General features: G+C 40.4%; 1 protein-coding gene across 3 annotated transcripts; it reads right to left on the bottom strand.

Annotated features, from left to right (window-relative positions):
• Positions 1–64,233: 64,233 nt before the first annotated feature.
• nlgn4xa (neuroligin 4 X-linked a) lies at positions 64,234–141,672 on the bottom strand (the record flags this gene model as incomplete). Of its 3 annotated transcripts, XM_083895272.1 has the most annotated exons (6): positions 64,234–65,128; positions 68,700–69,489; positions 72,159–72,344; positions 120,321–120,473; positions 129,626–129,676; positions 141,222–141,564. In XM_083895272.1, the coding sequence occupies 6 exons, from the start codon at positions 141,409–141,411 to the stop codon at positions 64,234–64,236; spliced, it is 2,265 nt and encodes a 754-aa protein (XP_083751398.1). The 3 variants fall into 3 exon arrangements, with proteins under 3 accessions (XP_083751398.1, XP_083751397.1, XP_083751399.1); XM_083895271.1 differs by lacking the exon at positions 129,626–129,676 and having other exon boundaries at positions 141,222–141,672; XM_083895273.1 differs by lacking the exon at positions 129,626–129,676 and having other exon boundaries at positions 68,700–69,501; positions 141,222–141,552.
• Positions 141,673–144,179: the final 2,507 nt, after the last annotated feature.

The following is a 144,179-nucleotide window of genomic DNA, read 5'->3' as shown; positions in this document are numbered from 1 at the left end:
AAACACAACATGTGAGACCAGGGACCATGGATGTATTCTATGTATGCTACTCACCCAGCACATATGCCAACATTTTTTTTGACTTCCGCGTTTATTTCCGGGTTATGGGGCCCATAAAGCATGCCCAGTAGTGTCACTGCCATATAAAGATCTAGAAAAGCCTGTGTCCATGTCTCGAGGTGTCCTGTGGACACTTTTACAGGTGTCTCTTTTACTATTGTGGTCAATGGGAAAATTGCTTTTGGGCTCCATGGGGTTTTCTGTTGCAGTACCCACAGTGGCCACCATGTAAAAATTGTCTTCAAGGCAGAGGGGGCGGTGCTCTATCCAGTTCATATTATACATCCATGCCAGGGACCTGTTCTGAACATGCACCTGAACACACCTGAAACAGGAAGTAAAGTTGAACATTGTCCCATCTGCACGAAGCTTCACAAGTGTGACAAGGGAAATTCTTGCATGCGTGCAGACACCTAACTCGAACATTTTGCCGACATAATTCCGATGGTGCCTGCTGCTGGTTCATGTCGATTTTTGGGGCAAAGTCCGCGTTCAGGGAAGTTCCCTCGTCACACTTGTCAAGTTTAGTGCAGATGGGACAATGTTAGACTTTACTTCCTGTTTCGGCCGTTGCACTTCCTCGACATAAATCGCGAAAAACCCCTAACGGGTTCCACATAGACATGAATGGGAAACGGACGGAAAAAAAAGAAAAACCAAGCCTAATTTGGAGCCTCACAGTGTCGTCATACTTTAATGTAGAAATGTGATTTAAACTTTAAATGGGTCACAAGACTTGGGACTTTCATCAACTAAGTCAAGCTTTCACTACATATTACCATTTTTCCTCAATTGCAGTTTAAGTTTTGTACTTTTTTTGGGCACTTTCAGATTTTATAATGGGTGTGTATTGCATCCCTTAGATCTCTACTGAGATCCAGAAAATCAATCACAAAAATCTCCAAACAAGAGATTTCAGTTCAGTAGGAACTGACTTTTTGCGTCCCTCCGGACGGCCTCTGTCAGTGAACCTCACTGACAGAGGCCGTCCGTATGACTCGTCGTCTTTAAATGAGATGGCAACAATGGACTGCACAAGCTCACCTACGTTAGCCCTGTACTGTAGTTTGCATCGGTCCCACCTGTGTAGGCTTGAAATACACCTCTTTCCTCCTGCATGGCCACCTTTGCGTTCAACAGTGTAAATCTGTCAATAAAATGCTGAGCCACAGGCTCATAGGAGAAGAGAGACCTTACACTTCATATTCACGCCCATAAATCGCTCTGTTGCCACTTTTATGCAAGTGCTGAAAGTTAAAGTGGAGAAGTTTTCCTATTGCAAGTACAGGAGGTAATAATAGACTCCTAATTTGTGTTAAAATGGTGTTTAAAAAAACAATTACCACAGGGTAACAAGAACAAGAAGAGTGTCAAGAACAGCAGGGTGGTTGGATTGTCTATTTTGGAAGTTACTGACACCAACAACTGGGTGTCAAAGCAAATGTCTATTCATCCAATCATTGGGCATCACCTTTATGCATTAAGACATGTTCAAGACAATGATCAGAATGGAGAAGCAAGGTGATTTAATCATGACATGGTTGTTGGTGCCACATGACAAGGTCTAAGTATTTAACCCTCTAGAGTTCACTGGGACATTTTGTTGTCTGACTTATATACACATACTGGTCTTGAATGGGTTAAAATTTAAAAAATATATCTAGTTAATATTTGATATGAATATTTCTGGCTGAAATGATTTAAAAATGGGAAATAAAATTAATATATAATATTTTTACAGAAGTTTTCGGGAAGGTGACGTTTTCTGCCTCGAGGAACAAATTAGTCAGGATGTTAAATGAACTCTTAAGGGTGAAGAAACTGCTGATCTACTAGGATTTTTTTTTTTACACACAATCAAGTCTGGGGTTTACAGAAAATAGTCTGAAAAAAGAGACATTATCCTTCTCTGGTGAGTGATACCAGAGGTCAGATGGGCTACAGGAGCAGAGGAACCATTTTTCAGCGTTCTTTGTATCTAATAAAGTGGATCTTAAGTGCATTTAGGGCTGCTTGTGATGTAAAATCTTACAGGAAGGCCAAATCAGTCTTTTTTGTGGGCCACCTCACTGCTATCTACCACATGCAAATGCTATACCAGGGAGACAAGTCACAAAACACTCATCACAAATCCATGCGAAATAAACGCACTCCAAATGCACACAACAAAACAGACAAACACACAGCTTCCTGTGAAGTTGCAGTGTGCTGAGCACTCAGGGCCACAGTGAGAAGTACCGGAGTAAATATGTGGACGGTGTCTGGGACAGTGCCAAAACAAAGACCCGTTGGCTGCATGTCCTCGTAAATGTGGGACATCTGCATCACACGCACACACACACACGTCTTGGCTGAAATGAGGTGAGCACTTTTTAGGCTCCCGGTGGCCACGAGCCAGCACAAACTGCTGCAGCACCTGTTCAGTTCACTTTTTAATACAGTAACCGACCGAGCTACATAACAACAGGTATAACACAGCACTAATGAGCTCAGGATACGATAAGACAGTTGCTCTGACAGCATGTTATGGCTCGGCTGAGTAATAAGCAGACCTGGCTCTCTGTGGCTTTGATTAAAGGGATAGTTCAGGTTTTTTTTTTGTTTTTTTTTCAAAGTGTGGTTGCATGAGATACGAGGCTGAGAACTAGCCCACAAAAACACTGCTGCCAGTGGAGGAATAAAATCAACCCCAGCATAACGGCCTGTACGTAAGAGAACAAGTTTAGGAGAAGCCACAGAGGTTTTGTATCATATCAGCTGTTTATCCACACAGAACGGGTGTTTTGGGAATCCTAAAAACACATTTTTTGTGAAAAAAATGTCAATATGTCTATTCATTTTGTAACTTTTTTGATGAATAAATGTGTGACTTCTAATGGAAAACACAAATAGTGTACAGGTGACCCCAAACTTTTGAACGGCAGTGCACTTTCTTGAAACAATACTGTGTTAAGAACTTTAAGAATACGTTTGTCACTTCTTGAAGGACAACACTGTCATTTTTAAATTGCAAGAGTACCCCAAATAAAAAATGGCTCAATAAATAAATAAATAAATAAATAAATCCCAGCCAACTCCAACTCTTCCTCGTGAGAATAATGACTCAACTGTGAACTCCACTTCAGGAATATTACAAAAACAATTTGACAAAATGTCACAATCAACGTTTTTTTTTTCTGCCGAACAAGTGTAACTGTTGTTTTCAGCTACCATGAGGACAATATAGAGACGGAGAGAAAAAAGAAAAAGAGTCATCCATCTTCACAGTAATACTCTGCCTTAACTCAACTCATCAGCCCCTGACAGACAACCAATCTAAATAAATCTATTCTCTGCCCTTCTGTCCTCACTAACACGGGCAGAGTCCCTCTTAAAGATCATCTCCATAATGAAGAACTTTATGGTTGTAGTGGGAGAATGACAGCAGGCACTGTGCCCTTGGTCTTTGCACCAGGAGAGGCGTCTCCCCATCTGTGAATTCTCCAGCTCGGTTTTTAATATGAAGGCAGTAAAAAAAACAAGATTACCATTTCAAATTGAAGCAGGTTAAAGACCGAACTGTACCGAAGGACAAGCAGCGTCCTGTGTGGAGGTGGTGAGTTGGACTTTTTGACACAACGTTGCCGTTTTCTTGACCAAATGATTGATAGGTTAAGCCATATTCAATTCGATCGATTAGAAAGATTGACGATCGTCTTCCTTTAAAACTCCATTTCACCATGAGGCTCACTGTGTCGGACAGTTAGCTTTCCACTGTGATGTTCCCAAACTGTCTTATCAAAATCCAGAAGGGTGGTATTTGCAAATGGGCAACATTAATGATGTATGCAGGACTGCAATTACTGGACATAATAGGGCTAGGATCCATTTCATGGTCATTTTCCTCTGCTCATGTGGCCCCAGTGAGTCATTAGAAAAGATTTCTGCCGAGTCACAATTGAGTTATCCTCCGGAGAGCGGTTACAACTCCCACAAAGACTCATTACCAAAAGATTCAACAAAAGAGTCAGGAAGGAGAAGGCAAACCGTTTCTTTAGTTTTAAACATAATGAGAATTAACTTTAATCAAGATTTATAAAAACAGAGAGAGAGCAAAGTCCCTGTGCTGCTGTCTTTGTTAGTCGTTTCTCTGTCAGGTCAGACAGAAAACTTGTGAGAGAAGAAGACCGAGAAACAGTCTTTAATGTCACTGATATTAAAGTTATTTTCTTTTGTTTAGAAGGAGCATTACTCCACAGAAAAATGAATAATGACAAACTGTGAAACAGTATAAACATTTGGTTTAATATCTATTCCAACAAAATGTGTAAGATTTGTAGACACAGATGATAAAACGCCTGGTTTATGAATATCTGGAAAGAACTAACAATCTGTTACTTTCAGGGCTAAATGAGTCATGGAAATATGAAAATAATGTATACTATGTTTATGGAAATTAACATAGTATATAATAATAGAATTTGAACATTTTAAACTTCTTAGATGAATTCAAAATTCTTGATTTTATTAAATGCAATGTACAAACCAAGATGTACATCACTAATTTGATCCACACATTCAGGATGGGGAAACAAATCCATCGTTTTTTGCCACATTTTACTTCCTTGATTCTTTTTTTATTTATTTATTTATTTAATTTATGTTATATTTTTTATTTAATGTAATTCTATACTTTACTTCATATTTAACACAGAGTTTCACAGACACGTGTGCACAAGCGCACTTTGCATGTAGGGAACCCCTGAAGTGACATGAGAAAAAAAAATGACGAAAAAAAAGAATTTGAAATCGTGAGTTTCCAAAAAAAAAAAAAAAAATGTTTTTCATGGTTTTTTTGGAAACTCAAAATCTCAACTTTGAAACTCGAGATTGATTTTTTTTTTCCTTTTCATAATTTTTATTTTTTTCCCTCATGTCACATCGGGGGCTCCGTATGCATGCGGTTTGTGCTATTGGAAACATTTTAACGGTTTCTGAAAGCTGAAAAGTTACACATCACAGCCAGCGTGTGGTTATTACGGTAATTTCACTCGCACTGTTGCAGTAAGCCGGTGAAGCAACGTCTTTGTCACCAGAGAGGAGAGCATTGGAAAAACACCTGTACATTTCCATTTTTTGGCCTGTTTTTGGAAATTGAGAACACATGTACAAAAACTTCTAGTTTTTCTTCATTTAAATTGATAATACAGTAAAATAGTAAATAACTGCAAGATATTGAAAGTTATTCTGGAAAAATGGGCAAAGGTCACTTACTCACACTACATATTCTGGCCCTTTCGTGGTTAATATAAGCAACAACGTCGAGAGGCTTAGGTGTTAAATGGTTAATATGTTTGACTACACATCTATTTTGAAATTGTATAATTTATCCTCGTATGACGCCTAATATTGTATATGCTAATATTTGAAAGTATAGTTTACACTGCTGTAGAAACCATCAACAAGGTTCATATGGTTTATTATTACATGTTCATATATCTAATTAATATATTGATAAACCTGGCAGCTAAAAACAGTTAAATATCACACCCTATAGTCACAATGTGGAGAAACGCAATGCAGCCATGAAAAATTATTTCCCTCGGATCTGGAAATTGAAACAAGCTCGATTTAAGCATCTAGTTGTACTTGGCAAATAAATAAATCTTTTTGGCACACACAGTTTTCTGTGTAATGTGTGTCCACATCCTTTCAGAGTCAAAATACTGAGTGCTTCGTGTTTGTCTGGACTGGACCACTTTTTTTTTTTTTTTTTAATCAACAGTTCATTTGCCTTAGGATGGAAGAAGGGGATGAAAAGAGGGATTGGACGAACGACCCTGTATCTAAGAAACAAACAGTCAGCACATTTTGCATGATAGATGAGGAGCAGAGGGACTAAGTATTCCCTGTTAACTGGATTTCAGCTTGTATTTATTCTGTGCATAGCGTCCACGGTGCGGAAGAGGAAAAACAACTAGTTTCACTGCTTCATTTAGTGTGCGCGTGTGGAATTGCATTGCCATAAAATTAACATGCAAATTCAACTGTACGTAGGATTTTTCAGCTCTCAACAAGGAGCAATAAAATTGCTGCCAAACATCAAATAAGATTGAAATAAATAAAATTCTGAACACGATTGTTATTCATCGTCGTATCACAAAGGAAATTACACTTTTGTCAGTAAGGCATAATAATCTAGGCTGACTGATGACAGAAGAAACCCTGAAATAAAGAAAGCTCTTTTCAGGGCTGCAGCAAAGATAAAGCTGTAGGTATTTACTTCCTGTAGGTGCCACAGAGGAAAACATCCCAAGGCTCTTTCAGATTGAAAGTGGCTTGCGCTAGATAAAAGGAGAGTCAAATACAAGGATGGAGTTTGGAACGGTATACTTGCCGCATTGATTATCGCGACCCTGGTATAGTCACCCGCAAGAGTCCTGTAGTGTCTCACCTCACCATCTGGTGGCGGTACAGGTCTGGACACAGGGAATAGGACGCATTACTACTAAAGAAGAAGAGAACGATGTGACAGCTCCCTCGGACGCGTCTGGTTCAAGCGTCAGGTCGAGGCTCGGTTGACTATCTTTGGCGACTACTTCTTCTGTTGTCGAAATGTTTTTTTTTCTGCTTGGTGAGTGGGGGTTACACTCCTCCTACTGGTGGGCAGAATTTCAGTTTGTGAATATGCCGTCCACGCGCAACCAACACACTCTTTTGCACTCACTTTCAAAACCTGGGCTGCGCGTTGTGTGTTGACTCTCTACAATCTTTAATCTCATTTGTGCAGCTTTTCCCAACTGAAAAGTGCAGTTTTGCGACAAAATCATCACAGCACACAGAACTTGCTGAAATGCAAGCGCCTCAATAAGTGAGGTTGGTTATTTTGTCTATATATTATATATTTTCTGTGTTTGAAATCCACCTCAGTGACACCAGCAGTTCCTGGGCTGTGTACCCACACACAAAAAAACACAGATTTTCTTGATGGTTCATTGGTGCAGGAGCGAAAAAAAGGCTGTGTATTTGTAAGATATAGTGATAAATATTTTTACTAAGATATGGCATTGCTTTTATCAAGCGAGCCTGCAGGTAAACCTTAAAAGGAACCCCGGCTATAAAACTTGTAGTTCTTAAAAGATAAATGTTAGTATCAGTTTTAATAAATTGATATAAAAAACCTTCTTGAAGTCTTCGTTTTTATAAAATTTGTAAAAATAGTTTAACTCGTAGGTCGCCATTGTTGTTTACGTCGCAATGCACTCTGGGTAGTGACGTAAAAAGGTTGACTGGGGGCTTCGGGACCCTGTTGTGACTGTTCAGCACAAACATGTAATCTGTTCAGCCTTTTCAATTTGAACCCGAGCGAAACATACAGGAGGAGGACAGCACTGACAATGTTTCACAAAACGAGCATCAAAATGAAGCGCAAGAAAGACGGGATGAGGCGAGAGTGGGACAAAACCTGTGGTGTACCTGCGGCAACTGCGTCTCCATATATGGATATACAGTGACGCGGCGACTGCAGACGCGGGTTGTCTGCTCAGGAGAGCATCCAGCGTCTCTCGTCTCTGCCGCTTTTTAACGCGAATTTCACTCGCTTCACGCGGGCGTTTAGGCTCCTTATGTGGGAGAATTGTCGGACAGGCATTTGGTTTACGTCTCCGTTTGTATCCACCCGCTCCGGTGAGGTCTTTTAGCAGCTAGTTAAACTATTTTTACAAATTTTATAAAAACGAAGACATCAAGAAGGTTTTTTATATCAATTTATTAAAACTGATACTAACATTTATCTTTTAAGAACTACAAGTTTTATAGCCGGGGTTCCTTTTAAAAAAACAAGACCAGGGTTAATATTTGTATGATATTAATGACGATCTGGTCTGGACTTACCAGTGTTAGGCATGGTACCTTACATGCATTAGCTGTCACAGTCATCTTAGTTTTGGGCTGACATGCATGCTCAACTGCAATTTCATCGCGTCGAGCATTCTGTGATATTGAAGGTGATGCGATAACAAGGACCCTCCCCACCTCCTCCTCCTCCTCCTCCTCCTCCTGCCTCTGCACACCCATCTACCACCAACAATTACAGCCATTCAGTCACCCTTGTGTCTCATGAAGCTCAAAGTGAATGACAGTGTCCTGCTTTAGGCTTTGATGGCATTTCTCGCTCTTGTGCTGCTGCCCCATTGGTGGGCTCAATTCATCAAGCTCTCCTGGCAAACAACAAAGCTCGCACACGGGCCGCAGCCACAATGATGTGGCCTTTCAAGTGATTGCATCAATAGATGGGTGAGCACAATTTTCACTCCTCACTCCTGCAGCACAAAATGAAACTATTATTGCCATTGTTAGCCCTTTGCCCAGAGCCGCTATCTGCAGGACATAATGTGCTGATATAGTGATGTGTCTACAGCCTTCTTCACCTGACCCAAACTCATTTAAGACTCAATGGCTTGAAATTAAGATGAAAGTGGGAGCTATTACAGATTGTCATTGCCCGTCATGTGCTCTCTGAGTGGAAAAGGAGTTGTATCTGTCTGTGAAATGGAAAGCACAGTCATATAGTCTGTGTAGATAGATACCGACCGTTCTCACTGAACACATGGCTGCTCGTGAGGACACAAAAACAGATTTTAGCCACAAAACAAAAGACTCAACTAAAAACAGTTATATATATATATATTATATATATATATACCTGTTTAAGTAAATCTTGATTTATCTCTATGTCTGAATCTGGGGTTTGTCATCCCTATCCCACCCTCACCAAAGACCATCAAAATCAAAATTTTTTGTACATGGGGGCACAGTAGCTGCTGGTCAACTGCTTGCATCAAAGGCATTAGACATAGCATACCTAACTTACTGTCCTGGATCAAAGTTCATAGAAAAAAAGTATGTTTTATGCTTGCAGGGACACAGGCGCTGCTGGTCTTCTACTGCCTTTTTTGAAAAATGTGCGTCTCTGAGGTAAATCCAAGCAAATAATTTTATACACGAAGTCATTAAAAAAACCCATTGGAACTTACTGATGGAGGCAGCACTGGATCAACAACTCAACAGTGCCTTAATATAAAATTGTTAATTTTATCAGCTGGGCCGATTATTGGCGCCAATATTCGGTATTTTGACACATATCAAGTATCTGCCTGTTTATTTAATCCGGCAGCCGATAAGAGATCAATGTATTTATTTAAAGTTGCAGTTTACTTTATAAGAGATGCTGCCTACCCTGGGAACTCCCTGCAATTGCTGTCTGACTTTGCTGAATTTGCTGACTGCAAATCATCTTTATTTTTTGAAATCATGTTTTGGCATGTTGCGCCACCTACCGCCGTCTACCAATCATTGCAGTCAGTAGAGTCACAGCTGCCGAGCAACCACGGGTTGCCAGTTAAGTCAGAAAACGAAACCTAAAAGACCTTGGTATTTTGAATTTGAATGTAGTAACCGTTTTTGGCCACATTCTTACATATGGCACCTTTAATTTCGGCTCCAAATATCGGTTATCGACCTCCTTGACTACTCATAATCGGTTTTGGCCCTGAAAAAAACATATGGGTCTATCTCTAGAAAACATTATGCAAGTTGTTATTTGTTATAACTAGGAAATGGTCATCATAATCCTTATTTCCACCAAAAGCAAGTGACAAACACACCATCGTGTTGTAAAGAAGTTGCCCGTGTTTTTTCAGAATTGTAAAATCTGTGTTGAGAGCAAACAAAAGGCAGCGGAGTGTGTGAGGAGGTGAGGTACAGTGGGTCAGGGCAGACCATTCCTGAATGAGTGACCACGTGTCTGGCTGTTTTCGGATACTGCGCCCTTGGTATGTTCCACCTCCTGATAGTCATGTCTGCGAGGAGGATCCCTGTATTTACTGAGCCGAGCCCACGTCAAACAACACCCAGCACCCAGGACCCCATTACTGCCGCCGGCTCTGACCAATGATCCGCATCACTCCTTTGTTCACAGCACATTTATTTGGACTCGCTCAGAAAAGACATGGCAATATCCAGCAACTTAACTACTCCACTGCATCCCCGACAAACAGGCACACAAACACACACACCTGCAGACCTTTATGTCTCATTTCATTCCTTTTATAATTTAGAGTCACTGTTGTATGAAAAAAAACATAAAAGCACCCTATTTAAATCATATTTCCGTTAATAATAATTAGCACCATTTAATCATTTGTTTTTGCAGGAGATCTAAGGACTTGTGGGAGTTTAAGGCAATTATGAAACCCTGAATGAACGCACTTGAGTTATTAAGAGTTCCATTACTGTTGCTATGTTACAAAAAGGAGCGATATCATCTGCATTTAAAAAGCTCCTGCTAAATAAATAAAAAAACGGGATACAGTACAACAAATGAGCCACGTCTCTTCTATTTAAAAACAAAACAAAAAAACAACAACAAAAAATAATTAACGTATTATTTGTTTACTGAGTGTGCAGCAGATTTAACAAAACAAACAAAATAAAAAAAAAGACAACCGAGACAAGTTATTCATTATGCTTTGTTGTGCAAATGACAAAATCCATAGAGAACATTTTGAGGAGTTGATGACCAACTGCTGCCTCCATCGGTAAATTCAAACGTGTTATTTTGTTCACTGGCTAAAGTCTGTTTAATCTTTTGTTTCCACTGGCAGTCTAACCTGACCTAGCACAAAATGTGTTCATTTAAATACAGTTAAGAACATTGTGTACTATGACATAGTTTAATTAATATTGTGTATTTACGTTTCCTGTTTCTATGGCTGTTCTGTGAGAATTTGGTCATATTTATACATGGGTATTAATGGGAATGTAATTAAAATATATATTAGGTATTCAGTTGTTTACATGTCAGAAGTGGCTGACGTGCAAGGTCTGATTCACGTAGGAATTTCAGAATATCCTGAACCACAAAAACAAAAAGAAGAGATTGCATACAGCACATGATACTGAGACAGAGTTTGTTTTCCTGTGTGGGAAAAGCAAAAGTAACGAAAAAATCAATGGCCAAGATAATTCTTCAAAACTAGACTTTCTAGGCTTTTCAGCCACATGTCCAATAATGTTTCCACAGTCAAGTAACAGCCAGTCAAAGCACCCAGTCAAACAGGACTTTAATGGTTCTATACAACTAAATGGCAACAGCACACTTAATAACCAGCTGGATTATGTTCACAAGCGACATTATTTATGAATGAAAGTGCACATTGATTAAAAGCAGCTTTAGACCTTTATGTACACAATAGCCTCTGATTTATAATTTATGGTTTTACAATTTATATGTTTTGCTAATTACTTTTTTTTAAGTAATTTTTTTACTTTACTTAACCAGGAAATCCCCAGCAGATTAAGGTTGTTTTTACATAATAGTCCTCTTCAAATTATCGCAATCTTCCTGTTAATGTTTACAGTACCAATGTAAGTCAATCGGGTCAACCAAACTGCAGTGGTATTTATATGAAACACATGGCATTTACATAAAACACCCCATTAGAGAAGTTTACACAGATCTTCAGAACCCGTCTTGTTGATTGGAACTTGAAGAGACCTTTCATTAGATATACATATATATGCATATACAGTATACATACATATGTATGTTGTTGGAGTTTTCATCCATAGACGGCCGTGATAAATGAAACGTTTCTGAGCTAATTAGTTAGAAAGAAACCTGAGCACAGTGCACTGTAAATAGTAAAGGATGTTTTAATTGTCTTCTGACTGAATCCATAATAATCTATCTATAAATTCTAGGAATATCCGTGTGTGTGTTGGATAAGTAATGCAAACTATATGGTAAATATATCGGTAAAAGAAGCACACATTGGCTTTCGCCGCTCTATTGTAGCCACTCAACATGCCATATTACTAAAAACTGCACTGCACTAGTAATAATAATAATATCCATTCATCTTTTACTGCTTTATCCTCCACATGAGGGTCGCGGGGGTTACATTTCTATAGCGCCTTTCACGAAACCCAAGGTTGCTGTACAAGGAGCCGAACAAAAACCAATCGGGTGCCAAAAAAACTGTAGGAACCAAGATTTAAAAGACTCCAGAGTCTTATCTTTAAGACTCTGGAGTCTTTTAAATCTTGGTTTCTGAAAGATAATGACGATCAAGTGAATGGAGAGACTTGTAGCAGAGGAGCAGAAGCTTGAAGATGATCTGGAACTTTCACGAGGAGCCAGTGTAGATGTTTCAGTGTAAAGGCCACTTCTCCGACTGCGTAATGCGTTATCTGACTGCATCACCACGGAGACACCTCGAGTGTTCATACTTCTGCGTCGTGGTGACGGATACGCGCTGCAATTTCAAGCCCGATCAGTAGGGGTCGCTGCGCAAGGTTGTTCTGCTTCTGGCTACAGTGAGCAATGTCGTCCCCGAGAAAAAGAGAGAGAAACACTGTTGTTGAAACAGTGGCCGTTTCTCACTTCTCTGTGTCATGGAACGCAGTTTTAAGATAATTTGAGGCAAGAAATTGGCCATTTAGAGTCTAACACGTGCTGTGGGTGTTAAGATATGACGTATTTATAGTTTGGCAGCGACGTTGTCGGCAGTGATCAGCTCCACCTCTGTGGACGCTCGGTGCGCACTGCGAGCCGGCACAGAGCAGCTTAGCTCGGCCTGTCCTGAGGACTAATCGCAGATCTTGCCGTCTCCGTTCTTCCTTGACGGAGTGACGGACACTTAAAAAATATTTTGTGCAGTCGGAGACGATGCAGAGGCTCTACAACAGGCTCTCCGTCGACGCAGAGGACTCCGCGTAACCTACGCAGAGCACTTTACGCAGGAGTATAAATTGGGTTTAAGGGTGATGTGTTGCCAAGGTTTGGTCGGAGTGAGAACCTTAGCAGCAGAGTTCTGAACATGCTGGAGCCAATCTAGCATTTTCCTGGGGACCCCATACGTGATGCTATGAATTTGCAAGGATGAGGGTCTCAGCGACAGAATCAGGGAGTGACAGCCGGAGTCAGGAGATATTTCTGAGATGGAGAAATGAAGGTTTCCACGGAAACAAGTCGGAAGTTTTGCGTGGCAGCCATTTTGACAGGTCAGAGTCCAACAATCACGGGTGTGAATAATTTAATTCATGGCGGCAGAGTGACTGTGAAAAAAAAAAAAGACCCGATGGGTCAACAGAGTCATCCTCCATCATGCGAATACCTGATAGAGTGAAAAGCAGATCCAGTGTCTGACAGCAGGTCACACGCTGCAGCTCTTTGACCGGACCTGGTGTGTTTTATTGTTCTGTAGCGTCACAAATAACTGACTGTGATGATTAACAGTGGAGAGTAAAAATGGACCACTTCCGTCATAAATAAAGATGAAAAGGTAGGACAAAGAAGGTCATGTGTAGATTGGTTTCCAAACTGAACTGGACAGGAACACAGATGGAGCCAGAGTGTTTGAACCCATACAATAACTTGTACTAACCGTCTATTCTTGCCTGTCCTATTCTCTGTATGATTTGTCTGTGTATTTTCGCTTTCAGACATGCTTCCAAAATAAAAACAAGGCAATCAGAGATGGCAGACTTCACCCCATTCACGCAACAAGCCTCTGGCGGCCTCTGTTGGTCATATTGGCAAGTGCAAGTGTAGAAGCACAAACAAACAAACAGACAGACACACAGAGCCACTCAAAACAAAACTTAATTCCCACTCTGTGGGGTGAAGTGATAAAGTAATTGAAAATACTGAAGGTTTACTGTGAAAACAGCAGATTGCAGAAAAAAGGTCTGTGTCATTGAGCCACAGCCTCTTTTCTCTCTGCTGACAATTTATACTCATTTCAAAGTAACGCGGTTATAAAACACTCAAAACAGTGTTTCGGTTTAATTCCATGATTACAACTTTGTGTAATGGTTAGATGAGGAATATGGATGAGGCTGTGCTGGCTGCACCCCCCCCCCCCCCCACGCCAGAGCCCAGAGGAGCGGTGACCTTGAACAACCTTGATGCCGGACGCTGGCTCTATTCGGATGAAGGTAAACAAGGCGATGCTGACAGAATCCAAACGCCCCACTGTAGCGACTGATAACACTGTTTACATAATTAATCACATTGCAAAATTAATCTCCCACATGTGAATGCCTGATACATCATCACTTACATTATTGCCAGATATCTGGGCACTCCAGCATTTTGAAAATAGTAATAATAATAATAATAATAATAATACAGTCTCGAGAGCTCTTATTCTTTTTGCCTTTCTGTGCTTCGATCCTGATTTCAGGCTCCGCTGGGTCAGACGATCATTAATCTTCATTTCAGCACTTTGGGATTTGTTGTGACAGTCGCCTCTGATTTTACTCCCCCAGCCTCTGTCAGAAATGCAGCCAGCAAAACATCCCGCTGTAAACTTAAAGGGATAGTCCATGTTGTTTTAAGTGTGGTTGTACACACAGTCTGGCCCCTTGATCACACTCAACTGCCTAAATTGAATTTTTGCCATTTAATAAAAAACTCGGCTAATAAAATAGTGCTTTTTTAAGTCTACGATATCTTAAGAATTTTGTTGTTGCTCTACTTTCAAATTGGATGTTGAAGCTGGTTTCTTGCACCTAAGGCCATAGAGAAAACCAGTGTTTTTGGCCAATGGTCTACTGCTGCCTCATTTGGTAGATAAATCAGAACAAATGATTTTGAACACCTAAGATGATAAAATAACACATTTGAACTCAGTGATGAAGGCAGGAGTAAGTCAACAACTGTATACTATGAAGTAAAAGGCAGATTTTCTCTATTGTCTTTGGTGTGGCTATATGAGTAGTTATATAAAGGAACACAAACTGTAGTTTGTAGTAGTAGTAGAAAATACTGTGCAACATGCGATAAAGATATAAAAATAATTTCTCTCATGGGAGAGTATAAACTGAGCGTTTTGTTAAATAGCTAAAATCTGTTTCACTTCCTGTCCACGCTGGCAGCCATGTTTTCAGTGAGAGAGGAAAGCTTCAGTGTGTACTATTTCGTAGTGGAAAACCAACCTTAACCGTGCCGCGTTGAGGCGAGTCGAGGCGAGCTGGGACCATAGGTGGAAAAGGGGCTCATGTGTCAAGTTGATTCTCAGCACAGTCAGCACGAAACCATCCCTTTAATGACAAAAAGAGAGAGAAATAACCCTATAGGCAAAAAGCGTGTAAAGGTATAGGGGGAAATGAGATGTGGGAATTCCAAAGGGGCCTTCGACTCTTTGAATTAGAAAATGGATGAGCCAAATATTCACAACACTTAAGATGCTCATATTGCTCCGAGCCTATTTCCTCTGTGGATTCATGGATAATTACATGCCCACTGGAGATGTAAAAAGCTTATATGAGAGGCAATGTAATGAAGGGAGATATAAAAGAAGTCATCAAAAGGAATACCTCAAATGAGACCTATAGGAATCAAAAAGACTTGCCGGGTAAAAGACTGCAGCTACTGAACTGTCCCTCAGGTTGCACTGTTCTCACTTAAAGTCTTTCTCTTACCTCGGTGCATGTGTCGGTTTTACGAGCTCACCAGGTGGGTGAGCACATTTGCAATATGACTTCAGGGGGCGCAATCATTTCATATAATCCATTAAATTGGCTTTGCAACAAATATATCCTTTGTGAAGCTTTTAATGTGTTCTTTTTTTTGTGATAATGCACCACAGAGGCAGTGATTCAGCTCTGCTTTAGGTTCTGAGGCTGAGTTTGTGCCAGGCTCTTCTGAATCTAAACACATATTTTACTTTTAATAAAGGAATCATTTACTGTATATTCTATTTATATTAAAGCCGATGCCAGCAATGTCATCGTTTGGTTCAACTTCCTGTCTATTTTCGCCTATATTTGGGCATAATGATACTTTCCACAGAAATGCAATTAACAGTAGAAGTAGCAGAGGCAAGGCAACCATCTTGGAATCCTATGTTGGTGTTGATGAGGTCGCTGTGAGCAAATCGAACCTCTCGAACAAAAGACGACCACTCCTTTGTGAAGTTCTGGCCCCTGATAGAATAAAGTCTTATTTCATAACTTTATTTAAAGGTGCATTATGTAATAAATCTAAAGCAACTGGCCATAAAATCCTCCTAATATGTCACAGAGACTCAGAAATAATGTTCATATAACAAACTGAACTCACCAACAACAGTACAGCCAAAATATTTGCATTAAAAAAAATATTTTGCAGACTGCAAATCATGTTTATGTTTTGAAATCATGTTTTGGCATTTTTTTGGCCACCTACTGCCGTCTACCAATCATTGCAGTCAGTAGAGTCTCAGCTGCCGAGCAACCACGGGTTGCCAGTTGTGTCAGAAAATGAAACCTAAAAGAGCTCTGTATTTTGAATTTGAATGTCGTAACTGTTTTTGGCCACATTCTTACATATGGTGCCTTTAATTTAGTCAAATACAAAGATAAGGCCTTCTGGAGTAAGCATGAACACTGCGATTTATTCATACTAGTTTCCCCATTTTCAATGACAAAGACAGACAACTGCCACCTGCTGGTGAGGAAAGTAACTTCCTCTCATGCAGGCATTTGCCATACTGAAATAAGGAAGGGAATCATGACAACAAATCTTCAGTGGATCTTTAGATTGAATGTAACCTGTCTGTAAAATAAAGAGAATTAAACAAAGCCACATGTTTTGGGTCATATATTTTAATGGCAATAGGTCAAATGTCAAGCTTTGTTTGCCAGTTTAAGGTAAAGGTGCAAAAGTGCTGCAGTTAGTCGTCGTTCTTATGCGGTTTGTATCAGGGTTTTTTTTTTAACACAAATTTGATCCAAAGTGTTTCACTGACAGCACATTACATTTCAAAGAAAAGTATCTGCGTCTGCCACCGCTGTCACAGTTGGAAATGACGGGAACAGCTGTGTAACATTTAACAGTTAGAGCAGGTCACTTATTCCATGCATTTTAAAGCATGATTAAAAAAGCAAAAAAAAAGCTCTTTAACTCGTGCTTTTAAATCCGACATTTAAAAACAGCTCTGAAAATAAAATCTTTAGTGCTCCCATCATCATAATGACTTCATGCATACATTAGAACAAGCCATTCACTCAAACAATAGCTGCAGACACGTTTTTGAATGCTTCATAATTGGAAGCGGTAGAATTTCTTAATTTTTGTTTTATAAAGTATTGTCTGCTTTAATAGATTTAATGTTCTTTTGTCCATATACTACACATGCAGACATGTGCGTGTTGGATGCTGCGCCCTGTGTTTGTGTTTTCTATGCATGCAGCGTTCAGGACTGTCTGTGGTATTGATGTATCGAGCTGTGTGTCCTGACCTGGGCTGGGCCACCAAATTGAGCCATCATCAGTTTAAAGTATCTCCGAGGCCTCTCTCCGATGAGGCCCATCCTGCCCAGTCATCAATAATTTATGTGGATGGCACAATGATTTTTACAGAACAAGTGGTGTATGGATAAACATGTCTCAGGATTTGCAGGGGGAAAATGTCAAAGACTCATCTCCGCCTGCTGTTTCAAGGGGAAAAGCTTGCAGAATACCTTCGGACACACCGAGTGTCAAAGAGGTTCACCGATGGTTTACTAATAAAGCTGCCCTCATCAGTGTAATGTATTAATAATAGATCAGCTGACTGTGTAAAGCATCACTTGTAATTACAAAATGTCTACTAACTCATTTGGCAGTGAGTAAAGCCAAAGATTTCCCTCAGGACTTGGAAGAAATCAAAAATACAGAGCTGAAAGAAATTAAGGGAAGAGAATAGTTAAGAAGTGACGATCGGGCTGTTCTGTGTTTGCTTACATGTTCACTTGTGATCACCTAAACTGTGTAACTAGAACTCAAAAGCAGACTGTTCCCGCAGCGTAAGGACTAAGATATTGTTATTGTAGAGATTTTAAAAGTGTTATGAAACAACCTCCATTATATTTCATGTTACGTTCGTTTCTTTGAGTGTGAGCAGCATAACTCAAAAATATTTACTTAGTAAGTGTATTTCAATGACATTTTCTGACAATGAAGCTTCGGGCCCAAGGACGAAACGGTTCGATTTTGATGATAATCTGGATTCAAACGGTTACCTTGAGAGATTAGAGAGTGCACTTTTGACACCGTTTGAAACTGATCAGAGAATTTCTGCATTCTGAGAGCCGTCAAAGGGTTTTCTTGCAAAAATATTATAGTCATTACTGCAATGTCAAACCATATTTCATGTGTACTTGTAATACAATGAATAGAGTACCTACCAGTACAGTATGTGTAATTATACAAAGTTTTCTTGCATGATTGGAAGCTCATCATCTTCTTTGCGACCTCAGTTTTCTTCTTAGAACATTACAGAGGAGTTGAAGTTGTAATGTGTGCAATGGTGTTTCAAATATCTAAAAATCTACAATCCTATCTTGGAATGTGTCTACAGAAGAAACCCAGGGCCTTTAAAGACAAAATGTCTATCAGCGAATATTTTCAGGTACTTGCAGTCATCGTCTCTCAGCATCCCACAGCTGTACATCCACCGCCCCCCGAGAGACCTCACCGCAAAGTGCACCAGAGTCTATAGACAATCACAGTGGCGTTTTAATTTGTCCCCTCGATATCTTATTTGCCAAGGAGGGGGACCCTGGAGGGGGCCTCTGCCCAAAAGAGTGCACAGCATTATTGACCCAGACAAGGATCACATAAAGGGCTGAGTATCGATGTAGACAAGGAAAGAGGGTTGACAGAGAAGAAACCAGAGGGAGGGTGAGAGAAGGAAGGATGAGAGGCTCCCTGCAAAAAAAAAAAAAAAAAAAAAGCAGGTGAAGAAAGAGGCAGCTTGTTAAGCAGCAGGAAACAGTAGAGAAACATGGCGACCAAGTAAAGTGATTTTGGCCACTTAACACAAGTCTAACCTGATAAAATCTATACCCAGAAACTGTTCACCACACAAATTCCATTGAGAAATCGACAATTTTACCACCTGGCACACAGCAGTTGTTGAGCCATTGCTGCCTTTTTTCATTACGTTCACATGTTACCTTACGGACATACACTGACTTACCACACGAGGCAGCAGTCGACCAGCAGCTCCCGTGTCCCCACAAGCTAAAAATAACGCTGTTTTTTCCTCTATGGTGTCTGGTTGAGGAGAGCGAGTGCTTTACAAACTTCCTGTTAAAGAAGGCTGTCCAACAGTGAGATAAAGCATATAATGTTCTTAAGATACTACAGACTTAAAGGGACACTGTGTAGTATTTATGGGTTTATATAACCCAAAATCCACCTTTTTATACATATTATGTGCTTCTGCATTGTCTAGTCGCTGTATAATAGTTTTTGTTTCATTTTCGTAGTGTTTCAAAAAGTCATGTAAAATAACATGGTCGCGGTTGCATTGCCACTGTTAGCAGCGAGACGCCATGTTTCTACCGGAGCCTGTAAGGACAAACACGAGAGAACAAATCAAGCGTCGATTTACTTGTAGCGGAAGTCCCGCCTCCTCTCTCTCTGCTTCGTCTGCTACGGCCGCGGTAGCTCGCCCTCTCCCTCGCCTCACGAACCTCATCTGCTGACACGGAGAAAGACGACGAGGACGACATTTGACCAGCTGAGGATACCGTAGCGCTCAGGGAAGGGAGGGGGTGAGCAGAGGAGCAGGTCTTTGTTGTAAATTTCAGCCTCTCCTCTAGATGTCACTATAAACTACTTACTTCACCTTTAAATGTGGATAGTGTTTATTTGGTGAGCCTTTTGTTTTATTCACCTTTTTCTCACCGGCAGACAGATTTTTTTCTGACCGGAAACCCAAGTTTGTGAAAAGCCAGGCCCAAATCCCTCAGTATAAGCCATACACTACAGCTGAAAGTCATTAGGGTGGACAGGTTGCTGACTCAATGCCCGCCTAAATCACCCAGGTAAAGCTTGGGCTGCCTGTTTCATTTGATAGGACAGATACATCAGTTTAAGGAGGAAGAGCCGATCCAAGTCCTGACAGATGAACCGAAGGAGCCAAAGTGCTGGCTGCGGCTTGACAGGAGAAGATACCTGATCATGAGCTGAGATTTAACACCAAATCCCTACTTGTCCTCCTCTGATTATCCATCCCCAAACTTTATCTGCAAACTTGTTCACGCGGATCAGCGGGCAGAGCGGACAAAGCAGATAATTGTGCAATTTAAGATGATTAATCTCTTTCAGAAATGCTATTTTTCTTTTCACGCTAATTATCTCTCATTCATAGTGCTCGCAGTATCAAACTACTGTGTGGGAAAGAAACACAATTTCAGATGTAATTTTAAATTATTGAGTGTAGCACTCTAACCCCTCCAAAGAAATTCAATGAAAGCTGATTCAAACAGCCCTGTGAAATCACTACTATACAAGATCTTCTATTTAAGAGGGCATCAACAAATACTCAAATGGAACAATGTAGAATTGTCTCATATCTGTTTTTTCCCCATATTTGCTCAGCCATAACACCACAATCATGGAAATTTATGTGGATTTTTCTGTTGGACTAACCATCCCTGGACAATGTTGTAGCAACAACTTGTACTTGTTCCATTGTCATGAATGCTACAGTAGAACATGAGATATTTTTTTTACATACACACATCTAATCAGCCAATGTTTGATTGTATGTTTCTTTTCAAAACACAGAACTACACATAGAACCATGTGCTTTCAAAGAGAATCAGGACTATAAGCTCAGGCCTATCAAGTGCCAACCAGGTAATCTTAAAATAAAGGGCAACATGGATGACTGCCACATACAGTGGCCCTGAAATGGCACCCCGCGGCCATAATGTGGAGGATAAAGGGTAGAAGGTGGATGGATGGATAGTTTCAAGTTGGATATTCAAATGATATTCAAATCACGCTTCACCTCCAAAAGCAGTTTTACCCCTGTGCTTGTTGGACGATGGCTGGTGGTTATATATGCTTGTTATCCGGCGTTATTTATTATTTCATTTTTATTTGATAGGGATCAAAATAGGGATCAATGCATATTAACGAACATCTTCAACAATTGAGGATGTAAATATGCCAGGTTATAGCAACAATGCTAATTTACGTCTGTAGTCCCTAGGCAGGTGACACATTTAACAGAGGATAAAACAAAAACAAAAGGCAGAAACAACACTATGTGGACAGAAGCAAGAAAACAAAAGCAATGTGGGCAATGTACTGATGAAGACAGCTCTGGTTTGGATCATCCAGTTTTTCAGACGGAATTTGATGGCGACATATGATTGTGAGCGTCTTATGTGGAGCGGTGAAGCATTCCAATATGTAGTTCCAATGATTGAAATTGTGGAACGTCCAAAAGTAGTTCACCTGCGTGGCACCTCACAGTCTCCGCAAGCTACGGCCCTGGTGGCCATTCCATTGACAAACCGGGATTTGATAAATTGGTCAGGGGAGGAGGGGCCAATCCATGTAAATCCCTGAACATTAAGCAAGCTTTTTTTGAAATGCACAAAGTTATTAAAATGAAGGAATTTATATTTATCTAAAACAATGCAATGGTGGAAACTAAATGATTTTTTGCTGCACGATGGCGGGGGTTCCCTCACCTCTCTCCATCCTCAGCTACTAGCTCTGTCTCCCCATCGAACTGATAAAGAGCTACAAAGGAGCCCAATATGTACTCTAACATAATTTTTTAATCACTTGATCAGAAAGATTTTAAAAAATGATAGCCCATACTTTCAGGCATACTTGAGCCCACCCAATGATATACGGAATGCTCACATGATGAAACGATTAATCCAGTTGAAGATTGGCGTCCGACACCCAACTGTAAACTCAGTTCTCACCAACATCACACAAATTTAATTGAAAAGTTGACTTCATTCATTTTTGGCTGACACTTCCGCATTACACGAGGAAATTAAAGTTATTCAAATGACTTTGATTTCACACCCAGTCATCAAGCCCGCTGTAATCTCTGCAGTCAGATCAAATCTCCATCCATATTTTCCCAATTGTCTGTGATCATAGAAGTAATTAAAAAAGTTATTGGCATCGAGTGTTGTTTAAAACATCCGACATGAGCATGCAGAGAGCTCAGTGCAATGAAATGTAAAGGTTTGTCTCAAGGACAACAAAAACTATGACTCCATTGTCATCACAATTACCAGTTTTCCTTTCTTTCCATTAGAGATAAGTCACTGTTCCCTGTGTGCTGTAGCAATCTCACACCTGTATGAAGATATTACACTTTAGTCCTAACAAGATGCATTCAGACTTTTATGCATTACTTTCTCTCTGGGAGGATGGCACTAGTTTGAAATACTCATCGACAAAGCAAATCAATATCTAATTACAAGCCGCACATTACGTTTCTTGGGCCGAGGAATGGGGAGAGGCCTTCCCTTCCTCCTTAAACCAAGAGCTCAATAACACCTTGTAGATTATTTCTTTGCCCGTCATTTGCATGCTGCCCCAGTAATGGCCCCCTCACTTTGAGAATCTATTACTTTTTTTTTTTTTTTTTGCTTTAAAGTCAGCACTTTTCAGAGGACAGAGATTTGTCTTGCCGCGGTCCATCACTCAGCCTAAGCTGCATTCGATTTACACCACGAAAAGGTAATAACGTGGCCACTGAAGACGTGTTTGTCTTGCAGAAATTTAAGTGCCATTCTCTGGCTCCTGTTGTTTAAAGGAGGAAGGAGGGTTTTTTTTTTTTGTAAGAATGAAGTGGATCACAATGGCCTGCCCGCACTTACACTCAACGTGAAGAATCCATATGTGATAGTCCACAGAGAAGTGCCAGAGCCGTGGAAATGATTCACTTTTGCATTTGCAATGTCATTAAGAGATAAAACTCAGGGAGCAGTGGAGGACATTGTAATTAACGTAACATAAAGAATTTGTGATTTATCCCATAATTTACAGTTCTCTATCAAATCTTAATGTGGGTGGAAAGGACTGCTGTAAGCATTTCCCTTAAACCCAGCTCTAGGTGATGAGGTCAAGAGAAATAACAGTGCCTCCAGAGGAGCCGGAGCAGATGGCGATCAGTATACTCCCACTGGGTGATCGCTGTCGGTCCATAGGGATCACTGCCGCATCTGCTGTTCTAATTAAACGCTCGGGGAGGCAGTGACACCTGATCTAATGGAGTTCGCTAAGTACTTCTTAGCACATTGGTCCAGCTGTGCAGAGCATGACTCTTTAAAACCACATCACTGTGATTGACTGAGTGCAGCTCAGCTAAAGGGCAAATGGGCCGGTCGCCACCAAATGACACCCCCCCCCCCCCCAAAAAAACGGGTTCACATTATAAAAATGCATCACGTTCATGTCATATTGTTTCTCAAGTGGGGGAGTTGAAGTCATGGGAACGTGGCACAAAGTAATCGCACTATTTCTATTCACTTGTTTCAAAAGTCCGCTCTTTATGTGCAGTAATTCCATGGGAACAATTCTGTGCCACTGCACTTTCTCCTGTTTTGTTTACCTCCACATGTGTATATGTAGACATGTCGTATATATATTTTTTCATACTTTTACTTTAATGAATACATTTATGTTCCATTTTCTCATTGTACTGCTTATTATATTTCTATTTAGCATTTGTATTTTTATACCTCATCTTTTTCTTTTTCTGTATTGCTCATTTCATATCCTATTCACGTAGTATGTGTTGCTTGTCTACCGCTTGCTGAGCTAACAAGTGAATTTCTCCAGTGTGGGATGAATTACGTCTAATCTAATCTAATCTAATCTAATCACATTACGGTTAGAGCTCATGTCACCCTGCAATATTCTCATGTTGGTAAGAGGAAGTGATTTGTTTTATGTCAAGACAGACAGAGGCAACAGTAACATTAAGCTAGTAGCTTGGCCTACGACTGAAGACGCTAAGATGTGTTTAATAAGTTCAGAAGTGAATTCTACTGCTCAATAAACCTGGTTGATTTACAGTTTTCGAGGATAATTCCTGAAAATCCACACCTGCCCCTGCTCTGCTGCTGTACACGTACAAACGATGCCTCAGGAAGGTCTGATAGTATTGCTTGACAGAGCCCGTTTTCATATGAAGGGCACAGCATAAAAATAATGTTTTGTCATTTCTATTGTGGTAAACGACTATTCTAACTGCAAATGTCTGGTTTTTAATAGAATATGTGCATAGGTGTATAGAGGCCTTTATCTAGCAACCATCTCTCCAGTGTTCTAATGGTACATTGTGTTTGCTAATCACGTTAGAAGGCTATTGGATGATTAGAAAACTCTTGAAAAGCCTTCTGCAATTATGTTAGCACAGCTGAAAACAGTTTTGATGGTTCTTTGACAAAAGCAAAGTTTGAAGGGCACGATTTTGATTTTTAATAAAAATCATTATAATGTCTTGACTATATTTTCTATTCAATTTGCAACTCTTTTGATAAAAAAAAGTGTGACTTTTAATGGAAAACACGGTAGTGTAAACAACCACAAAAAAAAATCACCAAGATTGCACTGCACCGCACAAGGTCACAGGTCATGGAGTCGCAGTGCTCATCAGTGTCACACACTGGTGCAGGCAGCCAATTAAAGCAAGCAACAGGCGGTAGTTACGACATGAAGCTCGATATAAATCACGACAAGAGCAAATCTGTGCATAGTTTGTCATTTCTGACCATTTTTACAGCCATTTCTGCAACATTCATTTAGTTTTGAACAGCTAAACCAGCCATTTAAGTCGTATATCTTCTTATTCATGTTATTTAGAAAATAATATTTTCTCTTATTATTGTTTTTTTTAATAAAACAAAATATTGCAAATGTATTGATTGCTGCCCAAAAATCTCCCACAATCCCTCTGTGGCTCCAGACAAAGGCTCTTGGATATAGACCAATGTGTATATTTTATATTTGAATAGAATGCACATAGTGTTGTAGATGTTTAGGAGTGCAAGTTGAAATATGAGCCAGGTTCTGACAGATAAAACACTATGATTGACCATTCATCAGACCTAATCGATATTACATAAGTTATCACTTTAAATACAATGTAATTACACGCAGAATTGAAAGAAACAAATGAAGAGTAATTGTGACGTGTATATCTGCTGCGAATGCGAGCCTCATAAATCCCCGGCGCACGATCGAGCAGCAGCCAAAGGTCATTGTAAGCGTCTGCTGAGCAGCACCAGGAGAAGCAGAGGGGACAGAGATGTTTTCGACGTTTCCAATAAGTCACAACTGTCAACAGCGAAGGTATATAAAGTTCACACAGTTCTGTGTCGAGGATTAAGCTGGGTACAGTCATGTTTGGACGGCTCCATCTATCAAGCACTAAAAGTGAGGCAGATATGCATTGGGTCATCCCTCTCCTTGTCACACCATAAGAGTAGGCGAGTATGTACATAAATCTTCCCCCTGTTTGCCGCTGAGAATTAGCTTAACGATTTGCAACGATCCCACAGCAACAGACGCTTCTTTTGATATTTATAAATCGATGATTATCCATGCATCATCTGATTATGCATGCCAACTGTTGCTCTCCCAACGCTGCAAGAGCCCAAGCAGAGAAAAAATGTTTATCTGGATAAATGTCAAACCCTGACTATATAGAAATTATATGTTCTGTGAATCTAGACTTCGTAGAAGTAAATTGATACATAAATGTTTAGGATATAACCTATACACATTAAGCGACTCCAAATAATATAACATTATGAGATAGCCTTGAGCAGGAGCAGTGAATAGTGTAAATATCATTGAGTATGTATCCAGTGTACATTCAACACACATACTGGGAAATCCAATATTGCCACAATTTAACGTGGCGACAACTCATAAATACAAAACATTTTTATCCCTACAACCAAAGGCTCACCAAGCAACATCTACATTTGCTTATCGTATGAGTATTTCTTCCAATTTGTGTCCGTCAGACGGCATTGTTTTCTGACTGGAAATTGAGGTCTGTAAACTGCGTGCCCTCCATGGTGAGTTGTTCTCTCTTAGGTAGAACTGAACAAAGACTTTCATACACTGATGTCGCAGAATAACACAATTATTGCAGTTACTGATGGAGGCAGCAGTGGATCAACAACTCCTGTGTGCCATGATGGAAAATTGCTGATTTTCTCTCTGGACTTTGGTGCACATATTCCATATTGCATATTCCAAACATATTCCTAAGATATTGTTGGCATAAGCACTTTATTAATTATTAGTAGAGTCTTTTCTTAAGTGGCCATCATAGCTTTTTCCTTGTGTCCTTGTGTATTTATTTATTATTGTATCTGTTATATACACAGACAGAGGTTCTGTGTGTGTGTGTGGAACTCCTGTTACAGAGATCTAGGTTACCTTCTGCCCTTCGGCCATGCTGGTGTTTCAGCCCGCTGCTTAATGCTACACCTAATAAAAACCAGTGAACAGTGACATCACTGGGTAAAAAAGTGGCACTGGCAGCTGCTGTCGTGTTGCTCTAACATGATTTAGCATTAGCAAGTGCAGCAAACACAATATTAGACCCCATAAAAGTACGCTGCCCCTGGCATGATGATGACCGACCTTGTCTTCAACAGCTGTTTGTGGTTTTCCCCAGCAAGCCCACAGATTTCTCCATGTCAGCACATTCTCACTACACAACACAGTCCATTCACTGTTTCCTTGGTGACCAAAAGAGCCAGGTCTTGTTTGGTAATTTTATTGTCACCCATGGATATTGAGCTTTTTTGTGTTCAGACTAGTGAATTTGGCAATATTTGCATCTATCTATACAGCCACAAATGAAAGGAACAGTTCAGGTTGTGCCGTTGTGATGTGCCATTATATATGGTACTGGGACAAACTCATAATACACCAGACTCCTCCGTTAAATTAGACATTTGAGACATTTCTTTGCTAAATGTTGGAGATTAACCGACGTTTTCAGGATTGACTACATCACAAGTCGAGCATATGTCGCTGAAGCCACTATAATAATAACAATAAGCCCATTATGCAGGGCCATGATCAGGGCCTGAAGAATTTACACTGTGCCGTTATAGTTGAACGCCTAATTGAATGTTTCTAATCTTTTGTTCATGATCGTGATCTCAATTCTAAGCAAAAGAACAATTGCGATTCACATTTTTTCCAGCACCGTGAAGCCCTAATAACCATCCCCAAAACTTAAAGGTGCATTATGTAATAAATCTAAACCAACTGATCGTAAAATAATCCTAATGTCCCAGAGACTCAGGAATAATGTTCATATAACAAACTGAACTCACCAACAGCAATGGTAGAGCCAAAATATTTGCATTAAAAAAATATTTTGCAGACTGCAAATCATATTTATGTTTTGAAATCATGTTTTGGCATGTGGTGCCACCTACCGCTGTCTACCAATCATTGCAGTCAGTAGAGTCTCTGCTGCCGAGAAACCATGGGTTGCCAGTTACAGTGCGTGTAAGCTACAATGGCGGAGAAAACTAAATCTAAAAGACCTCGGTATTTTGAATTTGAGTGTAGTAACTGTTTTTGGCCACATTCTTACATATGGTGCATTTAATGGTTAAGAGTAGGCTTATTTGCAAAGATTAGAATGAACCAAATCTTTTTGTCCTAAACTTATTGTCCTGTGATTAACACTGCATAGGATGCTTTCTCTTTACATTTTTTACAGTGCAAAAATGTACTTGACTAACAAATATGTTATTCAAAATACCTGACAACTGAATTATTCATGTTAGAGAATGTAATTTAGGCATCACAGGCGCTGAAGGAGAATTCAGTTGCATCTTTGCAACACAGGACTCGCAGGATATATTTCAAATGCAGTGGTGGTCAGAGCGACTGATGCAGAAATGATTAATGTGCAACAGTGGAAGGTGCCACACGCAGTCGCGCCATGGAAGTTGATTACAGCGAGGCAGAGGATTATAAACATGATAGAGTTGAAGAAAATGTTTCGCCAACCTGAATTAGATGGCTTCGGGGACAGAAAGTGACTGAAGTCACGTTTAAAGACGTCTGTTGCTGTTTCCATGGGAATACAACTACAGCTGGTGTTATCTACGATGAGGTTACGGGCAGGTAAATAGTTGTCGGAGCTTTATTTTTCATATTGCCAGAATTCACATTCTTTTCAATGGGGGATAAAGTGGGATTCTGGTGCTGCTGCAGCTGCTGGATGCATCCAAACTCCATATGCAGAGGGGTCACTAACAAAAGAGGAAAAAAAGAGAAAAGCTCTGTTCAATCTTTCCAAATAAATTACCTTGGCAGATATCAAACAGAGTCCTTCACTCCTGCTGAATGATAATTGTAGCTGGCCGCCATGGCCAATACTCAGGGGGTCATCTGTGGCAGAGAGGCTGGATGCTGTGAAGAAATTACAGCTGCCACCCCTCCACAACGTCCCCACCACTTTCTTTTTTTCCCTTTACTCCAACTTTCCTCCTTTGCTTTTAAAACAAGCAGCCGGGGAGGCAGCTCAATAACAATCACACACCCGACAGTTAAGGAGATAATGGCTCACAGGTGTGAAATGAAGATGATCAATGGGCTCATGTTTATCAAGCATGTCAGAGATGGAAATGAGCCATAATGTATTCGAAATTCTTATCATGCCACATACAGTTTGGAGCTCTGCAGCTCTTTTGGCTGCTGTGATGCTCACCACGTTAACCACTGCAGTTAACGATGTTCAAGTGCTGATAGTATTAAACACAGAGAGTTCAGTTGAGGCTGATGTGGAAAGGGATGGTATAATATTATCGCACATTACAATAAAATTATTCTTTTATAAAACCTTGTGATCATTGTACATTTCCATTATAAGGATCACCATAAATTACCATTAACATTGACATATGAATGTATTGAAAATGTTTGTGTTCCCACACCAAAGTCCAAAGAGAAAATCAGCATTGTTTTACGTTGAAAGGACACTGCAACTGCTATTCTATTTGGTCCAGGTTTTTTTTTTTTTTAATTAAAGATTCAAGCGCTTTTTTAATTTCACTACATGACCCTTCTTTTAGCTGGTTAAAAGAGCTGAGCATGTGAGCATCTATTCAGCAGAGACATCAACTTTCAACTGTAATATGATTATGGAGGATAATGATAATATGGACATTTGGTATAAACAGTATCTTTGGCCTTTTGCTCATAAAAGCTCTGGAGTCAATCTGAGGAATGTTACTGCCTCACTGGGAAAAAAAAACCTACAGGGGTCAAGAGTGACAATGACTTGCAAGCTATATTAAACCCATTAATAGACTGCCAGCTTAATGAACTCCATGCCAGCTTCCACATTGACTCATATGGCCTGATGAAATGAGCAAACCAAAACTGCTCCCGTGGGGAGCAACACAGGCGAGAGGCTTTCAGGTTGGCGTCAGTTTATCCATCTCATTCTTGTTAACGTATTGACGGGTTCCTTTCAAATTTGGCACAAACGGTCACTTGGATTTGATTTTGGTGTCTCATCAAGAGTCACGTTCAAAGCAATGACCAATCGGCGTTGAGCTTCTGCGGATGACATCATGTCCTTGCTTTCTCTGCAGAACTATCCACAACTGAGAGTGCAACAATGCTTAACCACGGTTGATGCTGAGAAGAAACGGCCATGACATTAGGCTAAAATATGCCAACCTCTGAAATATCTGTGCACTAAAGTGATAAAAAAAACTTTTGATTGAAGTCAGTCATTTGTGTGTTAAACGTCTCCTCAGTTCACACAGGAAGCTTCAGAAATATCTGTCACGTAATGGGAAATGTCATTTTCAGCTCTGTTCCAAGACACAAGTGAACATGAGCATAATAGAGCTAAAGAAAGAGTCACAATTTTAGAACGAAAATGACCAGTGGTGAGAAGTCATCAAGACAGTCACTGATAGTTTTTTTTTAAAGTGCCTCCGAGACTTAAATGATCGCACAAAGCTTCTCAGAACATCACAGGAACAGCTTTTTTGTCCTTGAAATCCATCCGATTTGCTCCCCACTCCCTTTTTAGATTTCACCAGATTTAGCTAACTTAAAGTTGAGCTGACAGAATGAAAAGGGACTCTCATTTCAAATGTATAATAGGAAGAGACCCTTTTCTAAATGGTGAAATGAATCAGCGATAGGCCAGTCGCACATTGGCGAGCACATATCCAGTCCCTTAATCGGGCCTGAAACCAAACGTCCATACCTGTTAAAGAAGCAATTTATACACATCAGTTCACTTCAGCTGACTGTTCAATAGAGAGCTCAGGATCACCTTGTGACATGTAAATGAGGGTCCTTTCATGTCCCGAGACATGCGGCACTAAATGAGCATCATGATTTTTTTCTCCCCGTTTTTTTCCATAAAGAAATATCTCAACTCTGCTGCGGAAAACTCATCATGCTTCGAGTCAACTATTCGGATCGGACATACATACAGCAGTTCTGCATGAATATACCTGTGTAAGCATACATCTATTCAATTGGCCAATGCAATCAATAAGTCAAAGATATCTAATCAGCAATCACATGGCAGCAACTCTATGCATGAATGAAGAAGAAGGGTGAATGGTTTAAGTGACCTTGAATGTGGTTGCTGGTCCGGCTATTTCAGAAACTGCTGATTTACTGGCATTTTATGTGCAACTATCTGAACTCGAAATGACTGGTTTGAAACGATGGAAAGGCAAAAGTAAGTCAAATGACTACTTGTAGTTGATGACTTATCTCTGAATCCACAGTATGTTGAACCTAAGCCCCCAGATGGAGGACCCATATAATATTGTGGAACACTGCACCAAGCACGACAGAATATAGTGATACAGTCCTGCCACTTTGTGTTCACTTTTGGAATGGAAACTAATGTATAAGTCTGCTTGAACTTTGAAACAAAGCCATAAACTGTTCTATTGAACACTAATAGTGATATAAAAGTGAAATAAGTTGTTTTATACATGAGGAAAAAGCACACGGCACAGATGGTGCCAAAATGTGCCAAATGAGACCTCGTCTGTACTCTCTGTACTAAAGCCTCTGTAATTTTGTTTTGCTTCACTTGATCAAAGGCAACATTTGCAGAAACGATGTTCACATATTGTATACTTATCCTGAATTTGCTTACTTTTTTTTTTTTCCGCGAGCCTGACTTTTTTCCATTTTTGTTGTGTGCCATCTTCATTCTTCACCAGTAACATGTACTGATATTTACACATCTTAACACATCACCTTTAGTATGACACCCAAAGTACTCAAATAGATGCGGATATATACTAAATATTAATTGGTAATGATTTGGTCTACAATATCAGCAGGAACAAACAGGTTTCAGTGTCAGTATTAAGACTGAAGGAGTTGATAAAACTGGTACCTCCCTACTACTGATGGGGCCATAACTTCAGTGTCAACACAGCATCCAAACTGTGACATTTCCCATATTGCCAGAGTCTTCATATATCATAATCATCTCCAGTTGGAGCAGATGGGAACAGTATCATGTGACTGGATGTCATTGAATTCCGTGCTTCACAGAATAGACGACATTTCAAGTGCTTCAGCGCAAGCTGTCCGAACCCATCTGCTGAAACAACAGCACGGTGAATGATCGCCCCCCCACCCCCCAACTCTGCAACACTAAATGTAGTAAAAGAGTCTGAGTCTGAGCGTAGGTGTTTAACAGCAGCTCAAAAGCACCCTGAACAAACCTCACCCACTTCACGTCCAATCGAAATAATCCCCAGAACAAACAACGCCTCGCAAACACAAACAGCCGCGCGCAGAAAGTGTGTGCAATTAGAAGAGGAAGTGGATTAGAGGGAACCTGCGACGGAGAGCGAAAAACTCGACAAATAAGCAGTCAAATACTGTGTCCGTTCAGATTACCTGCAGCCCGAGTAACACATCTGCTCCTGATCCAATCAGTTTGATTTCTAATTAAATTTGGAGGTGAGGATCTGTGAGACGACATGCTGATAAATCTCTCAACACCTGGCCAATATCAAGTGACACGACCGGAGACAAAGCCAAACAAGGTGAAAGGAAACACTTTTTCCCTTCAGACGGGAGACATTTTGGAATTTCGGGGAAACAGCTGGTGTTGTGCATTTATTCACGACACATTTAATTATGATTTTCTTTTATTAATCAGCATTATGTGTCGTTTCTGTTACATTTGTAATCATACATTTTCTACGTCACCTGCCTTTCTTTTGTACCAACACCAAATAATGTACCAAATAATGATTATTGTTGTGGTTTTATATATGCTCTCCTTTGTACTCAATAGTTTCTAATGCAGGTACTTATTTTATCCCTTTAGTCACATGAGTTCACCCGTTTCCTTACACATCTAATCAATTCTTACCGAAGGTTAAAGGTGCATTATGTAATAAATCTAAAGCAACTGACCCTAAAAATCCTCCTAATATGTCACAGAGACTCAGGAATAATGTTCATATAACAAACTGAACTCACCAACAACAACAGTACAGACAAAATATTCGCATACAAAAAAATTGTTTGCAGACTGCAAATCATGTTTATGTTTTGAAATCATGTTTTGGCATGTGGCGCCACCTACCGCCGTCTACCAATCATTGCAGTCAGTAGAGTCTCAGCTGCTGAGCAACCACGGGTTGCCAGTTACGTCAGAAAACCAAACCTAAAAGACCTCGGTATTTTGAATTTGAATGTAGTAACCATTTTTGGCCTCATTCTTACATACGGCACCTTTAAGGTGTTATTTACAACAGTTATATCATTCATCCAAGTAAAGCTTGGGGGGGGGGGACTTGGCTGCAGCTGAAATCATTATTAACACTTGAGGACATTTGAGGATACTGAATTCAAACCTCAGTCTCTGTTTTATAGTGAAACTAAGAACCGTCTGATTTGCTTCTAAGTCGCTATTTGCCTTTCATCCACACTTTCCAACTATTTCCCTCTGGCCATCCTCCTCTCTTTCACATCCATAAAATATTGATTTTCAAATATTTATCCTGCAAACATCCACCGGACCTGACCTGTATTCCCAGTATGTCTGAAATATTCACCTTTTTTTTTTTACTAAATAATTGATAGCAGCATCCATGTCCCAGCACCTTTGCAAACCTTTTAGTTGGGGCGTCGTCGAGGCTGTTTGAGCATGTTTTATTGGAAGGATCAAGCCTCGGAGCATTGAGAGTTTCTCAACAGCGACGAAGCACGGCGAGCATTTTAATTGGGCCCTGGGTTGCGCGGCTGTGATGGGAGTTGAAGAGTCACAGATAAAGGTGCACAGAGGTTAGCGCGGTGACCTGCAGTATGCTGATTGAGTTGTTTTTTTGATGTGTAAGACAGTGCGGTAATAGGATGGGGATGTGGCCAGAGGTGGGAGTGGGTAAGGGCGGCGGCGGTGGTGGTGTGCTAATTTGTGACCCTTGTCCTCCTCTCCTCAGTGGAAGTCACATTGATCCACTTGCTGCTAGTCATGACAGGGTAATCCCCCCCGAGCTTCACAGTCACAGTAAAGGTCATGGTCCCTGCAAATCCTGGTCAAGCCGGGGAACCCACAGGATTCCTGCTATCTGTTCTGCTTCCTCCCGAGTAGAACACCATTGTGTTGTGTGAATTATTGACGTGAGCCACAGGGAGTCGTTCTGAGGTCCAACTCAAGAACAAGAGTCTCTTAAACTTCTGAACACTGCTTCAGTGCACTGCTATTAGCTGGGGTTTTCAATTAAAATATTTTTTATTCACCCTTGAACACTTCAAGCCTCAAAATGTCTGTCTGGACTTTTTTTTTTTGCTTATATTAACCATAAAAGCCAGAAAATGTCCTTTGAGTGAGTGCTTTTGCCCATTTTTTCCAAAATAACCTTCAATATCTGGCAGTTATTTATAATGCACTGCATGTTAAAAAAGTGTATCAACAATGTAAAATGTAGAAAATCTAAATATTTTATTTAGAAAAGGCACTGTAGTAGTACATGAACACCAGATGTGTGTTAAATTTGAAATTTGAGTGTAAAACATATTTAAATCAACATTTGTTGTGCAAAAACAGGCCAAAAAACAGAAACTACAGGCTTTTTTCCAACTCTCTTCGCTCTGGTGACGAGTTAAATTACCGTAATAACCACAACTTCTCAGCTTTCAGAAACCGTTGTAATTTTTCCGATAGCACAAACCGTTGCCTTTAGAATTATTTTCTAATAACTGCATTATATTTATTTTACCAACTATGTTAGTACGCCTGTATTAAGATGAGCCAATATGATATTTAGTTTCAGTTTCACTCTGATACTGGTCAAAATGACTGCATTAGATAATTGTTAAAGGTGCCATATGTAAGAATGTGGCCAAAAAAGGTTACTACATTCAAATTCAAAACACCGAGGTCTTTTAGGTTTGTTTTCTGACGTAACTGGAGACTCTACTGACTGCAATGATTGGTAGACGGCGGTAGGTGGCGCCACATGCCAAAATATGATTTCAAAACATAAACATGATTTGCAGTCTGCTAAATGTTTTTTTTTTTTTTATGCAAATACTTTGGCTGTACTGTTGTTGTTGGTGAGTTCAGTTTGTTATATGAACATTATTCGTGAATCTGTTTTTTTTTTTTACTTGTTTTCTGTTAATTTTATGGCCAGTTGCTTTAGAGTTATTACATAATGCACCTTTAAAGAACAGAGTCCAACACAATCAAAAACCCTTAGTGTCATGCAAGCGCCGTCTGCCTGTTAATCACATATAACTGCCCAACACGTCGCTTGACAGGCGTCAAACTTGGCAGGTGACTTACTAAAGGCACCAGAGTGTGCACTTCCACCCCCTCTCACACAGCAGCACAATCTGTCATTATTTGTCATTGTTATTACGTCATTTGCTTCAAAATGCTTCATTAAGCACAAGCTTTGAAGAGAGACGAACGCCACACTATAATAACACTCAATATAACGCTCACAAATAAAGTGTCCAGTAACAATTACATCAACATTTTCCAGTTAAGTCTTTTATTTTGCAATTTCTCTGCTGCAACAACAAATATTCTACTCCACCGGACCTTTCTTTGTTTAAATGATGGTTATATTTCATAATCACCCGTGTTATAGTTAGAAATGGGCTGATCATGTCGCTGCATAAATCAAGTGGTAAATTATGAAAGGTTTAATCAGAATTTATTGTGGCGACTATATCAACTCATAAAGAAACCAAAGCTAAATAAAGAAGAAGTGTACAATATGAATATGTTAATAGCTTTAATGAAACCAAAATACAAGCACTTTAATTTTCTTGAGTCATTTTGACTTTGAGTTGCTACTTTTAAGGTCAAGAGGTGTGAAAGTGAAGTCTTATCTTAGCACAGACTCCCAAGCAGACTTACCCCACATGCATATTACTGCTTATTTATAGCCTCTCTCAGAGCCACCGGAGTGTGGACAACGGATCTATTCCATTATAGGAGCCTGTGCTGAGCGGCATGCTTCCTCTCCATTATGTGCCCTCATGTGTGCCTGTACACCTTACTTTATGAATGTAAAAGGCAGTTTATGGATGTGTGGGGACTACCGAGGCCGGCGTGGTACATGTCACCCTCAGGCTCCTGAAGGGCAAAAGCACACTAGCTCAGTTACATATGGTGGCTGCTGAGAGAACCAGCACACTGTGGTCAGGGTCCACAGATTATCCCGGTCTCCTCAGTGTTGAACAGTGTAGATTTGTTATATTTTATGAATATCTTCACTGCTTTTTCTAACAGTTAAACGGCCTTTTCTGACAAATAAAACTGAAGTTTGTAAGCTGGTGACTTTCCTGCACCAAAGTCTAAATACTCTTAGAAATAAGGGTTCCAAAAGGGTGCATCTAAGGGCTGAGGTTCTACCTGCTTCTGAAAAAACATTTCTTGAAGAAAGGGTTTTTCCAAGGGTTCTTGGTAACACAAGAACGCTTTCAAAACCCCTTTCCTGAATAAAGGGTTTAAAAAGGGTTCTTGGTAGAACCCTCCAAAAGAGGAGCCAAAAAGGGTTCTCCTATGAGGACAAGCTGAAGAACCTTTTATGATTCTACTTAGCACTTTTATTTCTAAGAGTGTAGCGAAAACGGAAAGTTACAAACTAAAAACTACAATTAACAAAGCAAAACTAACAAAAACTAAACTGAATTGTAGATAAATTCAGCTTTGTCTTCGTTGTTTCTAAAACTCGATTCTGGAACTCAGATGATTTGAAGTTTTACTTTTGATTTACCATCAGGTGTTAAAGGTTATAAAAAATGAAATTAAAGAATTTGACAATCCATATTATGTCACACATTCTTTCATCCTTTTCAGCGTCTAAAAGTCAAGGCTTTCTCTGCATACCTGAAAATTAAATCTAAACTGAAACTAGTCAAATCCTCAAAATAAAAAAAAACTACAAAATAGTAAACTACAATATCATTTGTAAAATTAACTAAAACGAAACTGAAAAAAAAGCAAACTGAAACACTAAATAAAAATAAAAACTATATATATATATATATATTATATAAACCTTGTTTCACACACCTTGACATCAAATTCAACATTCAAGGACTTTTCAAAGACTATCCAGGACCAATTCCTTCAAATTCAAGGACTTTTTGAGTTCTTTGAGGACCAGTTCCCTCAGAGCTGCTGGTCTACTGCTGCCTTCTTTGATAAGTTTATGTCACTTGGTTAAATCCGAACAAATTATACAGAATTCCCAAAATACCACAATCGACCTTGATTGGATCAAAACTCCTGTGTGCTGATTTATTCAATGGATTTGGGAGAAAGAGGTTTACAAAGTGACAAAAATGGTCTAATGGTGTAGATTTTGGTGTGTGATGGAAGATGAGGACTGAGATAGGGTAGATCGTGTTGGCTCCTGAATGTCCTGAAAAAGCTAAATACATGTATGGAATGTAATCTTTGTATACTGTATGAAATCACAGACATATTACAAATTACTTTAAAAGAAAAAAAGCACAGAGGAAAGGGGCGTAGAGGACGCTTATAGAGCTCATGCAAGTCCAATCGAAATGCTTGACTAACAGGTGATGGTGCACCTATACACCTGTCAGCTCTCGTCACATCAACACTCAACTGCAGGACTGAATGACAACCGAGCACAGCTGTATCACAATATTCTGACAGCAGAATTATTTCTGTCTGATTAGTCCTGATCAGTCACCTGAGCGCCACATCATCCGCAACCTCTGCAGTAATGGTGATGCAGATGTCACATTTGGCAAAGTCAAGGGCAGGATCGCAAGCCACCGCGCGTCATTTAAAATAATGAGTGGGTGACATCGCTCGTTATTGCCGCGCTCTGACAGTTACCACATCTGACACTTCTGTGAGTGCAGTGGGATGAAGTGGGGGTGGTGGGGAGGAGGAGGAGGAGGAGGAGGAGGAGGAGGAGGAGGAGGAGGAGGAGGAGGAGGAGGAGGATGAGGATGAGGAGAGGTGTTTGAGCCAGAGGTGGTGCTGAGGAACAGCGTCCAACAAAAAGGTCAAGGGATGATGAATAAGATAAAACGGCCGAGGAGAAATAAAGACCAGGTGGTGGATATGAGAAGAGTGGACTCTCTTCCACCTCCACTACACCCTTCTTTTTTCATCCTTCCATCACACATGCACACATGCACACAGACTCTCACTCCCCCCTTTTGACAATTGCCAATTATCAGATATGCTGACCTGGTTCTGTTCACTTAAAGCTGTCAGTCAGTGCAAATGTGTGGATAACTGGTCCATTTATCCACTGCTGTCAGTCCTGGAGGTGATGGAGAGGAGTTTCTGTCAGATTCTACAGATTCTGCAGAATTTGCATGTAAACAAAAAAAAAAAGACAGCAAAACATTGTGATAGTGGAGACGGTTCGTGTAATATGACCGTTTCTAACCTCACAGCTGAAGCATCACACATTTCTCACTGACAGCGACTGGGGAGCCGCTGGTCTATGTACACGTTATTCTCCAAATGTCAATGTTCATTCTTAAAATTGTTATCAATGTCAATTTTATTCTTAATGTTTTAACTATATTCTAAAAACTCACCTTTATCCTCAATATTTTTGATTTAATTAGTATCATTTAGGCTGTTTATTTCTTCTTTGTGGGAGAACAAAACAAGACTTCCACGGTTGGAAAATTGCGTCTTTGAAATGACTTAACACAAATGTGTTAACAGCTTCATACGTTCATAAATGGTCTAAAATGACTGTATCGGAAGGTACTCGAGTTTGTGATATCAGTATCGTATCGGACATGAAAAAGTGGGATCGTCCCTGATATTTAATTCTAAATATTCTAATGTCTTGCCTTAACACACGTTTGTACGTCTGTAATCATATGATTTTCATCTCGCACAAAAAAACATTCATTGCACACAGTTTAATTACAATTACATTGACCGACTTTGAATCAACCACAGTTTTTTCAGCTACGGCTGATATGAGCTAGAAAACTGCTCTCCACTTAAAGTTACTTTACAATGATTTGAGGGCTAATGTTAACAAATGAGCTGCCAACAATCACTAAGACGTTGGACCTGACACACAGCAGGAAAACACATAAGTCATCATCAATAACTGCACCGATCAATCATTGATCCAGACGGCTCATACAGTCGCCCCATCATAAGATCATCAGTGCAGGCTTTTACACTGTCTGGGGCTGGGTGGATGGGGGGGTGGGGGGGACTTGTTAATGACAAGGGGGTAAATTAGTCCCACTGGGACGCCGGTGGAGTGGGCTGTGTATTTGCCCAGAGAGATTACTAAGCCTGAAGTCAGAGTCATTATGCAGCTATTCCTCGGTACTGACAGGTGGAGCTGAGTGAAACACAGTCGCCACAATTACTCCACCTGTCATCTTGCCTCAAAGCCCTGAGTGTCTAATAGCCTTTGCCATGTATGCGGAATATTAATATTAAATCTGTGGAGGTGTAATTATAATGTTAGGGGGCCAGAGCGCAGGCATAATTGTGACCGGGGTGGTGTCGTCATGTACTGTACTGTCGTCCGTGTCGTTTGGCTAAATCGTGATTATCACAGCCTGGTGCCACAGTCAGTGACTCAAGCACAATTAACAGTCTGTGGCATCTGTTGTTTGATCAATTACTTTTGGTTCACCATATGCCAAAAAATATTAAAGCAGCTCAAAAGCTGGCTGTTAAAGGGAGTGATTATTTTTGAATTATCTTTTTAAAGTGACGGTTTCTGCATCGAGAACCAGCCGAACACAGAGGTTCACTCTCAGGGAAGATATGGCCGCAAGGAAACACACAACTACTTATGCAAAGGCTGTTCATAAATTCTACACCTGATAAAGCCTGTGATATCGTCAGCATGTGCTCAGCCAATTTATGTCACTGTTAGAAAACAGAAGCATAACGTTATTGCTCACTCTTCCAAACCAAAGTCCAAAGATAAAACCAGCATTTTTAGCTCACAGGGAAACAGAGCCATGTACTTGTTTGCTAAGTCTATGTCACTTAGGGAAATCAGTGTGCTCTGGTGTAAAAATGCAATTTTTTTAATTGGAAAAAAGTCTTAAAAGGTGTTTTAAGACACTTTTCCACTCGCGGTACTCGACTCGCCTTGCCATGGCATGGCTATTTTGCTTTTCCATTAGCGATTGTACCCGGCACCTGGTACTTTTTTTAGTTCCAAGCGAGCTGATGGGATACTATGCATGACGTTGTCACAGGAAGGGGCGTGAGCAAGACGTCCATCACAAGAATCAAACCAAACAATGCTGAGCTGTCGATCAGTTAAAAAGACTTAATCATGAAAATGTGCCAATATCTCCAACAATTAGCAAAGCAATTTATGCAATCTCAATATTTAACAGCGTATTTAGCGACAGCACTGCTGAGAGTCTGAATTCCGACCCGCATCACATAATAGACTGAACAAATCTTTTCAATGAACTGATTCTTATGACTCAGTTAGACAAAACTAATAACTGCTTTACAAGTCACTAAGTTTGTTTGTGTCGTGTATAAAACAAAGTCACGGCAGTTTCATGCAGCCGTGCTGTGGTGACTCCGCCCACGTTGAGGAGGTACTGATATTGTAATGGAAACCAACTAAACCATGCAGAGTTGAGAAGGTGCTGTAGCAAGAATGTAGTGGAAACACGGCATAACATTTTCTTATGATACCATAAATGTCGCCCGCCCCCCCCACTGTCAGCCATGTTTCCAGCAAGAGCAAGTGTCCATGTCTCAACCTGGCTCTCAGCACCGGAGAGGCACAGTCAGTCCTTCATACAGCCATATGCATGTTATATAACCCGCAGTAGAGGCCATTTCAGCGAGAGGCCTGCGTTGACATGCAGCGGCGTCTCAGTTGTACAAGTATGTGCGGTGGTTTGTATGCAAATTGTTATTTTGTTTGTTGCCCTGACAACACGAGTACAAAAGTGGCAGATAATCAGATCTGCCATGTTGTTGTCAAGCAGTCACAAGCGGGAACACTGCACATTTGAGTGGTACATACAAGCACGTGTGAAACACAGTAAATGCACGGGAAATGTCAAATAAAGCGAAAACCTTCAAATCCAGACTAATTCCACTAAAAATGAACAACTCTCCACTTGCTCATGAGATACTGCAGTGAACTTGTGATACAATACACATTTCTCTATTATGTGCAGCAAGGATCAGCCTTTGAAAAGGAGACTTTATAAAGGATACAAATCACTGATTTATTAGGAGTTACAGTTACTGTATAACACGAGCCTTCCAGTTATACGACAATTTATATCAGAGGAAAGTGCAGTGTTTGAAGTGTGGTTTGTATGAGAATAAAGAGAAGAAATATCTAAAATATAAAGCCAAAAAGCCAAGAACACATTCGGCATTCAATTTCAAAAATACATTTGAAATGCCACGACAAAAAAAAGGTTGAAATGTCAGTATTAAAGTTGATGTTGAAAGGAGCGCTCAGCAGTCCTGCTGAGCTTTTCACTCACTCCTGATTTCAGATTTAAATGACAAAAGGCAAAACTACTTTGCAATTGTGTTGCAGAATAACAATCATAAAAAAATGATTGGACTACTTGAGGTTTTGATTGCCAAGCCATTAGCATTGTGCACACACCAGATGACTCAGTTTGGTGTTGTCACTCATGGGTCTTTTTGTAGTGCACATTAAGTTAAACAGACCCAGGACCAGTGGTAATGGAATAGGACCTTGCTGACTGTATGCATGTAATATTTTTTTTTCTCAGATTAATGGCCTTTAATGGCTTTTTTTGTAAAGAGAAATTTACTCTTTGGTAAATGGTCTATATTTATATAGCGTTTTTCTAGTCTTGATGAACACTCAAAGCTGCTTTACACTAAAGTTTTGCCATTCACCCTTTCACTTACGCTTTCATACAGCGCCTCTACCATCACTCATCTTTCATACCCATTCGCACAACCGTCAGGAGCAATGAAGCACGAAAACAGAAATAAATAATTAAAGTACAAGTAGGAACATCTACTCAATTTGTTCCTGGCAAATAAATCCAGGAATGCTATAGTGCCTTCGTGGTGACCTGGGAGCTCAGTGGTCTCAAAAGGTTATGGGTTTGATCCTCGGCTCGGCCAGTCTACATGCCAATGTGCCCTTGGGCAAATCACTTAACCCCACGTTGCTCCTGACGGCTGTGCCACCAGTGTGTGAATGCCAAAACTGTAGTGTACAGCAGCATTGAGTGATCATCAAGACTAGACAAACGATATAAATACAGACCATTAACCATTTAAAGCTCACATAGACCGGAAGTTCTAAATTAACGCTGTTTTTTGGTGTATCTGCACTAGGGATGTGAATTTCATAAATTTTTTGTCGACTTTTTTTTTTTTTTCCTTTTTTTACAGCAGCAGTGTGGGGGTGTAAACTATCCTACAATGTACTACTTCATTTTAGGCTCAAACACATGGCTGTAATGTCCATTATTGACCATCAGAACAGCGATAATAAAAATGAGGGGCAAAAAAAAAGCGGACTCTCTGCTGGAACGCGCGTGTTGCCACTCGCCAGACGGCTCAGGTTTTTGAACCTGCGCTCGTTAGGTGTCCACCAGAGTGAAGTACAGTGATCCTGACTAGGTGGGATGCCGTCTTCATTTGTGTAGCGCTTGTGTTATGTCCCCCACTCCCATCCTAAACTTAAGCGCAACCTCGTTCACACTGCACGCACACACACGCTTGGACGCGCACAGCCACTCGAGAGAACGAGCCGGTGACGCGCGCACCATCATCTGAGAGTCTGGACAGCAGGATCATCTTCTCATCTTCAAAGGCGTAAAAAGGGACTGCGGCGGGGAGTCGTGACAAAGCCATTTATAAACATTGTTACAACAATGTTTTGATAATGAGTAGCAGTGCATCCACCAATCCAGAGGGGGGAGCTGCGCTTCTGAGAGCTGACATGCTAATTATGTCATTTCCAGGTACCTGGCCAATCACATGACAGTTGGGAAAGCTGTCATTGGCTGGCCAATCACAACACAGTTCTGTCTTCCGAGGATGAGATTTCAGTGTGAAACAGTGCGGCTGATGAGAGCTTCAGTGAGGAGAGATTTTGATCGGCTCGTTTGCAGCAACCGGGAGGTTTTTGACCATAAAAACATGTTAATGTATGCAAGAAGACCTCCATAACTTACATATATGTGCAACAGGACCACTCTTTGGGATTAATATATTTACTATATTTTCATTGTACACATTGACACTGATCTAATTTTTTTCTTAAAATTCCCTGCCACAACAGAGGCCAAAAAGACATACATCAGTCAGTAACACTGCTCCCAGCTATGGAAACAGTGTCCATAGCGCCATAATTTGAGGAATAGACAAAGCGCAGATTCAGTGAAATGGAGCAGGCCGAGGGATGTGAGCTGCCGGACTTGCATTAGCAGCCCTGTGATCGTTGCAGACGGCGATAATGTCGACCCGGTGCTCATGTGTCTCGTTGGACCATTGACTCCGACATCTAGCAGCCTGATATCTGACCTTTCAAGCCTTCTGCATCACCATCTCTTTAATTGTTGGAGTGAACTTTGAGCACATCCATTATTCCACCGCCCTCACCCTCATGAAGCAGCACAGTCTCTCCCCACCTCCGTCACTTTTAACCATGCTTATTATTATCCTCAGAATTTACACAAAATAAAACAAAAACGCCCACTTATTTGAGACTGGAGTCACCAGTGAAAATCTACGCCTGCTTAACTCTACAATCTTTTAAAGAATATGTTTGCTGTCTTATATCTCGCTGTTAGACAGCTCTTTCTGATTGGAAACTAAAGCTTGCAAACCACTCGCACACCAAAGTCCATAGAGATAATCTGCATTTTAAGCTGTCAGGGAAACAGCAGCTGCTGCCTTGGTTTGGTTTGTGTCATTTAAATAAATCTGAAATCTTTCAAACACAACAACAGCAAACCATAGCTTATTTACACTTGATGATATTAGTAGCAATGGAACAACAACTCCTGTGTGCTTCTGAGTGGACTTTGGTGCAATGTTCACCCATTTCAGTTTTTTAAGGGAGATATATTATGCAAAATCAACTTTTTAATTATTACTATATTTGGGACTCTGGAGGCCCCATGAGTAGGCAAAAACCTGCAATGTCAACTTATGCACTCATTGTGACGTAAACAAAGACAGATTCGTGGAATTGTTGTCTCACAGAGCTGCTCTTTGTCCTTAAAAAAACAAGAGAGTGCAGGCGAAGGCAATTATATCCTGAAAAGCCGAAGTCTGCAAAGTGTTCTATTCTTGGCTGCACAGTGCAGCACAGAGTTCTACACAAACTTCCAGCCTCAGAGGACTTACGTGTCCAGTGGATACATTTTATATATGACGGCGATGTGCAGTTTGAGTCGGAAAATTATCACTTTTCCAAATGCTAACTGCTGTTAGCTGCTGGAGCCTCAGTGACGCTGACGTAGTTTCCTGAGAGACAGGCACTCAAAACCGAGCGTTCTGAACAGGGATGTTTTGGCAGAGTGATTGAACTGCTGTGGTGCTTCATTCTTAAGGTATTTTGACCAAAAGCATGTCACAGACATGTTCATTATGACACCAGGGAACTAGGTTAACTTGGAGAAATAGGGTATACTATGTACACTTTAAACAGCAAAAATAGTGAGCCGAAACAATTAATCGATTACTAATTTAATCCTCAACTATTCTGATAATCGATTAAATGGTTTGAAGCCAATTGTTATAGCTTATTAAAGCTTTGCTCTACATAACAAAGAAATCATCAAAAACTTAATTATTTTGAGAACATTATCATTTCCAGGTTTGACAAACACTGATTTTTTTTTAGCATTTTCTGACATTTTATGGACCAAACGATTAATCGTGAAAATAATCTACACATTACTCGATTATAAAAATAACAGTGAGTTGCAGCTCTAATATTAAGCAACATAAGAATACATTTGCCTCTTTATCTCACCATGACATAGCCTACATGCCCAGATCATTTCAATATCCTTTTCCTTTTTGAGTTATCCTGCACACAAAGAAACAGACAGACATATGTGGCCAAAAACATGACCTCCTCAGTGGAGTTAATAAAATTAGCTGCAGCTAATAACAATTACAGCGTCTGTATCAGATAAACAGACCAAATAAATGTCCATCTCAATGAATGGAAGGAAACAAAAGCCTTGTCCGTATTATCAGTAAAGTGATATCCTGCTTCGGGCCAAATATTGAAACCTTTTGTTTGGATTTCTCATGTAAAGCCTTGTTAGAGGCTGATAAACAGAGGACGACCTATGTTCGTCCACACAGTGGTCAGACTGTGAGCCGCGGAGAAACATCGCTTGTTTTTGTATTTATGGCTTGGCTTGGCTAATGTTGTCTCATGAGATCAATAAACAATCAGCAGTATCTAACGTTAGCTGCGAGCTCCGTTGACGAAATGCTCAGCATTAATTCAATACTCAATAACATATTTATGAATTATATATTTTCTAAGTTAATTCTTTCTGATTCATAATTTACTTGCTTTGAACAAATCGATGAAATTAAGGTTCCTATGAACCCGTGAACCCATTAGTCTTGTGGTTGAAGTAGGCTGAGGGTAACTCATGTACTCATATTCATGGGGTCCATTGCTCATTTATTATTGTCAATATATTTCTGGGATATTTTATTGATTTTTAATTTATCCCTTACATGCGCCTTCAAAAAATTAAAAAATTAACAAACCTAGAGCACCAAAAAAATGCATGTTTTAAACCAACATCAGTCCTTTCCATACATATCAAATATTAACGCATTTAAAATAAAAAATATTTAAACCTTAAAGTGCCAAGTTTTTGTCATGACGTAACATTTTTGCACCACAAAAATAAATGAATTATTTTCAATATACTTAATGGGTTTGATTATTGCATCTGGTATATATACATTATCTGATATGTGTCAGAGATCAACAGAAACATTTGTTTATATATATTATTCTATTTTTGCAATGTCATCATTTATGAAATACTTACACCTAGAGCACCACAATGGGCTCATAGAAAAATAATTCTTAAGTTTTTTAACCTTAAAATGTTTTTTAAAAAGTTTTTGTTGTGATGCATCAAAAATAGAGATATTTGAATGGGTTTCAATTTGCACATTTTGGTGCGTAGGTGTGTTAGTGTGAGAAAAATACAGGAAAAAAAAAAGAAATCTCAAAAAGGCACACCCAGGCATATGTTTTTAAACAATATGCATGAAAAAAAATCAAATATTCTAGAAATGAATAGCCAAAAAACACAAAAAATGTGTTGAGGTCTGTTTGAGCGTTAACCAATATTTATATATCTATATATATACACATATATATATATATATATATATATATATATATATATATATATATATATATACATATATACATATATATATACATATATATATATACATATATGTATATATATGTATATACATATATATATCATACAGTATATAAGTACAAGTTACAGTAGGAAATTGGAAAATGACCAACAACCAATGAAAAACAATAACAAATCGCAAAACCAAAGCAAACACAAGCTGTAGTTTCTCGACTGAGAAATGCAAGCGAGCACCAAACTGCAGGAGTGGAAAAAGACGGCCCTAATGGTGCATTAATGGAATATGGATGTGTGTAACTCCACAATGACAAAGTGATCATATTCACTTTTCAGGAGGACAGAGTCATTTTTCACCTGCTTGTTTGTGTGAGCTGCTATGAAGTGGACGACATCACCATGCAGGTGCTGATGCCACGGGAAGCCTCCAGCTTCTAATCAGCGCTGCAACAAGAGCAGAGGAACACTGTGCTCATCTGTCAGGCGGGACGAAGACGCTCCGCGGTGACAACTGCGAGAGATTGCATTGATTCCCAGCTCGCCACCTCCACACCACAGTTAATGTATACAGAGCAGTATGTATTATGCATCAGGTATAAAAAAAAGCAGCAGGGAGGACACATATGGCCTCTTAAGTCCGTATACCAGTCCTCCAGAAAATTATTTGAATAATATTTTACCATAGACAGTCTAAAATACCTCAATATATCAAAAATATTTTGAATTTCTAAAGCATGGTGGGAAGACCATGTGCCAGGTATAAAACAGACATTGTTGTTCTCACTGAAAATATTGTTCCTTACAGGGACACACAAAAAAAAGCTTTCAGCCTCTTCTCACCCAATAAAGTATTCACCAGTTTAACCCTTTAACACCGAGCGTTTGTGCGAATGGAAAAATGGTTATTACGGTAATTTCACTCACGCTGTTGCAGGAAAACACCTGTACATAGTTTCCACTTTTTGGCTTGTTTTTGCACATTGAGACAGAGTGGGAAGTTTACCTTACTTGGTTCAGTCTGACCAAAGGATTTCAAATACCCAAGTGAAAACAGTACATTACTTACTGATCGAGGCAGAATCGAGAGTGATCAGGTTACAAATCAACTCAAACCAAAGTCAGTGCTTCCCAAAGCTGTACTATTCCTTTAACCCAAGGCCTGAAGCGCCTGGAAAAAATGTCTCTAAAACCTGGGCTTCAATGGCTACTAAATGACAGATTTCTCATCCTCTGTAGCAGATATAGGAACACAATTCAAAAAGAGCTCACACCTGTGGCTTTCCTGTGACATTTAGTTTATTTAGATACTAAAATGTAAAATTAAAGTAAATAACTATTTTCAATTAAAAAACAGTAAGAAAATAAAGTAATATCAACTTGATATAGTCCTGATGGAGTGTGAAGAACAAGAACAGCATTTAATGACTGTAACAGTTTGCTTCACATGTGACGGTGATGATGTTTACAGCGCTGCAGCATCTGCAGGTAAATCCTCCGTCACCCCTGGTGTGCGGTTGTAAACACTCCGTCGATTACGGTGGTATTTATCGTCGTTATCGCAAACCTCGTCTTCTTCAAATATAACTATATCTGCGTTCGAAGTTATCAGCGATGACGTCATCGAAGACTAAACTCCTCAAAATCACTGCCTTCAGAAATCTCTCCGCTGTCAAAGTCCATGTTTTTGAGAAGTAATTTCAAAACAATGTCGCGAGGAACACTTATACCCCCGAAAATTAAAAGACGTATTCGCTTTACTGGCGTCTATGGTAGAATAAAATGCCCAGCCGCTCTCCCGGCGTCAATGGGTTAAAGTGAACAGTACATGGGGAATTGAACTTTAAAGGCACCATTTGTAAGAATGCGGCCAAAAACAGTTACTACATTCAAATTCAAAATACTGACATCTTTTAGGTTTCGTTTTCTGACGTAACTGGCAACCCCTAGTTGCTCGGCAGCTTAGACTCTATTGACTGCAATGATTGGTAGACGGTGGTAGGTGGCGCCACATGCCAAAATATGATTTCAAAACATAAACATGATTTGCAAAATATTTTTTTTAATGCAAATATTTTGTCTGTACTGTTGTTGTTGGTGAGTTCAGTTTGTTATATGAACATTATTCCTGAGTCTCTGTGACATATTAGGAGGATTTTATGGCCAGTTGCTTTAGATTTATTACATAATGCACCTTTAATTCATCCCATATAACCGTCAACATGAAATGTATTTCTCTTAAAAAGTTCTGTATGAATAAAGTTTGCACAGTCTGTTTGATTTTTTTTCTCCCACCTTCAGATGTTTACTGGAAACTCTTAATCGTGCTGCAAATACGGGGCAGTTAACCGAGACAGGATGCAGCTCAGACGGGGTCAGAAGCCGAGTCATTAACAGTTCTACTTGTGCTAATTGCTACACTGCAGCACAACATGTGTCCTAATCAACGCCAGAGCAACACAGCCAACACATGCACAAGCGAATCGAGAAATAATCAAACGCCTCTTTGCTTCAGTTTGCCTTTAGTTTCGTTAATTTTTTTGTGAGGTTTCTATTTTGTTATACTTCATTGCCTCTATGTTTCATTTTGTTATTTTATTTTGTGAACAACACAAACATCACAATATACTGTAGTATATGGGGCAAACACTGCACTGCTGTTACTGTTATATCTGACCTCACGCACAATGAGTATGTCTTTTCCCATTAACCCTATATGAACATCCTGGGGGTGTGTGTTCATAGATCACATATTCCATCCTTGTATGTGTTGATGGAGTCAAAGTTATGATTCATTTTATGTCACATTTTTAGCAGTGATTTAAAGTAGCAATAATTGTGCAGAAATCACAAAATTAGACCATTATTCTTTTATTTTTGTTCATAAAAACGAACTTTGAACTGTGACTCATTTCCAAATTTCACAAATTCAATCCAATTTGAAATATGTTGAGTTCTTTTTGCTCAGGTGTGTTTATATTGTTGGTGAAAATTGTTTGAAAAGTTGGTGATTTTTTTTTTTCCATCAGATTGCCTAGGCTGTGCTGAAAAAACACTGTATATTGCACATTCTCTTTAAAACTGTATGTTTAAACAGTAATGAAAAAAAGGCAGCTGAAATGCCCTGTGTTTTAAGGGTTAAAGTAAATAATGAAAATTCTGCAATCATTAAATCTGTTATTGTGCTTCTTCTGTCGCTGTATATGAACAGTAAACAGCACAATAACATGAAATCCAGACTAAATATAATGGCTTCATGTTTCATATAGAAACACACACACAAACACACTTAAACAGGTGTTTGGTTGATGTGCTACAGACGGTGCCCTTTGTATTGATTTTGTTTTCCATGTGTTGAAGTCCCTCTGTGTTTCTCTGCCGCTTAATGTCGCCCCCGTGGGCATTCGAGAGCGCAGCACCGCACGGGAATCGCCCTGTAAATCGGAGCATCAAGGTCATCGTGAGCGGTGAGAAATGTGCACTAATAAAGCTCCTGCAGCTGGAGCAGTGGATCTCACCTTGTAAAGCCGAGCAGCCGAGAGAATCTGCTGTTTTATTGCTCTCTTCTGTAAATAATGTCAGTGTGAATTAAGCCTTTCGCGCGCGGTAGAAAAAAATTAAATATCACGTTTCTGACAATTATGTGACTGAAATCAATATGATATTAAAGAACCAGTGGCATTTTCAGAGGGAGATGAAACTGCTAATCTATGACTTAAAAAAACAACAACAAAGGAATTGTAATCACACAAATATGCAAGACTTGCAGGCCTGTTATCTAACACACACACATTTTTAATTTATGTACCCTCATCCTTAAATGCAAGACTGGCTACAATGCTTTGTACAGCAGAATTTAGACACATAATGTATATTATGTTATGTCGGCTTTTAAAGGGGAGATATGCAAAATCAACTTATTAATCATTTAAATCCTTATATTTGGGACTCTGGAGGTCCTATCAGTCGGCAAAGTGTGAAAATATGACTCACTAATGTTTTTGTGTTCCTCCTCAGTCTAAGTACAGGAGATAAAACACACAATGTTGACTTCCACACTCATTGGGACATCACAATGCGCTAAATTCCTGGAATTGTTGCCTCGCGGAGCTCCACTTTGTCCGTAAAACACGCGAGAGTGCAGGCGAGGGCAACGGTATCCGAAAAGACTTTGCAGAAGTCTGCAAAGTCTGCGAAACGTTCTATTCTTGGCTCCACAGTGCAGCACAGAGTTCTACACAAACTTCCAGCCTCAGAGGATTTATCTGACCAGTGGATACATGTTATATATATATATATATATATATATATATATATATATATATATATATATATATATATATATATATATATATGTGATGGCAATGTGCCAGCTAGAGTCTGCAAATGATAACTTTTCCAAATGCTAACTGCTGTTAGCTCCCAGTTGTCTCTGTAGCTGATGTAATTTTCGGTCCCTTAAGTTTCAGGGTTTTTTTGTTAAGGTGGACCTTAAGAGATACTACTCAACAGAGCATTCTGAACAGGGCTGTTTTTGCAGGGTGATTGAACTGCTGTGGTGCTTCATCCTTAAGGTATTTTGACCAAAGCATGTCACAGACATGTTCATTAGGACACCAGGGAACTAGTTTAACTTTGAGAAATAGGATATTATATGAGTCCTTTAACTGGTACAGAAAAATGAGGGCACATTACTCCAGTTTTAGTAGCACTTCACTGGCTCCCAGTTCGTTTCTATATCGATTTTGAAATTCTTTCATTTGTTTTTAATGTCTTCATGGTCTCGGCGCACAGTATCTGTCCGACTGTGGAATGAGTCTCCTTTGCTCATCACGTTGGCAGGCCAACTCACTTCCTGTTTTTAAGTCCTCTCTTAAAACACTTTTTTGTCACTCTTTGGCTTTTAGCTCAGTTTGAGATGTTGGCTTTTACTATTGTTTACATTTGTCATATCTGCATACAGCTGTGTTGTTTTTAAAGTGCTTTATGAATAAAGTTGGACTGGAAAAAAATTAAATAGCACACAGTGCTTCGCATGCACCCGCGAGTAGACGTCATGAAACAGTCGGCATCAAAAAAGCAGTTCAAATCCAGAGAAATATTAAAGAAAAAACTTAAATGACTGTGTCATATTCCTTAAATTTGCTAACAAAAGCACATCATGTCCATGACACATGGTCCTGAGCGCAAACAACAACACAAGCGTTACGGTTAAGCAACTATTTCAAAGTGGAAGCCAACAGCTTCGAGAAAGTTTTAGACCAAACCTATTACGTATATTTGATTCTGATACTAAGTTTGTACTCCATTAGTCTTTATCTGACCTTAGGCATTCCAGTTTCGCAGTGGGAAGTGATAAGATACATCAAGATCCATAACATATTTGAGAAGTCTCACTTACCACCTGACCAGCGCTGTCCAGTTTATTCTGGTCTTCACATCGATGCCTGCCTCAACTCGACCAGGCACAGAGGGCAACAGAGGACGTACGATTTTCATCACTGAACGCAGTACGTATAACCTAGAAATAAACAAACATTACACCATTTAATAATACAGTGTAACGTCTATTTGCAGAATATGCATGAATCCCTCTAATTTTACCAATCCATTTCATCAACTATAATAGGACGATTAGATATTAATAGAAATCCCCCATTATGATACAACAAGTATCAAATCTAATCAAGTTTTGAAATTACATTTAATCAACCTTTTAATATTTAATTTAACTGCACAGACCTGCATATCACAAATATATATTATATACACTGACTGTACATACCAACGATGTCTCAGTTGCCACACATCTCTCCAGCTCGACTCTCCTGCAGACAAACAGGATCCTCATAATTAAAGCTTCCTCAGGTGATCTGACTCTCCTGATTAGCTTGTCTCTCTCTACCTGCATGCCAGGAACCTGAGGTGCCACGCCTGCCCTTCTGTGCTGAATAAACTAGTCTATATTTACCACCAAAAATAAAGAAAACAAACAGTCTGTCAACAAATGACTTAACAAGCACAGTCTTGCTGAGCGTGATGTCGGATGACTGACGACCAGACTTGAAACGTTTCCTCCGATTAAGTTTTATTGCATTTTGATAAAATAAACCAAATAGGCAAGCGAAAATTGAGCTAATCCAACTCAAACTCTGCTCACAGAGGTTTAGACGGATGGAGAAAGAGATATTTAGATGTTTGTGTTGTTCTCATTTCTTCACTCAGTTGTTTATTTTCGACACAGAACATGTCAGCATTTATCATACGTGAAATTAGCACAACCACCTGCGCGTTTAATTTCAGCTCCTTAAATGAGATGCAAACAGGACACTTGTAGGACGCACGTCTAGTGATTTGGTACGTAAGAATGTACGTTTGCAGGTGTTTTCTTATCACTTTATTTTAAGGTGCATTATGTAATAAATCTAAAGCTACTGGCCATAAAATCCTTTGTCCTAATATGTCACAGAGACTCAGGAATAATGTTCATAACAAACTGAACTCACCAACAACAACTGTACAGTCAAAATATTTGCATTAAAAAAAATTTGGGCTGTCAAAAGATTCAAATTTTTAATCAGATTAATCACAGGGTAGCTGTGGATTAATCACGATTAATTACCATTTGTAAATATGCCCAAAAAATTCAAATTTTCTCTTTATATTGCTGTAGGAATGGAGAGATAAATAAAGTACGTGAAAATATAAATGTAAAGAACAATAAAATACTGTAAATAACTTGTAAAACCTATACAAACTTAGTAAAAAATAAACATTACATTGTAAAAAAAAAAAAACGCATTATAAGACAATATAAATAAATATAAAAAATAAAATGCTGTAAATAACTTTAAAAAAAATATATACATTGCACTGTAAATAACTCACATTATAAACAAAATATAAAGTATATAAGTTAAATAGTTTTCTTACTAAACTCACAGCAGGAAATTCCTCATCAGCACTTTGAAGCACTGCTTCTACTAGTTAGCGTTAGCGTCAGCTAGCATACTGACGCTAATGTTAGCTGCTGTCTGTGTCCCCGTTAGTTAGACAGTGACTGTTAATGTTATGATTAATATCATTATCTGCGCCAGTAGCGCCACTTACAACTGTGTCTTTCTTGTATAAGGGAGACGGGGATGCAGCTGCTCAATGATGCATTTAGGCTCCGAGTGTCGGGAGACCCCTATCGGCTCGGGGCCTCAAGCAGTTGCCCGCCGCCTTGCCTGTTCATAAACTGCACGTCTACCCGTAGCGCGATGAAAGTGAGAAAGTGCGTTAATGCGTTAAAAAAAAGTAATTTTTGACAGCCCTAAAAAAAATATTTTGCACACTGCAAATCATGTTTATGTTTTGAAATCATGTTTTGGCATGTGGCGCCACCTTCCGCTGTCTACCAATCATTGCAGACAGTAGAGTCTCAGCTACCGAGCAACTTGGGGTTGCCAGTTACGTCAGAAAAGGAAACCTAAAAGACCTCGGTATTTTGAATTTAAATGTAGTTACCATTTTTGGCCACATTCTTACATATGGCACATTTAACTAACAAGGATCATTGCATATGTATACATTCTGCTATTCTCATGGTTAATTATTGATGAATTTGGCGTTATAATACAAAAGAGCAAGAATACCAATTTGTCCTTAATTGGTGTCTTTTAACTTGTGATTTATGTTCTAAGCAGGTCAAATAGCCTCCTCGGAGAATCCTGTGTGTTTGTGCAGCAGCCACATTGACAGAACGACATCTGCGTGTGCTGCACAGAGGGGAGGGGAGACTAACACGAGTCATCGTGCAGTATTAAAACAACCTGCAGGGGGAAGTACGCCATGATTTCATTTGTTTAGTCTCCCACAGACCTTTTACATTTTGTGAGTAACCCAATTTTGGTCGTTCCCTGTACTGCTGCCAGCCACACAGCCACCATAAATCATCGCCGCTGTTTCATCTGGCAACCGAGCGGCAGGGCAAAATAGCATTCAGCGCTGACCTCTGTGTCCTACATGTTATGGTTTCCATCACAGGACTTCCTCCCCTGTCATTATCCTACACACATTATATACTTTATGTTCCGTGGAGGGTTTCCAACACGCCGCGGCTCTGATGGTCAGCTTGTCATCAAGCTCTACAAAAGCCTCATAATGAGTCATTCGGACCAGGATGGAGAAACCCTGCTGTAGATGAGTGCAATAAATGCTTTTGTCCCTGCATGACAATCATGCATTATGATTTACAATCATTTAAATCATAATTAATAATTAGGTCCAGATGGAAATTACTATTTAGTTTGTATGTATTGTATATTGTTGATTTAGAACACTTTAAAATGCAGAAACCCTGTATTTGGATGATTTTGGACATTTTACTTCTCTTTAAAACCCTTCATAACCGAGCATATCGTTGACAACGCGTTTGCTCAAGCGCACTCTGCATTACTGCAATTACGCAATGAGCTATCGGAAAAATATTGTTTTGTGGTATACTGTAAAACAGCCCAAACAAAAGATCAACAAAAAAAGATCTTTTTAAAAAACTGAAATTATTTTGTTAGAAAAACTTGTGAGTTAGAGTTATGCCAACTCAAAACTCTATTTTCAAACAGTTTGGCTCACTTATCTTAATTTAAAATTGAACTGAAAAAAAAAAAAAAAAATCGAATTTTGACCATTTTGACTCTAACTTAGTTTGTCTGGCACAATGATATTAGTTGATGGAAAATTAATTGCAGTAAGTTGCCTTGAAATTTTGAGTTTTCTCAACTTTTTCTGTTTTTACAGTGTAATTTCACCCGCGGCGTTTCAGGAAGCCGGAGAATCAGCGTCTTTGTCACCAGAGAGGCTTCAAGAAACATTGAGAGACTCAAAAAAGTTTTATACTGTTCAAATTTCAAATTTAAGACGCAAATTCTTAATGTTCAACTGGAGTGTTTTTCCCGATAAAATGTTTTCGTTTTTCTTCATTATAAATTCTTATAACAGTATTTTAACATGCAGTAAATTGAAAATAACTGCCAGATATTGGAAGTTATTCTGTAAAAATGGGCAAAAGCACTAAAAGAACATTCTTTTGTCCTTTCATGGTTAAAATAACCTGAACCATGGTGAACAGGTTTAATATATATAATCTCACCTGCCACTTTACTAGGAACACAGGACCCAATTTCTGACACATTAAAAGTCCCACATTAAATCCCATTTGTTTCCCTATTCTGACGCTCAGATTGAGCTCCAGCAGCTCATCTTGACCATATCTATTGCATCCTCTGCGCACCCGATTGTGCTTTAATACAACAAACCTGATTTTAAAACACTGTAATTACTTTTTATTTAATATGCGGGTCTGTGGCAGACATGTCTGCTTCCGGAACATTCAATTTAGTCCAGATGTCTGAAGCTGATTCGAAGAATTGGTATCTGATCTATCCGGGGATGTATTAACCCTTAGAACACTTAGACTTTTTTTTATCAATTTCTATGTTAAAACGCACATACAGAGGCTATAAGAATGTGTGATATAGAATGTCTTATATCCCCATTTTTCAGCACAACTTAGGTAGGTAGTCTGAGGCAAACAAATCGAATTTTGGAAATTTGGCTCAACAGCACATAAGAACACAGCAAAATGCAATTTTGTAAAGCCTGAAGATGTGATAAACACACACACCCAAGACGTCCATAGAAGGAGTTGTGTATTATTCCCACTGCAATTTACCAAGGTTGCACCTGTGGCACAGATCTGTGCTGCGTGAGCACTTAGGGTTAATGGATTGGTACATGCTAACCAATGGAACCAATCAAAAATGTGCTCAGCGCTCTGCAGTGCGTCGTCCACCTCAGCCTGCCGATCTCCTCAATGACAGCTGGGCTCTTCAGAATAAGCACTTCACCGCACGTGGAGAGGGAGGGAAAATGAACGTGGCGATTGATTGATTCTGTTTCCGACGCGTGGGCTGGTGGAAAATTTGCAAAAGAGCCAACGGTAATTATCCCATTATCCCTCATCTGCCCGACTCATCAAAGAACATGTGTTTAATAAAAACCAAGAAATAGCTTCTCACAATGGCAGAAGTTGCCCGGCAGCAGTTCACATCCACCCTCAACAATTCCATTCATTCCTTTAATGAATGGAAGATAGGTCAAAATAAAACTGTTGCATGGTGCGATTTTATAGCATCAGTTAACATTTTTCAGAGGAATTTATGGTCTAAATAACCATTTTTAAGTCATCTTTGATACACAAAGATGTCTATTTTGTATATTATATCATTGTACATTATTGTATATATATATTTATTACATTTACCGGCAGCCATTTGTGTCCAATGTTCTTCAAGTGTAAACACAGTCTTACTGCATTGTCAATTGCAGGGAGAATAATACACAACTCCTTATATGGACATCCTGGGGATGTGTGTATTTATCGTTATCACATTCAGGCTTTAAAAAGTGTGTTTTTTTTTGTTTTTGTTGTTGTTGATGAGTCAAAGTCATGATTAACTTTGATTCACATTTTTAGTAGTGATATAAAGTAGCAATAATTGTGCACAAAATGGAGCGTTTTTCTTTTCATTTTGCACATAAGGTTTGAGCCAAGTGAACTTTGAACTGTGACGTTTTTCCAAATTTCACTTATGCGATTCGATTTTTGTCCTTTTTTTTGAAAAATGAAGAGATTCAATGCAATGCCAATCCTTATACTTCTTTATTTGCAATCGTTTTATGAAAACCACATTTAGTCCTACTGTATGACCATCCTCACATTACCGTAGCCAAGTCGCACGTATTTTCATACATTTTTAAGGTATATAAAGTGCTCGTGTTCAGATTTCATCATATCTCCTCATAAGGGAACACTTGTCCTGAGAGGATACTTAATCGCTTCAGTCTGGTCGATTCAGTTCGTTTCAGTGGTTTTGTCATAAATTTTACAGTATGAGTGCACTCCAATAATGTGCTCATTATTCCGAGATACTTTCTGGTAATAATGACTTACTATCTCATAATTATGGAAAAAGTATCTGGTACCTGCTCGCCTTGGCATGGTGGCATGGCACGCTTTAGGTTGTTTTTTCCACTACAAACCTACTCGATGTGGGTTGAGTCATCACCACACGGCTGCATGAAACTGCCGTGATTTTCGTTTTACATGCGACGCACACAAACGAGTGACTAAGCGACTCGTAGAATCAGTCAATTAAGAATATTTGTTCAGTACGTCGTCCATGACCGGAGCACAGATTCCGTCTGACACAGTTGTCACTGGACTGAAACACAGTGGCAAGGTTTGTGATCCCGGTTGCAATCGCAGGTTTTCAGCAGTGCTGTTATATAAAATATAAAATACACCACACTCCTCTGTTAAATGATGAGATTTTAGACATTACCTTGCGTGTTGAGTCGAGTCGAGCCAGCGGAAACGTCAATAATTATGACTTAGCACAGGGTTTCTCACTCCTGGTCCTGCAGAGCTACTGTCCTGAATGTTTTCCATGTTTCCCTGCTCAAACACACCTGATTCAAACGACCCCTTTATTTGAATCAGGTGTGTTGGAGCAAGGAAACACCTAGAACATGGAGGACAGTGTTCTCCCCAAGACCAGAAGTGATTACCTCATAATAATGACTTACTATCTCATAATTATTACTTTCTCATTACTATAAGAAGAGGCGCAGCTTGTGAACAGGCAAGGCAGGCAGAGCTGATAGGGGGCCCCCGACACTCAGCGCCTGAGGGCTGTTTTTACTGAAATGTGCAGTGAGCAGCCACATCCCAGTCCCCCTTAAAAAACAATGGGCGATTTGCAGTGACATCTCAGTAATTTACTGAATTTTATTGTTCTATATATTTATATTGTTTTATAATGTGAGTTCTTTTTTTTCTTTTTCTCTAAGTTTATATAGTTTTTAAAAGCTTTTTACAGAATTGTATTGTTCTTTACAATAATATTTTCACATATTTCTTAATTACAAGGTTATGTTATTTCATTCATTTCGAAAAAAAAAAAACATTTTCAACTCATACATTTTTCGTTGGTGTCGGATTATTTGTAACATAATGGTGATGAACACTGGTTGGAAGGAAGGGCCCCCTGGGAATTTTTGCTTCGGGCCCCTACAGACTCTAGAATCGCCTCTGACTATAAGTTACTAATTTGAATTTTTCCTCCATCTGACCGCAGACGGAGGCCATCTTTGCTCTCCTGGTTCAGACTGCAACAGTTCACAATTTCAATTGAATTGCATCCGTTTGATGTAGCTTGATGAGACAATAGGAAAAGTGAAGAGAGATGAGAACATTAGTGAAGGCCAGCTGCTCCCCCCCCCCCCCGGCTTACAGCATTAGTCTGTCCCAGATCACCGGGATCCTGTTGGCCATTTCATTACACACAAATGAAGCCCGTTCAGCAGAGCAGACCTGAGCCCAGCTTTTGTATAGCAAATTGCAAACAACATATTTTGCTAAACGTTTTTTTTTTGTTTTATTTTTTTCCCTCTAACTGGATGGAACATATTATTACCTTGCTTTTGTGTGGCAAATGTAGAAGCGGCATCGGCGATTTGAGCATTATCACGAAACAAAACGGCACAACCACTCACCATTACTTTGCACCATTTCCATCCGTACAATTATACGTCGACAGTATATAATTATACATCTGTATAATTGCAGCTGTGCAATAAACCCGTGATACGACAATTTGCATGTGCATTCTCAAGCTGCCTGTTGTAACAATTTGGATGGACTGTGTTAATCCTAATGTTTTTTTTTATGTTTTACACCTTATTTTTGGACCTGTTCTTCCTATTCCTATTTTGTATTTTTTCGATTTCTCCATGTACCTCTTTGAATTTTTCCTGCTGAGGTACTGACACATAATCAGCGCTACCCCCGATACAACCACACTTCAAACAACCTGAATTATCCCTTTACAGCAGAGCAATAACCTGGGGGTTAATGAGAGTCTGAAAAGGTGGAGAAAAGGCAACTGTTCAATAGCAGGAAGACAAAATTATCTTAAAATTACCACACAATATTCCGTTGTGACGTCGCAATGACAAAATGTCAAGGTAAAAGTGCACATTTTGTTGTATACGTCACAATAAAAGCATATCCATGATGAAAATAGAGAAATACATCTAAAATTAAGCAAACAATAACATGGATAACTGTAATTAGAACACTTAAAAAGCATATGCATGTCATTTAATGCTAATATTTAGTATAATAATCTGTCTTTATTCTAACAACTCAGCCACACACACTGTGTTTAAAGGAAAGTAATGTTTTTTTTTTTATGGTAATGTGATATATAAGTGGTGGTTCCGCCAGATTGACACCTCTGCTTTACAGCTTATAAGATACACAGACAATGGAGCGTGCGGGGAAATAGAGAGATAAACAGGAGCCAAGAGCTCAGTTTCAGTCTGAGAGTCTTACAATGCTGGACAAATGATGAAGAGGATTTCAAAGCCTCAGGACACGAACAATCGCCCCCGCGTCCATGCAGCGTTATGGCAGAAGATGCACTGAAACGGCTGCATCCTAGAGACCTATAGAAAACACACACACACACACACATGAACCTAATGTGCGATTCATTATTAATAGAAAGCCCATTTTTAGACATTTTGCGGAGGCACGTGTCGTTGGTGTGGGATTTAGGAAAAAAAAATACAAAAAACAGCAGGCGTCTGTCCCATGATCCTTTGCTGCCGTCACTTCTGAGTCACTCATTTGCATGGACGACTGCAGCGATGCAGAACATCTCCTCACGCCATGTTGTTCTCGGGAAAAATAAACTATTGAGTGTGAGTTTTTGTCAGTTGCGCATTTTCTTCCAATGACAGATGTCGGGCAGCCTTCGTGGAGGTCATCACTGCTTTTCACTGCAACACTCAACTGCGTATATGTATTGAATGTGAAGATTTAACATTTTGTCCACTGAGGCTCCAGCTTCAGGGAGGGGGAGTGCAATCAACTGGCTTAGCTGCTGAGGTATTTACCTGCATTTTAATTCAACATTGGGGCTGGAAAAGCTTTCCTCTTTTTTTTCCCCCGCTGCAGCTGGTCACAGAGGGGTTTAGTATGCTGTTCACTTCTCACTCAGAAACACCTCACCCTTCTTTCCCCATAACCACACAAACGTATGCATCGCCCGCTGCCATTTGGTACACTACCTTGTCACCACAGCGATCGATGTGCCTCTGTAATGGCTGCCTGGAGAGCGGTGCACGTGAACGACAGTTCAGGGATAGTGGTTGAGTGATGGAACACTTGTTGCCAGCTTAATTAAATTCCATCCACATTTAGCAACCCCACCACCTCTTTCCCCCCCATAATCAATCCCCCAAACCCAACATTACCCAGAGCAACATGCCAATTAAAAGGCTTCGCTGCTTTGTTTGCACACAAGAAATTAATATTTATCTCAGTTTCTATATGAGGCTCAGTTAATGCACCGTGTATATTATGGATCAAACTATTTTTTTGCTATAATAAAAGAAAGTTTTTCTTCATTGCCATGAAAATAATTTGAATCATCAGCAGTTGCTTATGAAGGGGACCTTTCCAAAATGTCACTGAAGATTGTATGGAGACGTCCACTGTGCCTCAGTAAGCATAGATTACGATTAAAGATTCCAATTTTCCCCCCTGTCACTTTAGTTTTCAGTCAAACGCTAATTTGCTTGGTTTGTTGCAAAGGGGATCAATAGATTGAATGCTGAAATGGGGAGAGGCAGCGTGGGTGGGGGTGGGGTGGGGTGGGGGGGGGGGTGATTTCAAGACAGGTTTACTGAATACAACATGCTTAGAGAGTGGATGTGACCGTCAGGGGAGGCACACAGCAGCAGAAGCAGCAGCAGCACTCTTTGCTATTCAGCTCAGCAGCACGTCTTGTTTTCCCTAACCAAGCACAACAACAATTCACAAAAGGCCGAAAGAGTCAGTGAATTGAGCTTTCGCTGACGGGGACCAAAAATGGTTTTGCAGATGCAATTCAGTGTCTCACAAAGTTTCAAGTGCGAGATTGCTGGAATTGATTTGAGTCTCTGCAAACGAGAGTCGGCCCGGCTTCTGAACACGGGGGTTTCATTGATTGGAGTTGAATCTCAAACGAACGCTCCCGTACGGCCACGTTATTAGGTACAGCCATCTAAAAGCTTATAAATTAACACCTAAGCCTCAAAATGTCCATCTGGACTTGCTTATTTTAACCATAAAAGGGCAAGAAAATGTGCATTTGCCATTCTTTTAGAGAATAACTTTCAATATGTGACAGTTATTTACAATTGACTGCATGGTAAAATGATATCTATCCGTAAAGGAAGTTGCGTCTGTGTCTGTCTGTGACAGCCATATCTCGCTGACTGTCGCCCTAAGATTTTGGATATGGGTTGAGCATGGCCTGATGGTGTGCATCCTTGATTTTCACATTTTTTGGAGGAATTTAAATTTTTGCTGATTTATCACGCTGCACCAGGCAGGCAGCGGCTCATCAGCAGTAGCTGCGCTGTCTGGAGCGGCGAGGTAGCGGTGAAGAGACTGTGCTCACGGTGAGACATTTTCACACGGCTCACCGCAGAACATGGTGTTATACTGAAACGACGAAGTCGGTGTCCATTCACCAATACGCAAGCACATATTAATTTTGCATTAGCATGCTACCATTTTGTGGGTAACTTGGGGAACCTGTTTCCAAACGTAAGCTAGTGAGGCTACGATTAGCATTAGCATAGGGCTAACATAATACAAACACTGTGTTTGTATTGCACTCGTATTCACAATTCAAATTAAGAAAAACTAAATCAATTTGGGAAAATCACTGTAGTTGTACACGAACATCAGATTTTGTGCGCTAAATTTGAAATTTCAACAGTATAAAACATATTTAAAATAACATTTGTTTGAGTTTTTGTCTCCATGTCCAAAAACATGCCAAACAAATGAGGTACTGGCGTTTTTCCCCACTTTTTCAGTTTCTGGCGACAAAGACACTGATTCTCCGGCTTCCTGCAACGGCGCGAGTGGAATCACCGTAATAACCACATGTTGGCTTTGACATTACGTAATTACGGTAAGTGCACTCGCTCGAACATGTCGTCAACGATACGCTCAACGTTAAAGGGTTAAAATGCAGCTTGATGCATTTAGGCGTGCAGACATGGCCAAACGAGATGTTACATTTCCGACAGAGCATCAGAATGGGCAAAAAAGGTGATTTAATTGACTTTGAACGTTGCATGCTGTTGGTATTTTCATTGATAGAACTGGTTTGAAAAGATAGAACGGCAACAGTAACTCAAATGACCACTAGTTACAAGATGCACAACATACATGAGCAGATGAGACCCACTCCTAACACGTTATTCTGTGTCCTGTGTGCTTAATAAAGTGGCTAATCAGTGTGCAGCTCCACATATGGTCCACACAAACCTTTTCTACCCCGCCTCTCTTTGACAAAAGACATTTGCACTGAATCATTTTGAATGAATAATTCCACATAACTCTGCTGTAAAATGCTGCAGTTGTACTTTTTCTGCAAACCACGAGAAACACTACATTTTTGTTTTTTTTACAGAATACATAAATAAATATGTGTTTTGAATTAAAGTATTGCTCCTCACTGCAGTCACCTTCATTAAGTATTCGATTTACAGTAATGGCAAACTGACAAGCACATACATCACTCGTTCGCGCACACACACACACACACACACACACACACACACACACACACACACACACACACACACACACACACACACACACACACACACACACACACACACACACACACACACACACACACACACACACTCTATTCAAACATCCAGTCATGTCCGAGTAAACATTTTATATGCATTTTTTCTTTTTTTTTTAGAAAATACTGTGATATTTTATTAAAAATGTTGCAGAAAAAGTTCATACAGGTGTCCAGCCAGAAATATCTCTATTATCACTTAAGGCAAAAACTGCAAACAAATATAAGACAAACTGAGGAATTTAAAACTCTACATTAAAACCTGTGATATCTTGACAGGTTTAGGGACCAAATGGCAAGAATATATCTTTTATAGAATTTACAAATGTAGCTTAAAATCTCCTGGATGTATTTCCATCCCATGTTTTTTTATAGTAGGATGCAAAACAGAAAAAAAGAGTTAATGGTAATTTTTGTTATAATTTTATGATAATTAATATCATTACTATTTACACATTCACTTGCTTTTTGCCCAAAAGATCACAAGCGTGGCACAATACTTTACATATTGCTAGCATATGACAATTTGAAATATCTAACATATATTTCTTTACAAACATATCCAACTAATATTGATACAAAAGAAATCTACCATTTTTATTTCTAAATAATACATTGCTGGTCACATTGTAAATGCTCAGACGGCGCTGAGATTGCAAGACAGATATATATTCAAAAAGAAAAAAGAAACAAAAGCCCACAAAGAAAATTACGGCAAGCATAACAGGATGACAGCAGATGACGAGGAGATCCAGTCAGTTCTCGTTCTCAGACAAAGACCCGTGTCTGAGGTTTTTTTTTTTTTTGTGAGTAAAGCTCTTCCTGGACATGCAATGTCTACAGAGTGGACACGAGAAGCAATGCACAAGACAGTAGACCGCATGTGATGGCCTGCAGGGGGCACTGTGAGCGACTCCTCCAGGATGGGATTGTGTTCGCATTTTGGTCGTTGTGTGGAAAAAGAATGAAACGCAGGTCGCAGCAAGAAAAAAAGTAGAATGGAGAATATTGAAATATATCTACACGCACCGTTAAAAAGAAACGCAAGCGAGGAGAGAAACAAAATAAAATAAAAAAACAGCCAAAATTAAACCAACAGAAGAAGCGGTTTTAATATCTCTTTTTTTTTCTTTTAAAATCTGGAAATTTCCACACACAACTATATATCTTTTTTTCTTTTTTTTTTTTTTTCATTTATTTTTTTATCTTATTGTACAAAGTTTTCATAAATACATTTCAGGCTGGGGTGTAGAATTGTGTGCCCAAGTCAGGTGTCTTATGATGCATGACGGATCATGAGAGGACGATGTTTTCCGGATGATCAATTTTGTTGCTTTTCAACAAATGTTGCCACTGCTGTGCATTTTTGGCACACACAAAAAAAAAAGTCATTTATTTTGTCACACAGTCCGACACTGTTCATGGTGTATTGTAAGGAATATTCAACTATTATCCCCTGGTGGCCTTTTTGTTTTGGTAAAACTCCTCGAAAACTTTCCATGAAAATTAGCTCCAAATAGAGTTATTACTATAGTAACATTCACTTTGAGTATTTTCATGAGTTCATGATCGATTTCTTTATTTAAAGAAGGCATGGTAGCAAAACAGCATCTGCTGAGACTTTGGAGTCTGTGCTTTACACAGTCAGTCACTTATGCGTTCCATGTGTGGTCAGTCGCTGCTCCGCTCCTGTCCCGCCCCAGCAAAGCTATACCCGTGTGGTGGAGTGGCCGTGGGGTAAGTTGGTACTGTTCTGGCTGCCACCGAATGTATTGAAGTTGTGCAGAGGCTGCATGCCAGCCAGTGAGTTGGGGATCATGGTGATGGTGCTGGGCGTCATCAGCGGTATGTCGTCGGGCGACCGGCGCAGGGTGAGCGTGTAGTCGGGCGGGCAAGCGAGGCGCAGCGCGTCGTGGGTCTGCAGCGACTCGCACTCGTGGTGGTGCTCGAGCTCCAGCTGCTGCTGCTTCATCTGCAAAGACATGAGCTCCTCGCTCTGCAGGTGGGCCACGTCGTTGGCCGTCGACGGGGCGTTGGCCGCCGCCGAGTTGCGCTGCGGAGTGGGAACGCGCCGGTTGGTCTCGTGCCGCCGCTTGTCTTTTTTGTAGTAAAGCGCGGCGAAGGCGAGGATGTTCAGAAAGAGGAGCGAGGCCCCGACCGCGATGGTGACACTCAGCTCCGTGGAGTAATCCCGCTTGGTCTCGATGACCACAGTGGACTCTTCAGTCAGGTCGCCACTCTTGCGCTGGTCGGTGCTTTGTTTGGTGTTGGCGGGCGGGACTCCTGGGTGGCGGGTGGTGGAAGGCCAGTTGTTTTTGCCGGGAAATCGTTTGGTGTAAGGGTAAGGGGTGGTGTCCTGCGGGGGGATCTTGGTGGTAGTGGACACATACTGGAAAAATTCATTGATGTTGTGCAGATGCGGCACTAGTTCTAACCAGAATGCGACCTTGGTGGCTCGGTAGTGGTCTCTGACTCGAGGTTTGAGACCAATATGGAGGTAGAGCTGATCTTTGGGGTTATACTTGGTCCAGGCTACCTCCTCAAACCTGTTGGGCTTTGTATGAATGAACTTTGTGTCCTGTGGAACTGGCTGATTTGGATCCCTAGGGACACAAAGAGAGGAAAAAAGAGATGAAATCAAAGTTTTATTTTTATGTAATATTATATAGTCTAGGATGTAGACCTGAAAAATTAATGTATGACATATTTCTCCAAATCCATTAGGAAACAGCAAACACGCTTTCATGGAACATGAAGTAAAAGGAACGATACTGAATTTTACTTTTGCCATTTTTGACATAACGGCCATGTTAGCAACAGGGTTTTATTTGACTTTTATGTGTAAATTAGCTTGAGGATACAACATCCATCATGAGACTTTCCATTAAATTTACTGAGCAAGGATTTGTAACACTTTCGTGAGTAATTTGTCAATCAAGTGAAGGTTTTTACATCTTTGTTCCCTCTGTTCAAATTGTTTTTTTTAAAGGTGCTGATGTACAGGCCAGGTTGGGATGTTTTGCTCTCACTGAAAACATGGCTGCCAATGCAGGCAAGGAAAAACTAGTATCTTTAAAATGTGGTTCTGCTTTTTTCACTGTTAACAGCCTTTTCTGAAGGGAAATAGAAGTCTGAAACACGTCTGAAACTCATCACCAAAGTTCATAGAGTTGTTGATCTGCTGCTGTCCCCATCTGTAAGTTAAAATATGTTATTTTGTGAGTTTAGTGTTTAAAATCCTTCATTTGAAAAGCAGTAGAGCAGCAGCTCCCGTGTGCTTGCTGTCTAAAAAGGCTGATTTTCTCAACGGAATTTGGGCGAGGAAACACAAAATCGAAATGCAGAGCCTGACAAAAATTCTCATGTCCTTTAGATACCATTGACGCGTTTCTGGTCTTCTGTGACATTTTTTTTTTTAATATTCAGCGTTTCCTCTACGTTTTCCCCACTGTAGTCTGGAATACAGCTGCCTCTCTCTGGTGCCTTTGTGAAAATGATTTCATTAACTTTGTAAAGGTGAGTGGGAGTGAAGGCTAGACAACAACCTTGGAGCTGACACTTGTGTGTATGTGTGTGGGTGTGAGTATATCTGAGTAGTCAAAAGGAAGGACTGATCCTGAATCACACATTACATGTTTAAGCCGGGGGTATATGAGGGAAACAATCAGTGAGGATGAGCACTGGAATGGTTTAGTGTGCATTCGTCAAATTATTTGTTCAGTAAGTACTGATATTTGTGTGTAAAGATACTTGCATACAGAGACCTACAAATGGCTGCCAGTCGACAGCCAGTTCTGACTAAAACGACCAAAGTCCATAGAGAAAATCAGCAAATTTGCAGCACAGGACCTGTTGATCCACTGCTGCCTCACAGTAACATTTGTTTTTGTCTTTGTTTGGGTTTAACAAAGCGACAAAAACCAGCAGGGCCCGTTTCCCACTGAGCTAAAAACACTGACTCACTCATGTAGTCAACGCTAACTCATGTAAAACATCAGGGAAGCAAAAGGCGTAATAAGGCGAATGTATTCTTAAGATTCTGGTACGAGTACGTTAAAGTACCTCATACAAAACACTTCAAATATACGGAACTATTCCGAGAAATAAGGTAGCTTGTTTGCTTTTCCAGCTCCTCTTACATCATGTCCCTATTTCAGATGACATACGGCATATTTCCAAGCTCTCCATTGTGTTGCAGGGGCCATTTTTCTACATGGCCACATAAAGAAATTTGTGTACACCTAAATGCCTGTCATAGTTCAAGCATATGCCTGTGCCACTAGTCTGCCAGTCAATTTGTTGAAATAATAAACATATGCACTATGCTCATGGCCTCCCATGCTCATTGATCTGCAAAATACATGCTTAGCTTGCATATGTCCCTATCACACCTCCAATCTGTTGAAAATAGAACTGACAGGTGTAGGAAGCTGAAAATTCACAGCTGCAAAATAGAGCGGTGGAACAGATGCTTCCGTGTACTTGGATTAGCGGAGATGTATTCAGCGTTAGCTTGTACTTTCTGACACCAGCCAAGTTTTAAATGTGCATTCAAATCTAAAATGTTAAAGGGAGAGTCAAGGAGTTTTTTTTTTTGAAGTGGTGACACATAGTCAGGTTTCTCTTGAGGTTTTCTTAAAACGACTCATGAGTCACTTGAGCATCAAGTCAAAGATGTGCTTGAGAGATTACTTTGATAATTGGGCAAAAGAACAACCTGACATCAGAGTGACCATGGCTGCTGCAAGTGCAGTCATGGAATAAAAAAACAAAAAAAAAAACGAGTCAAAATCCTCTGTCTGCAAGGAATACTAAGAAGAATATACACATACTCAGGCCAAACAAAGTCACAGCCAAACACTATCATATTCCGTGTGCATCCAAAGCGTCTCATCTCGTCTGAACGGCATCAGGGGAAAAAAAAAGTTTCAAAACATCAACATGTCAAGATTCACAATGGGAGACTTAGCAAAACTCGCCATTATGAATCGGTTTCCAGTCACTTTTATTAGAAAGCCCTGAAAACGGCAGCGAGAGAAAGGAGCTTTCCTGCGAATGTATATTATATAAGGCAGCTCACTCCCCGATGATCAGGAATCCACTGGATGGGAGTCAAACACCGAAACCGCCTGCAGCTTATGGAGCTGATCAGGGGTTTATTTTTTTCCCCGCTCTCGAGTGAATTTTTCGGTGTGACTGGGCTGCAAACACCGATGCCTAATCTCAAGGTGCGTGAAACAAAAACATGATCCAAATTTACGCTCATCAAATCACGGCACAGCACTGCCACAGCAGCAGCAGCAGCAGAGATATGATTTATTATATTAACCTCACTTGATCTCCTCCACTCATATGTTAATCATTAAAACTGTTTTTGTTGCACTGCCTTCAAATATGTGTTTGGACTATGAAGTATTCATTCTGGACGGAGAGTCATTTATTTTCTTTGAGATAGAGAGAGAGAGGGAGAGAGAGAGAGATTAAAACAAGATGATAAGAGCGACTTCCAGAGAGTTCTCATTTATTTATTTTTAGAAAACCTCCAAGAATGAACTTGCATTTTATGGACTTGATTAGGGACTGCATGGCAGGAAAGAGCTGTTGAAGAAACACTTTGGCGGAGCAATGTGGTCTTGGGAGTCATTTCCAGGAACAATGATGCTTCACAAGAAAACATGACCAAATATAGAGCTGTGTAAATGTAACTCAGTACTTGTCTGACCTACTCCATCCCAGAAACTACAGTATAGTCATAAGATGTACCTGAAAACCCATCTATTATTCTCCATTTGGTACCTTTAAGGTACAACATGACGCCAAATTTTGGGGGTATTTCATATTTGTTTTTTGTTTTTTTTCATATTATATGTTCCCAGAGCAATTTTATAGAACAATATGACTGTTTGTTGATCTACTGTTTCAGTGGTTTCAATGTTATTGGTATATCTGATGTGCTGTGATCACTATTATTTGATTTAAACCGGAGAGAGTGCTGTATTTCCCATGATTTTATGAGCAGATAAAGTGAACCATTGAACCTTTCATGCAAAGACAACAAGTACTTAAATTCCAAGAAAATGGTCATCATTCTGAAAATGGTCTGCTATTAAGATGAAAGATCATTGTGGTTCAGATACTCAGACAAATTAATGAAAAATACAAAGGAGCACTCACCCTGTTTTAGCAAAGTTAGTCCAGTAGGTCATGACAACAGCACTCAGCATCACGTCGTTCTTGGAGAAGTTGCAGTTGAAGAGATCCGTGGGGCCGATCATCGGGATTCCAAACACGTATGGTACTTCATCGCCATGGGCAGAGTCGGCCCAACTGGGCTTCATGTCGCTCTGACAGTGGTGGTAGAAAGCGTAGAAGTAGGTGGGCGACCCGTACTGGGCATGGAGGTCAGCTGTGGCCACCGCTGGTGCCACCCACTGGTGGTCTGTGAACAGAGCCACCAGCGTCTTGCGTCTGGTTTCCGGGTTTTCCTTGTCTGCCCAGTCCGTGTACATGAATTTGATGGTCTCGCGCAGAGTGTCCTTCCCCTCTGGGTATCCGTACAGATGATCCACAAAGTCTGACACTGCAAAGTCAAAATCATTGGCGGACACGCCGTCCTCGCTGTCCACGATGCCATCTACGAACTTAAACCCCTCCCCTTGGTTGACCCCCAGCATGATGTCATAGTTGAGGAACTCCCCTTGCTCCATGAGGATCTGCGGGTCATCTGGGATCACATCCCCGTCAATGACGGGCCCAAAGGCGATGTGGTACTTTGCGGGCGTGATGTACTGCTCAATCAGCTCCTTGTAGTTTTTGTTCTGCAAACACTCCACCAGGTCGATGGTGTCCAGCATGTTGCAGCCCACCTTCTCAGCCAGAGCTCGAGTGTACTTGGCAGGCTGGTAGTTCACCGCCCAGCTGGACAACGCCGTGCCGCTCTGGATGATGGCTTTCTGGAACAGATCTGAGATTGGAGCTGGTATTAGAGCTCGTTCACACAGAATACTGACAGCAGAAAGACAGTGTTTAATGTCCAGTTAAAAACAGTAAAAGAGACTTTGGTTAAATGCAAAAATGAACACCGAACATCGTTATTTTTCTGCCTGAACACAGACTGAAGTCTCTATGAGCACAAAGGCATTTGCATGTCTTTTAATTTCATGTGCCACATAGCTTGTGTTGATGATTCAACTGTAACATTACAGCTTTGTGTAAATACTGGACTTTTTACATGGAATGACAAGAAAACAACTCAAGCTGTATACAATCTCTGATAAACCTGAAGTCCAAGGAGAACATCAGTGTTTTTAGATCATGGGGACATGGAAGCGTGTCGACTGCTGCCTCATTTGGTAAGTTTGTGTCACGGGTAAATCACAAAAACAGTCTCAAATATAACACATTTAGTGGATCATTTGCATAGTTTTTATTTGGAAAATGCTGTCTAGATTCTTAAAATATTGAAGATTTAAGCTGGCGTGAATTTTTAAGTGGCCAACAGCCACCATATAAAAACATGTTATTTTTAATATAATGCCTAATTGGTATTTCCTATTGAAATATCATTTGTTTTTCTTTGACTCTTTTAAATAATTATTAACTGTAACTAAAGACCTTTCCTTGCCTTTCATAAGTCCATCCATACATCCATTATTTACCCCTTTATCCTCCACCAGAGGGTTGTGGGGGGTGCTGTTCCTATCTCAGCTGACATTGGGCGATAGGCGGGGTGCACCCTGGACAGTTGGCCAGTCCATCGCAGGGTCACACATAGAGACAAACAACCATTCACTCACACTCTCACACCTACGGTCAATTTAGAGTGACCAATTCACCTAATCTTCATATAGCATGTTTTTGGACTGTAGGAGGACGAAGGGGAGAACATGCAAACTCCTTGCAGAAAGGCCCTTGTTCCAAGTTCCAAGCCTTTCATAAGTGCATAAACACATTTCCAAGCAACTCATGGATGTTTCAGAACACTGACGTTACAAATACATTATTCTTCAAGAACAAAGTGGAACATGAAGAATATCTGCTGTTAATATAGCAACAGCGACCAAGGCTGTCTCCACATCCTCGAGCACAGCCTAGGACTGCCAATCAGCAAGTAGGCCACATAACACCATGGAAACACAGGGTTTTTTTGTGGTTTTATATTTGTTTTTTTGAAAATGCTATTTATCTTGAAGCAAACAAGCGGTGGCAGTGACTCAATCAGACCAATTTGAAAAGTATATTTTCAGCACAATAAAGACATTTCTGATAAGGGGATATGAAGTGCCTAAATCTCATCTTTTTTTTTTACTTATTAATGGCAGGAAGTTTTCATATCTCCCCAGGCCTAATAGGCAGTGTGCAGTGTTTGTTGACTCTTTCTAATAATTCCTGCCCATCTGAGCATTATCTTATTGTATCATGAGTCATTTCTCACCCCCCTTGTACAAGATGAAGAAAAACGACACAGACCTAATAACTGCGCCACAAGACCAAAGGAGGAATAAGTACAGACAAGAAAATAAAGTAGATTTTAGTGGGAAGGTGCATTTTATATTTGTCCCACACAAAGAGAAAAATAGCCCAACAACTGCAGGAGCCCTTTTTATTTTATAATTCAGTCCTCCACATCCAACGCTTTTTTTTTTCTTTTTCTTTCTGACAAATGGGCCAGGCAGTTTCCCTTTACCTGTTGTATGCCTTTGACTTGCAAAGAACTATTTGTCTGTGAAAAGCAGGAGCTCAGCGAGAGGCAGAAAATCCCACAAGAATCGTCTTTCGGCCGGTCTTTTAAGAAAGATTATCCGTTATTAATGTACATCAATAAATGCAGCGTGATAATCCAGAGTGGGTTCACATCTATCTCTTCTCCTTCAACGCAGTTGGCTAAAGAACTGTGGAGAGAGTGAAACACGCACACTTGAATAAATTCATAAATTGGTTTATGATTCCGCGTGTGTTGATCAAAACGATGTAATAATTTATCTGATAAGTAGCAGCACACTATTTGATTAAATAAATGCGGTGGAATTACATTTTTGACGTGAAAGCAAGATGGTAAATAAGTCAAGGAAATGTAATGTTATGTATAAATGGATTAAACAGGAAACGGCGATTTATCGCTTGCCAAATAGTGAGCCCACATGTATCTGCACTGTGACTGATCTTTGTGTCTGTTTGTATCCCTGGCTAGAAACGGAAGTTTGTGTCACTTTGTAAACTACATTAAGAAAATCAGTGATTTCACATCAAGGCACGCAGAAGATGTTGATCCATTGCTGCCTTGGTACAAACATGTTATTTTGTGACTTTGTTGTTTGAAATCCTGAGTTTGGGTTTACCAAAGTGGCACAAACTCACAAAATGAAGCAGCAGTAGAGCAGCTCCTGTGTCCCTGCACGCTAAAAACATAGATGTTCACTATGGACTTTGGTGTGGGAGAGTGAGTGACTAACAAACGTTAGGTTCAAGTTTGTAAAAAGCTGTCTAACATAATACCATAATGCCATAATTCATTACATAACATGCTCTTTATGTGATGTATGTATCAAGCACGGCAGTTAACGCAGCAGACGCGGTGAAGTGATTAAAGGGCTCTGTGTTTTTTCTGTGATGCCTGTGAGCGAGAACACATACCTTCTGAGTAATGCGAGAGTGTGAGCAGGCTGACGCACGACGCTCCAGCGCCAGAGCCAAAAATGGTCACTCTCTTCGGGTCTCCTTTGAAGGCCTGGATGTTCTCTTTGATCCACCTGAGCGCGTGAATTTGATCCAGCAGGCCGTAGTTGCCCTTGGCTGCCTGGTCGCCTGTGCTTAGAAACCCTGCATCAACGAAAACAAACAAGACATAAATGATGTCAATTTCGCTTCAGAGGGAATTTTAAGCATTTATTGAATGAGGGCTTGAGGGTTAAGCTCAGTGCAGAGACTATTCTCCTGTTGTCTCAGTGCCTGGAATCCCCCTAATCTGCATTCATCAGTGTTCAAGTGAGATAAATTGGTGAAATAAAGAGGAGATCATGGCTCTCATCTGAATTAATCTGGCTGGTCTGCAGTATTATTTTTTTATGTGAAAACAACAGGTTATACCCCACATGTAGAATACTGTATCACTACTTTTACACCAGAGATGTGTTTGTATACTTAGAAATGTCATTTTATTGCAGTTTTGTTGATCCAAAAAAATAATGTTAAGGTACACAAGAACACCATGGGCGGACGGTGTATGGGGCAATTTGGGCGATGCACTACCAACTAGGAGAAAGATCTCTTAACCAATTCCAAAGATCCTTAGTACTATTATTCCTTTCAACCGTCTCTGCCAGCAAAAGTAGTTATTATCAGTGTTCTAGACATATTATCTGTCATTGTCCAATCAGGATCGTCAGATTCAAGTCATGTTTTAAATGGTCCCGCCTCTCCGGGTGATTTCATTGGCGTGGAGAACCGCCTGAGCATTCTCCCATTGACTCATGTTAAAAAATATTTTTTTATGCATTTTCGATGAGGGACTTTGGGGCTCGCCCTCACGCACTTGCGTCATACGTAAACTGAGCGAAGATAGGAGCTGATATCTTCGATCACGTCACGTCTCGCAATAAGTTGTTCGCTTTTAAGTCCTCTCTGCTCACTGCGCCCTAAGCGAAGGTAAGGTCCTAAAAGCTCTACCTTTTTAAAAATACACCAACAATGTTCTCGGTCCCAGCACTAACTGATAAGAACACATAGTTTCACCAGTGCTACGGAGTTCACGCTTTCATACGTGTTAGCTGTTTATGGCTTGTATCAGCGGACAGCAGTCATTTGAGGCGACGTTCGTTAGCTTGTTTGCTAACATTGTTGATGTTTGTATCGCTCAGGGTTTAACTGCTGATTAAACTTCACTCAAATCAGACAACATAAACTGTTTTGTGTAAGAAAGTATTGTTCTTAGGTGCATTTAGCAACACATCACAACATAAAGATCCAGTTATGCACTTTCCTTTACACTTAATTAATAATTTGACTGCAGTATCTGCATCTGGTAAAGGTTGTGAAAGCTCTTGATCCTTGGTCAGTTAATAAATACTTGACTTAAAGGCGCCATATGTAAGAATGTGGCCAGAAACGGTTACTACATTCAAACTCAAAATACTGAGGTCTTTTAGGTTTCGTTTTCTGAAGTAACCGGCAACCCGTGGTTGTTCGGCAGCTGAGACTCAACTGACTGCAATGATTGGTAGACGGCGGTAGGTGGCGCCACATGCCAAAACATGATTTGCAGTTTGCAAAATATTTTTTTTAATGCAAATATTTTGGCAGTACGGTTGTTGTTGGTGAGTTCAGTTTGTTATATGAACATTATTCCTGAGTCTCTGTGACATTTTAGGAGGATTTTATGGCCAGTTGCTTTAGATTTATTACATAATGCACCTTTAATATGCTGTAGTCAAATTGAGCCAAAACATGAAAATTCTAATTTGGCAACACTGACACATATGATGTGTAATTACTGCTGCACACTGGTCACAAGTTGTAAAAAGTAGCAAATAAGATAGACCCAAACACCTAAAGCCGTTAAGTGTTTTCTTTACGGAAGTATTTAATCTAACTTTTATGTGACATTCATGAGAAAATTCTGTGATGTAACAAGTAAAATTGCAAAATGAAAAAAGAACTGCCTTTACACATTGTATATTTCTCCATATTGATCAATATTTGTATAATAGCCTTTTAGCATAATGTAAATGAATTGATTTGACACAGAACTAGATTTCTAAATCTACCATCGACTCTGTTTCCAGCCTAAGGTGAGTTTGTCAACATCAAGAGAGAGTTTCAGCGATGAGCAGATTGCCTCAGGTCAAATGTTGTTTATGAAATTAGTGTCTCTGATCTTCTGGCGAGAAGAGCCCAGGATAGATGCTGTGTTCTATTTACAGTGGAAGCTGAAACTGGTGACATCACCTCTAAGTCGAGTAGGTTTGCGGGTGGAAGGTGGGGACAAAGTGAGATTGTGCCTCCCAATATTAGAGGCAGGACAATTTGTGCGCGAATGCTGTGAGAGGAGAGCGAGTGGATTTTACGAGCATCAGTGAACGCATCACAGCCGAGCAGAAATATCGCTGCGAGTCACAGAGACGAAAGAGAGAGAGAGAGAGCACAGGTGATGTTTTATGAGCGTTTTTAAGGCCAAACCTAAAGCACAAAGGCAAATATTTTTGTGTTATCCTTTCTCTCTTTCTTCTCCACTTAACACACATGTAATTGTGTCCATGCTGACTTATTTTCTCTTTTGTAGACATCAAATTAACGTATCCCCACCAGTCCTTGTAACCAAACCTACACGCTTGACCCTCGCCACTGTGAGCAGCAACGCTCTTCATGGTATTTTGCACACAGACAGCGGAGCAACATATCCACCGATAACATAAATAAGACACAAGTGCAATTAACAGTAAAAGCATCTGTGTGTTTACGATCCTATGCCAGGGTTTGTGAGGTTTGCTCAGAAGTTGAAACACTGATATGAGGAGGTGCTCCTGTTGAAACAACAGACAAAGAACATACAGTATATCCCATTACATAAACTGTGCAGAAACTATATGAATATGAACTGTTCATGTATGCAAGTGTCAAGCATGTGTAGAAAACTAGACCCTCAGTTTAGAAAGCAGAGAGTTCAAAGATGCCTTTATCATCCAGCAGATCAATCAACCATTGTTCTATAATCCTGCATACAGCGGCAATGATAAGACTTTAAATTATGAACACGCCTTCAAAAAGACAGGAAATGTGAAAAAAAATATGAGACAGTAGATCTGATTTAACAAAACAAATGTGTCTGCCAAAAGTTGAACTCCCTGCTGCACTGAAAAATCGCCTGAATGCATCTCCATGAAAACTCAGGACAATACCAATAATCTCGGTTCTTGCAGAGCATGAGCTCTGCAGCCTTAAGCTTCGGCAGCACACAAATAGCCAAGTGAGAGGGTCTTTTAATTTGATTTCACCCATGGCTCCAGAAATCGTCAGCCAGCAGAGACCCTTCCACTCAAGTGCCAGACCAGTCGTCAGCTCCGCATCCAGAACTTGTTGACAAATTAGCAAATGCGCCTAAACCCATTAAGTGGCTTTCTGAATGATGCCACTGGGGGGGTGGGGGGGCAGGGGTGGCTCCTCTTTGCCAGACTCAAGAGCTGAGCGGCCAAACCTGGAAGCAACAGTGAGCAGAGCAAGGCTGAGGCAGTGTAAATGACAAATAGGATGAGGGCAGCTGGGTAAGAAAGGAGGAAAAATGGGAGAAGTAGCCTGTGGCTGTTTGATAGAGAGCAGATCCAGTCTGTCATGGGGAGGTGGAGGGGATGATAGAGGGGGAAGATGGAGGGCAGGGGTGGGGAGGACTACAAGGCCCCTGGCAGCATTAGACACCCTGTAAAAATGACCAACAGGCCCTGGCACTGCTCTCTTCTTTTCACTCCACCTATCCTCCCCTCTCAGTCTCTCTCATTCTTCATCTGCTCCCTCCTCCTCCTCCTCCATGTTTCTCCATCTCCTCTCAAACCTGACCACAAAGCCGGCGAGGAGAGACGCGCGCCCTCCAGGTGCTCCCCAGGATGTGTGAGGATTAGTCAAAGCTTCATTTCAAAGCACCAGCGTTCCAAAAATAGAGCACATACAAAATTCTATCGCCCAGAGATGCATCGTGGACAAACATCCTGAGAACAGACGTATGTCTGAAAGACCAGAACTGAAATTAAAAGATGTGGAGGATGATTACTTCAACATTATGATGTTGCGGTGGTGACAGTTAGTTAGTGATGGAAACGACAGTTGTTTTTGATGAACTGAATCGTTAGAATTTGTTCTTCAAAACCGAATCGTTCAGTACTTCCTGTGTGACCGGAGGGCAGACTCTGACTGAGGGCACACGTTCAGACTACGTTCACTGATTCATTCAAAGTACATTCAGTGAATGAGTCACCTAATGCACCAGTATGTGTGCAGGAGTGTTGAAGTCTTTTTAACTGCATTGTTCTTGGATTTGCTGAGAGTGATACTAACAGTTGAAGCCACTGAATATCACTCAGGGCACATGTTCAGTGTACAAGGAGACTACGTTCACTGATTCATTCATAGTACATGTGCCAATGCATACCGTCCCCTTGCTGAATGGCTTGTGTGAAGTGCTGTGGTTTAATAAACCAGTCTCCTCTGTTAAATATCAAGTTTATAGACATTTCCTTGCTAAATGTTGGAAATTAACATTTTGACCGATCTACATTTATTTCATCATTGTTTTTGTATTTGCTGAGGCTGATTCTGACAGTTTAAGCCAGGGTTTCTCACTCCTGGTCCTGGGGAGCCACTGTCCTACATGTTTTAGGCGTTTTCCTGCTAAAACACACCTGATTCAAAGGGTCAGCTGGTCAGGAAGCTCTGCTGAAGCCTGATGACGACCTATTTATTTGAATTAGGTGTGTTGGAGCAGGGAAAACACCTAAAACATGCAGGACAGTGGCTCCCCAGGATGAGGAGTGAGAAACCTTGGTCTAAGCTGATGAATATCACCCAGTAGGTACTTTAGCATGCTCCATTCACTGATTCATTCACAGCACATTCAGCCATTGTTACCAGAACACATGTCGTTCCCTCGCAGTGAGAGGACCTAAGGGGTCTCAGTCTGCTGTTTTTGTCACATTATAGGTTTCACCATGCAGTGGAAACTATGAAAGGTGGCGAGATCATTGCCTTTATTTATGTACTTCTTCACATAACAACTTTACGACATTTATTTCTTAGTTCCCGAATTGTCCGAATGCCATTTTAAAAGTGTCCTTTCTCCTCTCATCACACTTGGTGAGTCTCTACACTGTCCTCTCATTACGGGCCTTGCATAACATTTTAAGTCCGTGCTTACTGGGAAATGCCTGACCACATGAGCCGTTAGCTCGGGGGACAACACAGGGATTCCCTATTTGGCCCCGCCCACTGGCCGCTGCCTCACTCGAACAAATCGTTTCAGCAAGTGATCCGGTTCAGTTCGTTCAGCTGAGCGACACAACACTAGTTTATGTTGACTGTAGCTGTCATAATAATTGTGCAAGATGTAGTTACATTCATGACAAACAGAGAGGTACATCTAATGGAATCTAAAATTCAAGCAAATAGTGCCAAGTTGTGTGTGTTTACAGGTCTCCTTCGGTCTTTGAATGGACTTCGCATTGCGATATTGACGTGTTTGCGGTCATTGAATCATTTGTGTTTACTCAAGCCCACGCTAACTTGCTCATTTGGAGTGTGCACATACATCAACTGTCCTCCATGTCTGAAACGACACTGACTGTCACCCAAAAAAAACCCCCTGATATTTAAGATTATTAAGAGTTGGAAAAAATAAAATTTGCCAGTGAATATATAATGACAACCATTTAATTTCTCAATTTAGGGACCGTTTGGTTTGTCTATGTCAAAGATTGCTGTACAGAAATCAAATAAATGACTAGGTTACCCTCTTAACATGAAGTTTGGAGTTGATTGGTGGAGCGTAAAAGATTTTTCTTAATGTGTTAATAATATCAAATTACAATTACAGATAAAATTTGAGCAGTTTATGTACACATACAGTCATATCTGACAATCACCACACAACCACAGTGTTCTGAAAAACATAAATGAGCAACCAGCCTCTGAAATTGGACTCAAGAAGATGTAAAATCATGACATAAATGTGCTAAATGTTAAATTGCTCTGAGTTCTTATTTATATTCAGCGAGGCGTCTGTGACGCAGCACGGCTCGAGCTGGTGCTCTGACGACAATTCATTCTCCTGACAAGGTCATTATTTCAAAAGACTGACAAAGCCAGAAAAAACATTCGTAATGGTTCACATTTAAAACTCGTTTGATGAAAAAGATGTCTGCCCTTCAAAGTAACATTTAATGAAAGGGTTTTTACAGGTTCACTTTACATCCACATGCACATGCACTTGCTACCAAGGGTGGTCTCTGAAAATCTCAATATTGAGGGCGATACAGCCCTTAAACTTGGCCCTCGACTTAATTTTTCTGAGAATTGGGACAGCACTTGCACTAGAGGGAGCTACAAGAGATTTTGAAGTGAAATTCTTTGTAAGAGCCTCGTATACAATGAGTAAATATCAATTCTGCATTCAGTTAGCTACATTTCAAAGTCGTCTCTAATCTAAACAGTGACAAATACCGTGCATTATACTATCTGTATCTGCATATTATAGTATAGTATTTGTACGGTGAGGTGTTGCAAGAAGGTGTTGATGAATGACAGAAAATAACATGTTCTGTCTCCGTTGAATACATATCATATACATATAAAAATACATATATATAATTTCATACAAGCAAACCTCACATGAAATTTGTTGCTCATGACAACTGTGTTTTTCATGACTGACCTACATTAAGCTCTCAGTCAAGGCAGCATTAATACACAGGTGTGGGGGGGATAGGTGTGGGGATTATTATTGCTTTCCTCCCAGAGCAGTGGGAGCACTGCTGATGATGAAGCGCTTCCTCTGGGCTCAGTGAGAGATCACAATGTCACCAACAACAGAGCAACAACAAAAAAAGAAACCCTTATCTGTGAACAACAATGAGATTCTCTCTCAGATAGTAAACCGAATTATTATGGCTGTGTCACATCTTCTGTGTTTCAGTGTTATTTTTTTCCACCCAGTGTCGGACACTTTTATCTGTCACGCAGACAAAAAAAAAAAAAACAGCAAAGTGATCGGTCGATTTTCTTTGACAAATTAAAGTACGGGACACAAATGTGTATATGGAGTATTAAAACTCATCGGGGTATTGTAATAACGTCAATACGGACATATTTACCACAGTGCTGAGATTTATGCCAGAAGGCTGGCAGGAATATATGCAACATTTACAAACAAGATTGACATGTATATGCTCGGTATATTGAGGAGAGTGAAGTGTGTATGCTATATCACTGTGATCCCACTATATCCAAACAAAAAAATATTCTGTCACACAGTACGGACGTCTGTCAAATGTGTGCATACTGCAGAGGAAGGAAATACCAGAATGTACTTTATGTTTCTTGTTCGAGAAATAAAGCATAGATCACATAAAGGCTGCTAATAGAGAATAAGGACATATTAGGTGATATTTCTTTCTTTTTTTGGTAGCACAGTGACAAGAACCAGCTTCAGACACAGAAGCTCACTGTCAAACATGCTGCCAATGGGGTAACAATGGTCACCTAATAAAATCTACACCTGCTCAACTGGCGGCACTTTCATACCTGTAGTTCCATTGCTTTGGTCCGCACCAGTCAGAAAAATGTTACAAACAGACGTGGCTACGGTTTGCTTTCACATATGCATAGTTCTAAATGAACCAAAATAGAGCACAGACGATCGGCACCAGAACCAGACTAACCCCCCAATTCCACCGGGCGCGTCACCGGAGCTGATCGCTGGCTTGCTGATAACGGCTGGCTCGCAAAACAGCACTCATGGCAGCGCGGCGCTGCCGTAAAGTGTCCGGTGGTGATTGACGCTGGGCAGCGGACAGTGCAAAACCGCAGCTGACACACCCAGTGGAAATTCAGGGTAATCCCGTATCTCATCTCATATCCATAATGCATTAAACGAGACCGTTTCGTCCCATTTGGTTTGGTTGCTTTCACACCAGAGGAACTGTACCAAAGTAGCGCAGATAAAGAGGTCTGAGACCTGCCTGAAGGGTTGGTCTGGGATTGCTTTATCTGCCCTACTTTGGTACAGTTTGGTACTGGTTGATTTGGTGCGCACCAAAGTACAGAGATTACATTCACAGCTACGCAAACGAACTGAACCAAGGGACTAAACACGTTTGGTGCGCACCAAATGCTGTAGATGTGAAAGCACCCTTAGATTGTATCTAATAATATCAAGTATATGATATTTCATATGTTTAATACTTTATCATACCATTAGGTGACCTTGTCTTGCTGGAAACTTAAAGCAGACTTATGCCGGAAGTTCCAAATAACGCTTTTTTTTGTGTGTATCTGCGTCATTACCTTGTTTAAGAAGCCCTGAAGGTTCTAAATAAACAGTTCAGCCACTGCTGAGAACGCTGTGTTTTATTGTAATCTCGGGCTCAGCAAGATCTCTGAAAAAACCCGGTCCTGTTACATAAACACCAGTTCTCCTGAACAGCAGATCGTCCTGCTCCGGGCACTAGTCCGGGCACATCCGGTTGCGTACATTGAACCGCAAAAGAAGAATAACGTCCGTTGTGGAGGTGTTTCACTGAATATGTCACTTCCGGGTACTGGCCAATCACAAGACCATTGGGAAGCCTCTACGCTGGCTGGCCAATCACAACACAGTCTGTCTTCTGGGGGTGAGAGTTGAGTCTGAAATATCGCGGCCAGGGAACAGCGTCAGTAAGGAGAGATTTATATTGGCTCGTTTACAGAAACTAGGAGGTTTTTGACCATAAAAACAAGTTAATGTATGTAACTCCATAACTAACATACTGTATATGTGCAACAGGACCACGCTATGTGAGCTTTAACCATTCACTCTCTTGCACCAAAGTCCATACAGTGTTTTTAGTTCAGAGGGGACACAGGAGTGGCTGGTCTACTGCCACCTCATTTGGTTAGTTTATGTTACCTATTTAAATCAAAAGAAAGCATTTCAAACACCAAACTCACAAAAGTAAGACGGTGATTCAACTACTGCTGTGCACGGTGAAGTAAAATTGCTGATTTCTTCTATAGACTTTGGTGTGGAGACCAAGTGGTTTACAGAGCGACAAAAACTTCAGTTTCCATTTGTTCAAACTTTGCACTTCAAAAGATTGACATAATAACAAAAATCATACATTCTTTCTCATCATACAGACTGGACGCATTTTATTTTTGAGGAGGTTGTTGATGGACGTGTTCCACAGCAATGTACCACTAACTGTAAACTGTTGTTTCGGTGCAGCACAGCATGGCAAATTAATGAAACATGTTGAAATCATTCCAGGTTTAAAAATGGCAGTGACCCTTTAATGTGATTAATTCACTGCTTCCAAAGCTGCACACCTCACCGACTGTAGCTCCAGAGACACGGCGGATTTCTACCCGACAACAGCAAAGTCAAATGAACTGACTTAATCGGCGGAAAGGATCTGAGTTGAAATTTAAAGTCCAACAAATAGCTTCAGTGTTATCAACAGTAAATGTCAGGGTTTTATTGTACGCGGTTTCATGCTCAAAGAGACGCGGCATCGGGAAGTGACACGGGGGAAAATGGCAAACTTTGCTCTGTAGATAGACAACGATCCAGCAGGATTACAAGCACGTCAATGCATGTGTTTAGTTTCTTTATATCACCTGGTAATGAGCAAATGTCTATGTTTAAATAATTTTTAAATAAACAAATAAAAATGCGAGTTTCTATTATTACATTCATGCTTACAATACTCACAAGCCACTTAATCATCAGAAGTGCCTTCGTTTTGTGGTGTTAGAACTTATCCCTTTAGAGATTTTGGTCCATATTGTCATAACAGTGTCACACATTTGCCTCAGATTTCTCAGTAACACATCATAACATCCTGCTAGACATGACACCAGAAGATGTTCAGAGCTTGGTCTTCTTCGTACCTTGTTTGTAAAGATAGATTATTTTTCCACTAACCTCAGGTGTCCGCATAAGTGTTTTCGCCCAGAGAACTGCAGCTCCCTGGAGATTTTCTCTATTTCAGAGCATTCTCTGTAAAACCCTGGAGATTTTGGTGCGTAAAGTCGATCAGCAGACTCTGAAAAACCCAGACCAACAACCATGCCATGTTCAAAGACACTTAAATAATTTCTCCTCCTGTCTGATGCTCAGTTTGAACTCCAGCAAGTCATTTTAAAGTCTGTTTTTAAGTAAACATTAAATTCATAAGTCAGAATTGTTGTTTGTTTATTCAAAGTCTAAAGACTGTCCAAAGTAGGCTAGGATATTCGAAGTATCAGTTTATAGCCAGTATATAGTATCAGTTTATAACCACTGCATACCTGTATTTGTTAGCGTGTTGTTGCAAAATCTGCCAACTCATTGTAAACCGCATTTAGCAAAATCCGCTGACTCATTTTAATGCACCCACACAGCTTGCACTCGCGTAACTTTGTACCCGCGGATTCAATTCTGCCAAAAGGCTCGCTTATCCTCTCAGGTAGCCCAAAGTGCTGTGTGAGTGGGAGGGGGAGTGGCTACAGTAGAGCAGCGAAAGCCAATGTGTGCTTCTACTAATATATCTTTGTGTTACTTATCCAAACAATGTCAAACTTGGCACTGCACTTACTCGTGCCCGGACCAAGACATGTGTCAAGTTTGACAATACTGCAATTTATAGACAGATAAATGGCTATAGGGTGAATTCCAATTCCTTGCTTAACCCTCAATCTCAAAAATGCGCGCTCCCTCTAGTGCAAGTGCTGTCCCGATTCTCAGAAAAATTAAGTTGAGGGACAAGTTTAAGGACTGCATCGCTCTCAATATTGAGATTTTCCGAGACCACCCTTGGGAGCAAGGGCTACCCAGAATGCATTGCGTGTTTTCACAAAGATGGCGCCGAAAGCAGCGAAACAAGTACGCTACAAATACAGTATTTTGTTTGTTAGATAGTTAGAAGATATAAAAATGATGAAAACCATTGTATTATCTTAGTTTAGGCCCATATTATGGATTACTAACATCATTGTTGCGTAACATTTATTTTTATTTTACGATCTTTTGTCAATAGCCGGCCAGTGCGGACAATCGATCGTTTGCTATCGTTTACCCTTCAATAAGCTGTGGTGTGTGGTAGCTGTCAGCTGAATATGTCCGTGGTTGTGGTATTTGTATGAGTATCATCTTATAACTAACTGACAACCTAATAACTTGACTGAAATAAAATAATAAATAAATAATCGTGACGTAAATGTGTTCTTCTTCTTCTTTTTTGGAGTTGACAGACTGGACGCAGCTTTCACGTTATTCTGCCCCCTACAGTCTGAAGACGTATATCTGCATTTAAGGGGTGTCCCATTTCTAAGTGACAAAATAACCCTCAACACTTGGTTTTGAGGGCCAGTTAAGATTAAGAGTTGAGCTTGAGGGTTAAGATAGGATTTGGAATTGGTCCATAGTCTTGCAAATTGAGTGACACAAGAAAATAATCTGTATGTTATTTCATGGAGCAGTGAGGGGGGGGGGAGTAAAGGTCCTTTATCTTTCTACTCTATGTAGAGAGGCAGAGCAGACTCACAATGTGATGGTAATAGTAGTTAATTGTGTTCCCTGTCCAGGAGATTATCTCTCCTGCAGCTACCACATGAAATGTTAATTATCTTCGGGAAGGGAAGCGGTTTGGGATAAGCAGAGCAAGGTCAACTCCGCTCACGTTGGAAGTGTCACACACCGAGTCGCTCACCGGGCCGCGCTCAGAGCGACTTCGACGACGAGGGAAGGTGAAAAAAAGAAGAAAGTCAAAGTCGAGCTCGTTCTCGTGACTGAGTTCTGTAATCAGGACGAGACGTTACGCAGACACGGGGGCACATCTGGAGTTTAGCATAACCTCCCCTGACTGACAGCGAGGCAGCCAAACAAACACACCACAGCTGTCAGAGCCAAAACCCCCGGTCACATCATGCGGCAGACCGAGGGTGACAGCGGAGCAACGAGTCACACTCGGAGACACATTATGATAAAGAGTGAAAAAGACAAACGTGGACATTCCTTGACTTAAGCTGCGGATTAGCTGCGCCTGGCTAAGTTGTGTTCCGTCTCAACACAGCAGAAATATTTTTGGGGTGTTTCAGAGAACAGCACCATGCAGTGTCATTCCCTTCTTCCTCCCCCATCGGCAGCAAAAATGTAATTTACCATAAAAATACTACAGCAGGTTCCTCTTAGAGATCCATTCTAAAGAGCTGGCAAAGACAGAGCACTGCCTGGAGTAACGCCATCCATCATGTTTAACAACAAACTGCACTTTTGTCTCGCTGTGACTTTATTACACAGCTAATTACCACGTTAATGGGACGGTTTAAACTTTTTTCCCCTCCATTACTGTGCGCTGTTAGTTACTTCTGGTGGCGGAGAGACAAAAAGAAAAGCTGGAGGATGAGGGGGGAGGTGGAAATGGAGTCATCTCACTGTGTTGTGACTCACGGAGTCGCTGTAAATGCCAAGTCTGTGGCCTCGTCGAGTGAAGTTTGGAGAAGAAAACAAACGAGTATTGAGCTTTTCTTTACACCTTAATTCATCGTGTCTTTCTGGAACTCTTTTCCTGCAGGTTTAATATTGTTATTTTCACATTTATACTGTTATGTTAAGATGCAGCAGACAGGTTTGTTTCTTGGCGTTACTTGGATTCAATGATTTCACAAGAAATTTTCAAGATAACGTAATTCATACACAACACCTTACAAACAAGAAACGGAGAAAAAGGATCCGAAAAGAGAGTCAGATAATTAACACGTTATAATGTGTGACAAAAGTCAGCAGAGTTTCAGAGATAGACGAGTGCGTCTGTCCATGTGCAGCTGATGAGAGGAGCACAGGAGAGAAAGCTGGGTGCTGAAATGGGAATATTTCAACAAAACCATAGTATGTTAAAGGGGACATATTATGCAAAATTATGTTTTTAATCATTTTAATACTTCAATTTGGGACTCTGGGGCCTATGAGGAGGCAAAGTGTGAAAATAGATGACTCATGTGGAAGTCTGCGAAGTGTTCTATTCTTGGCTGCACAGTGCAGCACAGAGTTCTACACAAACTTCCAGCCTCAGAGGATTTACGTGTCCAGTGGATACATTTTATATATGACGGCAATGTGCCGGCTAGAGTCAGCAAATGATTGTTTTTTTCCAAATGCTAATGCTAGCTGCCGGAGCCTCAGTTTACACTGACGTAGTTTCTTGTGTCTCATTTGCATTTAAAGAGACGGGCACGCATTCTGAACAGGGATGTTTTGGCAGGGTGATAGAACTGCTGTGGTGCTTCATTCTTAAGGTATTTTGACCAAAGCATGTCACAGACATGTTCATTAGGACACCAGGGAACTAGGTTAACTTGTAGAAACAGGGTATAATATACCCTGCTCACGACTTTTTTAAAGGAAAGAAGTGTGCGTGTTACTTTAGGTACAGGTGAGACAACAATAAAGTCCATGGACACAGACATTTTGTAACACTGATACACGGTTTTACAACACATGGTAAATAATCTGCTTCTCTTGTATCGAGTTGTTTTGCCGACCACTCAAAGCACGGCAGATTTTCCACTAACACACACTCACACAGAGCAGTGTTTGCTTCCATCACACGTCACTCACATGCAGTCATCGCAGCCGCCAGGAACAATTTGTGCTGAATTGTCTTGTCCAGGGACAAATCAGACATATACACTGCGCTACCCACTGACCCACAGCTTCTCAAATGTGTAAAGCACTGTATATCTCAATGACAATATGGATATAAACAGTTACTTGATACACAGTAGAAATAAAGCAGTCACATGCTTCACCCTTGCAGCTATTTCATTGGTTTCTTGTTGGATACATGCAGAAAAAAAAGTGGAAAATGAAATGTTTTCAGGCAGAAAACAATAAATAACATGACACTTTTAGTGAAGCCGCTGCGTCATAACTAGTGGTGCGTTCTGGAAGAAACACGTTAAACCTAAATCTATATTATAGTGATTGATTATGTCTCACACAGCAGATTCATGGTCGGATTAAGGTTTTCCATAAAGCAAAAAATGATCTTTAAGGTCATCTCAAGTCACTTTTTTTATGAGCATAATAAACAAGCAACTAACAATAGATGCAAAGAATAAATAAGTCACTTCAAGGCTGCTTCACTGTTCATATAAATTCTCTCTTAATATGCCGCACAACACCAGTCGAACATGGATGTTGATCTGAACTATTTATCTGGGGCATGTTTTCGACGCATGGAAACAGTGTTTTTTCTTCATTTTCAATGAGAAATTCTACTCTCCCCGTCACACTGGTTGTTTACTTTGACGAGGAGAGATGTCATTTTCTCAGCGTCAAAGGGAATGAAGAGTGAGTTCTTCTTGTGATCTCTGCGAGGCTGCGCTTTGAGCACACACACACACACACACACACACACACACACACACACACACACACACACACACACACACACACACACACACACACACACACACACACACATCTACAGTATGTGTGCAGTGTGTGCTTCTCTGTCTGTGACAGAACTGCTCTGGTATGATCAGAATCTTTCAACGTGCTGCTTTGAGTCAACCAAAGGGTGCAATATTAGCCCTTTTTGTTAATATCAGTTTGTTTTGAACATGTGCCACGCCATTACACTATATATTTTACCTTTATTTAACCAGGTAAGTCCTTCGTGAACCAATTCTCATTTACTAATACGACGTGAGCAAGAGGCAGCACAACATGGGGAAACATAAAACAATAAGAAGAGAAACATCAAGAACAAATGATAATAAACAATTCATCGCAGTCACGCGTTAAATAATAATAGTTATAAGTCACAAATTGTTGCCCTCACTACATTTTTAACCATTTAACACCAAGAGCATGTGTGTTACCTCTCCTCGTCTTTGTCACTAGAGAGGACAGAGTTGGAAAAAAAAACCTGTTCCATTTTTGGCCTGTTTTTGGACATTGAGACTCAAACAAATGTTTTTTAAAGGTCCCATATTATGCAAAATCAACTTTGTAATCATTTAAATCCTTATATTTGGGACTCTGGAGGCCCTATCAGTCGGTAAAGTGTGACAAAAAATGACTAAGTACAGGAGAGAAAACGCGATGTTGACTTCCGCGCTCACTGGGACGTCACAATGCGTTAAATTCCTGTAATTGTGGGCAACGGAATCCGAAAACTGGAAGTCTGCGAAAAATTCTGTTCTTGTCTCCACAGTGCAGCACAGAGTCCTACACAAACTTCCAGCCTCAGAGGATTTATCTGTCCAGTGAATACATGTTATATATGACGGCAATGTGTCTGCTAGAGCCTGCAAATGATCACTTTTGCAAATGCTAACTGCTGTTAGCTCCCAGGTTCCTCTGTGGCTTTTTTTTTTTTAAGAGATACTACTAAACGGAGTGTTCTGAACAGGGCTGTTTTGCCACGGAACTAGTTTAACTTGGAGAAATAGGGTATAATATGGGAGCTTTAAACATGTTTTATACTGTTCAAATTTCATTTTTGTAAATATAACTGTCCAGTTGTTGAGGTGTTAAAGGGTTAAAAGAGGAAAGTGGAATGAATGAACTGAGTTTAAGTGTCCTTGCAGTTGATTCCAGTCATATGCAGCAGCAAACTGAGATGATGAATGAAGAGCAAGACCAGTGTTATGGATATTAAGTAATAAGATGAGAGGATAACTCTTATCTTATTACTATCTACACTCTATGGGCTCTCTACAACAGAGTCCGTAGATGAAATAGATGATCTTACATCACAACACAGTTGTTGATCCACTTCAAATATTATATTTTGTGCAGGGGTTCTGTGCAGGGTCCACCCTGGACAGGTGGTCACATCACAGGGTCACATTTTGAGTTTGAAATCCAATTTTTTGATTCACTTTTCTGGCACAAAGATACCAAACAAGACAAACAATAGAACTTCCATGTCCCCGTGAAATAAAAACACAGGTTTTCTCTTTGGACAAGCCTCCATCAAGCTGGTGCTGATTATTTTGTCAGCTGCAAAAAAAAAACAACCCAGAACTATCCCTTTAAACACACCTTGGGTCTGGATCAATGTGCAGGACTCACGTATATTAAATTGATATCGATCTCCTGCTCTGACACTGGATACAACAAGTGTATTTGGAAAAATGTCAGACTGTTCTATTAAAATTGAAACCTGACAAGTAAGGTGAAATCTGATTTCTTAGCGTGTGTACCATGACTGCATGTTAACAGCAGCTATAAATACAATCATGTTCCGCGGAGCAGAACCGTGAGCCCTTTTGTTTGGAAAATCTGGAAAGATCTTCACGGTTGATTTGGGAGCACAAAGACAAGGATTTGATGCTTTTCTACCTGATTAAAAATCGAATCACCAGGGACGCGAGGTGACTGCAGGTGTCTGAGGTGCGGGTTAGCGTGTCCACTGGTCTGTGACATTTGGCTGCGAGAGCTGAAAATGGGTTTGGCGCTGGTAAATGAAAGTGGAAATCAAGGATATGAAAAAGGAACATAAAAAAGAACACATCCATCACGACTCTACCTTTGAAGCTTTGGAGCTAGAGTCAATTCCAGCTGACACCAAATGAGACACTAATAACAACAATAATAATAATTGTGTACTTAAAAGGTACAGTGTGCAAAATCAAACATTTAAGAAGTTAATCAACTGAGAAATGAGCTGTTGTAAGCGTTTCATTTAAAAAGGGGGTGAAAAGAAATATTTTTACATGGACCGAAGCCAATCTCTGACACTCAGTCTGGAACATATTCACTGGAAATTAGACTGAGAAGAAAAGAGGTTCAGGGAAGTACAAATGGATAAGGGGAACAAAAAAAAGAAGGGGTTTTGTCTTTAAAAGCCTTCAGGGTATTTATTCTTCATGTTTAATCCTTTAACACCAACCATATCACAGACGACACGTTTGCACAAGCGCGCTTTGCATTACCGTAATTACACGACGGTTTGCTATATGCGTGAATTCCAACGGTTTCTGAAAGCTGAGACGTTGCAAGTCAAAGCCAACGTGTGGTTATTATGGTAATTTCATTAAATTGTTAATACGTTATTTTTACATGCAGTAACTGTAAATAACTGCCAGATATTGAAATTAGTTAATCTGGAGAAAATGGGCAAAAGCACTTAGTCACAGGGCATTTTCTGGTTAACATAAGCCAACAAAAAAAAAGGCCAGATGGCCATTTTGAGGCTTAAGTGTCAACATTAAGTTGAACTTTCACTTTAATTTATTTTAATTTATTTATTATGTATTCCATAAAACCAATGAAAGTCCCAAGGAGGCAAGCCCTGGTGAAACCAGTACTCTCACTGTGATCCACCAGCACCACCGACTACACACAATAGATAGAGAATAGCAAAACTTGAAATGAGTTAAACCACGTTTCTGCCCTCAGCAAAACGCTTCATGGTCTGCATGAGCACAGTGAAAGTCATCGACATACAGGGGGAGAGGTGAGAATGTGCCAGAGAGATTCTGCTGCAGCGAGCTCCTCTCAACTGTGGAAAAGTGTGATTGGTTACACATCTATTCAGCCGGGGCGCTACCCCAGTGATCCCACCAGCGTATGTTCATTAAATTCTGCAGAGCTAATTAGAATCTATTTGACATCCATGGGGAGACGTTTGCACAGCTTGCAGAACTGCACAAACAATTCACGGGCACAAGCAGCCGTGCACACTGTAGGCATTTTAAGGAGGGGAAAAGATGCCGTTACAGCACGCGAGGTATTGTGCGGTAAGTAAATAAAGAGAGCGACTTTGATTGACTTGAAATGTCTCATTAGCCATTGCTCTGGGTGTAATGGAAGCACTCATGGCTCAAAGTCCACCTCACACAATGGTCACATGCTGGAGAGCCAACGCGGCATCGTTGTTCATTTGTATTCTCTGGATTACCTAGATGTTGAAGGACAATCAAAATGTCAAATCCACGACTTAATATGTTACTAAGCCCGTTAGCTTGCTAATATATAAACTTTAAAGGCTCAAAAGGTGAACATTAAGGAACTAAGCAAATTTGCACTGCATCTAATTATTACAAACGAGCTATCGATTGTTCACTTAGAATCACCACGACCTTGGCAACGGAGAACATTGACTGCAAAACGGCTCAAACCAAAGTCCGTAGAAAAAATCAGCAGTTTTACAACCTGGCGCACGAGAGCTGTTGATTCACTGCTGACTCCGTCAGTAAGTTCAAATGTGTTATTTTGTGACTTCAGTGTAGACCGGTAGCTCCTGTGCACCTGTGTAGAGATATTCTTTTTTGACTTTGGTGCAAGAGTGTGACGAGAGTCAAGAAAAGGCTGGTGAGAAAAATATGTTCACAAATAAGTGTAGAGTTAAAGGTGAAGTAAGTAGTTTATAGTGCCATCTAGAGGAGAGGCTGAAATTTACAACTGCTCCTTAGACCGGTTCTGTGAACTATGGTGCCTTGTACGCACTGCAATTTCCCACCCGATCAGTAGGGGTCGCTACGCAAGGTTGTTGTGCTTTTGGCTACAGTGAGCAATGGCGTCCGAGAGAGATACAGAGAGAGAGACAACTGTTGTTGTTGTTGTTGTTGTTGTTGTTGTTGTTGTTGTTGTTGATGTTGTTGTTGCAGCGGAATAACAATGAAACAGTGACCGTTCAATCGCAGCCCTTCGCTGTCTCCGATGTCTTTTGACGGAGTGACGGACACAAATATTTAGTGCAGCTGGAGACGATGCAGAGGGGTCTCCGTAACCTACTTTACGCAGGAGTATAAATTGGGCTTCACATGTGAAAGCCGTTTGGTGAAAAGCGTTGTGTGAATAAATAAATTTAAAAACGCTTTCATCAGGTGAATTTTTGCAATGTTACATGTACATGAATGGAAATTGGTACACACGTTTATCATGTCAGGATGGTCCAAAAAGTCAATACGGGCTTTGCTGTAAGTCCCATGGTAAGGCCGCCATGTTGGGTTGAACTGCCAGTTCTTAATTTATTTATATGGGAGCAACAATGGGAGACGCCGGCGGCAACAGACTAAAAACAGCACTGTTTGTGCAGGCGCTAGCTGATTCACACACCAGTGTGACACAACGTGTTTGATAGTTGCATGTCAGGGAGCACTGTTCCTGCAGCAGGGACCGCGGATTAAAGCAAACACTTCAGTATCAGAAAAGGTGCACAAATCACCTTGAAAAGCAAAACCGCAAACTTGTTTAGTCACGTTCCAGTGAGGTGCGTGACGGCGAAGTTGCTGAGGCATGTGAGTCCGTGGCCATCTGTCACTTCATAAATGTCAGCAGAGTTGTCGGACTCTGATCATGTGTCGGTCTGAGTCACGGCTACTTCCTTTCTCGTCCACTTCGACTCAACTACCGCTGCCTGACAGCGTGCCCGGGGCAGGGTCTGTGCTGCTGCTACACCCACATCATTAAAGCGTCATCGTCATCATCATCATGAGAGAATGCAAGAGACAGGACATGTTTGATGTCGAGTCTTTGACAAAAGCTCCTGCTTAACAGCCAGCAAGGACGCATCAGAATGGCCACCATGTGTCTGTCTGGTACAGCTTAAAGTACGGCCCTGCAGGGTATGTTCCCCCCCTAAAAAATATATATTCTTAGTCTTCTTTTTCTCTGCCTTTGCCCCCTCCAACACTCATCCACTCTCACCACCTCCCATGAGTTGAGTGGAGATGTCAGCCCCCCCCACACTTTCTTTTTTCAAATTGCTCCCAAAACCTAGCCAGCCATGGTGGAGCTGCGTTCCACAGAGGACGGAATGAGGGCACACAGAGAGGAATAAATTTCTCAAATGAAACATGTAGATGTTTCTGTGCTTGATGGCTCCAGGGAAACTTTCCTTTTTTTTTTTTTTTAAGGGTGAAGGAGTCACTCCGTCATACTGGCGGATAAAAGCTAACCTTCAGGATACTTCTGGAGGGACGAGGAGGCCATTCCCAGTTATTTCATTTAAACTGTGCCAATGTATGTGGGCATTTTAATGTGACAGAGTGTCTCTGATGAGGATTGCAAATGACCGCACAACAAAAACCAGACATCCAATTAAATCTAAGTGCACAGAACGGTGGGGAGTACCGGTCTTTGCTGTAGGTTGGTACCTTACTGACGAGTACCTGAAGCTGCATCTAAGTGAAGAGCGTAAAGTGAACTCTGGGTTAGGGTAAGCAGCTAAGTAATCAATTCATTTCATTTACAGCATATTTTAAGATAATTTAAAAACTTGATTCTGTTGTAAACAATAGCCATAGTAGTGTTTTTGGCGCACTGCAGTGGAACAGCTTGTTGTGGCCAACCAATAATTGTTTGCAGGGACCTTTAGGGTGAATTCCAATTCCTTGCTTAACCCTCAATCTTAACCCTCAATCTCAAAAATGTGCGCTCCCTCTAGTGCAAGTGCTGTCCCGATTCTCAGGAAAATTAAGTTGAGGGGCGAGTTTAAGGGCTGTATCGCCCTCAATATTGAGATTTTCCGAGACCACCCTTGGGAGCAAGGGCTACCCAGAATGAATTGCGTGTTTTGACATAACAAAGATGGCGTCGAAAGCAGCGAAACGAGTACGCTACAAATTAAGTATTTTCTTTGTTAATAGAGATATAAAAATTATGAAAACCATTGTATTATCTTAGTTTAGGCCCATATTATGGATTACTGACGTCATTGTTGCGTAAGATTTAACGTGAGTCCAGGAAGCGCTCCTATCCAAAGAGCTTTCCCATGCCATGCTTTATAGTGTATTTGACTCTAAATGGGAAAATAATGAACAAAATAGACATCATGTTACATTGTAGAAGACATGATGCGAGTGAATGAGACATTAACTCCTCAAGGAAACGTCTACTGACGTTACAGATAAAGTAAGAAATGTGCTGTTCTCACACACACACAATCAATCTAACACTCAAATGCATGCTCATATGATTTGATGATGACAGTGAGAATGTTTATAAGGGTATTAGATCATCAACCAACACAGGATTTAGCTAGCTTTCATTGAACATATCTGTTTCCAGTCCATAGGAACAGACCAGGAAGAGAATCCCTGTTTCTCTTTCTTCACCTTCTCCCTTCAATATCAACCTTTTTTCTACATAACTGCAGAAGAAAGGGATGAAACAGAAACTAGGATGGGATTTCCTCCATCGCCAGGTCTTGAAAAACTTGACCCCACACTGAAACAAACCCTAACTCTCCAGTTTATATTGACCACTTTGACTTTTCATCCTCCAGTAACGATTTGACTGCAGGCTTTTTACTTGTCATACACTTATCTCTCACAGTGTTATTGATTCTTCATCTTGAATAAAGCATGAGAATGTTCCTTCCACAACAGTACTCCGGAGATGTGAGTGAGGTGTGGGCCCGCTGTCATCTCAACACTTTATACTTGTCATTTGGGGAAACAGCAGACAAGCGAAGAGGAAAATTGGGCGGAAATTTAAGGCTGCGGCGGCAACGGCGGACCTTCACGGAGAGGCTTAACAAGCGTTCAGTTTTGACCCCAGCTGCGCCTCGGCTCCTCCTCGGACTCCTCTGCCAGCGATTGGCGTACACATTGCAGGGGGTGTATGATGTGTGACAGAGCTGTCACAGGTATCAAGCGCGTGTGCCGCAAATCCACCGACTGTGGCGAGGAGAGCCGTGGTGGACAGGCGAGATGGAGGGAGGTAATGGTGGGCTGGAGGTGGTAGAGGAGAGGAGACAAGGACCTCCGTCAGAGTGACAGCTCTTCCAGGTAGAGGACAGCTGGGTGACAGTGATGGAGGGGGAGTAGCTCCAACACACACCGACATCTCGTCCCTATAGTTACAAATATTATTTGCCGCCTTGCAGACTTTTTATAGCAATAAACGGCCCAGGAGGGTTTGCAGATTTGAGCAATAAAAGCACATATAATACAGTGTGTATGCACTAGGGATGGGAGTATATATGATTTTTGCATCATGCATCAAGATGAAAAACTCTCACAATAAGTCGATATTGGTGAATTTTTATTTTGTAAATAATGTTGAATGGGGGAAAAAAAATATTAATAATTCATGAGTGACTTAAAAATTCTGTCGAGCACAGCAACATACAGTCCTGATGATTTATTTTGCCACAAGTCAGCATCTTTCCAGGACCCAGTGATTCATTATCATATCATTTAAACAGAGATTTTAATTAATATTCTTGTTTTCCACTGTTTTTTGTTCTTTACCACATTGATATTGAGATAGCTTTGGATTTCCAACCTGTTGGAAACTTGAAAGCATTTTTGTTTTAACTATCACAATGGCATCATGAATCACAATTATTTTGTGGGTAGAATAATTCTAATATGAAATGTTTTGTATAAAACAATTACTAGCATTAGCAGCAACAACAAAAATACATCCTACTCCATCTGGTGCTCTGGTTTTTGTATCATTACAACACTTTGTATCGTTCTGTGGTAATGCAAGTCATCTTTTTGGTAGAATAACATCAGTACATTAGTTTCTTCTGTATATGAATAAGCTTCACCCATTTCCATCCATGAAGCTAAAATCAATATTATTTTCTCACAAAATTGTAAGATGAGGTGATATCCGTGTGTTTTAGCAGTAGTTTAAAGGTGCCATATGTACGAATGTGGCCAAAAACGGTTACTACATTCAAATTCAAAATACAGAGGTCTTTTAGGTTTCGTTTTCTGACGTAACTGGCAACCCGTGGTTGCTCGGCAGCTGAGACTCTACTGAATGCAATGATTGGTAGACGGCAGTAGGTGGCGCCACATGCCAAAACATGATTTCAAAACATAAACATGATTTGCAGTCTGCAAAATATTTTTTTTAATGCAAATATTTTGTCTGTACTGTTGTTGTTGGTGAGTTCAGTTTGTTATATGAACATTATTCCTGAGTCTCTGTGACATATTAGGAGGATTTTATGGCCAGTTGCTTTAGATTTATTACATAATGCACCTTTAAATATGTAAAACACAAGCTCAGAATTAGGACAAACATATCATGAATCATATATAATATTCTTGACAAGCCTATACATGTGTAACCCTGTATTATATGCTGGCGATACACATGTAAACATATCCACAGTGAAAGCCAACAACAGCGTTAAACATTAGATACACACACACACACACACACCACTGCTCAGGCTGGATCTGGGTCACAACGCATTAAATCCCCTTGTTCGTCAGCTGCCCTCACACACAGGCGCACGGCAGTCCACTAACTGTCACCTCACCACATACCATCTGTCCTCCAAAAGCTTGCCCATCAAATCCATCAGGGTCTGACAGGTCAACCTCCGCAGAGCCAGACTCACATCAGCTGTCCAGCTGACAACGCAAGCACACGTCTGTGCACAACACAACACAACAAGCAGTAGACTATTCATCCATTCATATGTATAGTTGTGGTGTGTGTACAATTGTTAGACTTGACTCAGCTTTATTTTGAAATTGAAAACAATCTAACACTGCAACAGCTTCTTACCAACAAATGACATAACACAACCTATTTTGTTCTGGATTGGTTGTCTTTACCGTAACCCTACACCTATCACAACTACTGTATGTTGGCTTTATCTCACTGTAAGACAGGCTTTCCCCAACCAGACTCTGAAGTTTGTGAACAGCTCACCCTCCTGCACCAACATTTTTGTGTGTGTAATGTATTGTTGATGAGTTCATGTTTGCCTTTGGGCTTCCACAGCTGTATATTTGTTTGTCCCTCGTGCTGTACTACCTACATGCCGTACTACCTACATGCCGTACTCAGGAAGTGAGCAGGTGGAATATAGTCAACATACAATGCTCGCCTTGTCACTGTACACTCTTAGAAATAAGGGTTCCAAAAGGGTTCTTCTACAAGGGCTGAGGTTCTACCCGAAACCATTTGCATCTGAAAAACCCTTTCCTGAAGAAAGTGTTCTTGGTAACACTAATGGTTCCAGTAAGAACCATTTTGATCCAGAGAACCCTTTAAAACCTCTTTCCTGAATAAAAGGTTTTAAAGGGGTTCTTGGTGGAACCCTCCAAAAGGGTTCCAGGTGGTTCTACCTGGAGCCAAAAAGGGTTCTCCTATGAGGACAAGCTGAAGAACCTTATATGGTTCTACTTAACACTTTTATATCTGTGAGTGTAGTGTGTGATCATATTTATTTGTGTCTTGTATGTTTGGTGTAACCATTCTGAGTTTGTGCTGCCATATTGACCAGGTCCCTCTTAGAAAAGAGGTTTTAAATCTCATTTAGTTTTTAACCTGGTTAAATAAAGAAAATAAATAATATAAAATATTATCTCTATATAGCACAAATACATTACAGTGTGGACACAGGAAATGCTGGTCTTCGTCTGCCTTATTTGGCAAGTTTGTGTCACCAAGGTCAACACAAGCAAGTCATTTCAAACACAGAAGTCGTAAAATAACAAATATAAACATATTAATGAAGTCACTTGTGGAACAACATGTACATTTTTTAATGCAACTTGGTGTAGAGAGTGGAAGCAACATAAACCTGGAAGAGGCTGTATAAGAGACATATTAATGATCATATTCTCTTAAGACATTGCAAACTTAAGTGAGCATGGATTTTAATAGGCAAGTCTGAACTCTGTATTCATCTCAAGCCTCTAAACTGTTTCAACTCTTTGTAATTAGCCCCGGGTCATCCAACCCGCTGCTTACTACTATATGTTCACATTTCATCATTCGTCTGATAAGAAATGTACCGTTATCCTTTGAAACCGTTGCATTATTTTCCTCCCCGAAAAATGTTGCATGAAGGTAGCAGGTCTGAAAAACTCTCCACTTTCATCATTCCCATGGTGCATCTTTTGAATCTAAATGCTAAAATAGCATCAGCATTCATGCATTTTTGAGATATGAATGATATTCCACAGTGGAATGCCTCCATATTGCAGCCTTTACCATACTTGGTCAGACTGCTTGTAAGGCAGACAGTCAAACCAGCTGATGGAAGTGACCATAAAAAGAGCAAACAGTCTGAGAGACAGAGATGAGGAGAGGCAGCAGGGGGATGGAAGAGTTTTCTGAAGAAAAAATAAAATAAAGACTGTCTGGTGGGGCAGAGGAAGATCAGCGGAGATCAGGAAGGAAAAAGGAAAATAGCCACGTTTGCTGATTTCTCAAAGAAAACTTCAGCCAGTGTTTTCTCAGCCAGAGTCTACTGTCAAACTCCACCATAAAATGCCTCAGTTATCCTGCTGTTCAATCCAACTTCAGAAAAATCAATCAGGGGAGATGAGAAAACTGACTTCCACTGCAAAACACAGAGGTTAAGATGAGTGCCAATAGACATTCTGTTCTGCCAAGCATGAGCTTGCATTTTATTGGTTATGTCGAGCCACGGAGCAGCTTTAACGCCACCTGAACCACGGTGGAGAGCACAAATCAAACTGTGGTGTCCAATCTCAGAGTCTGACAGGTTTAAGGATGGATGGATGGATGTATAGACTGATATATAGATTTACTTTGTTAATCACCAAACTGGGAAATGTGTGTTCCAGCAGTTTCAGCCACTTTAGAACCACTAATGTAGAACATAAAAGGATATTAGAGGTGAAAGACCACAAAATATATGCAGATGACTGTAAATGAAATGAAATGTTCATATATAGACAAATAACTGTTTCAATGTATGTTTAATGTGTTCAAGATGGAGCTGCAAGGCACGAGGAAAAGAAGGAGACCACAGAGAAGTGTCATGGATGTTGTGAAGGAGGTCAGTGAGAGGACAACATGGAGGCAGATTATCTGCTGTGGTGACGGATAAATAAATGTAAATATTACTATACATAATAATCAATCACTAAAAGAGCACAGTCTGTGTACGCCTACACCATCTCGGCCAGTTAACAAAGGTGGGTCACAAAGCAGGAAAAGATATGTGTAATCAATACCAAGCAAATACTGGAAAGATATAGAAACACATCAAAGCAAGAAGCTAATCCTGGTTTTTAATAATGCCACTGCAGTTCCAGGCAGCAGCAGCAGCAGCAGCAGCAGCAGCAGCAGCAGCAGCAGCAGCAGCAGCAGCAGCAGCAGCAGCGCTGACAGAGATATAAACCTACTCTGGAAAACAAAGTGTGAAATCAATGCAATGAGTAAAACATGGTGAATTACTTGCTATAGTGCACAGACTGTAGTTATATAGACTTTGCTTTGCCTCGGGAAGGCAGCAAAAAGTGAGCGAGTGAACTCTTAAACAATGATTCCAATTATCAGAGTGGTGAGTCCCAGCTCCTTTCATCAACCCAACGACATAGAGTTTGGGTCCAAACAACAGAACGATTCATTTTATATGTATTTTTTACTGCTAACAAACCAGAACTAGTTTAATCAGAGTCCGAGTGACACGGAGAGAACCAAAGATGAAGTAGGTGACTTAATATGATAAGTGTTGTGATGTTCATTAGTCAAGTCAATCATAAAACTGTAGAAATGAGTGTGAGTGCCAAACTCTTATTAAACAAGTCAAAACATCAGCTCTGTCGGGAATTCTGCCAGGAAGTTGTGGCTTGTTTTTCACTCAAAGTTTTTTTTGTTCACTTTACCGTAAAACCATTGGTCTGTGTCTGCGTCCTTTCAGAATGATCATCTGCTTCAAGTCAATGCTGCTTCACTATACATTTGTTGGGCCACTACAGTAGGTAGTCACATTTGCTTTTGTATTTCCTGACAGCACATATTCTTATCCGGCCTCCATTTAAGCCCCAATCGCACTCTGCTGTCAGCTTTAGGTTTCAAACATGTTTTGGTTCTGATTAATTTTCTCCGTTGTGTAACCCTCACAAAAGCGAGCCTCTTTAGGAGACCTCAGCTGATTTTGTACATTTTATTCAGAGGATGAAATTAAAGGCTCTCTAAATGGCAGTTTTATATATATATACTTGTGTGAAAGGAAATGAGCCTAATGCGTCTTGTTTGACGCATTAGTGTTCCTATAGTTACCATTATATAGCAAAAAAATATAGTTTTTCTGTCATATCTTTTGTCCTTTTTACAGCTGTCTTTAGCTTAGATGGCTGAAACACATTATCACTGAACTCTGAGGCCGCTTCTTTAATTATCACACATGGACGCAACAAAGTATGTCATCCTGGTAGTCCCAGAACATCACACACCATTGTCAAACAGGATGAGTTTGTATTCTGCCATAAAAGAGCTATTATTGAACTGCCAGCAATTGTTCTTCTTAGGGACATGTTACACACACACATACATAAACTGCATATGATTTTGTGTAAAAGTCTTTCCATGATCAAGATAATGCTGTCTTGGATTGACTGCCATCTTCATTTATAATAAACTTGTTTTCTGCTAAATGTACGTATTCCTTTTGCAATGCAACAAAATGCATTTCTGACCAAAACTTATTTTGGTTAAGACATATTTTTGTATAAAAGTATAAAACACATGTTTTATAATTACTGCAATATCTTGAAATGCAACGTAACCGTATTTGTTCTATGCAAGTGCGGCTACTTCCTCTGGAAACTAGCTACTTCCTGTCAAAACAATTTACATCAGTTTCTGGGAATTCATTTAAAAAAAAAAAATACAAATAAAAAAGTACCTAATTTACTACTACTAATTTGTATAGTTCTTAGCAGTTAGTGGGTAAGGGTCTTTCTACAAGTCTTTCCTTGTAGGGTGGCAACCAATCGGGTTTCCTGTAAGGATCAGGTCGTGACAATTGGGCTTCTGATCAACATTCCACCCACAAAAAATACTGCATAGAACTTGAAGTTTTTGATTTTAATGTTTCCAACATTATCCATATCCTCTGTATCCATAAGTGCCCAAAAGTACACCCCTTAACATCTAGATCTAATGTCAACCCAAGTGGCTCCAGCTGTCAGAAGCTGAACTCCCATTTTGAAGAAATGCAATTTAGGGCCGTGACCATGTTGAAATTCACGGATGTCACATGCAATCCCATTGGATGAAACCAGCTGTCAAACACACTGGTGTCCATTCATATGTTCCATGCATTATCGTCTTTTTTTACTCTAAACGGGAGAATAATTTACACAATTGAACACATTCTATTGAAGTAGATTTGAAACTAGCAAGTGAGTCCATTAACTCCTCAATACAATGTCTTCTTATGATATAAAAGTGGATTTAAGACGTCAAACCTGCAGAGTTTCAAGAAGATTCTAAAATAAAGACACATCACACACTACAGGACGTTATTAAAGTCACTGTCGCAGAGGGAGTGACGCACCACCTCCAGTCACCTGCGTGGCGTGCACAGAAAACAAACAATAAGGCGGCTGCGTGGTGCACACTTTACTTCAACCGAGCTGCCACTGCAGTGGCTTGTTTCAAGGTCGCCATTTTCAAAAGCCTGACTCATCTGATATTGGCTCTGCTCAAGTACTTAATCATCCTGATTATGTTTTACCATATTTTCTTTGGCCATTTTGCCTTTAATTGAAAGGACAGATTAAGAGAGAAAATGGTACACACACACACACACACACACACAGCAAAGGGCCACCCGAGGGAACTGAACCCTAGTCGCTGCAGAAGGCCATAGTCTCAGGGGCACCAGCTCCATATGGTGAGATATCTGCTGCCCATAAATCATCCTGATTTAAATCCTAAATATCAAGCATGTTTCATAATTATTGGGGCAGCCTTGTCCTCATGGGTCCGACCACCAGCTCCGCCTGCTTTATCTGCTCAGTGAAACACAATCACAAATACAGAACAACAGAACACTGACTATTACCAAATATAATCAAACAGCAATTAGCCTCCACACAGCGCTGCTTGACCTCGACTGGGTTCACAGCTGATGAATAAAATTCCCTCCACACACGCAGCGGAGGCCGACTGCTTCAGATGAGTGATGATGTGTTGTATCTCGATGCCCGGAGGAGCTCACCTGTCACACCGCTGCAGTTCACCGCACTCAGCTGTGATAATTGCAGAGGCAGCCATTGGAAATCCGCAGGAACGCATATCAATCAGCTCGGCGGAAAGCTTTCAAGGAGAGGATGCAGTTTGGCCCAAATGTTTGCCAATAGTTACGACAGTGAGGATGGATATGTTCTTTGCTTTTTTTTCTGTTAAAAGTTCACTGGAAACTGTAGTTTTCAACTAATAGTCTCAAACGTAGCTTTACGTCAACCAACTCAAGCCCTTTTTTGTGATAAAATGTAACTAAAAGTTGACCTACTATGTACAGCTGCAGGGACTAGGCTATATTAACATTTAAATGATATGAATGATGAATTCAGAAACGTTTTATATTTAATTAGAGTGAAAATAAATTCAGGAGTTAGCTATGGGCAACTGGACTATGAATTAAAATGAATCCACAAAATCTGAGGACAAACCATCGTTAACTGTTACATGTTATGATTTTACATACTTTGTATTTATTTTATTTGCATATTTTGCTTTTTAACCCAAAAGGTGAATTACGTAACAAATCTAGATCAACTGGCATAAAATCCTCCTAATATGTCACAGAGACTCAGGAATAATGTTCATATGACAAACTGAACTCATCGGCGGCAACAACAGTACAGCCAAAATATTCGCATTGAAAAAAATCTTTTGCAGACTGCAAATCATGTTTATGTTTTGACGTCTACCAATCATAGCAGTCTGTAGAGTCTCAGCTGCCGAGCAACCACGGGTTGCCAGTTATGTCAGAAAATGAAACCTAAAAGACCTCGGTATTTTGAATTTCAGTGTAGTAACTGTTTTTGGCCACATTCTTACATATGGCACCTTTAATGTTTTTTTATACATATATGTATACGTTGTTTTTGAAGGTCAAACATGAAAAACCAGAGGGTCACTAGCTGTCGTTTTTGAGCTTAGATGTTAATCCAACAAAAGTGATTGACAACTAATGATGCTAAGCTAATATGCACATCGAAAAGTTGCATGTTGTCCATCAGAAAAATATAAGTCATTCATTCTCGTATACGCTATATTTACCAGACATAAGGCTAGCTTCAAGTCAATTTGGAGCACCTTTCATCACAGAAATGCCAGAACTCTATTCTCCCTCTCCTTGTTTGAAGGCATTTCAGTCCAAAACTAACTTTTCCTTCCAGAAATTTGCCTTCAACTGCATATTCTGAACAATTTCCGGCCATCTTGCTTTCACTACCATTTCTTAACTGCGTGCCGTGAGCAGCACATTACGACCACTTCTTGCATTTGTTTTCAAGCAGAACTTGTGAACTCATTACCGAGTCATGCACGTCATGTTAACACGTCATCGTTTTATCATAGAGGGTTTGACATTTCCAGCATGTCCTCAAATGCACCTGCTGAACCACCTGCACACACAGAAAGAGAGTATGCATATTTGTAACTTTGGGCAAATCTTTCTTCTAAGTGCACAATCACTTTATTATTCTAACAGATTCTGGTCTGTGTCTTTAGTATTCATAGTAAGAGGAGTTCTTTGCCTGCTTTTCAGAAGAAATTAAGCAATTCTGCCCTCCAGCCTGCCCTCCTGGGTTAATGTGAGTGTAGGAGTTTATATTCATGCACATTCATTAGGATTCAGACAGGTTAATTAGGAAGAGAAGCAGCAGCCGCTGTGTCCATGCCTGTGTCTTCAGAACATCAAAGCAGCGCTGGCCCATTTGGTGGACAGCCATCTTACTCTTCACTTTCTTTGCCCACAAGTTGTTGAGCGACATCACTCTTTAATCAGCTTTGCATCTGGGGAACGTTCTGCCCCACAGACATCAAATGCAAATGAACCCGCTCGTCTTTGATGGAGGCCTGATGCATTCTGGTGGTCCACCGCTCCACACTTGGCACTGGAGTACTCCATCATTATATAAGATTGAATTTGTGCAAGGCCTGAGCCAAGGCAGTGCTGCTTTTCCTGCACAGTCTCACAGGAACAAAAAAGAAAAAAAAAAAGTTTACCTCTTAACCCTCAATTCCGTTCTGGCGAGAATCGAGTTGTTTATGTGGGCTTCCAGATGGTTGGAGCTGGGAAGTGATCTTTCCTTTTGGCTCATGAGAGCTGTGGGTGTGCACCTGGGTCACTGAAAGCATCTCTGCTGGCTACACTCGCCACAGATTCTTCAATAAAGTCCCGGTACTCGATACGAGTAAATCCCAGGTGAATATGGGAGTTTTTAACCTCTGCTGGCCATGTTTCCAAACTCTATTTGTGAGACTGTAATTGCTTAACAACACAATTGATTTGAATAAAAAAAAAAATCAGTGTTACCAAACTACTTTATTGCCCCCTTTGAGGTTCAACTGCATCTGGAATCAACCGTTAATACGTTTATAAAGTGCCGCACTTATAAATCCAATACATGGAGGTCGTGAAGATTCCATGTTGATGGAGATAAGTGCCTCAATTTTAAATGAAGGTCAACTGTGACGTAGGGCTGTAATCAACCAAAGAAACTCTTGGTCGACTAAAGCCCTGAAATTTCTACTAAAAATCGACTTATCTAGAGGAGGGGGGTGTTTGTAGGAGAGCTGTGAAAAGCAAACTGTTGCTTGCAAAGTTTGCATTCCACTTTTCTACCATCATCTAAATGCTGCCACACTGCTGTCATGGATGTGACAGGAGGACTGACTGTAGCCTAACATGAAAAGCTCAAGTCAACAACTCACTGGGCTGGACTAAACCAAAATAGTGGAAAGCAAGGGGGGTGTTCTCTGAAGACAGGCTGTTACCTGTGAAACACGGGTGCTCCAAAACACCCCTATTAGACTTGGTACTTTCCTCCTAATGAAATTCACCATAAAAAAAAAAATTATAATAATAATAAAACAAATTAGTCGACCAATCACAATTTTGGTCGAGCCAGAGCGTGTCGACCAATTAGTCGACCAGTCGACTTTGACTTTACAGCCCTACTGTGACGTAATTAACTCAATAATAAGGAACAAAAAAATGTCTGCAGAAGCCTCTTAGATGAGAACTGAAACATCAATTTATGAAAAACGCTACCGTTAACGGCGCATGGCACGCTTCCATGACGACTCACCGGAAACAGACAGTCCGTTTAATAAACAGACCGCGCCAGTTCGACTGTAGGCACGCTAATGGTGCTAAAGGAGCTAACCGAGCTAACAGAGCTAACTGATAAACGGTGCCTGAACTCGAAAAACTGTGTTACTTTAGAGACTAATTTTAACAACCGGGAGTCACGTCTCGTCATGGAAACGTGTCATGCGCTAACGCTAACGCCATTAACACCGTTAACCTGCCCAGCACTCTACCTTCTTATAGATAAAGCATCTTTGATCACCCTTTAAAAGTGCACACAAATAAGATGAATCATTTTTACTGTAACATTTTATCTACAAAATGTTTCCAGACTGACACGACCCCCTTTGACCCAGCTGAGGGAATTTGGAGCAAACCTTGAGTCGCTGCCCAAACTTTTTTGGAATAGTTTTGGTACCTCCAGCAGCTGGACACAGACGCAGCATTGCATCCATCAAACGAAGTGGCAAACGCTGCCAGGAAGCATATTCCTATTCAGAAAGCAGCTCAGCAGCTGCAGCCTCAAAGACTGTGATCCAAAGAGACAACAGACCGACTCAGTGCAGGGCTGACTGACAGCTTCGGGGCTTGGACAGGCGGTTCCAGCTTCCTGACATTATTACACCAACATGAGGCCTGATGTGGTCCTACTGGCTGTTCCCTGAGAAGATAAAGAGGCTGCTTTCTCTGCGGGACACGCGCAGCTGCCAGGGCATCACAGGCTGCTCGGAGAGCCTCCGGACAGAAGGTCATCAGGCAATGCAGTCGTCAGGATCATGTGCTGTACAATGTATGTTTCTGCAAGCCGCAGATAAGTGTGAGCCACGGTGTCAGAAGTTCAATATTGTTACTTATTTACTTCGACAGAGGTACATGATTTGAACAGGTAGTATGAGCGACATTACATTACAAAAATTACCAAACGTTTTTTAAATAAATACCTTGATATATCCCCACAATACTGCAAAAAGAATCTTGGTCTCAAACTGTTGTTTGCGGTTTGCGGCATTTCACAAACTAATCATTTTGCCTCAAGTACTTATGAACTACATCCCTTAACTCTATGTTTTTTTTTCCTGTGCAAAAAATGTAAAGTTACCCATTGTTTGCCAAGATGTATAATAGCACATTTTCTTCTGGGAGAGCAGGCTGCACAAGGACAGATCGGTAGGGGAAGAACCTGAGCATTTCCACTAAATCGACTCGATTTAACGTTTCCACACCTGACTACTTTTTAAGGAGAGGTTCCAAGTGCGCTGAGGCAACACTATGCGTGACGTCGCCACAACAATGCTGGATTGTAGATCAGTTAAAAAGACTTAACAATCCTAAAAATGTGTCTTAATACCCAACGATTACCAGGGAAATGTCTAAAATCTCTATATTTAACAGAGGAGTCTGGTGCATTTAGCAACAGCACTGTGCTCCGGTCAGGGAGGAAGTACTGAGCAAATTTTTTTAATGAGCTGATTCTAATGATTCAGTTACACTGAAAACAACTGCTTGATGAAGTCACGGCAGTTTCATGCAGCTGCATAGTGATGACTCGTGTGTGGACATGGGAAACCAACCTAAACCGTGCCGTGCCGTGCCGGGACCATAGGTGGAAAAGGGACTTTATCAGTATACACGGTATGACAGTATTTGATTTGTGGCAATGCATCTTTAACCTTGGCAACCCCTCAACCATAATACTGGCTATAATTAGTGGGAATATGTTTTTGAAACAAAACTTACTTCAAGAGATTTATTTACCTTCATTATCTTTTATTAATATAAAGAGTGCAACATGTTCCTGTGCCTTGAATAGCAATGATTAAGAATTAATTGATTAAAAATAACTAATTTATTCCAGTGTTGGAGGGATATTACTATTCTAAAACATTTCCAATTATTGTTTTTTCTGGGAATGAATTCATAATAGTTCCTATGAAAATGAGGTTGCATCCAAGAATAAATGTTCGCCTCCCTTAAAGGTGCATTATGTAATAAATCTAAAGCAACTGGCCATAAAATCCTCCTAATATGTCACAGAGACTCAGGAATAATGTTCATATAACAAACTGAACTCACCAACAACAACAGTACAGCCAGAATATTTTGTGTTTTGAAATCATGTTTTCACATGTGGCGCCACCTACCGCCGTCTACCAATCATTGCAGTCAGTAGAGTCTCAGCTGCCGAGCAACCACGGGTTGCCAGTTACGTCAGAAAACGAAACCTAAAAGACCTCGGTATTTTGAATTTGAATGTAGTAACCGTTTTTGGCCACATTCTTACATATGGCACCTTTAATAATGACAGTTGGAGTTTGAGGGTTGTGGGGGGGGGTTGTATTTTGTCTGACACTGTTGTAAAAATAATGAGGTGTGTCTGCAAACGTTCTGTCGCAACCCTGTTCATGTGACAGCTGTGTGTTACTGCGGAACTATTTATTTCCCTTTCTGACACTGAAACCTGACATTAACGGGTTTATCGCTAAAACTATGTTCAAACCCTGTGGAGAGCTGAGCGGAGTCACTGTGGCATCGTCGTGTGTTTACACCGTGTCACCTGTTTAAGGACGAGCATCGGTTGACTGGCTGATCACATGATTCCTGAGCAGTCGCTAAGAGAAAGAACGTCCACGCTCATCACTTTTCCCCCTCTGTCTCTTTCATTCCCGTATCTCTTCAGTCCTAATGCGGCACATGACAGCGTGCAGATAAAGGCAGTGCATATATACTCTGACAGCAGCTTTTACCTTCCTGTAAATGCGAGGGAAGCGGCATCATCTGAAGCGCCGTGTGCAGGCATTCTGCTCTTCAGCCATAACGCAGTAAAAAAAAAATATTCACAGACACCTGTGAGTCGTGTTAAACAAGGCTGTCATTGCTTCTCTTCAGCGCTGTTTACTTTCATATTATGGCTTACACTTCAGTTGTCACTCACATGCCAGGGCGCAAAATAAGTGACATCTTCGAAACATATAAATATCAACTGTGATGTTTGGGAAAAGCTGCACACAGCTTTGACTAAGCCTTCGCACACAGTTGTCCCTTATATGACATTCATTTCAATTAGAAAGCCTACAGAAACTTTTAAAGCATGGACTGTACGGAGTGTGCCTGAATATTGCAGGTGTACGACTTTTGGGTTAAGTCTGGACCAGATCAGAATATATCGGATGTACAGTAAAGACAAAAACAACTTTGAAAAGACGTACATGTTTTTGTTGTATATTCAGGAAAACTAAAAACCGTTTGTCTCAGTGGGGTCAGTTCCAGTAATTACCAGTAGGTGGTGGTCGTGAATATTGCCATAGAGACGTCTTCCATCAAACTGAAAATAACCTCTGGTTGAGGTTAAGCAGCACATCATCACATTTGCATGATTGTGATACAAGTTACTAATGCATGTTCAACACATCAAAAAAAAATAAAAAATTTAAAGCCAGGAAATTGACTTATTTGGCTTCAAACGCAGTATAATTATATTGAAGTGCAATAATATTCAAATACAAGACTATTAAAGGGAGAATTCTTCTATCAGCATCTCCCAGTAGGGTTCTATCACCTGCCTCCATATGTTACCGTCCTCCTTCACAACATGTGGTCTTCCTCTTTTCCTCTTGCCTGGCAACTCCAAAATAATCACTTTCCCTCCTCTGCATGTGACCAAAAACCATCTCAACCTCGCCTCTCTTACTTTGTTTTGCCAAACCGCTCATTTCTAATCCTGTCCGTCCTGGTCACTCCCGATGAAAATCTTGACATCTCCAGCGCCTCCTCCTCCTCCTGTCTTTTCGGGAGTGCCTCTGTCTCCAAGCCATACATCATAGACCTTCCCTTTCACTATCGCTGCCATCCTTCTGTCACACGTCAGCCCTGACACCCACTCCACCCTGCCTGCACTCTCTTCTTCACCTCTCTTGTGCGCTGTCAGTGAAATAATATGGTCAAAAATGCCATTATAATTATAAAGGGATCTGTGCTGTTTGAGTTGCCTCATCTTAATACATTTTAGAAATGCTGCATGGGTCAATTTCACAAATAACAATACCGCATTCACTCCAGCTGCATGCACATTTATTCATTTCAATGATTTTAAATGTGCTGGAGGTCAAACTTGTTGCAAGTTGTGTCATCATGTATGTGAGGAGTCGACGCTTTCCTGCAGATTTCATCCACAACAGACTCGCAGTCATTTTCCACGCCATCATTTGTGTCCCCATTACAGATAAACAAACGCACAGCGTGCCGTTTTGATGACATTATGGACAGCTGTATGAAATTTTAGATTTTCCGAGTTGGAGCGATGACCGCTCCAATGAAATGTGGCAGGGTCGCACAAGTGACTCATTCGCTCCCAGGAGGCAGGGGGAGAAATGGGCCGTACTGATATCCAGTGAGTGACTAGAACTGCTAATCCAACAGAGACACCAGCGGCTCCGTCAACTCCACAATAACAAATCAACTCTGGGACACACGCTTGTCAGAGATTAAAAGCTAATGCAACTATCTTTGCTGTAATTACGCTCCACTTGGCCATCTCTGATTTAGATGTGTTCTGAATATCACATTTATGCGTGCGTCCGTGTGTCTTTTGTTTTGTTGAAGTAACCGTTTGAATGAGCGATTTGCTGTTCCGCTCTCATTATCCTCCAGACGTGCTGTGCTATTTTTTTTAAAAAAAGGAGCAAAATGAGCCCACCATCTCCACATCTGTAATTGCTGCAAAAGTAATTTGCAATATGCAATTATCTTCACTATTCTTGGCTGACAACAACATTTATTCAAAAAGAAATATTTAGCACACTCATCTGACACAGGAAGGACTGTGCAACACATGCCCGTCTTATGCTGGTTCTCAGCACAGGGGGCCAGCAGAGCTCAGGCAGCACTGACTATCAAATCAAATTTGTTATCAACCCTCAGAACACAGAGCATTTCAGCTGCTTTTTTCCATTACTATGTTAAAACATACAGTAAATAAAGAGGCTATACGAATGTGCAAATGTGCAACATAGAGTGTCTTATATCCTTTTTTTCAGCACAACCTAAAGGCGATCTGATAAAAAAGAAGAATTAATTTCACCAACTATATAAACACACCTGAGCAAAACAGTATTTAAAATATTTAAAAGCGTATTGAATTTGTGAAATTTGCAAATACGTTAATTTGGCGCGTTTTTATGAACAAGAACAAAATAAAAACACAATTTTGTGACTTCTGCACAATTATTGCTACTTTATATCACAATTAAAAATGCGACATAATATGAATTATGACTTTGACTCAATAAGACATACTGTAAGAAGATGGAAAAGCACAGTTTTTAAAGCCTGAATATGTGACCTATAAACCCCCCCAGGATGTCCATATAAGGAGTCGTGTATTATTCCCTAGCTTTGTAAATAATGGCACTTTAATCCGCCTTCACTTCCTTAGTGGTTCTTATCTGACTCAACTGTCAACTGTTTCACCGCATCACCAGTCTAATAAAAGACATATAAAATAATCTACTTCCTTTGTACCTTAAAGGTGCATTATGTAATAAATCTAAAGCAACTGACCATAAAATCCTCCTAATATGTCACAGAGACTCAGGAATAATGTTCATATAACAAACTGAACTCACCAACAACAACAGTACAGACAAAATATTTAAAAAAAAAAAAAATGTTTTGCAGACTGCAAATGATGTTAATCAGAGTGTCAGCTGCCGAGCAACCACGGGTTGACCTCGGTATTTTGAATTTTTTGGCCACATTCTTACATATGGCACCTTTAATGGTCATATAAAAACACTTCTCTATATGCTGTTTCCAAATGAGAACATACTGTAGATGAATGGTTGTAGCCTGTATGTCAAAAAACAACGACCCACTGTTGCTCAGTTGTTCCAGCAGAGATGGGAGAGAATACACACAACTTCAACATGGATATCAATACACTTCGGTTTTTGTTTGGAATTATAATGAAGGCTGAGCAGAGAAGCTGTGACAACGCTGACCTTTAAAAGCCAGGTTTGCTCAGAAAACACAGAGGCCAGGTTTACATAAGAAGAAACTTTTCCAACTCGTTATGAAAGCAAACAGAGTGGTGCAAGAGAAAGATACTACTGTGGAACCTCTGGGCTTCCCACAGGAGCTACTGTAAAGGAACAGCAACCTTTTTTGGAGATTTGCTGTATTTCAGAGCAACCAGGACATTCATTTTATTTGGAGATGTTCTCCAGACCAAATTCATGGAAATCATGACCACCTGTGGTGCTTTTGGCATTTTGAGGAAATAATGTTCTTGTATTGATCTCCATGTTTGCAACACACTGTTATCTGGTTTATCTATGTATAACCTCAACACAATTTAAATCCTTTAATGTGCATTATGTAATAAATCTAAAGCAACTGGCCATAAAATCCTCCTAATATGTCACAGAGACTCAGGAATAATGTTCATATAACAAACTGAACTCACCAACAACAACAGTACAGACAAAATATTTGCATTAAAAAAACATTTTGCAGACTGCAAATCATGTTTATGTTTTGAAATCATGTTTTGGCATTTGGCACCACCTACCGCCGTCTACCAATCATTGCAGTCAGAGTGTCAGCTGCCGAGCAACCACGGGTTGCCAGTTACGTCAGAAAACGAAACCTAAAAGACCTCGGTATTTTGAATTTGAATGTAGTAACAGTTTTTGGCCACATTCTTACATATGGCGCCTTTAAACCATGTTGTTTGCTCTTCCAGATTCACATGAATAAATTTCTGTCCAACATTATGGATTCTAGCTTGTCCGTGGCCTCTGTAGTCACTGGAGGGCAGCTACTCCACCTCCCCTGCAGCCTCCTCTTCCTCATGAGTTGTGCACGCGTGCAAGGGCAGCTGTGGCTACGAGGACCAACAATATAGCGGCACGTGACGAGCGAGAGGGATATGTGTCATTGCTGTGACCGTGTCACAGCGACATCAGCGGAGGCAGATATTATCCACCCCGGCCGTGAGTCAGAGAATGAGGTGATGGCTTCTGACATGACATGGAAAGGCAGAGGGCAGCAGCTGCAGCGCAGACCCGGCTGCACAAAGAAGGGGACAAGATGTTGGGGTGATGCTTTTTGATTTGGCCAGGCATACGTGACGCGGGCAAGCAGAGAAGGAGGGCGAGTGCAGTCAAAACTTATACGTTTCAGACCTGGATAAGGACAAAATCTAAACTTGATGTACAGTTATGGTGATTGTGCTTGTGTCCACGGGATTCATTTAAACTGCTGAGCTCTGGTGTGTGTGTGTGTCTGCTGCTTGACGAATCCAATGTACTTGACCTGCTCAGAAACACGGATGAAGACAAATAGGAGAGCACTATTTTTAAATCCACGAAAGGTTGAACGGAGGTTTACCGTAAACAAGATGTAAAAAAAAACATGCACTTATAATAAATAAAGTGAAATGGCCGGCGTGCTGAGCTGAAGCTATTTCCTTTTCTTTTTCTCCAAAAGCAAAGCAGCAACACAATTCCAACTGGAAGCCATCATTAGTCATCTCACGTCTGGCCACAATGGGCAGTAGAGGGGGGGTTAGGGGAGGAAAATGGAGGGAGGCATGTGCCACTGACAGATCCCAGTGCAGCGTAATGAAGCTCACCGTTACTCTGGCTCATGTAACAGCCACCTAAAGCCAATATGGCACACAGTCTTATCCATGAGACCTCATCCTGGCACCTTCAGTATCTGCTGGAACCCAAATCTGTACATACTGACTCTGCCCAGTGCAGGGTACAACCTGTGGGCCCCAAGGAGAGGAATCAGATCATGGCCTCGTTGATGTATGATGCTGCAAATCTTAATGAGGGTCGTACTGACTCCTTGTGCCCTGAGATTTGTGCGACATTGTCCGTCTACAATAGGAGTAATCTTTGATGATGCATCATGGATTTTCTCTGTTCAGATTCTTTCTGCTCGCAGCTACCTTGAAAAGCAGCACCTGGGCTCAGAGGGGAATCCCATAAATTTCACTGATATTGAGAGAGTTGCTTTATCTTGCCATCGGACAGCTTTCTACCATCAGGGAAAATCAGGGATTTTTTGTGATTCATGGCACAAAGGAGTTGTTGATCCAGTTTGAATGTCTTATTTTATGACTTCAGTGTTTTAAATCCTTCATGCGGATTTACCCAAGTGACCAAACGAGGCCGCATAACAGCAGCAGCTGTTCAGATTCAGCAGAGAGAGTGATTGAAACAGTTCAGTTTCCAGTTGGAAAAGGCCGTCTCATGATTAGATAAATCAGTAAATATATTCTTAAGATATCGCCCATCAGTATTCTTGTTAAATGTTCGCCAGAGTACGGAAGAGTATTGGGGCCATAAGTTAAAAAAAATAAAATAAAACAGCATGAATTCTGATTAAAGTCTGAATTCTGACTTTACTCTCAGAATTCTAAGAAAAATTTAATTTTTCTGAGATTAAAGTCATAATTCTGAGAAAAAAAGTCAAAATTCTGACTTTAAACTCTCCTGATTTTTCTTCTCTGAATTTCAAGATTCTGAGATTACATGTATAATTCTGAGATTACATTTATAATTCTGAGATTAAAGAAAAAGTACTAATTCTGAGAAAAAAAGTCAAAATTCTGACTTTAACCTCTCCTGATTTCTTTTCTCAGAATTTCAAGATTCTGCGATTAAATGTATAATTCTGAGATTACAATTATAATTCTGAGATGATATAATTCCTGAGATTAAAGAAAAAGGTCAGGACTTTCTTTAATGTCAGAATTATGACATTTTATTCAGAATTATGACTTTAATCTCAGAATTCATACTTTTTTCTCAGAATTCTGAATTTTTTCTCAGAATTATGACTAATCTCAGAATTTGAATTATTTTCTCAGAATTATGACATTTTTCTTAGAATTATGATTTTAATCTCAGAATTATTATTTTTTCTCAGAATAATATTTTTTTTCTCAGAATTATGACTTTATTCTTAGAATAATGACTTTCTTTAATATCAGAATTATGACTTTAATCTCAGAATTCATGCTGTTTTATTTATTTTTCTTTATTTCTTCTTTTTATGTATGTGGCCTGAATATTCTTCCATGCCAGAGAGAGCAATACACCAAGTCTGTAAATAATGGAGGACGAGTGGGAAACTTCAGCTGCCTTTTCACTCGCTGCATCACTCTATACTGTACGTGTAATGTCACTGTATAGTACACTCACGCTTTGGAGGAATCCGAGCAGAGAGAAACAGTGTAAGTAATCCACCCACAGTCATCCAACAGGGTGTGTGAGGTTGAAGCCTCTCACTCCACTCTCACGCCTCCTCCTCCTCCTCCTCCTCCTCCTCTCACAGCCTGCCTGCACAAACGTTAGTGAGAGCGTCTCCGTCCCCTCACACAAGATGTCTGCTTCAGTCCAGCTTCACGCTCACTGCGCCAGACACCATCGCGCGTTAGCACCTCGCCATCAGCAGCTGGAGGTTTCTGTTTGAATCATTTGAACTGCGACACCCAGACAGTTTGTAAGGTGAGGAGACTGCTCTGTCTGTTTTATGGACACTTAGCAGATGTTCCGCGGTGTCCTGACTCTGTGCCATCAGCAGAATGCCTTAAAATGTCAAACCTTAATGCCGTCGTTTAATTGTGGAATAAAACTAAAGCTACAACGGAAATGGAAAACACAGCTACATATTTGCAAATACTGTTTCTACAAATAATGAATTGAAACTGAGCTTTTATTTGCTCAACATTAGTTATTCTTCAAACAACATGGACTAAATTCTGTGTCAAATTTGAGAGAATAAAACGAGACGTGGAGTTCTTCACCAGACGGTGGAATATTGTATTACCTGTTACCATAATTACGCAGGTGGCAAGACAAGACACTAAAGATTACAAGTCAGACATGTTGGTGGAGTCGTGGACTAATTTAATCAAAGAACAAGGCAATTAAAAAAAATCACCCTCCTCTACCTCCAACCTTTAAAACACCAGCAAACCAGGAGGATGGGAGTTTGAATATGACACCGAAGAGCGTGCGTTTACTTCCAATCGGCTGCGCTGTAAAAGTGTCTTTACCGTTCCAGTGAAAAATAAATCAGATGGAGGCAGAGACTTCACCAACAAACCAAGAAAGTGAAGCACATTACAATAGGCCTTAAATCACAAGATAGTTTAAAAAAAAAATCCATTACTTGTCTATAAAGACCTAAATGGTCCTGGTCATTCCGGTCATTTAGGCAAGGTAAAGCAGATTAGATCTCCTTCACTTCACAATAGCCATTACATGTGTCTTGTGTTCTTGTTTTTTTTGAATAATTCTGTTCCTTTGACGCGCTGTTTTGCCTCATCTCAATAGGTGCTCTGCAGATAAACCTGCTTCCCTTTCCATACGCTGTATTTCCCATTGATTCCTCTCTCTTTCATCCAAATTTCCTTTAATTTGTGTTAATGAAAACTGCATTTCCTGCAGCCACTGCTTCACATTAAAAGCTTGCCACGGGGGAACCAGCAGGGTGCTTTTATTGTCAAAGCAGCTGCAGCGCAGGATATAGAAAGTGTTTGTTGGCTAAGTTCACAGAATTCGGGGTTTGGCTGTGCTGTTGTTCAAAAACATATGGTCGCATTCAGCTCTGTTTATTCACTTTATCGCTTTTAAACCTTGCTGGCATTGTGTAATTGATGTTTTATGGCGCCCCAGGGCGAGAATTCACTCCGAGTCCCCTTCTCACTCATCTGCTTACAACTATTTAGAAAGGATATACTCAGAGGGAACCAAAGTGGGGAAAAATAGAGCATTTGAGCTCTGTTTCAACTGCGAAAAAAGAAATCGCTTCAATAAAAACAACACAGTCAGTATAGAGCGCACAACTCTGCCATTACTGTTGAAATCAACCAAGCCATATCGCTGACGCACCTTCTGAATCCACCCTCTTATCTGGATCTTGCACTTCAAATGTAATGTGTTCTGGCGCCCTGTTGGGCAGAGGGCCCAGTGACCCAGGTTCGATTCGTCGTTTGCTGTATGTCTTCCTCCCCTTCCGCACGTAACTGTCCTGTCCAATCTCTGGCAAGTTTTTAGCTGTCTCCATGGTAACCAACCACACAATATTCTCCAGCCAGCTTTTCCTGATCAGTTTAACCTTCTGTCTCCTTTTTATTTTTATTTGTCTACATTTATGAGTGCGATTTTTTTTGGTCGGTTGTGGATCGTACACCCGCAGGAGGAAAGTGCCAACCAATCACAAATAAGACAAAATCTGACCATGACATCAGAACATTCTACAGGTGTGTGACGGCGTCTAACACATTTAAAACAGCAGTGTATAAATCAGGCTTCAGTCTGTCTTTAAATAGCTACTGAGACAGCAGTGGATGTGTGGGTGCATTATTCTAAGGTATCCGCAGAGACACATTAACCTAAGCCTCAAAATGTCCATCTGGACTTTTTTTTTGCTTAATTTAACTAGAAAAAGGACCAGAAAATGTCCTATGACTAAGTCTTTTTGTCCATAACTTTCAATATCTGGCAGTTATTTCTAATTTACTGCATGATAAAAACACTATTTTGACTATTTAAAATGAGGAAAAACACTGCAGTAATTGAACAACAGATTGTGCGTGTTAAATTTGAAATTGGAACAGTATGAAACATATTTGCAATAACATTTTTTTGAGTCTCTCAATGTGCAAAAACAGGGCAAAAAAATTGAAAAATATTGACAGGTTGTTCTTCCTACTCTCTCCTCTCTGGCGATAGAGACGCTGATTTCACAGACATCCTGGAACAGCACGAGTGAAATTACCGTAATAACCACATGTTGGCTTTGACGTGCAACTTCTCAGCTTTCAGAAACCATTGGATGTTTTTCCGACAGCACAAACCGCCGCATAACTATGGTAATGCAAACAACTTTTTAATACAGTTTCATTGCAAGAAACTAATAATTTGGTTATCACTTCGCAGAGCAGCCATAGGCGGGACCATGCTCAGAGTTACTGGGGCACTGGTCTCTGTTGGACCTCCCTGCAGAACCGCTCCAGATGCAGAAAGACAAGCTGGTGGTTATTTCTCAAGGGAAGCAGCTGCAAGGTCAATGCATCTTATAATATAATATACATCTTACATATATTATATGTAAGATGTTTTGGATCAAGACTAAGGGAAAATGATGGAATAACGAATAAGATTTATTAAACTGACTTTGGTCATGGTGCCACACTGCAGTGTGATTTAGGGTGTGTTTTCACATCTGCACTCGCATCCTAACAAGATATCAACATCGCGCCCCTGCTCATCTTCCTCTGTTGTCTCCATCTGTATTCTCTTCCATATTCCCTTCCTCTCCTCGTCTGTCTTTTATTTTCCTCTCCGCAGTGCACACGTTTTCCAGAACACCTTCTCCCTGCGGCTCTCAGGCGACTAAATATAGGGACTGGTGCAGACAGCTCGGCCTCATAACAAATGGTAAGCAGAGCAGAGCAGCAGCGGCGGCGGTTGTTACGATGAACTGTGGCTTCACTTCAACACACAATGAACAACATGCAACAGCGGCGGAAAGACCACATTAAATTCCTCACGGCAAACAATAAAAGGGGAACAGAAATTTGTCTGCTGTACCAAGATAAGTGTGGCATCGCCGCGCTGCTATTAATCAGGGCTAAATCTGTTCAAGTACCTTTTCAGTGAAATATGACCACATGAGTGTGCTCGGTATCTAAGTGGTATCGAGACAAATATCATTTGCTTATAACTGAATATTGTGGGAACTCGTTTTCCGTACAAAGCAGCAGATTTATTGTGAAGTACGCAGAGCAGGAAGCAACGAGTTGGCTTCGTTTCAAACACAGACAAAGTTTCTTTTTCCACACTGTCCCATAACCTTATAAAGTATGCATGGGTAACACTTTATAACAAGTATACACCATTAGCATTAGTTAAAATAAATACTGAATTCATCATTTGTAACGCGTACATACTCATTAGTATGTAGTTAGTTATAAACACAGTTATGAATGTTTTACTCATGCATTATAAATGATGAATTCAATATGTATTAATGCTTAACTGATGCTAACAGTGTGTACTTATTATAAAGTGTTACCGTATGCTGGTGTATGGGTATAAAACAACTTTTATTGCCTTAATTTGTGTGTTTTTGTTTGTATTAGTTGAGCCAATTTGAATTGACATTACAATTAAATTGCAACATGGGAATCACCAACACTGAAAATTTAACAAAAGCCTTATCTTAATTAATGCCATATTAAGTTCGACAATATCTTCAAAAATACTTTATCTCATCATTAGACAAACTTTTCTGACTGGAAACTGAAGTTAATAAACCATTTACTCTCTCGCACCAAGGTCCATAGGGAAATTCCGCGTTTTTATCTACTGCTTTCTCATTTTGTAAGTTTTAGCTAAATCCAAACAAATAATTCCGAACTCCGAAAATGACAAAGACACATTTTAACGTCCTGATGAAGGGAGCAGTGGATCGACAACTCCTGTGTGCCATGATATAAAATTGCTGATTTTCTCTGTGGACTTTGGTGTGGGAGTGAAACACAACAAAACATCTGACCCTGCAGTACTTGCAGCAACTGCAATAAAAAACTGTTTTTACTGACTCTTACAGAACATTGGATAAGGTCAGTGGAAGATTGTTGTCTTGTTTAACAAAGTTCCCAGTGACCTCGAACACCAAAACCACCATCTTTGGCTTTTTTTTTTTTTGAGGAAGAAAATGCTTATAAATACTGCAATTGGGTTAAAACAATCCACATGTATCACATGTAAATGTAAGATCACATTAGACTGCTCATGCATTATGTGATGTGGACTGAAGTGAGTGTATCTGAAGATGTGGAGGTGTGAAATCTGCACTGATGATGATGATGGCTGCTGAGGATATTTGAAATGGTTCTAAATTACATTGTGCACAGTAATATCGCCCTGAACAAGGATCCATTAAAAATATTCACAAACCTCTTAAGGAATAATTTTCATTATTTTTTGAAATTCAGGAAATGATCCATGATGCACTTTGAGTCGATTTTAGTCTTAAAATCAAAAAGTATCACGAATGACTTGAAATTGTGAACAGTAAAAGTCAGCATCGCCCTGCCCAAGGATCCGTTGAAAATATTTGCAAACCTCTTAAGGAATAATTTTCATGAGTTTTTTAAACTCAGGAAATGATCCATTTGCCCTGATGCACTGTGACAGTGAGCTGACTTTCTTCTTAGAAACAAAAAGTATCTCGGAATGACTTGAAATCACAGTCATGTCATGAAAGCACAGTAATAGTCTGGAGCTGTCATTCTTATCAAACTACATATTCCAACACAGCTTTTCATCTCTCAAAGAGGAGGAGGAACATCAGTTCTGACAAACATTAGATATTTTCTTCAAGACGAATTTTAAGCTTGGCAATTGAGGATTCCCAATTTGTTCGAGCTTCACCTCAAAAGAGCCTGACAGCACTTCCAAACAAACTCAAACTGCATCATTCGTTACTTCACACGTGTTTGCTTAAATGCCATGATGATGCAAAATTGTGCAGCTATGAGTCAGGCTTTGTCAAATCTGTTCCTGTGGGATGAATGTCTTACAAGGTCACGAGCGAGGTGAGACTTCACAGAGCGATACTGCATGTTTACAGCAGAGGAAAGTCAGAAAAAGGGATTTCAATACGAACTTTTCCATCAAAACATTTGATATTATCAGCCACCTCTTAGACTCAAAAGATATTCTTGGGCAACAGACGTTCAAAAACCCAAACCCTATAATGTCAGAGATGCAAGATAAAGGATCTGTGTGAGCACAGAAACGACTTTCATCCTAAAGACGGGGACAGAGTGAGATGCACGTCGCTGAGGAGATACCAGCTCTGATACCAGCAGATCACTTTTCTCCTGCACTGAATGCTCGGGGCTGATTGATGTTTGCCGCAGAATGAGCCAAGTAACGGGGAAAAGGGCACGGATGTAAGATGGTGGTAATCTGTAGGTAGCTCACGACTCCGTTCAATTATAAAAAGACTATTAATGCATCAGAATCATTCTTAGTAGTCTTTCCTGAGGAAACCAGGGAAATACTTCAACAGCAACCTGTGAATATAACATCAATTCTATTCTTTTAATCTTTGGAGAATAATATTATTATCAGAATAAAGTCATGGGTTCTGTCGCAAAAAATGTAATTCTATTAATCTATTTACGAATTTTGGCTCATAATATTATGACTGTTTTTCTCTTCAGTTTGGCCCTAGTACTCTGTTGTACTTCTTAAATGTAGGCATAAGAAAATATTGAGATAAATTACTGACTGCTAGTTCTGTATTCCTCTGTTAGCTCTCTATAATTAAGAGGCATGTAATTCTTCGATATTTGCAGGTTTTATTAATTTTCCTGCAAATTCATAATAGTTCAAGAGAACATTACGCTGCGTCGAACAATCTTTTTTTTTTTCCACAACCCCTCTGGTGAGAGTATTTGTCTAATTTGCATGCACTTATCTCACGCTGTGTGGGCCATTCAAGGCTGAACTGAAATATTTGAACTGTCTGTGAAAAATGCAGAAGATGAAGAAAAAAAAAAAAAAACACCTCCTACTCAACATTTACTAGCTGATTGGCACTGGGAAAACTAAGCACATAATAGCTGGAGGTGATGAAATCCAACAAACCAGACACGCAATCAGGGCCGAGAATGATGCATCACACGTCTATGCTGAAGTGTGAATCAACTTACTTGATTTTAAATACGCCTTACGTAAGACTGATATCAGCGAGTCATTATAACGTTCATGCCGCGTGTCATGTCAGCCTAATTAAGCGAATTAAAGATTTAAAAAGGTATTTAAGAAATATAAGCTCAAGAGGATTTTTGACTGCCCAACCCTGCAATTGTCAATGCAAATGTTGTAGCGTCCCACAAGCAGCCAGCTGGTGAAACAGTGGGAGCCAATTAGTCATTAAGTCAATCACTGAATCAATAATTCACTTTCTGATTCAATTAGCCTCCTCCAAACTAATTAAAGCCCCAGATAGGTGGACTCACCCAGAACCCCGAGTCGGTAGTTGATTGTGATGACGATGACGTTCCCGTAGCTCGCCAGGATGCTGCCGTCAATCATGTTCCCAGTTCCTTCCATGTAGGAGCCTCCGTGGATGTAAACCATGACCGGCTTTAACCCATTCTCATCATGGATGTCTGCAAGGAAGAACAAGAAAACAGGAATTAATATTTACATTTGCATCCCAACATCATTCATTTAAAGGAACACTGTGTAGTATTTATGGGTTTATATGACCCAAAATCCACTCATTCAAAAAGTCATGTAAAATAACCGCTACTGCATTGCCACAACGCCATGTTTCTACGGGAGCCTGTATAGACACGCGAGAGAACAAATCAAGTGTCGCTTTACATGTAGCAGAAGTCCCACCTCCACTCTCTCCGCTTCGTCTGCTACAGCCGCGGTAGCTCGCCCTCTCCCTCACCTCACGAACCTCATCTGCTGACACGGAGAAAGACGACGAGGACCGGCTGAGGATACCGTAGGGGGTGAGAAGAGGAGTAGTTCTTTGTTGTAAATTTCAGCCTCTCCTCTAGATGGCACTATAAACTACTTACTACCTACTTTAAAGGACTCATATTATAACCTAGTTCTACAAGTTATTTGTATTGGATGAAGCACCGTAGCAGTTCAATCACCCTGCTAAAACAGCCATGTTCAGAACGCTCGGTTTTGAGTGCCTGTCTCTTTAAATGCAAATAAGACAGAGAAAACTACGCCAGTGTCACCGAGGCTCTGGTAGCTAACAGCAGTTAGCATTTGGAAAAGCGATCATTTGCAGACTCTTGCCGTCATATATAAAATGTATCCACTGGACACGTAAATCCTCTGAGCCTGGAAGTTTGTGTAGAACTCTGTGCTGCACTGTGCAGCCAAGAATAGAACACTCGTCATCGTCGCATGTTTTATCTCCTGTACTTAGATTGAGGCAGACCACAAAAACATGACTGACTAATGTTTTTTCACACTTTGCCAACTGATAGGATGTCCAGAGTCCCAAATATAAGTATTAAAATGATTAAAAAGTTGGTTTTGCATAATGTGTCACCTTTAACATATTGACTGGAGTGTAAAATTAAGTGACATTTAGCTGCTCAATACGTGTCGCCTCACTCTTCCTCTCCAAGTGTGTTGGAGAACCTCTTATGTAGCCTTCATTAGCATCAAAACTGAAAAGATGTGTTGTTTGTCCATTGGACAAAAACATGGTGGTCCAGAATGGCGGCCCCCTGAGAGCTGACCCAGCTCCTGATATAAATATAAAAGGCTCATTCTGGGGCAATAACTAACAACAATTCACAGAATCAGGTGATTGTACACTAGTACAATATGTATACTCACTTTATCTTTACAAGTTTTGTGAAAAAAATCTTTGCTCACCAGAGTTGTTTTTAACCATATCACCAATTCCTACTCTTACGAAAGTCTTTAATGACTATTGTTGCTTAAGTGATGGTGATATGATGTCAGCTGTTGCATTCTGTGCAACAAAAGAAAACAGCAAAGTGAAGAATGGCCTTGTCCAAGAATGTATTGTTTGAGCTAATAAAGAATACATTTTTTGATTGGCAAACGTTGTGCGTTTGGAACACTGAATGATATGTGATCATATTGATTGGCTGGTGTTTGAGCTGCTGCTTGGAAAGCAGCACATTTCTCACCTTCTGCCACACACACACACACACACACACACACACACACAAACGCGAGCAGGGTGAATTAATGAGCCACATTTCAGCAGAAGCCTTCGCCATGTACGTGTGACTGCAGCATAAGTGGATAAATTAGCAAAGTAAACTAAATGCAAAGCAACTACACCCGAGATCATCAAGGGCCCCCAAAGGCCCTATAGGTTTACAGAGTGGCAATTCAATTAACTGCACTTGTTTGGCATAGTGCACTGCATCAAAGTCAAAGACCTGCCAGCCACACCTATATTTTAATGATAAATAGCGACCCGGTGTCCAAATCTACTTTAATGACTAAAATATTTCACTCAACATTTTACGTCTATAGTGCATTTTCTTTAATCCAATCACATTAACTATGTGGGCTTGGAGGGAGTCGGAAGCAAATGAGTGAGTTTTTCTACTTTTTTCAACAGTGAGTTCATCATCTATACATCTATATACATGTATTTAAGTATATATAATGAAGGTAATAATACTTTTAATAATAATAGTTTTATTTTGGGGGGTCATGTGATGGCAGCCAGATGAGCAAGCAGTTTTGTGAGTGCTCTTTGCCACTCAGTGCTAATTATCTACAGTATTTATCCAGTAGATATACAGTATATATGGGAAGAAGCAGAGAGAGTAAAGACAAAGAAGACACTCAGCCTGAGTCTGAAAACCTGTGACCGTCTTGATCCTGCCTTCACCAAAGCACTTATGACTGCAAATATTATTTGACAGAAAACTCACTCCTCTGCCTGAGAGAGTCATGGAGGAACAGTCTGTGGGGGAATGGACAAAGAGAGGATGCGATGCCGGAGTAGGGAAGGGTCAGAGTTCGGGTTGCTGGACTGCTTTGGGGACAAAAGTATCTCTCCTCCTCTGTGTCCTGCAACCTGGACAGCGCAGTCCAGGTTGCGTCCTGACGGGAGCCAGTCAAACACAGAATATAAGTGAGTGAGTATGAGTGTGAGGAGTCTTGTGAATCCTGTTGGCCGGTTTGATTCTGTTGTTCACAGCGGGCAGACAGAGCTTTGACATGATGTCCAATCGTTTTGGTAACTGGACTGTACAAGAAAAACACCAGCAGATGCAGCATGTACAACCCTGAAAGAAGAGAAGACCTACACCTTCACCCCCAGAGCATCCCTGTGACCCCCAACAGCTTGGTTTCTGGGCTTCTGGGTTCCATTAAAGACTTGAAAACCTGCAATTCATTATGATTTGTGGAATTATCTGGGGTCAGATCATCTGAACCTCAGTTCACATCAGTTCTATGTGTTCATCAAACAAGGGCGCTCAAGGATTGTTGATGTAAGAGTTGTGCTTTGAAATTGTCCGTGATGAGAATTTTCCAATGGTACTTGGTTCCATTTTACAATGGTACTTCTGCATATTGCTCCGGGGACGCTGTATTTAGACCAGATGAATACAGCACCTTGTTTACAAGGCTCTCCAGCAGCGATTATAGCTGGATGATTAGTACATGTGTAGGTGGTGATTATAAATTAAGAGTAGGTCCTTCGCTTGGAACGAGATAGAAGAAGACACTAACAATCTTCAGCACAAGCCGAGCTAACCTTGACTCATCCAGCAGCATCTCTTTCACAAGCAATCCTCTGGGTCCTTAAAACAGGCTATAATGTTTGTGAACACATCATTTTTTATTCCCGATTCACCTCTTTAACCCGAGGAAAAAAAATAATCAAGTAAAAGAAGAGAAAAGGTAGTGAGTAGGAGTGTTGTCCTCACACACTGCCCAGCACGCCTCAGCTCTCCTGTGCTACAGTAAGCCTCAGTTGCCTGGAACCAACAGCTGAATGAACCCATTATCACCGGCCCAGTCAACCAGGCTGCTTGGAAGTTTCTCAAATGTCATTCAGGATGAGAGCAGCCGCTGAAGAAAATAACACACTGAGAGGAGAGCTGGCCAGTGAGAGAGATTCAAATGATTCATGATATTGTGCTGACTGTGAATTCTCAAATAATAGCTTTTATCCACCTCGACTGCAGAGAAGAGGCCCTTTATTTGAAACTGGTTTATATTAAAGACAGGATGTTATTGTTAATGCATCCGTTTTATGATCTCTTCCTGAGGAGCCCGTCTATTTTCCAATCTGCTCATAGTCCAATTTGCTGTGAATACAAACTAGACATGAACACTTCTGTCCTAAGTCGCCAACAGCGCTCATTTTCCGATGAAAAAAATGTACGATAATGTCAATGATCAACACTTCATCTGCATGTTTAAAGGGACAGCTCGGGTTTTTGGAATCAAGAACAAGTCTGATACATGAAGATGGTACATGAAAACATGGTCGCCAGCGGGTTCAGAAGGGAGACCAAATAAAATTACCTGCTTAAGGGCCAATTCCAATTCCTATCTTAACCCTCAAGCTCAACCCTTGATCTTAACTGACCCTCAAAACCAAGTGTTGAGGGTTATTTTGTCACTTAGAAATGGGACACCCCTTAAATGCAGATACTTCTTTAGACTGTGGGGGGCAGAATAACGTGAAAGCTGCATCCAGTCTGTCAACTCCATTTATTTTTTTATTACGATCGGTTTGTCAGTCAAGTTATTAGGTTGTCAGTTAGTTATAAGATGATACTCATACAAATACCACAACCACGGACATATTCAGCTGACAGTTACCACACACCACGGCTTATTGAAAAGTAAACCGTAGCAAACGATCGCTTGTCCGCACCGGCCGGCTATTGACAAAAGATCGTGAAATAAAAATTAATGTTACGCAACAATGACGTAAGTAATCCATAATGTGGGCCTAAACTAAGATAATACAATGGTTTTCATAATTTTTATATCTCTATTAACAAAGAAAATACTTAATTTGTAGCGTACTCGTTTCGCTGCTTTCGGCTCCTTCTTTGTTATGTCAAAACACGCAATGCATTCTGGGTAGCCCTTGCTCCCAAGGGTGGTCTCGGAACTCAACTTAATTTTTCTGAGAATCAGCAAGCAATTGGAATTCACCCTAAGTCTACATCTGTGAAACTGGAATCATTCATTCCCTGCACCAAAACCCATAGACAGGGGTGTGGGAAGATGCTGCAGCACCCCCTACTGACAAGGGGTAAAACACACAGTGTGTAAATGGTTGTTTTTCTCCATTCTTTTAACCGTGCTATTGCTATTCACCCATTCATTCAATTTCGAGCCAGGAATCAAATCCACAACCTACACGTTGAAAGAAGACTTGCTGTACCACTGAGCTACTGTCGCCCATACTTAAACTTTAACTAACTAACTATCTCACTAACTGAAGGACAGTGTGTTGGTGCATGCATGTACAGTCTTGCATACAGCACCCCTTGGAAAGTCGCATGCACATGCCCATAGATAGAATGATAAAATGCTAAGTGACAAAAACATAACAAACGAGGCAGCAGCAGACCAGAAGCTCCTGTGTCCCCATGGGTTATTCTATGGACGTTGGTGCAGGAGAGTGAGCCGTTAACAAGCTCCAATTTCCAGTTGGAAAAAGCCATCTATCATAGACTTACGCAGGAAAAGCCCTTTGTTCTTGTGTCTTTGCTGGCTAATTCCTGAGTGACTGTCCTTTATTTGTTCAATTAGATTCTCGTTTTTTTATTTCTAAATGAGATCTACTGCTTGCTGGGGAACATACATGTCTTTCAAAGACAGCTGAACACTCTGTGGTTTGGTGGTTTAAAGAGGATGCCTGCTGCTCACACCAATTATTGTTTCTCTCCCAGTTGCTGCAGGCCATGACAAATGGAAAACGAGCTGTACTTTGTGCTGTGAATGCTGTACCTAAGCAGGCTTGGCAAGAAGCAACACAACCAGGCAGGCAGGCAGACGTGGGGCAGGTGGAGTGTATCATTCTCCACCGCCATGAAGGAAAACAGCGGTGGACGTCAAAATAAAGTCTCAGGAGCAGGTTATTAATCACCACTGTCCTCTGAAAATGGTGCCTTGTCGTTGCTAATGCCCCTGCATCTATTTTGCTATCTGCTCACCTGCAACCAAGTGTGGGCAGCAGTGGTAAGCGGTAAGTGTGAGGAGGATATGACCACCCGAGACCTACACCTGACAAATCTATTCTAGTTAAAAGCCAAACCTGTTAATCACGGAGCGGGACGAGGAAGGTTCCGTTCGTTATTTAGCTCCGTGTTTATGGACGTCTGGTGGAACCGTGCAGGGAAGACGGAAAAACAACCTTGAAGAAGCAGATGCGCGTAGAACATGACCGCTGCCATTAAGTTGTCATAGTTTCTAACTGATACACATGTAATGGCCGCTGAAGGCATTTGTGAGCACAGATACACTGCTCAGCTGGCTTTCCATCAAACAAACAGCCCGTTTGACTGTTACTACCTATCTCTTTTGCTTAGAATTGAGGAGGGGAGGGAGAGAGGGGACTCTTTGATCCGGTCTGAGGATCCCCTGCAGATTTCAAGCTATGCTTTATAGATGCAGGAGGAGAGGGTGGTCTCCAGGCGCAGTGTCCCAATCCTGTCAGCAAGGAGTGCACTTAAAACTAAAGAAATCTAACGACTTCAAGTGCTCTCTCCCCCCTCTCTTTCTGTTACGACCAGAGAGTCTCTCGCTCTCTGTGCTCTCTGGGGCCTGCGGAGCTGCCTGGGTGACTGTGCGGCAAGTTTGTCCCAGACATTCATCACTGACACCCGAGCCAAAGGGATAATATATTCCTCCACTGGCAGCGTGGTGTTGCATGCATTACTCATCTTTACTTGAGTGAGGGGGGTGGGATGGAATGGTGCAATAGTTGTGAGGGGAGGAGGAGGAGGAGGAGGAGGAGGAGGGCGGCTATCTGAATTTTCCATTGCCTCAAGTGTTGTCTTCTGTTAACGGGACAAATACAAATGGCAGTTAATAGAGGCGACGTAAAACAAGCACCCCCAACACCGCCACGATCACTGCCACCATCGCCGTCTGTCCCATCACGCTCTCCACTCAATGCACTCTACTTCCTGTTCAATACAGTTGCACTCACATGCCAAAATACAGCCGGGCCTTTTCTCTCCAGAGTCACAGAAAGTCATTATTGGGCCCACAGCCAAACAAAAATCTGTCAGAAACAGCTAAAGAGCGACTGGAAAACGGTGTGAGGATCGCAGTGTGTTGTAAAAGTACAAATAAATCAAATTGGTGGTCATAGAAGAGCATGCACATATGAAAAATGGGATAATGGGATTTTTTATTTAAAAGTGGCAGCAATGTTTACATCACCAATATTGTTTGAATATAAAAAAAAGCAAAGTCTACTTCACCTTTTCCAAATGGACAATTGTGAACTGTTTTCACTGGCAAATGTCTTTGAGATTGTGGCACTTAGATGTTTGTGCCACTTCATTTGAATGAAGGATTGTATATTTACCAAAGTCTCTAAATAACATGTTTAAACTTACTGATGGTGGCAGCAGTGGATTGACAACCTGATGTAAAATTGCTGCTTTTCCCTGTGGAATGAGTGAAGGGTTTATACAAAAAGGTAAATACAAAGCAACACAAACCTCAGTTTGCAGTGAGAGATATAAGAGCGTAGAGCACATTAGGTGTGAGCTGAGCCGTCTACAGTGCTGCTAGATTTCTCTGCAGCAGTCGCTGAGGAATAGGTGGAACCACAGGGGAGCCACAGAAGTAATTCATTGCCACTGCAGATGTTCAAACAGTCAGAGTACATAGATTCTGCACACTCTCCTAAAATCTCAGGCAGTGCCTGAGGACATGCTCTTCCAAGATCTCTCTCCATATACAGATGTTTTCTCTGGGTGCACACCTTTTTCTGTAGTTGCAGAAACTAGGACCTAAAAAGGCCAACACTTCTACTTCTCCTCTTCTATTTTAGCTCGCATCTTCATCTCTGTTACACTATAAGCAGGCTGAGAACATCTCAGTGGGATCACTAATGCCAACATGATCAAAGGCCTTGTTATGTCATGTTGTATCACAATTCCAGTGTGGATATTTAATATTTCGCCACACCTGCTGTAGAAAGTTTTATTATTATTATTATTATTTTATCCATTTAACAACATAGCAGTGTCTGCCCATGATCTGGATCTTGTAATTTGAGGTAAAGGGTATATGCAGGAATCCTGAATTAATTTAATTACCTCTCTTAGACTTTTCCAGGCCTTCTCAAAATATATTAAAACCTTATCGCCATCTATAGAAATCTATGGAAAACCTACATTTTCACAATTTTGGAGTTCATTTTGTGGGATTTTGGATATTATTTCGCGTCAGGAGGAGCATGTTTGCTGTTGCTAGATGCGTAACGTTAGAAAAGGTAAATAAATGCATTCATGTATAGTTTTTACAGCCAAACTCAAAATTGAATACCTCATGAAATCGGAATTAAGAATTAAATAATTTTATACTATTTAATACTTTTTAAGGGCCTTAATTTTCCCAAAATTGATTAATCAACTTTTAATACTATTTAAAACCCTGTGGACACCCTGTATACCACAACTGTTAGGGAAAGGTTTATTTGGGATTTTGTTAATATCAATACAAATAACTACACTGTTTATAATGCATTTTTGCTTCGATAAAAAGCTTTCAGAATAACTTGATTGTGGTGAATTAACTTTTATATGATACAAAAAAAGTCTGTAACAGGTTAGTGGTAGGACCCAAACGCAGTACAATTCAGTTCTCTAAACAGAAGCAGAGTCCCATGGGTCTCCTGGAGGGTGAAATGGGCCAAGCCAAAGAGGAACACCCAGTGAGCAGGTGAAGCAGAAGAGGTGGAAGTGGTTGACAGGCAGAGTGGAGCAGGTGAGGAGGTGTAGACTGTGACATATTCCTGCACAGAGCTATATGGCTAATGGCTAAGCTGTGAAGAAAAACGCACGATGTATGTGCATGAGTATTGCATCCATCTTTGGAGGAACACCGATAAAAAACAAAAAACTGCCCATAAGAATGTATTTCAGAAATGTCACTGCTTCTTCTCGCAATTGACTGTCTGCTTTCCCCAGAAGACAAATGTCGTCTGATAACTAAGAACGTCTCCTGAGGCAGACTCAGCGATAGAATACCCAGCACAGACAAAGAAGGAAACTGCACAATTTAGTTATTATCATGCAAAGGAGAGAGATGTTAATTTAAAAAGGGAAGAAAAGTGGCAAAAAATGTCTATGTGCCACTGATGAACAAATTTCTACTGTCAAAACTACACGGGTTACTGTTCATGCTTCACCGAGCGATGAAGGAAGAAAAAAGGAAACGTAGAAAAGGAAAAAAAGGGGGACATGATCATTTTGACAAAATGAATTTATAAGAGGAGGCAAAAGAACATGCAGAGCATAATTCAGATCACATTTGAGTTAGTAAAAAAAAAAAAACAGGTGAGAAAAGAAGAACTGGGCCCTCCTGCATCAGAAAAGACTCCAAAGAGAAACAAGGCTGTCACAAAAACGAAGAGCCGAGTGGAGACGTGTCAAAGAAGCACTTTAAAGGAAGTGGAAAAAAAAGCAGGGATTAAAAGGGGTCAAATGAAGTTGATTAAAAAAAGGTCTGTAAGTTTGCGGTCATGCATCAGTGCCAGGCTGGTCTTTGGTTGGTCAAAAAAAGGGGATAAGATAGAAAATACCTTTATTGTGGCCACCATTACTGCTGAAATCTGCGGCTTGACTGTTTGCTCCTGGTGTTGAGGAGAAAAGTAGAATAAAAAGGGGAGACATTTACAAAAAGAGAGAAGAAAAAAGTGATCTTAGCCAAAAAAAAAAGGAAGAAAAATAACATGAAAAAGGTCATGGTGCTATGAGAGAAAAACACAGTGAGCCGACCAAGCTGTGACATGATCAAGAACACAGCAGCAGCAGCCTGGCAGGGTCAAAACAGCAATTTGTGACAGAACAATCTGCAGAAACAAATCTGCCACACTGGTGGGACACACACTCTCATTAACTGTACAGACAGTGTGCCGCTGCAAAGCAGCCGAATCAGTCACGAAGAGCTTAGGCTTCTCAAGGGTGTTGGATTCACCATTTAGATGAAATTCAAGTTGAAAGGCATAAACAAAAAACAACAACAAGGTTTTGTTCCATAATAATCATGTGCTTATTAATGCCATGAAGGAAGTATCTAACCCGACCCAATCAGGGTAATTCCATCATTTAAAAAAAAAAAAAGGGGGGGAGTTCTGTTTCTTTTTTGAAGCATGGATGAGGACAGCACTGACCATAAGATAGGAGGATAGGATAGGAGACGTTTACATAAAAAATCTAGACTCACTTAAGTCTAAATCAACATACACGCTTAGAAATAAGGATTCCAAAAGGGTCCATACGTGTTCCGAAAGGGTTCTTGGTAACACTAATGGTTCCAGTAAGAATCATTTTGATCCAGAGAACCCTTTAAAACCCCTTCCTGAATAAAGGGTTTTAAAAGGGTTCTTGTTGAAACCCTCCAAAGGTGGAACCTTTATAAAAAGGTTCTACCTGGAGCCAAAAGGGGTTCTCCTAGGGGTCTGCAACCTGCGGCTCTAGAGCCACTCTGCAGTGGCTCCTTGTAGCTTTAGAGATCAAGGCGACAAATAAAAGTGTTTTAATATCTTGTGCATCACATCCATTGTCGACGTAAAATTCAATATTCAGTACATGTTTGGATGTGTCCTGTCCATCTTTGGATCCACATACCGGTTTCTCGATCATGAACAACATACAATCTAAATATTTGCTTCATTTATTTCAAAGTGTGTTCATTTTAATTTCTTTAATTTGTCACAAACAATGAAACAATGGAAGAACCAGGTCTACGAGGTCTAGAGGTTGGGTATAAACTGAACAGTAGTTCTTAAATGTCATAAATGAAAGAGACTATTACTATTGTATATAGTTTGTCTGTATAAAAATCTTTATACATGTTATTATCTTCATCTTGTGTGTTATTTTGCGGCTCCAAATGAATTTTATTTGGGTGGAGAGATGACAAAAATGGCTCTTTTCATCCTAAAGGTTGCAGACCCCTGTCCTATGAGGACAAGCCGAAGAACCTTATATGGTTCTCCTTCGCACTTTTGTTTCTAAGAGCGTAGGAATATGTTCACTGCTTTATCTCATGGTTGGAAAAGCCTTAAGTGACTGGAAACTGACATTTGTAAAGTGTTTGCTCTCCATGATTTTAGCTTGTAGGGACAGGAACTGTTGGTCATGTTTGTGCCTTTTAGGTTAATAAATGAATCCACAAGTCCTTAAAGTCACAAATGAACATACATATACTTACTGAGGGAAGCAGTGACTCAACAACTCCTGTGTAGCTCAGTATAACATCACAGATTTTCTCTACAGACTCACAGTGAGATAAAGCAGCAAAGATGTACAGAACTTGGAATACATACTTGGAACTATGTCCCTTGTTTGTGTATCAAACTGTTTGCCAAAATACCAGAAGAAAACCAGGAAACCAAGGCTGCGACAGCTACTATGAGTTGAATCCAAAGCTTATGGGACAGGTGACCTATACGGTTGTTGCTTCAGCGCTCAGGATGGGGAACATGTTGCTATGCCAGCTGGTGTCTGGCCAGGTAAACATGAACAGCAGCCAACAAGCTGAGCCAACAACAATGTATGAGACACAACAAACAGAAGTTTAGTCTTCTGTCATTTTGATGAAGAGGTCTCTTCTACCCAGGCTAAGATAGACACTTTCACCTGTCATAATGTTTAGCTTGAACTTCTTTAGTAGGGGTGTTGCAGCTGATTACATGAAACTCTATGTTCAGGTCTGCAGAGGAGACGGCAATAACACCATGGTCAGAAACACAAGAGAGGGAGCATTACACTAGTTTCCAGCCAAAAGCTTCAAGGTCAACTTAAGATGCATGATTTGAAGGTCCAGTGCATAACAGTTAAGAGAGTTTTATTGGCCATGATTCAACATATGACCCTTATATATATTTGTAACACAGAACAGTTTTTGTAGCCTTAACACAAACTATTCAGAAGATTGACATTGTTTCTGATATGTAAAGGCCACCGTAGTTCCTGGACATGCTTGTAAAAAGATGGAGGAGTGAGCAGAAGAGTGCAATCTGCAGTCTCACCACTAGATGTCGCTAGCTCTTACACACTGACCCTTTAACGTCAGTTTGGTGTGCTGACATGCGAGTTTGCACAAACAAAACTGTGTGCAGCACAATGGAAAACAAGGACATTGTGCAAACAGGTTTAATATAATGACAATTTTCCAAAAATGTCTATCTTTATGGAAATTCAATGGTATTATCATTATTATTATTACAGTGATAATGATGCACATTGTGTTTTAGGCCCTTCAGCTAGCTCTATGTTATTACTGCCTCAGTGTAATAAACTGAAAAACAACCCATTATCCACAATGCAATTCTCCTCAAGTTATTACACCGAGCAAAATCTATCATCTGTACATCCTAATTGTACTCTCACCTCTATGATGTGTACTGCAGCATTCACTGATCAGCAAATAGTGGCCAATGGCTCTCAACAGGCACATAATGTGTTAGCATGGCGAGGGCGGTGGAGTGTTTGCACAATATAGCCGTTTAGTGAGAGAGCGAGCTGCACAAACATGGGCCGGTGCCATGTCAGTGTAACCCAGCCAAGCATGAACGGCCACATCTGCTCACACTGGTCGCACATAAACACACAAATCTATGTACAACATGCAAGCTGCAATAAACCGAAATACATAAGCACACATTTTTTTTTTTTTCTTTGTACAAAGGAATCCACCTGGCCCACACAGCGGAGTAGTGGCTCACACTGTTGCCTTGCAGCAAAAAACACAGCAGGGTTCGTGACCGGGGTCTGCATGGAGTTTACATGTGTCTGAATGGATTTTCTCTGGGTTCACCAGTTTCCTCCCACAGTCCAAAAACATGCAGAGGTTAATTGAACACACTACATTGCCTGTAGGTGTGAGTGTGAGAGTAAATGGTTGTTTGTCTCCGTGTGTTACCCCCCCCCCACTCCCCCTTCGCCCTGTCACAGCTGCGATTAGCTCCAACAACCTGCGATCCTCATGGGGAGGATAAAGTGGTAGATAATGAAGGAATAAACCCTGAATGCACGTGACTGATTTATACTATATAGAGTATATATATAGAGAGAGTAGTGATCAGTCTTTAAAACAGTATTAAGCTCATTTCAGGCCCAGTTATTTATATATAAATTCTGCAAACGAACAACTGGAAACACGATAATGATGATTCTACAATAGTGTCATATCAACACACAAAAATGGGATTTATAGCCAAACAAATAACAAATAAACAACGAAGCCGATAATTGTTGACAGACTCCCATACGCTTCTACAATGTTGTCAATCAAAAGCTGGGTTTAGACAATCGTCGTGCTTAAGCCCAATGTCCACGCTCGCCCAAATGCTCCATTGCCTCCGAGTGAAGCTGAGCTTCCCTGGAAGTGACGTTTTTAGCGTATTTTTACCAATCACCATTGAGCTCACCACAGTGAAAAAAGACCTACTCTGTGCCATCCCACAGAGAACATTAAAGCTTAGCTAAGGAGTTTTAATCACGTAAATCACTAAAGACAATCCGTCATCGGTGATAAACAGCTGATTCTAAACAAACTAGTGACATTATTGAAATGTAAATACAACACAGCACATATTTGACTATTTCAGAGGAAGCTGAGCTTCCCTTGCTGTGTCTCGAGGATCATATATGCAGTATATATGCATATGTTTTTGTCAGCCCTAAGTAGGAGCTCACTATTCTGAACCAAAATCAACTAATTAAGCGGATGATCGGCTCCTGTGAGCAAAGGGGTGAGATATGTGTCATACTTTTCAATTCAAAATGATGAAAGTGGTCCGTCTCTTCTCGGTAATGAAACTATAAAGTACATCCATAATATACCATTTAAAGTCATCTCAGAACATTTTCTATTTGCTTCAGTGCATTCTGAATTTTTTCTCTTATTGTGCATACTGCCACTGACCATTAGCGACCACCGTGTACGAGTGCACTTTAGCTGTTGTTACATTAGCTCTGCACCTAATGATAAAATGTCTGGAAGACATTAGTATACGTACTAATAATATGAAAGATGGGAATATTGCACAACACAGTGCACTTAAGTAATCAAATTATTGCTGCACACTTACACAATTTCCTCAATGCCAGTTTTATGATATTGACATGAAGTCAACTTTTTTTCAGTTTCTTTAAAACATATCATTTTACTGGAGAGTCATGCACCTGGATGCTGGATTGCCCAAAGTGCGCCTAAACTAAAAATCAAAATATCACGTCACCGTTTATGCTGTTTTTTCTTTTTGAGCTTCTTAGGCTGATATTTGATGTAAAAAATGAAGCTTTGTAACAGAAATACAATGGAGAGTTGTTAATTTACAATGTGAAATGATAGTTAAAGGTGTCATATGTAAGAATGTGGCCAAAACTACATTCAAATTCAAAATACCGAGGTCTTTTAGGTTCCGTTTTCTGACGTAACTGGCAACCCGTAGTTGCTCGGCAGCTGAGACTTTACTGACTGCAATGATTGGTAGACGGAGGTAGGTGGCGCCACATGCCAAAACATGATTTCAAAACATAAACATTATTTGCAGTCTGCAAATAATTTTTTTTTTAATGCAAATATTTTGTCTGTACTGTTGTTGTTGGTGAGTTCAGTTTGTTATATGAACATTATTCCTGAGTCTCTGTGACATATTAGGAGGATTTTATGGCCAGTTGATTTAGATTTATTACATAATGCACCTTTAATTTAGAACCCTGTAAGATCCCAGTACTTGCTTGCATATTTGTTCACTTATGTGAACCACATCAAGTTTCAAAAATCCAAATATAAGTGGATGTTGTTTAACTTTATTTCCTACATCAGGACTGTAAGTGAAGCACAGATCTGGACGCTCGGCTTTGACGAATAAAGCAGTGGAAGACTGCTGACTTTACAACCAACACAATTACGTAATCCCTTGATGTGTTTGGCATTGAGGTGGCAGGTAAATAAAAGCAAACAGCAGTGGCTTCTGGGAAAATGCAGTCTTAGAGCAATTGTATCCTTCTGTTTCCCTCAGTTTACTTCATTTCATCTGTATAAAGTGCAGCAAAGACTATTTTAATTAAAGAGGCAGCTTTCCCCTAACACTGCGCAAAAAAGCTGAGAAATGTCTTTGGTTTGCAAGCTCGGAATAAATCACCTCTGCTGCTGCTGCTGCTGCTGCTGAAGCCATAAACTGCCTGTAGCGCTGGTGGAAAGGTTACGTGGTGGAAACAGACGACTTCAACGCGGAGCTGCATCTCACATTCGAGCCAAGTATTGAGCAGCAAAACAAATCCAAGAGATGTTGACAATTAAAAAATGGAGATGAGCGTTTTTTCTCTCCCTCATCTTCACGCTACAGCTGCGTGTTTACCGCCCTCGAGTCGGTCAGAGCGCTGCTACTGCAGAGGCGATGGCACACGTACAGCACAATCACAGGATCAAAATCACTGGTCTGATGTTTCCATTATGATTATCGTGTCATTCATTTGAATCCAGCATCCATTGCATCTTCAGTTTTCTACATTAATGCACATGGCTTTTCTGTTTCCATTTTCTAATGTTCTATTCCCCAAAAACAAAATGAATGCAGTTCCAGAATCATTACAGCTGGCGAATCAGCGAGCGAATGTTACACGGCGACCATCGATTATGTGCTGTCACTGCGTCTGTGCAGAATCCACGTCCAACACCCCCAATAGTTTATGGACGACCATTTCACGAAGTCAGTATTCTGCGCCAGTATTTTGGTCGATTATCCATATGTGAGAAAAGTGGTGATGGGTCCATCTCCATCTGGAACCAACTAAACATTATTAGCTGCTAATCACACTGTGTCCTTACCCTGACGTATACTAGCGATGAAAAAAGATTGATTCAACACAATATTTCATGACATGATATCATACTGATCGTGGTTGGCAGACATTCTTTAGCTATACAGATTACTGCAAGAGCTTTTCTTAAAATTGGTGGCAAAATGCAATAGATCATATTACCACCATTGTACCAGGATATGTATCATATCCCCAGATTCTGGCCAATATACAGCCCTAAAGTACACCCTGCTTTATCAGGTGACTCTAAATGGAACCATAATTTACAAAATAAAAATCACTGCATTGAATTCATAAGTTAACTGACCTGCTCCACACTCCGTTCCTCAATTTTTTTAGCTTTGACTTTTTAATTTGTCGGTTTTATTTTATCTTAACTTGTGTGTTTGATTTATCCTCTTATGTAATATGTAAATCGACCTTGAGTGTTTAGAAAGGCACTCAAAGAAGACCTGAAACTAGCGAATAAGACCATAAAGTCATGAATGTTTGCATTAAAGGCGCCATATGTAAGAATGTGGCCAAAAATGGTTACTACATTCAAATTCAAAACACAGAGGTCTTTTAGGTTTCGTTTTCTGACGTAACTGGCAACCTGTGGTAGCTCGGCAGCTGAGACTCTACTGACTGCAATGATTGGTAGACGGCGGTAGGTGGCGCCACATGCCAAAAAGTGATTTCTAAACATTAAAGAAAAAATTTAATGTGAATATTTTGTCTGTACTGTTGTTGTTGGTGAGTTCAGTTTGTTATATGAACATTATTCCTGAGTCTCTGTGACATATTAGGAGGATTTTATGGCCAGTTGCTTTAGATTTATTACATAATGCACCTTTAATTTCAATAAAGACTTGCGTAAAACAGTGGAGTCGCCCTCTGGTGGCCATTTAGGAGACTAGAGGTTTCTGACAGTTCCTCATTGGCTTCACATTGTGAGCCTAAAGAAACTGAAAGTCCATTTACATACAGTCGAGTGACACTGAAACAGGTTGTGTGTGTTCGGTTCACCCTGAATGCCCAGTACGATGATGTCATAGTCATTTAGATATTTGTTTCCATGTCTACAGGAAGAGATTAGGTCAGTTTATATTTTGTGGCTGATCCAAACCAGCCTCACTATCACTTCTTCCACTCAGTCTCTCTTTATGCAGACAAATGGAAAAAAAAAAAGCTCTGGGGGCATTTGAGCTGCACAGGCTGCAGCAGCACCTTGTCTGCTCAGCCAGAGGATTGAGCAGGAAATCTGAAAGGCTATGACAATGCGGTCGTTTGAGCGCGCTCAGAGGAAGACATAATGGATTTCAACTTCAAATCAGATGACAAAGAATCGCCGTCACTTAATCTGTCAGCCCGCTTGAGGTGCAGTAAAAACCATAAATCTGTCCCAGATCCTTGGCCGCCAGGATATTTTGACATTACACCAGATTTGTGAAAAGGCCAACATGGAGGATATAAAGATGATAGGCAGTGAGTGGAGCTCTAACTGTCTAAGTGGAACAGACGTGTCACTCCCACTGAACTCAGGCTGTGGGGACATTTCACTGTGGCTCTTTTAGCCGGCGCTCTGTGTCATTTTGTTTTGCAGCACAAGGAAATGATGTCACTAATTCTTAAAAGCATTAAAAACCTAGAAAAAGAATAACATTTAATACAAAATTCACCTACAATATACAGTGATTGTCGTGAGTTTCCATGATTGGGCTAATCGTCAATATTTAATATTTATACAATATATTTTGACAATAGTGTCTAGCTCTCAAACATACAGTCCAAGCGATTTATTCTTATGTGACACAAGGGGGAGACTGCAATCTTTCCGTGTCTCATCTTTGAACCAAAAGAACAATTTATTTATTGACCTCCGCCAAGGAGGTATATGAGTTTGTTTGTTTGTTTGTTTGTTTGTCTGTCTGTTAGTAACATAACTCGAAAAGTCGCAGATGGATTTGGATGAAATTTTCAGGAAATATCCGCAATAGGACTAGGAACAATTCACTTTCGGGTGTGATCAGTAGATGCTCTCACTATTTTTATTGCTATTTTGTGGGGGACTGAGCTGCCTTGGGTCAGGTCTGCGCTCTCCAAGTGATTTTCTAGTTTCATATAAAATGTGAGTCATTTTTATAAGTTTAAGCACATTTTTTTTTGCAATGATCACAATAATATCTTGATGTTTTATTTGTATTTTGTCATAGTATAGCTGTTTTTGCTAATATACATGGGAGGATATGAAAATATGAAAAACAACTGATTTACAACAGTTTTGCAATAACTGAAAAACAACTCTTTAAACTGCTGTGTTTTCTTAAAAACGTAAAAATCTGTTTTACGATTTGCATACCTTTTTAGATTATGTGTTATCCTGAATTTCTTTAAAAGATCCCAGAAGCACAATTGATTAGATTAAAGATGGCCCATATATTGTTTTTAATTTTCTACTTTGATTTTTACTGGACTGAATGTCAATCATGAAGTTCCTGGAGTAACAGAAAAGGCACAGACTCCCCCTTGTGGCACTCAAATAACAAGGATTGTTGACAATTTGCATGTCTGTAAAATTTCAAAGATAAGATTATAGCAAATTCACCTCACTCAACCTATTGTAAAGGCTTTTATATGCAGTAGCACACTATTATAATGCACACGGTCCTCATCTGCTTCTAGGCTTTAAAGGAAATGTATGTAATCGCAGAACACCTTGGCATGGATGCTTAAAAGGAAATAATGCCGGTCCGTAGAAAAACCCATTACAGGCTGCGACTACTATTGGTTATTGTTTAAGAAAAAATGCCCACAAAACAAGCAGAAAAAGCAAATTGCATTATACCTAAAGGATTGTTACGCACCGATTTACTGTTCCCACTGAAGAACAATAACTCTGCAGGGTTTTTTTTTTCTTTTTAGGCGATACTAAATCATTTGAGAAAAGCCCCTGACCGTGCACCGACGCAGGATTGTGAGATTATCCCTCTCCGGCACTTTTTAATCTACCATGTACTCAAGAGCTCAAACTAAATTTAGCACGGAGCTGTCAAAGATCTCTGCCAGACACACACGTTAATGTGCTTTCACTATCCTTCCAGAAGCCGTCTGCGCTGACACGATGCTCCACCTGACCTCCAAACACTTACTCTCTCTCTCACACACACACACACACACACAGCTTGTTACAGGACGCAGACATGACCTAAGACAAGCTGGAGACATGGAGGTTTACTGAAAACATGGCTGCCAGCAGGGGCACAAAGAGGATTTTTTATTTTAACTCTGAACAAAAGGGTTGCCTCATGAAGTCCACCACATCATGACAATATGAGGTTTCTCACCCTCAGGCAGCCATTTCTGACAAGACAAACCACTGACTCTCCTGCACCAAAGACCAGTTCTTAGCTCAACAAATGCTTCATTTGGTAAATTAGTGTCACAGAAGTCAATCTGAACAAAGGATTTCAAACACCAAAGTCGCAAAATATCATAGAGCTGAAACGAACACTGTGTTTTGCTCAGAGGACAGGGTTGTAGTAATGTCGCAACATGTTGAATGCCAAAAATTTGCAGTGACCCGCCACATCTCAGTCTCAGTAGGAAACCTCCCTGAAGGGGCCCCACGTCAATCCCACGATCCCACCTCACGTTAACATGTGTGAAGTTATCGTGCTTGGAAGTTGGAATTGAAGCCGATGGAAAACGAAATGGAGTTATCGATCAGGTAGTGAGAAGAGGAAGAAAAATGATGCTGGAGCACATAATCATAATCATAACATTAACAGTAAATGACTGTCGTTATTGAACTGTTACTTCAACAGCAGCTAACATTAGCGTCAGAATGCTAGCTGATGCTAACGCTAACTAGTAGAAATGGGGCCGTGTAGGTACGACCCCGTAGAAATAGTGCTTAAAAGGTGCTGATGAGGGATTGCCTGCTGTGGGTTTAGTACTCCCACTGTTTTCTGCAGCGGGAAATATTGCATCAAAGTGCAGCGCAAGCCTCATTTTCTGACACTTGTTGATTTGTTTTTTCTTTCCTCCGTATTAACAACACGCTCATTTAAACTCACACCTTGGCACTTACAAGCACCTGAGTGTTTTTTCTTTTAAAGACTGTAATCTGCGAGCAGCAGACATGGTAATTAACACACACCAGTGACAACAATGTGATATTTACATCTGTTTAAAAGATCGTATAATAACTGCAGGGAAGCATTCCAAGAAAATTCGACAGCTATCAACAGTTTAGGTTAATATCGACAGCCGCTGTAGTTAACCGTTAACCGTGAGGGTTTTGGTGCTTAATTCTAGGACTTAACTCGTCATAGTCATTTATTTTAATTATTTTGATTTAGGTTATGACTTAAATTCAGCTTGTTTTTGTATCTGTTCTGTCTTGATTTTTTTGTTTGTTTGTTTTTGCATTGGCAAAAAACATGTTCTGACAATTACTTGATTCATACTTGATTAGTAAAATAATAGTTGCTGCTCTATTTGATTTCCTGGTGGAGGCAGCCCTAAGAGAAACGTAAAATCACTGATTTTCTCAAAGGACTTTGGTGTGGCAGTGAGTACTTCACAAAGTGACACAAACTTTGTATTCCAATCGGAAAATGCTGTGTAACACTAAGATAAAGCAATTAATCTATATATTATTTAGATATTGTCGACTAAAGCAAGTTGAGTGAACTTTTTGTTAATCGAGCTTCCCTCTCTCAGGATGGTGTTATAAATTAAATTTGATCTTTTTGTGTGTGAAATAAAATATCCCCTGTGTATTAGCCTTGTAAAGCTCCTCATTGCACCATCCTCTTCCCTTTCATGTTTTTCCATTTTGACATTGTTTCTTTTGGAAAGCATAATGAGGTTGTTGTTAAGGTCATTTAACAATACTCGCATTGATGTCGTACATTTAAAATCTGAATGAGTCAAGTGTTGCTGTCTATAAACTCAAGCCATATTTACGGGTTAGTTTACCCTTTGATACGTTATCACGAACACAAGAGACCATTCAGATAATTAAATACAAACAAAAGCCTTTTATCTTTCGTATCATCGCCTGGGAGTAAAACTGCATGAGCTGCCACTGTACTGTACCACATTCAATAGCATAAAGGAACACACCATGGTTCACTGATAGAATATCAGTAAATCTTCAATGGAATATAAGGATGGCGAGACTTAAATGTACAGAGTTTGGAGTAGACCTGCACAAGCAAGTGCAGAAAACAGAACTGCAGGAAAGAAAGAAAGAAAGAAAGAAAGAAAGAAAGAAAGAAAGAAAGAAAGAAAGAAAGAAAGAAAGAAAGAAAGAAAGAAAGAAAGAAAGGCAAAAGAAGACCAGTGACCTACCGTCCTCTGTGGGGACGTAGATGTTCAGGTACAGGCAGTCCTCGCTCTGTTCTTGCACGTAGGTCACCAGTGTATCCAGGTTGGCTGTGAACCACACGGGGAGCATGTCATTGAGTAAAAAGCGATCCTCTAAGAACTGAGGACAAACTGGAGCAAACTGAGTAGCATTCCTGATGCCCGGCCAGGACATCGGTGGCTCCGGTGGCTGGAACCTGCGCTCTCCAGTTGGCGGCAACGCATACGGGATCCCCAAATACTGCTCCACTGGTCCCAGGATTTCATTCGGTAACGTAACCTTCACGCCCCGCAATTTCCCATAATTGGTCGTGACCACCGGGTGCTGCTGGGCCTGAACTGTGGCCGCACAGATGGACGTCAGGCCGACCAACAGCAGGAGGTTGGCCTTGGCTGTGGGGTGACGCATCCATGAAGGGCCACAGAGCGGTGACATACTCCTGCTGTGCTGAGCCCGAGCCTGGCAGGTCGTGGTTGTTGGATCCTCGGCGCGATCTTCGACCTCGCTGACCCTCCACCAAGATCGATCCTGCTGCTCCTCCTCCTCAGCCGAGCAGAAGAGCATTCTCAAAGCTCCCCATCCTGAGAGGCTGCACGGAGACTGACCACTGCTGCTGCTGCACGACTCCCGGGTCCAGAACAGGGGAGAGCCTGGTGTGGGCTGAAGTTACCTAGACTCCAGCTTGATGGAAAAAACCTGAAAGAACAAACAGAAAGCAAACAAAGCTGATACAAAATGGCATCATGGGTAATGATATTAACACATTTAGTGGCTGAACAGCAGATCCAGTATTTGGTCACAAATACTATCAAAGCCAGTTATCCTTATTGATTTTAGATACGAGGACGCAGTCTCCAGGAATGATTATGTTTGTCCACCATTTTGATTCGAGTGTTCTATCAAAATTGTGCCGAATAAATGAAGAAAAAATGTAAAATACCATGAATTAAAGTAACACCCTGTCTTTACAGTCTCACTGTTGAGACATAAAAGCTATAAAAAAATAACTGGGACAATGTTAAACCTCCGTGGTTCATGATTCGTCTATGACTAATTCAATGTTACTTCCAAGCCTTAAAACTTCTATTATGGAACCATTGGGTCCTTTTACAGGTCGTCATCTTTTTTTAATTCAAACAAATTAGAAAGGTTGAATTCTACTCTTCATCACCACAGATGAAGAGTAGAATTCAACCTTTCTAATTTGTTTGATTTGAAAGCACACACAGACACGGCACTATACCTGCATTTTATGTTCCAGAGCTTTGCTTAAGGAAACTTTCCCTTGGAAATTGATTCGAATTTATGTAAATATTTGTCATCCGTGGTCAGCCATCATTGTGTTACTGTAACGATAAAGACTCAATTCAAGTTAAAGACTTCCATTAAAAGTGGGCATTTTCAGGCGGTTTTGAGAAATTACAATTAAAGGTAGTGGGGATACGGTGACCTCTTCTGATTGGCTGAAATAGGTTAATCATTTTCGGGCTAATCCTTGAGAGAGGTCCAATTTAAAGTCTGCCTTGTGGGCTTGGAAGGAACCTGCATGGACATTTGTGTCAAAACCCAAATTGCACACAACCTCATAATTCAATTTCCTGTTGGAGCTCTCACCTCATTCCACTGGCCCTAGGTCTGAAGACATTTAAAATGCTTTTTTGAAATTGAAATGTTGAAGAAAATCTCACACCAGACTACAGCAATTTAAAGGGCTGATGAACTGGTGCCTTAGTTAAATAAGAAATGAATATATGTGGGGGGAAAAAATAACCGTGACACTTAAATCAAGCTTTTCTGATATCAAATATGGAAGAGCTGCATGAATACATCCAATCTAATCCAATCCAACAGAGTTGTACATCACATGAATACATAAAAACAGGCAGGATATGAAGCAATGTAAACTAAAAGCAATATAAACACAAATAAACAATAATAAAAAAATGGAATATAAAACCAATAAAACAAGGTCAATAAAAAATATAAAATGCTAAAACTGCCATGCATGGTCAGGGGAAGCCAAGGAGAAGAAGTGGGTTTTTAGTCAAGATTTAAAAACAGGCAGTGTTTATAGAGCTTATAATATAAGCTCTATAAACACTGCCTGTTTTTAAAGGATATTTTTTTATCTATTTTTATCTATAATATTATAGATAAAAATAGATAAAAAAATATCCTAACCCTGCTGAAAAAGACTTTTCTGCTTCCTTCTCCTACTTTATTGTACTTCCTCCTTCCTCCAAACTGCCCCCAACACTCAAAACTCAGTACACACTAAATTGTGTGTACTGACCCTTTAAAACCTAAATGATTTTCTATCCGACCCGCGGCGGTGTTTCCATGGTAACAATCAATGCCACCTTGCTGACAACTTTGCAAAAAAAAAAACCTGAGGCAAAGAAAAGGTCTAATAAGTTCTGCCTCGCTAACAATGTTGTGTCACCGGCAATGAGGAGGAGAGAAGACTCCAGTAAACAAGGCCCGGAAAAATATTCTTCAAACTCTTCGTGTCTGAATTTCCCAGAGAATATCTCTTGTCATAGAGATAGCAGTGCTGCTCCGCGCTCGAAAAAAAAAAAAAGGGAGGATACTTCCCAGAATGCACTGCAGGCTTTGTGGCTCAGACTAAGTTTGAGACACTTTTACGAGGGCGGAGACTGAATGATGTCACACCGAAATCAGCACATAGCGGCAAAGTGTGGTTATGAGATGGGACATAATGAGGAGTTTGAAACACGTTTTTTTGTAATATTAAAACATCTTTTAACGTTAGCAATAGAGCTGCAACTAATGATTAATCTGTTGATTATTCTCCCGATTAATCAAGTAATCTCGTTTGGTCCATAACATTTCAGAAAATGTTCAAAAACGTTGATCGTTGTTTGATGAGGATGTTCTCAAATGTCGCTTTTAATGATTTCTCCGTTATGTAGAGCAAATAA

This window comes from Microchirus variegatus (genome assembly GCF_963457635.1).
Source record: "Microchirus variegatus genome assembly, chromosome: 1".
Classification (NCBI taxonomy): Eukaryota; Metazoa; Chordata; class Actinopteri; order Pleuronectiformes; family Soleidae; genus Microchirus; species Microchirus variegatus.
Note: the sequence above shows the minus strand (reverse complement) of the source record. Positions and strands in the feature narration are given on the sequence as shown.